This window comes from Ovis canadensis, chromosome 4 (assembly GCF_042477335.2).
Source record: "Ovis canadensis isolate MfBH-ARS-UI-01 breed Bighorn chromosome 4, ARS-UI_OviCan_v2, whole genome shotgun sequence".
NCBI lineage: Eukaryota > Metazoa > Chordata > Mammalia > Artiodactyla > Bovidae > Ovis > Ovis canadensis.
The window spans coordinates 76,252,673-76,396,851 of NC_091248.1; the positions used below are offsets into that span (position 1 = coordinate 76,252,673).

At 39.4% G+C, this 144,179-nt stretch overlaps 1 protein-coding gene, 1 long non-coding RNA gene and 1 other non-coding gene across 7 annotated transcripts; 2 read left to right on the forward strand and 1 right to left on the reverse strand.

The window, feature by feature from the left end:
- Nucleotides 1-701: 701 nt before the first annotated feature.
- LOC138439360 (uncharacterized) lies at nt 702-71,306 on the reverse strand. Of its 3 annotated transcripts, XR_011256692.1 has the most exons (6): nt 70,912-71,224; nt 69,046-69,106; nt 38,018-38,211; nt 30,989-31,065; nt 1,436-1,547; nt 702-1,074 (listed from the first exon to the last, which is right to left on the reverse strand). It is a non-coding gene; the product is annotated as an uncharacterized lncRNA (long non-coding RNA). The 3 variants fall into 3 exon arrangements; XR_011256691.1 differs by lacking the exon at nt 30,989-31,065 and having other exon boundaries at nt 70,912-71,306; XR_011256693.1 differs by lacking the exon at nt 38,018-38,211 and having other exon boundaries at nt 70,912-71,247.
- On the forward strand, nt 67,688-67,794 carry LOC138439949 (U6 spliceosomal RNA). Its single transcript, XR_011256887.1, has one exon. It is a non-coding gene; the product is annotated as a U6 spliceosomal RNA (small nuclear RNA).
- HERPUD2 (HERPUD family member 2) lies at nt 71,087-108,304 on the forward strand. 3 transcript variants are annotated; one of them, XM_069588051.1, is made up of 9 exons: nt 71,087-71,626; nt 71,823-72,233; nt 88,403-88,480; nt 91,787-91,900; nt 94,363-94,517; nt 102,429-102,551; nt 105,858-106,181; nt 106,867-106,984; nt 107,442-108,304. In XM_069588051.1, the coding sequence occupies exons 2-9, from the start codon at nt 72,087-72,089 to the stop codon at nt 107,601-107,603; spliced, it is 1,221 nt and encodes a 406-aa protein (XP_069444152.1). In that variant the 5' UTR covers nt 71,087-71,626; nt 71,823-72,086; the 3' UTR covers nt 107,604-108,304. The 3 variants fall into 3 exon arrangements, with proteins under 3 accessions (XP_069444152.1, XP_069444153.1, XP_069444155.1); XM_069588052.1 differs by lacking the exon at nt 91,787-91,900 and having other exon boundaries at nt 71,267-71,626; XM_069588054.1 differs by lacking the exons at nt 88,403-88,480; nt 91,787-91,900 and having other exon boundaries at nt 71,267-71,626.
- Nucleotides 108,305-144,179: the final 35,875 nt, after the last annotated feature.

Below are 144,179 nucleotides of genomic sequence, written 5' to 3' on the forward strand. Positions count from 1 at the left end.
GTAGGAATGTAAGCACCAAGCATGGAAAGTAGAACATTAAAAAAACTAGAACAGGACAAAAGTAGAACAGGAAAAAATTCCATCTTAACAAATTACCTGAGAACTTGTAGTCCCAAAGTCAGAACTTTCGTGAGGTCTTTTCCTGAATCTATTTGGATTTCTTAACCTGGTTTATGACAACAGCTTTAAAAAAAGTAAAGAACAACCTGATATATTTATGCAAAATTGTGTATCTGTGTTTTTTTTTTCCCTGGGAAAAGTGTTCACATATTTCATCAAATTCCCTAAGGAGTTCATAAATCCCATAAGGTTACAAACTTTGCCTGGACTTCCTGAATTCTTGGACAACATTCTTACAAGGAGTGGCTATTATGTATTTGGATGTTTATTTGAAAAGCCACATTGAGACAACTCTCATCTTGATGAGAAAACAGTTAAAATTTTTTTCTTACCTGTTCTTAAACTTTTTATCATGATAATTTTCAAACATTTACAAAAGTGAAATTCCCATATACCCATCACTCAGCTTAAAAAAATGTTTAATATAGAGTCAATCTTGTTTTACTAAAAACCCCCAAACACAAATAGCCCCCCTTTGATTATTTTAACAAAACCCCAATTCATTTCATTTTACCTGAAAATATTCTAGATTGCTGTGTAAGTAAATCTCAATATAATCTCAATGTACCATAGAGAACCAATTATAAAGTCCATTATTTATTCATTTAACAACATTTTGTACATTTCAAGGCACTAGAGAAGGAAGATATCACATCACATGTTACCTTATGAAGTTCTAAGATTTGGGCCTTTAGATGCCTCAAAAATAGCTTAAGACCAAAAGTTAGGATTATTCCTTAATTTTTTGCCTTCTCTCTGCAACTCCACCTTCCTATTAAATCTATGTGAAAGTCCAATCAGCTGTATTTCCAAACTCTGTACCAAATTTCTCCTTGTCTCTTCATTTCGGTTGCTGTTACCTTAACTGTAGCCACCACTGGCTTTCTGCAGCACTCTGAAGGGTCTTTCAACTGGTTTATATGTTTTCACTCTTGTCTCTCTATCTTCCATTACCTGCTCAGGAAGATATGAATAGAAACATTAAAGACAACATAGATGCCCATCAGCCAAAGGATGAATAAATGGCAGAATTTTATTATAAGAGAATATGAAACAATTGTTAAATATAAATGAATAAGAAGAACTCTATGTGAATGAGCAAATCTCAAAAAAATATAACAGGAAAAAGAGCAAGTCATAGAATTGATATAGTTTGAAAACATGCAAAGCCAGTTACACATTAAGTGTTTTAAACAACCAAGGCAGTGTTATACATATTGTTTATGGATATGTATGAGTGTGTGTGTGTGTGTGTGTGTTAAAAGCACAAAACATGCATGAGAATTGTAAACATAAAATTCAGAATAGGAGTTACCTTTAAAGAGAGAGGGGATTAGGTTCAAAAACGGTGGGGGTGGGGGTGGATTTCAACAGAGTCTAATTTCTTGAGATATTCATTCTCTTGTTATCCATACATTCTTGGATACCTGAAATATTTTATAATTAAAAATAAATCAAGGTCACATAAAATTCTCCAGTGACTTTTCACTGTTCTTTAAATGAAATTCTAACCTCTAACCAAGGTACAACAACAGGTCCTATACAATCTGGCCCCTTACTGCCTTTCCAACCCCCTCTCTTCCCATCTCCCTATCAAGCACCACATTTTGACCTCGCTAATTCGTTTCCTTGAAGAAGTCAAACTTTGTTCTGACATCAGGACCTTTGGCACTAGCTTCGCCTCTACCCTTAGAACATTCGCCTGTATATTTACCCATTTGGCTTCTCTTTATTCAAGTCTCCGCTCAAGCAAACCTTTGTTGGACCATCCTACTTAAAATAGTGCCCACCTATTTTGTTTTTCTCTACACATCACCTTTTCATTCCCTTAACAGCACTCATTACCCTTCACAGTCTCTTGTTTATACGCTTATTGAGTGACTTCTACTGGAATGTAAGCTCCTTCCCTGTCTTTCTTACTGCTGGATCCCTGGCAACAACAGTGCCTCATGCAAAGGAAGCACTTGATACATTTTTGTTGAATGAGCAGATTCATTCTTATTCTGAATAACCAGACAAATCTCCCTAGCCTTCTGCTTGTAAAGTAATAGAGCGTAGAAACTACTTTTTTGTTTGTTTGTTTCTTTTCCAGCTGTTATAGGTTTTCTTTACTACAATTTGCATCAAAGGGTAATAAATCAAATTTTGTATTTTGATGATAGGCATTGGTATCAGCTCCTTTTCACTGTTCCTAATGTTGACTATAAGCTTGGGTGAGGTAGTAAGTCCATATGTACTTTGATGTACTGTCATGTATCAACTGCTGAGTACTGTTGCTTTCTTCATCTTATATTTTCTCTACAGTGCTAACCCGGAAATATATGTTGAAACCATCAGTTCCTTCCTAGAATGGAAGAGCAATCTCAAGGGCATTTTGTCATGTTTCTATTTGTCATAAGTAGAATTAGGAATAATTATTGATATTGTAGAATGTTTTTAAAACACGTGCTCCTTAGCGAAGTCAACTTCGGCTTTTTATAAACAATGGAGATTCTTTTGTCAGGAGTGTCCCCTTGATTAGCACTGATTTCTCTAAGGAGTGTCTCTGCCCTGTGGAGGCTACACTGAGATAACAGTCTTGGGATGCATAGCTCACTTAATTAATTTTCCTCTGGAAGTTACTTCAAATCTTCAATTTTCTAGAAAGATTTCTTTTTTTTTTTTTTTTTTGCATTTGAAATCTATGCTGCACAATTCTTGACTTCATCACTTAATTCAACAGTAATTCAAAAAGTCTTCCATGGTGGATAGGCTTAATCTTTGGGTTAAAGATAAACATATATGCTTTTCTTCTTTCTGGCTAGGTCTAGCTCTCCAGCTAAGGAACAGAGCATATGTCTTACATTAGAGAATCTTATCAGGCTCAGAAGATGTATTCCCGTTTCCTGTTCATACCACGCTTACATGCTGTGGAGCTAAATTATAATCATAGCTGCTATGCTATTTTTAAAATGCAGTTTCAGTTTGAGCTCCTGGCTCCCTTTTAGAACCATGACCATACTGCCACTTTCTCCTCACAGGAGCTATTTTAGAGTATGTATGGGCTGAAATAAGAAATATGCTAACATCCTTCTGGAAGCCAATAAATCTTGCTACCTTGTTGGGAAGTTGAGTTGATAAGTGAGATGTACAAAAAGTTTCTTTGAAAACTGAATAAGGGGATTTGACGTCTAAGTTGCATTTACTTGTTTAACAGAGAGAGGTGGGGGAAAAGTTTATCTGACAAGCTAATGAGAAAACAACTATCTTGCTTTAGAATTATACAAAAAACTCAATATATCCTTAAAACTAAATAAAAGCAGAGATTTGGCATTTATCTGTTACCTAGTTAATCTGGGGGGAAAAATTACCTTGCAAAGTGAAGTCTGCTTATTTATTGGTGGTGGGAGTTGATATTGGCCAGTTTTTGTTGGCTTGTTTGAAATAACTGACTTGCTGCTTACAACTACTAAATTAGGTAGATAATTCTGTGCTGTGTATGTTCAACCATATCCTATTATTGGTTTTCATATGTAAAAGCTTAGACGAGTCCTCCTCCTAGTTTCATAATTCAGTTTAGAGATTGAGTGCTCAAAGGGGTGATAGAGGAGATTGAAGTTAGACCTAGGAAAGAGACTTGCATTTTAATTTGTTTCCATTTGACAGAAATATTTATCACTTAGAGTATAAACGGGCACAGATTAAGGATGGGTCAGCAGGTCACAGAATAAATCTTTCAACTGTTCCCCTGGAGAAGAGTTCCTGAAGTAGTTCTTCATATGTTACAATTCTAACGTTCCTCATCAGAGCCCTAATTTTGGCATCAAGACGTTGGATCATTTGCGTTCAAACATCTGTTGTTTCTGGATGGCTTTAAAATTCCATTGCAAGTTCAAAAATGCTTAAATTGCAAAGCATGTCCTTATGAGAAGTATCTACTTGGTGGATGTTTGCCCTTCTCTCTCACGAATCTTCCAGGAACACTTCATTTAGGCCTATAATTTCTGCTCTGTTTCTCTATGCTTAGCAGTAACATGAAGTGTTTCTTTTCCTCAGATCCCAGTTTCAAAGATTCAGCTTTGGGCATGGAATGCCTTTCCCTACTAAGTTTATTCTTTATGTGTTTGGAATGCACTGGAATCTATGTAAATACTTTTCAAAATCAGAACTTGCTTTTTTCTTTCACTGTTGTACTTGCCATTGCCTGACTGCTTCATACCAACTTCTGTAGAACTTTGCAAGTTCTAGCAAGATTTTTTTGGAGAAAGATAATTGCAATCAGATAAAGGGCAAATGTAGTACAAACTTCTTCTTCAGAGAAATAGTTGCATTATAGCTTAATTTTATTTATTTTTTGGTAATCATTCCTTGAAACATCCCATCTAAGAGACAGGATCGCAAGTGGAAAATGAATTAGAAGAATAAATGTTCTACTGAAAAAACTAAGTTTTTGATGAACATGTATTGAAGAGGGTCAAGTTCTTACAGTTCTCTCACCAAGCTACTGAACTCCCTAACTCTGCGTTCTTCCAAAATGTTTGAGAATATTTTAAAGTTAGAATGGATAGACATTTACAAAAAGTAGGATGGTTTTTTTGGGGGGGGGGGGGCAAGCTACTCCACTGCCAGTTTGACCGGGATTTAAGATGATTCAAAAACTGTTAGAGTTTAGGCAACCCTTAAATAATGAGTCTTGGCATTCATTTCTGACATTCAGTCCTGGATCTAAAGAAAACAATTTGAGACATATTTTCTTTCATATACAAACTGTGTTTTCTCTTTCAACTCGATAATGGTCATAAATTAATAGAGTGTACTATCCTAAGAACTACAGTGTATTAAGTAAATGATTTATAGTAAAACAAAATAAACCATGGAAAGGTCTCAGCCCAAGGACCCTTCCATATTAGTGGTTAATTCTCCAATTCTCAGCCTCTGTACTCTTCGCATAGTAGCAGCCACTGCTCCAGTATCACTCGTTGATTACCATGTGGGTCATTAACTCTATTCTTTCCTTGGCCCCTTGACTTCTATATCTCCAGATGCACAAAACAAGTTTCAAATCCAGCCTGGCCATTGACTTTCTGGACTTTTACCCTCTCAGTCTTAGCTCTGCTTTTCCACAGAAGTAATTGTGATGTTTGGAAGGCTGCCCATCTCAGAGTATGCTCTATGGTTTCCTCTTTTCTCCAACTTCTTAAAAAAAAAAAAATATCACACACAACTTGAGGATTTTCTCTCTTTAAAGAAATCATTACTACTCCTTATCCATTGCCCTGGGAGCGTAATATTAGGTTGCGTTCTCTCCTTTATTGTTATCCTTGTGAACATTTAAAAAATCTTTGCTGCTGGGTTCTAAGTTCCATGCTGGGCTGTTTTCATCTCTGTCAGGGATAGTCTAGCCCCCACCACTGAAAGCAGAAGGGTTGAGACACGAGGACGTGACCTGAGGCACATCTGTATTGGAGAGCTCTCTGCAAGACACGCCACTGCTGGTTGGATAATCTTTTGATGTTTATAATTTCTGGAGCATGAAGAGGGTCTCTACACGAGAACCCAAGCAAATCTCTAATGCAAATTACTTATATTGATAACCCATGTTCATACAAACTAGTTGACAAAATCTAAGTGGCAGCCATTTCTAAACACTGCTTCTAAAGTTAATAATTGCCATTTTCAAGTCCCAGTGACAAAATGCACGAACAGCCCCAGCCCAGGCAGCGTCTGTGAGTCTAGGGTGTGCTCAGCAGCTGGGCAGTGACCTGAGGCAATGGCCTGGTGGCTGGAATTGTAGACACCCTGCTGGGCCTGTGAATCTGGGCCTGGCAACACTCTTTGGCAATGAAACTTTTCTAAATCATGGACCCTTTGGAGAATGAAGAAAGCTATTTATCATATGTGGCAGAAGAGAAAGAGAGAAAGAAAAGAGAGAGGAGAGAGAGAGAACAAACAGACAGATACAGAAATTGAGAAAAAAGGGACAGAGGAGAAGGAAGAGAGGATTCAAAAAGCCAGCATGAGGGTAAGAAACAGAAAGAGGCAGTAAGCTGCCAGGCTCTAGATTCAAACAGATTTGGTTTTAAATCTTCATTTTCAAGCTGTGTGATTCTGGGCAAGTTACTTAACTTCTCCATCTTAGTTTCTGTCTCTATAAAAAGGAGTAAAAAAGAACACCCATGTCAGATTTTTGTGAGGATCAAATGAGATAATGCATTCAAAAGCATGTAGCCCAGTGAATGGATTGCTTTAAAACTTTCTCACTTCATACTGTGTTGAAGACCCTTCCTCATATATGGTATTTGTGTTTATTTATTTACTTAGGTATCTATTTATTAAAAAAAGAGTATCACTAGAATCTAATGTATATGGTCCTATACAACATCTGGAGAGATTCTCATTGTTGTTTTTGCAGGGACAGTTGAAAATAAATGATGCTAGGGGGCTTTTAAAGGGGATGACTGTGCCATTTTTAAATATATGGATTCAATGCTTCAAATGCCTAAATTGGAGTCACAAGGCTTCTATTCATGCATTCTTTCACTTGACCAGGGTTCACTAGGGCCAAGCCAAGTGTCAAGTTAGGTAGGCCTCAGAATGTATGGGGTGGATGGGGGTCTATAGTGGGGAACTAAACAGAGGCTGTGTTCTGACGGAGTCCAAAGATTTTCCTCCTTGCCCTACTCCTCTGATGGGCAGGAGAAAGTTTCTCCCATTGTACCAGAAGGCAATGCTAGGCTTTCCCAAGCTGTTATACAGTCAGAGGGGAGAGAGAGAAAGGTGCCTCAAAGTAGATGGCAGGCTTCATTTCTGCTCCCTCTGACCCCATTTTCACATCGTTCTGTTCTGACTCTGACTCGCTGACCCATGCTGGCCAGAGCACCTTACACTTCAGTTCTCACATCTGTAAAATGGAATGATGTTAATTTCCTTCCTTAGAGATAGTCACAACTTGAAAAATTAATAAGTTATACTTGGAAAGCATTTTAACCTCACAACTGAAAAGGAGAAAAGTTCAAGGTATAGCTTATATATTCATTGCATTTAATAAAATATTTCCTTGCAGATGATGTTCTTCAAGATAGGCATGGATAATTTCAATTTAATAATTCAACCCAGGAACTTCCCTGGTGATCTAGCGGCTAAGACTCTGCACTCCCAATGCTAGGGGCCCAGGTTGAATCCCCGGTCAGGGAACTAGTTCTCATATGGCACAACCAAGAGTTTGCACACCACGACTAAGACCTGGCATAGCCAAACAAATAAATATGTCTTAAAAACTAAAAAAATTCGACTCAACTATATTTATTGAATGCTAATTACAAAATCCCTGGGTCAGGAAGAGCCCCTGGAGAAGAAAGTGGCAATTCACTCCAGTACTCTTGCCAGGAAAATCTCATGGACAGAGCAGACTAGTGGCCTACAATCCATGTAGTTGCAGAGTCGGACACGACTAAAGTGACTGAATACGCACTACAAAAAGATAGAAAAATAATTAAGATTCCATCTTTGCCCCTCAGTTGGTAAATTGAACTACTTTCTGATTTTCCTTGGGTACTTCCAAAGGGACCTATTTATCCAATTGCATATTAAAAATTAACCTTCGTATCACTACTTGGATCCTTATCTATTCTTCCATGTACACCCCACAAAAAGGTTGGAAAGAAATTCAGTACTTAGCACCTGATGATTTTTAATCTATTAAAGCCTTCTGAAAACAAAGTACATACAAGAGGAAGGGTGTTTATTGATTCTATTTGCTAGCTAATAAGCAGGTGAAACAGAAGAGGGAGAAAGGAATGTGCATGGAGGACTGTCTGTCCACACTTGGAGAGCTACTGTCATCAACAACGCAGTAATTTCTCACATTCCTTCTCCTTCTCCTTTCCTTTGCTGGGATTTGAAGTCTATTCTAGTATTTAAAGGTTGAAATCAGGATATGAGAAAAACATGGGGCATGTTTACTTTCAGCCTCAGTCTGTGATAGGGTTTTAACTGTTTAACTAAAGATAGTCTTCAGTTTGATTTCACCAGCATACTCCAACATTTCACTGCTGCTGCTGTTGCTGCTGCTAAGTTGTTTCAGTCGTGTCCAACTCTGTGCAACCCCATAGACGGCAGCCCACCAGGCTCCCCCGTCCCTGGGATTCTCCAGGCAAGAACACTGGAGTGGGTTGCCATTTCCTTCTCTATTGCATGAAAGTGAAAAGTCAAAGTGAAGTCGCTCAGTTGTGTCGGACTCCTAGCGACCCCATGGACTGCAGCCCACCAGGCTCCTCCGTCCATGGGATTTGCCAGGCAAGAGTACTGGAGTGGGGTGCCATTGCCTTCTCTGCAACATTTCACGAGCGTACTTCAAATCTCCATGTAAGGTTACAAACCTATTTTAGCTGGATCCATTTTCTTCTGGGCAGATAAAGCTAAGATTGAAATATCAGAAGCAGTTCATCCAATCATTATGTATAAACCTCAGCCCATTTGTATAGTGCAATCCTTCTGGTAGTAATGACACAAAAGATGCAAATAAAGAAGATTGCAAGTCTATCAAAGTCCCAAATCATCTGTGGCAACAGGGCCACAGAACCTCTCCCTCCTTGGAAGCAAAATAGTTGCTCCAATGGTATACAAATATATATAGTCTCTTTAGGAGGTAATTATAAATATCATGCTAGGAAGCTGAAACACAGAAAGATTGAGTATTGTCGTCAGAAGGTCATCCCACAAATCTCAGAAAAAGTAGTAAGTGTCCAGGCCTGGAATCCTTTATCCAGACCATAAGATAGCACAGCCCATGTGAAAAAAGGACTGGCTAGTTTTCCAGCATAACATGGTATTTTATTTCACCATAGTAGACTGCTGGGAAATCTCTGGAGGCCCTGGCAGCTGCATCTTGTCTTTAATATGAAGCCTGGGGGGAAGAGAAAGGGAGAGAGACTCATAATTCACAAGAGGCACAGCCATAAGAAAGCCATTCTGAGCAACTGAATCAGACACAGAGGGGGAGCTGCTATTCCATTCCACAGTCAAGAATGCTTTTTGTCTTTCTTTCTCTCCTTATCGGCTGTGTCCTCATGAAAAGATCATTTATGGATGGTGGAATGAGTGCATCAGAGCCAGCTTCTGTTCTTTCCTTCTCTTCCCCCATTGCTGTGGTTCTGTAAAACAGATCCTTTGTTAAAGACTGAAACAGCAGATGCAGCTCAGATATTATCGTAAATAATTGGGGAGGGAGTATTTTATCTTGAATTGGTCTAACACCATTTTTGTGTTGAAAGTAGTTCTTTCTATTGCTGATCCAAATATTCTAGAAAGTTGAGAGGCCTATAGCAAAGCAATATTTTACATGTATCTCTTTAAAATGATGCAAAGTATGGGAAGAACTAATAATGTCAATTAAGTAATACGTAGAATAAATGGACACAAATGGCTTATGGGCTGGAATGAATTGGGAGTGGGGGCTTGTTGAAGAGGTAATAGAAACTGTTAGATAAAGTATGAGTAAAGGCATTGGGTTGGGCATGGACTTAGTGAGTGTAAAAAGTAGGTGTAAAAAAGATTTATTTATTAGTTACACAGAATTAGAATTATTAACAGAAGGAAAAGGTGCTCAGGTTCTGAAGAAACTAAAAGTAAGTGTAATGTTTTAGACTATTTCAATAATCAATTAGTTGCTATCCATGATCATATTTGTGAAAAAATGTTTTAGATATAGTTGACAAAATGATTTATAATTTATATTTTATAATACCACTAGTCACAGAATAATGATGCAGAACATTGTGGTGCATTTTCTTTCAAAGACTTTTTTTTCAAAGTTTAGATTCCCCAGAGGCAGATCCTAATATTAGAATTCAAGGGCAAGTAGTTTATTTAGGAGGTGATTCCAGAAAACACCATTAGGGGAGTGAAAGTAGTAAGATGGAAGGAAAAGAAGCCAAAAAAGGGGTATGTTCTCAGACAAATCAGTTGGAGTGCAGTCATGCTGGGGAACTCAGAGCTGTTTCACTGAGGAATGAGGAAGCTAGAGTATTTATCCACTAACTCCTGTCAGTTGAGAATTGATATGGGGGGCATTCGCTCTCCAAATGAGTCTCTCTGGGCCAGAAAAAGAATCCTAAGCAGAGATTGCAACTATTTGCAATCAAGATACCTCAGTGTGTAGTGGGGAAATCGGTGCTACATTAGTAAACAGAAATTACATTTCTATTTGTAAAAATAGCTTTCCATGTATTAGGTATTATACTACACATTTTACTTGCATTAATTCATCTATTTCTCAGAGAAGTGCTATAAGGTAGGTGCTACTCTTATCCCCTGAGGCTTAGATACTGGGATTAAAGGCTCTAGAAGAAAATATAAGAGTCATACTCCCACAGATAAATACCTGGAGTCAAAGGATGCTATACTTTCCAAAAGAGTTTTAATAATAACCTTATTCCCCTAGCTCCTCCCTCTGGCACATTTTCTCCTCTTTCTACCAACAAAGAGTTTTTTTTCTTTGCAACTGTAAAAGTCTCTGTCTCTGAAAGAAAAATTTATTTGAAAACAAAACCTTGAAACATGAAGGATCTTTCATGGATACCTGTCAATTGTGTCTATTCAGCATTTCCCCCCCTATCTTCTTCCAGTACTATATATTATTTCATTTGGGAGAAATGATCCACCCCTTCTTGTAGCTTTAATGGGTTGCCAAACCAGTCTTCAGCCTGGTGAACCTCAGATCCAGACTTGACCAACATAGTTCCATCTACTTGGCCACAGGAATTGCCTAGAAATGTGTTTGTGCATCAGGCTGAGCCGGTTAGGGTCTGTCCCTGGGACTTTGTATCAGGCTTGGGGAAAGAGATTGTTATCACCAGACTGAGATGATACAACCAGCAATGGTCTGAATCATGCTCTTCTTCTTCCCCACAGCAAGGTAGGGCAAGCCCATCTGCAGTAAGAGATGATGTAAACAGAACAGAGAGGTGAAGTGAGTAGACAGAGAAAGAGAGAGAAACAGGGACAGAGATATAACTGCATTGCTAACTCTCTGTAATCCTTTGAGGTCCACTCCTCCTGGACTTCCTATCGCATGAACCAAATAAAAATAAACTGATAAATGGAAATCTTACTCCTTCCTTCCATCTTTCCTTTTTTCTTTCATCCTTGTTTACTTACTTGTTTGTTTATAGCTGGTTTGACTTGGGTTTCTGTTTCTTTCTTTCTTTTTTTTTTCTGTTTCTTTTTTAAAGAAAATAATTTACTTATTTCTTTATTTTTGGCTGTGCTGGGTCTTTTTTTTACTGCGTGGACTCTCGCTAGTTGCAGAGAGTGAGGACTACTCTGTAGCTGTGGTGTGCAGCTTTCTCCTTGTGGCGGTCTCTCCTGTTGGCGAGCACCGGGTTTAGGGCATGCGGGCCCCACCCAGGTTCTAGAGCATAGGTTCAGTAGTTGTGGCACCCAGATTTAGTTGTTCCGTGGCATGTGGGATCTTCCTGGATCAGGGATCAAACCAGTGTCTCCTGGACTGGCAGGCAGATTCTTTACCACTGAGTCACCAGGGAAGCCTGGGTTTCTGTTTCTTGCAACCAGATTGCTGACTAATTCAGGATCAAGTGCATTCTGACCATGAAGGATACTTGTGGCCCTTAAGTTATATATTGGTGTAAGAGAGCAGGGGATGAAGAGAATCGAATTATGAGAGGACAGGCATGACCTTCTTTCATCCTTCATAACTATTTGCCTCCATAATTCTCAGGTTAATTTCAACTCTCTGAGGCATGAAGGAGGCCCCTGCCTTCAGGAAATATTGAATTGCAATAGCAGCATGAAGCCTGGTTTCCTATTGACTGCTGTCTTTGCCTGCAGCTACTGATGGCCTTCATCAGTAGAAAGCTAACCAATCAGACCCTCTGAGTTTTCCTTCCTACTCTTGAAACTCAAGGACATGGAGAACTCTGGTCTTATGGGGCACAAACTGATGGTTCTGTGCGTTGTAACCATGGCTTAAGCAGACTTTGACTTGTGTGATCCTCTAGAGAGTTAGCAGATCTAATATCTCAACATGCTTTTATTAATCTGGAAGCTCTGACATACTTGAAAGAATAGTTGACATTTACTAAACATTTACTGTATGCAGGCAATGTACACTTGGGTTTCCTGTAGGCTACTGTAATGTAATCCTCATCGAATCCATCAAAGTAGGGATTATTAGCCCCTTTAATGGAGGAAGAAACTGAAATTCAAAGAGGTTAACAGTCAACAGCGCCACACCCAGGCCTGTAAGACTGAAAACTTCCCCTTACCCCTCCACATACTCTAGTCCCAGAGTAAATGACTAATAGCTTCCCTTGCTAATAGTTTTAGGTTTAGCACATTCACTTTTGGGATACACAACAAAGCTAGAAATTTAATCCTAAACTCCCAAGCACAACTTTTAGAAAGGCTCTCTAACTCTTTGCCATTGGTTTAGTCAGTGGTCCTTAAACTGGGTTTGGAGACCCCCTAATGGGTGGATTTTCGTAGCAAATCGGCTAAACTGTAATTAGGGCACCCAGCACTCTCTTGCCTATATTAGCCCCAGGTCAGTGTGGGCTTTAAGAGACATGTTACGTGAACTGGGATGTGACTCAGTGGAGCAGCAGCTTGATTTGTTTTGCACATGGAAGGCTGCTGTAGGCACAGGTGTTGTTACAGTTGATACATGTTGTGGCTGACCTGCTGGCTTGTGTTGGGATGGAAGAGAAGCCAGGCCTCCAGCTTCTCCAACCTCCCCGACTCCTGGACCAGATACGTATTTAGCTCCCTGATGAAGGACACCAGCTTCTCCTAGAGATTACCACATCATGAAAACTGGTGGCTCAGAGGCCCTTGCTTTCTTCACTTCACAGTTTTCTTTCCCAAATGCTTTCTCTGAGGATTTCAGGCTTCAGCACCAAACACAAAACCAAAAGGCTCACATAAGCTGTGTAACGAGGTCCCCTAGTTGTGTGATATTACATGCCTATAATAAATCCCATATTGAATATATATATTTCCTACTGTTCTGCTTTTCTAATTGAACCTTGATTAGTTCCTTACATCTGGGATAGGGGAAGAATTCGATACAGTTTTAAGGGAATCAACTTACAAATCTTCAACCTCCTAATTCTTTCATAAATATGATCTGCTAAGAATAAGCCAGTTTGGTTTTCCAGGAAGAAGATGCTGAGAGTTCAGAGTGCAAATGTTCCACAGGGAAGTGGCACTCATGAAAGAAAAAAGAAGAAAGCAGGATTGGGCAGCTGGAGTCGCCAGATTATAATAAGGATCCCACAACATCTCTGCCAGATAATTGGGGAGCTCTGGAGATAAGACTGCCCCCTTCAAAGTATTCCTGTAGGGTGGAAATAGCCAGGCCCCTGTGCAGCAGCTTTGCTCATTGGTGGGGGTCGTCCCCAGGGAGTATGACCTCCACTGAGAAACTGAGGAATCTCAGCTAGACACATTCCTCCTAGTTAGGCAGCAAGTGTTTTCTTGGAGGGATATCTGAGCAGCACATTTCCATGTCTGCCACCTTACTCAACCCAGATCTTACAATAGGGTTTTGCCCTGGGCTATGAAAACCTACGCTGAAATACTGATTTAGGTACCAATTCATCAATCCATTGGTATCATGAAAGAGGGATCATTCTAAATCAGTATTTCTCAACCTTTTTTTCATTATTGTTTATCCCCCTACCCCCTAAGGCCTTTTAAGACATTTTTTCCTGTCTCCCCACCATCCAATATTACAGTTATACTGTGTATATGTTTATGACTATATGTACTGTGCTTTCTACATAAAAAGAGTAACAGTTTTTTCATCTCTTAAGAACCAATTTTCACTCCCTTGTGGACATCTCCCCTATGTAGAATGTATGTTCTAGATTAAAAGACACTTAAGGGATATAGCAACCAGATGCAATATACACCCAAGATTGAATCCTGGATTGTATAAACCATCCCATAAAGGGCATTTGGGGGACATGTGAGAAATTTTAACACGGACAGGCTATTTTCGTTAAGTGCTACAGTGCTATTTTGGCTGTGTAGGAAAACATTCATTTTTTTGTAGATACATATAAAAGTAAAAATCAAGAAAGAAATACTCGTTTGGTAATGACATGTTTGTTTGTTGTTAATCAAGCTTCCTTCCATGCACAGAGCCTCCCTCCTTTACCTGTCTTACTCGTATTTCTGAGTGAAGTTGGCATTAGAAGTAGAATAACTGGGGAACCTCTGTGGAGAAGCTCTAGATTTGGAACAGCTGAACAGTCTAAGTTAGTGATGCTGATTCTCTTAAAGTTAACTGGAATGTCTTGCAAGACAAGCAAATTTTTTGTATTTGGATAGAACTGGTTTATAAAATTTTCATATGACCTCCTTAAGATTTGAGGTATTTTATTCTTTGGGAAGTTATAATCTATTTTACCAAATAGTGTCATGAAGTATTTATCTTAATTACAATTTATCATCATCTTATCCTCTGATGAAAAATTTTCAGTGACAAAATATGTGAGGAGTTCCATAGTCTTAAAAATTCTTTTGGGGGTTATGTAAGCAACATATTTAAGGATTCCTGGGCTAAGAAAATACACTTCAAGTAAAGGAGGCCCTGCTTTTTTCCTTTCTAGGAGCCAGTGGCTAATTATAGGCACCCAAGACACCTGATTAGGATTCCAGACTGATGGCAGCCCTTTGCTTTTGTGGATAGGAATCAAGTTTATTTCAATAAAGTAATTTTCCCCCTTTTTTCTCAATTTAACACCCACAGTGACAGATTCCACTGTCACACAGCCGCAGGCACATGAGTGGTCTTTATACAAGGATCTTACATAAGGGTACAATTGCCTCCTGCAACTTTTTCCCCAAACTGTATAAACCCCGCTCTTCACTTTTCAGAGACATCCCTTCCCCCATCCTGCTTGTTGGTGGGTGAAAGAGAAATTACTCCAAATAGCAAAGAGATCACTTTTGTTATTTCCAATCAGTGGTGAGATTGAAAAGTGAAATGTGAGGGGCTGTATGTTTTTTTCAGATAGGATGAATCACTGGCATGCAGCTTTTTGAAGGGTGTCTAAATCATTTCACATAGCACACTTTAAAATAAAAGCCCTCCCATAAGGTTGAAGCATCTGGCATGATATATGTTCTTCCAGATTTCTCAAGAGTCTGAGCTTCCCAAGGCACGCTGTGCCCCACCTTTCAGGTTTTTTTCCTACTTAATTTTCTGGCATGTCTCCCTGTCAGGTCCTGCATATCATTCTCATTACTGCTGACTTTGAATCTGTAGTCTTGGCGTAAGTTTGGAAAATTCCAACGAGTAATGTCCTACCAGTTTTTAGGCCAGAAGTAGAATTCTAACAAGATCTGCTTGTTGCTCACAGAGTCGGTGACTCTTGGAAGATGATTACAATCGGCTGTCAGGATTTAGATGGGCTACAACCCCTCAAATCTCAAGCCCTCAACTCTCTCTCTTGACCCCAGGCCTGCATTTCCGACTGTTTTCTGTGCATGATCTTCTTGAAAACCCATGGTGGCGTCAAACTCAAGATGTCCATGCTGGAACTGCTAGCCTTCCCCTTTAATGTTTTCTGCAGGGGTGCTCCACCAGGTTAAGCTTCCTGTGGTACTGTTTGGTTTCTGTCACATCCTCTAGGATAAAAGTCTCCGGTGGTTCACCATTGTCTATAAGATAAAATACAGATTCTTTTCCTGGTATTCAAAGTCCTGATACTCCAGTTGGACTGGTTCATTTTATATTGCCCAAGCAAGCCGCCTACTTAAGTCTGTCAGGTTTTTGGTCAAATGTTCTCACATTCTGGAATGTTCTATTCTTATCTATTTATTTTTCCTACAAATATTCATGTTGCTCTTCTAATTTAACCCAGATTGCTTGGCTTTCCCCTCATTTCCTTGAAGTCTCTGCTCAAATGTCATCACATGAGTAAGGCTTTTCTTTAACACTCTTTAATATTAATATTAATATTACAAAAAGTTACCCCTGACTATCTCCCACACTTTCTTTTTTTTTTCCCCATTTAGGTTGTTACAGAATATTGAGCAGAATTGCCTGTGCTGTACAGTAGGTCTTGGTTGGTTATTCATTTTATTTTATTTTTTTAAGTTTTGAATTTTCTTTTTTTTTTTTTTTTTACTTTATTTTACTTTACAATACTGTATTGGTTTTGCCAAACATTGACATGAATCCACCACGGGTGTACATGCGTTCCCAAACATGAACCCCCCTCCCACCTCCCTCCCCATAACATCTCTCTGTCTCCCACACTTTCTATCCCTATCCTTTCTGCTTTATTTATTTTTTTCCACAGGACTTATCACCATGTTATTTATTCCTGTATTGTTTATCTGCCTCCAAGGGGACAGAAGCAGATGATATTAAATAGAGGTGGCAAGTATACACAGAAGAACTGTACAAAAAAGATCTTCACGACCAAGATAATCATGATGGTGTGATCACTCACCTAGAGCCAGACATCCCGGAATGTGAAGTCAAGTGGACCCTAGAAAGCATCACTACGAACAAAGCTAGTGGAGGTGATGGAATTCCAGTGGAGCTATTTCAAATCCTGAAAGATGATGCTGTGAAAGTGCTGCACTCAATATGCCAGCAAATTCGGAAAACTCAGCAGTGGCCACAGGACTGGAAAAGGTCAGTTTTCATTCCAATCCCAAAGAAAGGCAATGCCAAAGAATGCTCAAACTACCGCACAATTGCACTCATCTCACAAGCTAGTAAAGTAATGCTCAAAATTCTCCAAGACAGGCTTCAGCAATATGTGAACCATGAACTTCCAGATGTTCAAGCTGGTTTTAGAAAAGGCAGAGGAACCAGAGATCAAATTGCCAACATCTGCTGGATCATGGAAAAAGCAAGAGAGTTCCAGAAAAACATCTATTTCTGCTTTATTGACTATGCCAAAGCCGTTGACTGTGTGGACCACAATAAACTGTGGAAAATTCTGAAAGAGATGGGAATACCAGACCACCTGACCTGCCCCTTGAGAAACCTGTATGCAGGTCAGGAAGTAAGAGTTAGAACTGGACATGGAACAGCAGACTGGTTCCAAATAGGAAAAGGAGTACGTCAAGGCTGTATGTTGTCACCCTGCTTATTTAACTTCTATGCAGAGTACATCATGAGAGACACTGGGCTGGAAGAAGCACAAACTGGAATCAAGACTGAAAGGAGAAATCTCAATAACCTCAGATATGCAGATGACATCACCATTATGGCAGAAAGTGAAGAAGAGCTAAAAAGCCTCTTGATGAAAGGGAAGAGGAGAGTGAAAAAGTTGGCTCAAACCTCAACATTAAGAAAATGAAGATCATGGCATCTGGTCCCATCACTACATGGGAAATAGATGGGGAAACAGTGGAAACAGTGTCAGACTTTATTTTTTGGGCTCCAAAATCACTGCAGATGGTGAATGCAGCCATGAAATTAAAAGATGCTTACTCCTTGGAAGAAAAGTTATGACCAACCTAGATAGCATATTCAAAAGCAGAGACATTGCTTTGCCAACAAAGGTCCATCTAGTCAAGGCTATGGTTTTTCCTGTGGTCATGTATGGATGTGAGAGTTGGACTGTGAAGAAAGCTGAGCACAGAAGAATTGATGCTTTTGAACTGGGGTGTTGGAGAAGACTCTTGAGAGTCCCCTGGACTGTAAGGAGATCCAACCAGTCCATTCTGAAGGAGATCAGCCCTGGGATTTCTTTGGAAGGAATGATGCTAAAGCTGAAACTCCAGTACTTTGGCCACCTCACGCGAAGAGTTGACTCATTGGAAAAGGCTCTGGTACTGGGAGGGATTGGGGGCAGGAGGAGAAGGGGACGACAGAGGATGAGATGGCTGGATGGCATCACTGACTCGATGGACGTGAGTCTGAGTGAACTCCGGGAGATGGTGATGGACAGGGAGGCCTGACGTGCTGTGATTCATGGGGTCGCAAAGAGTCAGACATGACTGAGTGACTGAACTGAACTGAACTGAAGGGGACAGAGATTTTCATTAGTTCTGTCCATTGGTGGAGTGTCAGCAACTAGAAAAGAACCTGGCACATAATAGGAATATGGTAAATATTTATGAATTAAATAAGTGAATGAATAAACTCTGAAAATACTTAAGAGCATTTAGAATGAGCCTGGCACTCTCCTGCATTCTGGAGAGGTGCAGTTCTTTTAGAAGCACACAGTCATGGGGAGAAAAATATGAAGTTAAAAAAATGGAAGTATTTATCAAGTTCAAGTGGAGCTTGTACATGTAAGAAAGAGAAAAGAATTACAGTATTATTCTTGGGCTTCTACTATGTTTCAGGTGAATTCACATTCTGGTCTCGTTTAAGTTTCACAATGATGCAATCCAGTAGGTTTTATTATTTCTAATTTTGTGGGTAAGAAAACTGAAGCTAAGTAATTTCTCCCAAAGTTTTTTGCTAATAGGTAGTTAAAATCAGAAGGAATTTAAAATCATGCAAAAATCTTCTCATGCAAAGGTCTTCTCATGCAAAAATCAGTATGCTTTGCACTATCCTCGGTTGCCTCTCAAGTTATTAGGGAATGAATATATTTAACTTAACCTGTGGAAGGCACCATGAAGTAGGTGCTATTTGCGTGATGAATGATACGTTCATCAAAGCAGAGAAAAAATGGCGGATAGCTACCCTCTGTGTAAACTTCCCAGCTCACCACAGTCCACAGGTTCTTTCCATTCTGACCTCTCATTCCCTTCTATAATACTAATTCATTAAATAAACATTTGACTATCTGCTATGTGCCAAGTAATGTTCTCTGCTCTGGTGCTAAAGTAGCGAATAAAACAAAATTCCTGTTTCCATGGAGATTTCATTCTCTAAATATTTTGTGTAATATTGGGAGAAAGCAGGACATTTCAAATTTAGAGAATTCAGATCAGTATTGTAGCTTCATTATAACTAGCAGAGGACCTTAGAGAAGTCATTTAAACACTCTGAATTTCAATGTCTATATTTGGAATAGGAATAACTACCCATCTCACCAAAATATGATATTGTAAGAATTGAACAGGATGAAAATACTTCGAACCATGAAGCACTGGATAATTCTGTCTTATTAAATGTAACACGACATTGATTTTAAGAAACACTATTATTTTACATACTATTAAGAAATTTTTAAAATGACATGCCATTGACAGTAAGACCCATGCCAATCTCAGAGGTGTCAAAATGTGGGAAAAAATTATGTATCTCAGAATTGTTGAAATATGGTATAAGAAAGCTAGTATTGTCATTCTAGTATGTAGCTACATATGCTCTATTATGTAGCATAAAGTTCAGAGAGGAACGGATTGAGCAACATACGATGGAGTAGATCAATAAGACAAGTGATAGAGTATTTCTTAGAGTATTTCTTGAGTCTATTTTTGTACATAATTTCTTCTTGGATAAAATAATTACAGCCTTTTTCTATGTTGTAGTATTTTGGAGCTCCAACCACCTATTTTCCTATGACTAATGCCACCATTCTGGTCCCAGAACACTGTGTATGCATGCTAAGTCACCTCAGTCATGTCTAACTCTTTGTGACCCTATGGATTGTAGCCTGCCAGGCTCCTCCATCCATGGAGATTCTCTAGGCAAAAATACTGGAGTGGGTTGCCATGCCCTCCTCCAGGGGGCCTTACCAACCCAGGGATCAAACCTGTGTCTCCTGCATTGGGAAGTGGGTTCTTTACCGCGCACGCCACCTGGGAAATCCCCCAGAATACTGCTGCTGTTGCTAAGTCGCTTCAGTCGTGTCCAATTCTGTGCGACCCCATAGAGCACTACTTGTGCTATTATACAAGATAGGAATAAGTTTTTTTATTTGTACAAGAAGTAAAGGTCTCTGTTTCAAGTCCTTATCCTAATTAATAGAACCACATGCACACAGTACCTTCTTCATGAAAACTTGCCTGTATCAGGAAAATGGTGCTTTACTAGAACATTTTTTTTTCAACCATATGGGCATTGTTAACTGCGTAAATGAGATCTCGCTCTCTTTTCCTCCTTTGCTTTTATTTCTTCCCCTTCACTCCTGCACATCATCTGCTTTTCCCTTTTGCTTTGGCTCTTAGGAAACCATAAGACAGACCTATACTTCCTTATAAGGTTCTAAATTCAGTTTCATCCTTTTTGCCTGAACTTTACTTTTTGTTTCTCCTAAATCCTAACTTATTTTTTCCAATATTTCATTATAAAATTTATTGACTAGAAAAATATGACAGAATTTTATATTAACACCCATATATCCTCCATCTAGATTCTATGATTAACCTTTTACTGTACTTTATCACATGCCTGTCCATATATACATCCTCCTTTTCAATTACTTTTTGATGTGTTTCAAAGTAAATTGTAAACATCTATACACTTTACCCCTATATGTTTTAGTATATATATCACTAACCCAAAGTCAATATTTGATTATAGTTCTTTTCTGTTTTTGAGTAATATAAAATTGACATACAACAAAGTGCACGTACCTTAAATACACCATTCAAAGATTTTTGACAAATGCATATATTTGTGTAACATAAATCCTGATCAAGATACAGAATATTTCCATCAGTCTAGCAAATTCCTTCATGTCTTTTCTTTCATCCTCACAACCGCAGAGGCACCTACTGTCCTGATTTTTTCTCCTGCTGTAGATGAGTTTTACCTGTTTTAGAACTTTATATAAATGGAATCACACAATAAGTATTCTTATATAAATCTTTTATCATTCAACATAATGTTTAAAGATTCATCCACACTGTTATGTGTACCAGAATTTGTTTCTTTATACTGCTGATTAGTATTCCATTGTATGAATATACCTCAGATTGCTTAGCAATTACAGCTGCTATGAATGTTTTTGTACAAGTCGCTTTGGAGAAATGCCCTCATAACTCTGGCCACATTTCTAGGAGTGGAATTGCTGGGTCATAGGGCAGATACATGTCTAATTTCATAAGAAACGGTCAGTCCTTTTCCCAAAGTGATTATATCATCAACACTACATGAGAGTTCAGGTTGTTCTATGTTCTCCCAACATTTAGTGTTGCCAGTCTGTTTTTTCAAATTATTTTAGTTTTTCAGGCACATAGTAGTATCTTGGCTTTAATTTATATTTCGCTGATAATTAATGATATTAAGTATCTTTTAAACTGCTTATAGGCCATTAATATATCTTCCATTGTGTAGTGTCTGTTTAAGTTAATCCAAATTGACTTGTATGGTTCTTCAAATCTTTGAGATATAGGAATTCTTTACATATTTTAGATACTAAAACTTTGTCAAAGGTATGTCTTGCAAATATTTTATATCAGTCTATGATATATTTCTTTGTATTTCATTAACACTGTCTTTTTACGAGTAAAAGTTTAAAATTTTGGTATAATCTATCAATTTTTAAATGGTTTTGCTTATCTTATCTAAGAAAACTTTGCTATTCAAAGTTGGAAAGATACTCTCCTCTATTTTTTTCCAGAAGCGTTAGAGTTTTCACTTTTACATTTAGGTCAGCAATCCCTCTTGAATTAATTGTGTGTCATGTGAGGTGGGTGTGTGTGTGTGTGTGTGTGAATGTTTATTGTTTTTCTATTTCAGTACCTAGTCCCAGGCTTCCCAGGTGGCACAAGTGGTAACGAGCTCGCCTGCCAATGCAGGAGATTTAAGAGATGAGGGTTTGATCCCTGGGTTGGGAAGATCCCCTGGAGGAGAACATGGGAAATCCCATGATAGAGGAGCCTGGCAGGCTACAATCCATAGGGTTGCACAGGGTCAGACACGACTGAAGTGATTTAGCATGCACGCAAGCACCTAGTCCCAGTACCCAATCTATTTTTTTAAAAAAACTTGCACTTTATACATTTTTGTAAGATTACTCAAATATTTTTGAAGCAAGCAACAATTGGATTCTGCTTAAAGGCCAAAGGATGCCTTCATGAGTCTTCTTACAGTGCTGTGATGGGTAATATTCTCCCAACATAGACTATTAAAATAGAACTCCACACTTCCCCACAATAAAAGATATTCTGTGTCCCCTTTAGCCTTGGCCTTGAGTTATTCACTTTCCTGCCTCTCCTGGGGTGGTGAAAGGCTGCTGTGCTCTCACTCCTTCACGAGAGTAGGCTTGTTCCTACTGGCTCTCATGGAGATGAGGCAGGAAGAAGCTTAGGAGGTTTGCCTTTTGGGTCTGAGTGGCCTAATGGGTTTTTACAGGCCTCCGGGACTTGTCTTCAGTGCTTTGGAAGGGCATTTGTGCTACAGAACTTTCAAAGGTAGAGCTATTAGACTCTGATGAGATCTGGAGACAGAACAAAGCTGTGCTCTGGTTCTTTTAGTAAATTTGATTCTGGTTTCTCAGTTCCGAGTGCCAGTTGCTAAGAGGAGTGTTTTCTTTATCCTCTTTTAAACTCTTTTCTACCTTTCCCCTTTTTGCTCAACAGAGAATCAAACCTTGTATGTATGTATGTAGTACATATATACATATGTATGTGTATATATATATTATGAAAGCAATTTTTCTGGTTGCAAAAATAATATAAACTTATTGTTGAAAACTTTGATAGTACAAACAAAGAAGAAAGCACAGATCAGCTATAATCCTACCACCCAGAGATAAGCCATGGTGGCATTTTTGATCAACTTTGATTCTGAATCTTGGCTCTGCCTCTTACTAGCTTGGCACCTCTTTGACTCTTAGCTCCCATCTGGAAAATGGGATGTAACTTCCTTCATGGACAAGCTGTAAAAATGAAAGATGAGGTATGTAGAATCTTTGGCACATAATAGATACTTAATAAATAAAAGTTCAGCAAATGATGTATTGATGGGTATAGAAAGTGAGTGGGTGTAGGGAAAAAAAATAATCTCAGTTCCTCCCCCCACCACCTCTGTTTTAAGTTCTCTTATTAAATTCCTTTAAAGCAGGCGAAACTAGAAAGACGGAACACATGATAGTGGTCGTTAGGAGCTGAGGGTGAGGGAGGAGTTGATTAAAAAGGAGCAAGAGAGAATTTCGAGATGGTGAAACTGTTCTATATCTTGATTGTGATAGTAACTACACATCTATATGTGATGTTTAAAAGTCTCAGAACTATAAGAAGGGGAATTTTACTGTGTAAAAATTATACTTCAGTAAACCTGACTTAAAAAAAAAAATCCTTTATAACAAAGTCATAAATTTCTTCACTGATTTAAATTGGTCCTTTCAGGTCCTCTCAGGCTTTCCCCTCCAGCTTCTCTCTTTTCTAGACACTTGAGGCTGTTTACCTTCCTGATGGTGTTCTGAATGTTTGTTTAGCTCTCCTGTTAATTGTCATACTGGATTCTTTGTTCCCTGTCTCCTTGCTTTGCTGCATATTTTATTTCCCTCTTTTGAATAGACACTCTGTTGAGCCAGCCTCAGCTGTGCTTAACAAACAAAATGTTTGGCTGTTTTGTGTGTGTGTGATGGAAGAGGCCTGAGCAGTGCAACCAATTAATTATAGTGAGTGAGATAAGAGAAAAGCAGATCCAGAGTCCTTGTGTTAAAGGTTAAACAGACATCCTTGAAAATCTTCTGGATTGTTCCTTCTACTATGAACAAAGAACATGGGACAATTTTTATAATGAAAAATTAGTAGAACACAGACAGTGGAATTTGTTTTAGTGGCTTGCTGTAGCTCCTTTAAAACAGATGCAGCTATTTGAGGTGTATTTGATCATATATCCTGAACTTTTCAGGACACTCTGGATATCAAATATTCCATGCCAAATTCTCTCTAAGATACTCATACTGTGTAGGCCAGACAACTGTATCTTGATTTTGATTCATACAATCTAGCTGCCAGACTCAAAAGTTAAATTTATTAATTTTTTCTTCATCTTTCCATTCTGCAAGTTTTTATTAGGCACCTACTACTGAGTGAGTGCTAGACTCTCAGTAGACTCTGGAGAAATAAGATAAATAAAATTATTCTTGAGAAGCTAATGTTCAGTCTGGAGGATGGACAGGCTAACAAATTTCAGTTTCTCTAGAAAATAACTGCATACAGGAAAAGACCAGAGGTAAGGCAATTCATGTACAATATAACTTACTCAGAAACTTTTAAATTTTATCATGTATATATATATTTTTTAATTGCATAAATGACATGGGGTGGGAGGTGGGAGGGGGGTTCAGGATTGGGAACTCATGTACACCTGTGGCTGATTCATGTCAATGTATGGCAAAACCAATACAGTACTGTAAAGCAAAATGAAGTAAAAAATAAATAAATAAATAAATAAAATGACACATGTAGGACCACAAAAAAAAACAACTGAGTTACTTTGCTGTACAGGAGAAATTAACACAACATTGTAAATCAACTGGACTTCAATAAAATTTTTTTAAAAAGCAAAAAAAAAAAAAAAAAAGAATATAGACTTGTTTTCCAACACCAGTACTAGGAAGATTTCATTACATAGCTCTCATTAAAAATATAGTATTTAAGTAAATGTATAATATAACATATATATGTATTTATATATATTTTAAAATTTATTTTCCCTGCACTGGGTTTTGCTTCATTGATGTGTGCAGCTTTCTCTAGTTGCAGAGGTTGTGGCTACTCTTTGTTGCCTTTCGGGGGCTTTTTCTTTTTTTCACTGTGGTGGCTTCCCTTGTTGCAGAGTACAGGCTCAGTAGTTTGTGGCTTACAGGCTTATCTATCCCACAGCATATGGAATCTTCTCGAACCAGGGGTCAAACCGGTATCCTCTGCACTGGCAGGCAGATTCTGAACCACTGGACCACCAGGAAAAGTCTCAATTTATTTATATACATATATACATGTTTATTTTTTTAAGACATAGAGGAATCTTTAAACATTTTTTGGGGGGGCTTTGTTGGCTCTCTGTTTTTGTGGGATGGCTTTTTCTAGCTGTGGCAAGCAGGAGCTACTCTCTTGTTGAGAATGCAGGCTTCTCACTGTGGTGGCCTCTCTCGTTGCAGGGTATGAGCTCTAGGGCGCACAGGCTTCAGTAATCGCAGCTCTCGGCTCTAGAGCACAGGCTCAGTAGCTGTGGTACATGGGCTTAGTTGCTCCAGAGCATGTGGGATCTTCCCAGATCAGGGATTGAACCCATGTTCCCAGCACTGGCAGGCGGATCCTAAACCACTGGACCACCAGTGAAACCCTATATATTTTTCAATAGGCAAGAACATGCTGTAATCCCGGGCTTTTACTAGTACAATTTTTGGTTAGAAATCTTACTCGTACTATCGTAACCATCTTGCAGTTACTTCCAATAACAGCTGACAGGTCTTGAGTTCTGCCAATGCCAGGTAACTTGCACACAGTTTTTCTGTTACTCATTCCGTTCAGTGGAGTAGACATTGTCCTTCCACTTTGTAGACTAGGTGGAGAGTGGGTTTTAGGGAGGGAAAATGACTTGTCTGGCCCCCCCCCAGTGGACTGGAGGTGGAGGGGAGGTCTAAAGTGCATCTGCCTGACTGAAGGCAATGTGCTCTTCTCCAGGCTACGCAGCCAGCCCTTCAGTGTTAGGGAGCTTTGAACTGCATATCAGGCATGCATTTATTTGAATCTCTGCGGCTACTGGAAAGGAAAGTGAGAAAGGGGGAAGTAATTAAGATGCAGCTACTGGCAAAGCATCCCTTGTAATCCAATATTCTTGCTGCAGCCAGAGAAACCTTTTAAGTGCCAATTGGGCCATGCTTCTTCACTCCTCAGAAACTTCAGATTTATTTATTAACTCATTATTTATTTTTAAGGTTTAAGAACTTTTTTTATTAAGGGAACACTGGGGTTCCCTGGTGGCTCAGTCAGTAAAGAATCCACCTGCATTGCAGGAGATCGCCTGCAGCACAGGAGACCAGGCATCCATCCCTGGGTCAGGAAGATCCTCTGGAGAAGGAAATAGCAACCCACTCTGGTATTCTTGCCTGGAGGATCCCATGGACAGAAGAGCCTGGCGGGCTGCAGACCATGGGGTCACAAAGAGTCAGACACGACTGGATGACTGAACAACAGCAACAACATTGGTTTATAATATTATATAAGCTTCATGGTACAACAATATTTTTCTATTTCTGTATACACTACAGCATGCCACCACCAAAGATTTTGTTTCTATCTGTCACCAGATGTGGATTGCCTCTGCCCATTTCACCCCTGCCCCACCCCCATTCCCCTCTTCCCTTCTGCTCTGTTCTCTGTATCTACGTGTTTGTATTTGTTTGGTTTTATTTGTTCCTTTATTCATTTATTTTGTTGTTGGCTCCCCTCTGTGTCAGGCATATGAATCTGTTCTATCTTTCCAGCCACATGTAGGCATACCTGCCCTCCCTCGGAGCTGTCCCAGCCACACTGGTCTCCGTTCGTCTTTCTCTTTCCCATGTGCTCTGTCCTAAGTCCTGTCCCCAGGACTTTCCTCGTACAGTTCCTTTTGCTTAGAAGAATGTCCTTAAGCCCTTCCGCTTTCTCATCCATCAGTTAACTCTGCTTCTGGCTCTCAGTGCGCTGTGGCCCCTTCAAAAAGCCTGTCCTATTGTACCAACCCTCTGCACACAGGCCCACATATTCTGCATCATGCTTTCACGGAGGCCACCATCAGATGGTCATTTACAGATAGGTGCAACCTGATTCTGTGAAAGTGCCTTCCCCTGGAGAGAGAGGTGGAGGGAGATACGGAAGCTGCAATTCCTGCTTACCATTATCCTGGCCCTTAGCACTGAGTGAACAGAGTAGGTATTCAAAAATAACTGTTGAAAGAAGGAATCCTTCAGTCTTTCCTGTCACCTCCACTAGACTAGGCTTTCTCATCCTACACTCTTAGTAGGACCCTGAACGTTTCCTTCCTAGTCCTGTAATTAGAGACTTGGCTGATTAGCTGATTACTTTTCTCCTTACAGCCCCATCAAGGCAGAGTTCATGTTGACTGTCCTCACCATTGTGAGCTTAGCACGGAGGATGCCCTCAATACCTATTTGTAGAACAGGCAAGCAAGGGGCGTGCTGACCAAAAAGGGAGTGATTCAAAGGTCTGAGTGTGAAGGCTACATGAAGTGGCTCATGATCTACTAATTCAAATTTGTATTAATTTAATAAACAATCTAGTAGTGTTATTAGCAACTCCCAAGCTAAATAAAACATTCCTGCTACAAACGAAACCCAAGGAAACCCTTCACACTGGTCCAAAGCCACTTCTTATGATCAGCTCTCTGGTCAGTGAAGGTAAATTACTTCTTTTCTAGACAGAGGCAGATTTTCCAAGAGAAGCTTAATCTCCAGGAGTCTTGCTTGCAGCACATCTTCCAGGGCCCTAGGAGAGCCTAGCAATGTGTGCACAGGCTCATATGTTTTCATAAAATTAGCAAAAGTAAGATATTTTAAGACAATTAAAAACGCTGTCTTGCTACATGCTGACTTCCCTTCTGCCAGCTTGTTGGGGGGATTAGAGTGGCCACGGGCATCCTGGGTCTCTGGCTAAGGGGAAGTTGAGTTGGGGACACACTGAGTTTGGATTTAGTGGGATATGTGATTTTTCAGACAATTCTGTGCAGAGTTAAGTCATGGCTATTAGTCTCACCATCGAAATGGCTTCTAGGAAAATCCCTACTACCTGCAGTAACATTTGGTATTGTGACATGAAGTTAGTGGCTAGTATCACTGAGGTTCCTTCTGAGAACTGCTTGCTTTGGCACTGAAGGCTATGAGGTTATTTGTGGTGGCTTCTCTAGAACCCCCATAATTTGTGATTTCTTGAAAATGGCCTTTGGATCTTTGCTCTCCTGGTCTATCCAATGGTGATCAGCCTCTAACTGCCTGCATTATTGAACATTTAGGAAGTACATAAAACACGCAGAAGCTTCATTTTTCCTAGCTGAACTCTGACCAGGCAACAAAAGCTCCTCCTGTGACACTGGTATGATCTTCATGGCACAGCTGTCTCTTTGGGCACCTTGAGTGCCTGTCACCCTTAATCTGATCCCTTACCCTTCTCATATGCCCCATGGAACCACAGGCCAAGAGCCACACTGCTCTCTCCCCAAGACAGAACAACCTCCCTCCCAAACTGTGCCCTAAAAAAACAGACCATTCATAAGAGTGAGAAAAAGGCAGACAGCAGGGTGAGGAGGAAGCAGAGAGAGAAGACAAGAGGAAGAAGATTGAAAGCAGGGTGATTAAGGAAAGGCTATAAGATGGGTTGACTGACAACGATGCAGAAAGGAGAACAAAGCTGAGCTCTTCCCTTGCCAGATGTGCATGTGTGGAATCGTATTCTAATCCAGAGTCGGTTGGGGTCAGGCGCCAAGGTGAGGATGGAGTATGCTCATCTCTCTCCAGGATCTCTGGAGGAGTTTCCTAACCGGTTTCCCAGCTTCCAGCCCTGCCCTCCTAAGTCCTTTTCAACCCCAAAGCCCAACGATCCTATTCAAATAGGAGTCAGCAAATGCCACTCCTCTGCTCTAATACTGTCTGACCTAACTTCCCTCCTCTGTCCCCACCCTCAGTCGGTTCCAGCCAGACTCACTGTTCCTTAAACGTGCTAGGCCTGCTCCTGTCTCAGGGCCTCTGCTCAGGCTGTTCCCTTAGGCTGGAAGACTGCCCCTTGAACGTCCACCTGCCACTCTCCATCCCCTGCATCCCCTCCTCACTCAGGCTCTTCTGCTCACTCCATCAAAAACAGCAACACCCTCAATGTTCCTGAGCCCCTTTCAGCATAGTATATCGTATATTTATTTATTTGTGTTGTTTAGCTTCTTCCACTAAAATGTAAGCTCTAAGGTGGGGATTTTTGTTTGTTCATTGCTGAATCTCCCTCTTCAAGCACAGTGCCTGGCACAGAGTCGGAGTATATTAAATACTTGTTGAAAGAATGACCTCATGAGGCAGGTGCTATTATTAAGCACATTTTATAGAAGATAAAACTTGGGCTTACCGGTGTAAAGTAAACTGCCCAAGATCACACGGTGAAGTGAAAGAGTAAGTGTTGGACCCAATCATGTCTGTTTCAAAAGCCTGTGCTCATAAATGCTGCACTGTAACACAGCCTTCCTTTGGCTAGGAATAGCTAAGAGCTGCTAATAGCATCTCACATCAGCATTTCTTTCTGGTTAACCAGACCACTGGGCCTTCCTGAGTTTGCAAGGTGAGTATTTAATGACAGAAGGGGATGAAGAATGAAATCTTTATGCATGTGCTGTTTGAGGAAGTGAAAGAACAGCTTTAGGTCCACTTAGTTGAGAACAGGGATGGGAACTTGATGAGGCTGACCCCACCTGGGGTGTCTTAGAGTGGAAGAGGGCTCTCCTCAAGGTAGGATCACTCACAGGCAGGCCAAATGCATGTTTGGGTAACAGCATAGGGGCTCAGATGGTAAAATGTCTGCCAGCAATGCAGGAGACCTGGGTTCAATCCCTGGGTCGGGAAGATTCCCTGAAGAAATGGCAACCCACTCCAGTATTCTTGCCTGGAAAATCCCATGGACGGAGGAGCCTGGTGGGCTATAGTCCATAGGGTTGCAAAGAGCTGGACACAACTGAGAGACTTCATTTTCATTTTCAAAGCAGAGGCACCAAAATAATGGGGGGGGGGACTTTTATGGTAGTAAGTGGTTATTTGATAGTTTCAAAAACATATAAAATGTGTTGTTGTAGGAAAAGTCAGAACTTTGCTGGACTGCCTTAAAGGCATTTGACTGAAGGCATTGCTTGGATATTTGATTACATGTGGCCAGTGTCAACTTCTCAGTCCACAGTGTCTCTGAAGGTCAGTCTGGCCCTGCTGACCCTAGTTGATGGGGCCAGTGGACTCACTTTATCTATCATTTACTTTCAAAAATGGTGTATATATATGTGTGTGTGTGTGGTTTCCATTATGTAATGAGAGGTAGATGGAGTAAGAACTGTTGCTTTGTAAATCGTTGAAGAATTAACAGTGGTGTTTTAGAGAAGGTTGATTTAATGCTGTTAATTTAAAAATGGAGTTGGAGGCCTGAAGAGCTCCTATTCTTGCTTCTATACCTTCTCTGTCACCTTTGTGACGCCTTCTCTGCCTACCTCCCCGGGTTCCTGTCCCTCAGCAATTACTCACTTCCTCTTCTGTGCTACAGACATTATTAAATTTATCATATCATATCACAATCATTCTTATCCACTGCTGATCCCCTGTGAGACTAAGAAATCCTAGAAGTACATGCCTTCTTCATCCATTATTGCACCTAGATTCATCTGTCTAGCACAGGGCCTAGAACAGACTGGAGGTTCTGCCAAAGGCAATTAGAAACAGATTTTGGAGGCTGGAAGAGTTTCTAAGGAAAATACCTCTTTTTTTTGGTGAATTCCCTAATAAGACATGCCAGGTACCTAGCATTGTCTACAAAATAGGTCATCCTGGAGTAATTGCTTCTACAATTCCTTGTTTTTTGCCAGACCTTCTCTGTTGGACTGCTCAGTGACTCCCAGCCGGAAGACGAGGCATGTGTGCTAAACTGGCCCTCAACACCTCCCCCATATCATGCCCTTCAAGCCCCAAAATGACAAAAAATAGGCTTGTGGTCTTTTGGCCTGCCTGGGCCTATCACTTCACTTCTCTGCTTTTTCGGTTCCTTATTCTGCAGCAATTATGAGCTGAGCTGAGAGACCTAAGCTCCTTCCAGGCTGTGAAATCTCTGAATCTTGAGCCTACTCATGGACAATAAGCAGTCTATAACCCTGCCTTCTTTCCACTCTCTGCAGAGCAGGTCAGACCTGGTTACCTTGGAACAAGACCTGCACCCTCACCAGTCCTTGGAGCTGCTGTTTGTGACCGACCTTTCCTTTAGCTGAGAGTGCATTTCTCCTGTAACAACACATCTGTCTTCTGCCGCCTACCTCTGTGCTCTGCTGCTGTATCCTCGATCTTGCAGGTCAAGCCTGCTCTCAATGTTCATTTCATCCAGGTTTTGTCCCTACAAAAACGATATGATAAATTTAGAACACTGCACATACCATGATGCTATTTGTGTAATTTATTTTAAGCTATGCATGTTGGTCTTTTGTCTGTTTGCTCTCAGATCTATTCTCTACCATCCTCAATCTTGAGTTTTGCATCCCTTGGAGTTACTTGTCCCAGGCTTGCTTATGGACCTGGTCCAAGAGAGCCAGTGATGGAACACCGGAAAATAAGAGGGCAGAAGCCAGGTTATCTCTTCCCCTTTCCTCTGCTTCAGATCTGTGTGTCTGGCAGTGTCAGGTCCATGTCTCCAGAGCCTGCTGTACAACCCTCTCTCCACGGGGCCTGACTTCTCCTGGAAGTGCTGTCGTGGATCCCAGGTCTCCCAAGCAGCCCCAGAACCAGGGCTCCTGTAATTGCCTTCTCTCTTCATCTCTCTAGCCCCAGAGCTGATAGTGGCTTCCCGCTCTTCTCTGGCCTCTCAACTCTTCCATCGCCTATTTAAAGTCCCTCTGCAATACCTAGGATGGCTTCTGTAGAGTATTTTCGACTCTGACCGAAATACTCTCAATGTATGAGTACGTTGTATATATGAATATCTATATGAATATATGTGTATGAAACCACACATGTATGAAAAAAATACAGAAGAAGATCTGGAAGTCTGCACATGAAACTCTGCACAGTGCTTTTATGACTGGGAAAAGGAATAAGGCTGGGTTGGTATGGAATTATGAAGCTGAATGGTAGTTTAAAAAAGAAAATTTTAATTATTTATTTATTCACTGCGGCATAACTTACATATACAGAGGGCTTCCCCAGTGGCCCAGACGATAATGAATCTGCCTTCAATGTGGGAAACCTGGGTTCTATCCCTGGGTCAGGAAGATCCTCTGGAGGACGAAATGGCAACTGACTCCGGTATTCTTGCCTAGAAAACTCCTTTGGACAGAGGAGCCTGGTGGGCTACAGTCCATGGGGTCACAAAGAGTCAGACATGACTGAGTGACTAACACATAACTTTCATAAGTGTGTATATGTGCTATTTAGATTTTTTTTACAATGACCATGTATTCACCTAATATCTAATATTAAAAACAAGTAATTAAAAATATAAATAATAGAAGTGAGGCGAATGAGGTAAAACACCAAGAGCTTTAGCTGAATCCTTAAGCCATGTAGGGGAAGTCTTGCAGATGACACCAACATTCATTCATGCAACAAGTATTTTTTATGTACTGTATGCCAGCATTGAGGGTCCATGAGTGAACAATATAGCCATGATCCTTGTTCATATTATCTGCAGTAATTATATACATGATTATGTCATTACTAATTAATTACAAAAAAGTAAAGAGGGCAATGACAGTTCTAACCTAGTCAGGGAGGGCTTCTCTGAGGAAGTGACTTACCAGCTGAGAGCTGAAGGATAAGCAGTTAAAGCTCAGTTGTTAGAGGTAAAGAGACAATATGAGATGGTCAAGCTGGGCTACCACTGAGTGCTTGCTTGGTTCCTGTTCTCAGGGAAGCTGCTGTAACAACAGAGCTTGCTAGAAGGTGTTTTGCTTTGAAACTCAAAGCAGGATGCCAGTCGATAGGGAGTGTGTGGAGGTTCTGTAGGACTGGTCTACTGCTGTAGCCATGCCTCCTGTTGGATCCAATGTTTGCACACCAGGTGGTTCTCACCTGGAGGAGAGGAAACCAATGCCATGTGTCCTCTGGTGGTTACAAGGCAGGTTTGGCAGTGGCTCAAAAGCTAAGGATGCCCTGGGGTCAGCAGTGGTAACAAAGGTACCCATGTCCATCAACCCCTCACCCTTTGATGGGAACAACTGATATTTTCTCAGCCTTAAGTAGAGTGGCATGCAAATATCCAAGACAAGCACTCAGTCCATCTTCTATTCAAATTTCTACTTCTGAACTCTTCCTGAAATGGAATGCTGGAACTTGCGGTAATCTGTTCGTGAAGCAGGTCCCATTCTTTCTAAGCTCTGTGTTTTTCTCTTTTTGTTTAACCTAATTCAGATTTTTTGCCTGTGTCTCAATTTTTCCGATTCATAAACATTTTGAAAATGCCTATAATTTCCTTGTTTTATTGTACTGAAAAGTCACCAATCTTGTTTTAGCATAAGCCACTAATTATTCCATGAAATTAAGTTATTAATAAAGTAGTCTATTAATTGCAATTGCAGTTTCATTACAGTCTGTTCAGGTCTCCCAGACTATGTAAAATCAGGTTATGTTTCCTTTTGATGTCCAAATTACAAAGGTAACAACAGGATCTCAGCTTGACCTCAGTGTCCTGCCGCTCTTTCTGGGCGTCCCCAACAGGATGTGTCATTCATGCTTACAAACCAGCTGCTGAAACCACACAGGTCCACCCGGTCCTTTCTCTTCTGCTCTGGCTCCTCCAGGTCTGCTTCCTGCAGGGCCACTTGGAAAGCATCAGTACTGTCACTGCCCATCATGAAATCAGCACTGATGGTGCCAAGTCCACAGTCTCTCCCAGTGCTGCCAAAGTCAGCTAGCCTTTGAGTTGTTAGAGCAGAATATTTCCTGAGCAAGCAGGGAAAATGGCCTCTTCCCTCCAGTTCTGTGCTCTGCTTTGTGACCTGGGATCTGAATGAGTGGTGCTCTGGACTGAGAATCATAAATGTTTCTTGTGAATAGTTTTCCCAGCTTCTGACTTTCATCTTTCTAAACCTTGGGGCTTAAAACCAAGTTCAAAGATCTAGGTGGGGAAAACAATCTGTACCACCCCTCGAACCTTCATGGTTCTTGGCTGTTCCAGCAACATCAGTGGGGGGTCTGTTCTCAAGTCACACACAAAGAACTTCCATCCATATTAATAGAGGCAAACAGATGCTATAGAGTCTGCGGGGGTGGTAACTGTGCTGATGGGTATCAATACCAACAATCTAAAATTAGGCTCAGCTGGCCAAAATGTATTTTATGTAGGGCTTAGTAATTTTAATTCACTCTAATAACTGAAATAACTAGTTTCAAGCAGATTCTGAAGATCAATGCCCCACATCACAATGTCTTCTCCAAAAAAGACCCAGCACACATGCACATTTATGTCAAAAAATTCACAAGAGTTACACAGGTGCAGACCTGTTTATCATGGAAACCAAGCCAGAGCTCCTCCCCAAGTCTCATGTGAGGTTGGGGTATGTGGCTGTGGTTTAAGAGCAAGCTTTGTGGTCTAGAAGGCTCTTGCCTGTGTGAGGCCCTGTTTCACCCTAGTAGGAGGCTTCCACTATTTCCTGGTGAAACTAGTAATACTGAGAATGGTCTTGGCGGGATATTGAGCTCTCGAGACATTTGTAATTCTTTCATTTAACATTCATTACGTCTCTTCCTGCTAGAGGATTTGGGGAATTTTTTGAAAAGTATAAAACATTCTTTTTAAAATTTTAAAATTTAAAAGAAGTTTGTTTTTGAGGTCATTGTGCTAAGTAAAATAAATCAGACAAAGATAAATACTGTATGATCTTGCTTATATGTAGAATTTTTTAAAAAATAACAAGTTCATAGAAACAGAGTAGATTAGTGGTTGTCAGGCTTGGGGGTGAGGGTAGAGGAGAAATGGAAGAAGGTGGTGAAAGGGTATAAACTTCCAAATGTAAGATGAATATGTTCCTGGGCTGTAATGTACAGCATGGTGACTAGGGTTAACAATACTTTATTTTAAAAGCTCTTACCACATGCACATATACATAATTGTTACCATGTGAGGTGACAGAAGTGTTAACTAACCTTGTGGTATTCATACTGCAATATATACATATATCAAATCATTATATGGTATACTTTAAACTTATACAATGTGATATGTCAATTATACCTCAGTAATGTGAGGGAAATGGATTTTTTAGTGAGCCAGACAGTTTAATTACATTTATGGATTCTCTCAATTAATGCTCATATAAGGTAAAAGCTACTATTAGCTTTATCTTATAAATGAGGAAAGCGAAACTGAGGACACAGCAGAGCTCACATGGCAGAGTTAGGATTCAGACCTGGATAGCCAGATTCTATAATAGAATCTTAGCTTTTATCCAATGCACTGTCTCTCCCTCTCAACTTCCATTAAAAACCCTAGGGCTGTTGCCAATAAGGTAATCAGATTCCCCTCAATACATATTTGAATTGAACAAGCAAAGTCTGTAAGTTAGTGTAAGGGAGTTTCTTCACTGATTGGTAAGAATTGCCAGGGTAGTCTCAACAATTTATAATGTTCCACTTTTCTGCATAGAAATTTGGATTAAAAAGCTTTAAGTTCTTAAAAAGTAACGGAATCTTTAAAATACTACAACCGATTATGTTTATAACCAGTTTATATAAATATAAACAAACAGGAAGACTTCACTAGATGCTTCACTAAGATGTACAAGCATTTTAAAGAAATAGATTGTAGTAACTACATGTTATTTCTATAAGTTTGATAATAAAGAAATCTATTTATAATAAAATAATAATCAGTTTAGTTCAGTCGCTCAGTCATGTCTGACTCTTTGTGACCCCATGGACTGTAGCTTGCCAGGCTTCCCTGACCATCACCAACTCCTAGAGCTTACTCAAACTCATGTCCATTGAGTCGGTGATGCCATCCAACCACCTCATCCTCCATTGTCTCCTTTTCCTCCTGCCTTCACTCTTTCCTAGCATCAGGGTCTCTTCTAATGAGTCAGTTCTTTGCATTAGGTGGCCAAAGTATTGGAGTTTCAGTAACAGTCTTTCCAATGAATATTAAGGACTGATTTCTTTTAGGATGGACTGGTTGGATCTCCTTTCAGTACAAGGGACTTTCAAGAGTCTTCTCCAACACCACAGTTCAAAAGCATCAATTCTTTGGCACTCAACTTTCTTTATGGTCCAACTCTCACATCCATACATGACTACTGGAAAAACCATAGCTTTGACTATATGGACCTTTGTTGGCAAAGTAATATCTCTGCTTTTTAATATGCTGTCTAGGTTGGTCCTAGCTTTTCTTCCAAGCAGCAAGCGTCTTTTAATTTTATAGCTGTAGTCACAAACTGCAGTGATTTTGATGGCCAAGAAAATAAAGTCACTGTTTCCATTGTTTCCCCATCTATTTGCCATGAAGTAATGGGACTATTTCTGCTTTATTGACTATGTCAAAGCCTTTGACTGTGTGGATCACAATCAACTGTGGAAAATTCTGAAAGAGATGGGAATACCAGACACATGACCTGCCTCTTGAGAAACCTATATGCATGTCAGGAAGCAACAGTTAGAACTGGACATGGAACAACAGACTGGTTCCAAATAGGAAAAGGAGTACGTCAAGGCTGTATGTTGTCACCCTGCTTATTTAACTTATATACAGAGTACATCATGAGAAACGCTGGGCTAGAAGAAGCACAAGCTGGAATCGAGATTGCTGGGAGAAGTATCAATAACCTCAGATATGCAGGTGAAACCACCCTTATGGCAGAAAGTGAAGAGGAACTAAAAAGCCTCCTGATAAAAGTGAAAGAGGAAAGCAAAAAAGCTGGCTTAAAGCTCAGCATTCAGAAAACGAAGATCTTGGCATCTGGTCCCATCACTTCATGGGAAATAGATGGGGAAACAGTGTCAGACTTTATTTTTTGGGGCTCCAAAATCACTGCAGATGGTGAATGCAGCCATGAAATTAAAAGATGCTTACTCCTTGGAAGGAAAGTTATGACCAACCTAGATAGCATATTCAAAAGCAGAGACATTGCTTTGCCAACAAAGGTCCATTTAGTCAAGGCTATGGTTTTTCCAGTGGCCATGTATGGATGTGAGAGTTGGACTGTGAAGAAAGCTGAGCACCGAAGAATTGATGCTTTTGAAGTGTGGTGTTGGAGAAGACTCTTGAGAGTGCCTTGGACTGCAAGGAGATCCAACCAGTCCATTCTGAAGGAGATCAGTCCTGGGTGTTCATTGGAAGGACTGATGGTGAGGCTAAAACTCCAATACTTTGGCCACCTCATGTGAAGAGTTGACTCACTGGAAAAGACCCTGATGCTGGGAGGGATTGGGGGCAGGAGGAGAAGGGGACGACAGAAGATAAGATGGCTGGATGGCATCACAGACTCGATGCACATGGGTGAACTCCGAGAGTTGGTGATGGACAGGGTGGCCTGGCGTGCTGCGATTCATGGGGTTGCAAAGAGTCGGACACGACTGAGCAACTGAACTGAACTGAACTGAACTGAATGGGAGCGGATGTCATGATCTTAGTTTTTTGCATGTTGAGTTTTAAGCCAGCTTTTTCACTCTCCTCTGCAATAGTGAGGGATTATTTCCCTTCCAGGAAGCCTTTTTAGAAAGCATAGCAAAGCTGTGGTCACTATAGGACAGGTTTAAAGTTCTACTAGGGGTTGCAGTTGTTAGACAGTACATTAAGATTCATGCTAGGTGATGAGAGATAGCACAGCACAGTGGCTAAGAGCATGATGCTGCAGTTCAGATCCCAGTGTTGCCTTTTGCTACCTCTGTGACCTTGGGCAAATTACTCAACCTGGTGAACCTCAGTTTCCTAATCTGAAAAATATGGAGAACATGATCTACTGTTATGGACTGCATGCTTGTGTTCCCCACAAATTCATATACTGAAGTCCTAAACTCCAGAGTAGTATTTAGACATGAGACCCCTAAGAACATAATTAAGGTTAAATGAAATCCCACGGGTGGGGCCCTGATGGGATACGATTGGTGTCTTTTAATAAAAGACACTAGGAAGCTTGCTCACTTTTCCTCTCTACACAAGCATGGAGGAAAGGCCGTGGGAGCACCCAGTTAAAAGGGCTGCCACCTTCTAGTGACTGCCATGGCAAGGGACAGCTCACTAGACACCAGTGCTGCTGCTGGCACCTTAACCTTTGCACTGCCCATCTTTAAAACTGTGAAAATATAAATGTCTGTTTGTATGGTATTTTGTTCAGGCAACCCCAGCAGACTAAGTCACCTACCTCGTAAGGTTGTCGAAGAATTAAATGACTTGATAGATCTGAAGAACTTCATATAATGCCTGGCACGTGGAAGTTCTATATGAGCGTTAACTGGCATTGCTGGCCTCAGATCTGTGTGTGGGCTTAGGTTTTGAGAACTGGTGATATTATGCACAAATGTGGCAATACATACTTGCAGATGGGCACACTGAATTCTGGAAAACAAATTTGAGAAATTTAAAATTAATTAAGCAGGAAGATGTTTACATTCTGAAGTGAACTCAGTCAAGCAAAATTAAACATGCCAGCCTAGGTCAGGGCCAACATCTCATGCCTTTCTCCACCTCTCCTGGAAAGTTTGGATTCATGTTAGTTTAAAAAGCCTTCATGTCCCTCTCCTTCCCCAATAAAACCTCAAACCAACAATAAGTAAGTTGATATGGGTCTCTGGAGAAAAAGAAAACAGAACAGGAAATGTCTGGATAGATAAGGGAAGCCTGTAAAACACAGATGATGGTTGTAATTTTAGGAATTCCAATATGAATGGCATCAAGTTAAACTCTCATTTTAAAATGATAGAGGCCAGAATGCTTAAATGTTAGTTTTTAAATATAATTTTTCCATTTAATATACTAAATTCACACATATACGATCCATTAATCTTCAGGGAATTATTATGAAAGTCAATTTAAGAGAGAAGAGTCGTTTTCTATGAAGGATCAGAAAACACTATGAAAAAGAAATAATTGTTTTCATTAAACAGTAAAATATACTTCCAGTTCCAAAGTATCCCCTTAACAAGGGAGGAGGAAGAAGAGTTGAGGAAGCAGGGGAAAAAGAGAGAGTGACAAAAAGAAACAGAGCGGAAGGGAAAGGAAGAGAAGAAATGGAGAAAGAAAAGAAAGGAGGAAAGGAGCAACTAGAGGAGAGGCCTGTAAAGTTTTGCTTCTGTGGCTTTGAGGGGAAATTTGTAAGGTCCTTTGTAAAGTTTTGAGTAAGGGGGTGGGGTGGGAAAGTGGAGAGGAACAGCATTTTCTTCTATCCTTTTGAAATTTAGATGAGCTCATTCATCAGTTCACACAGCTTCCCACTGCCCAGACTCTGGGGAGAACAACCTTTGGCCTGTGGACACCAGGCCCTTTAAGCTTGCAGATGTAGCGCTCAGGTCTAAATTTAGCAGTTAAGATTTAGACCAGGAAATAATGGCTGTGCCCCCAATCCTAGCACCTCCACGCTTACTCAAGCACAAGGATGAAGAAGGCTTTCCCTGATGGGATGGTGTCATCTTGTCCATTATATGCTGCCCTGGGACTGGGGTGCTGTGAGCGGCTGTCTCCACTGGGCTTAGGTCCTGGTAGAGGACTACATAAATAAGGAGTATGACAAATACAAAGACTATCTTTGAATATTCTTTGAGAGAGCAATACATTTAGCTTCCTTCCTTTCTTCTTGAGGCTATGGTCCAGCAAGAACGTGGCCTTCTAGGTTTTTATAATATAGGAGTAGAAACAGAAAGTTTTAATTAAATCAATATTTACATGTACAAAATGACAGGCATTGGGGATACAGATAGGTGTGGGAGAAGATGTCAGAGTCCCTGCCTCCTTAGGTTGACACTGCAGAGAGGGAGGAAGTAAAAATAACACATTTGTACCCCTCCACCCTCAGCAATATGTTCACATCTTCCAACACATTCTGACTCCTGTTCCCTCCTGGACTCTCCCCTCACCTGGCATCAGAATAAGAGGCTTTCCTTGTCCCTGGTCTGGTCTTCAAATCCCTAAATCCCTTCCTCCTGTTCCAAGGAGTTATATTTTACACAACAAGGAATCAATGACAAGTGATTCCTTAAGAAAAGAATCAATGACAATGCTGTACTGGGTGCTGTGCTTGAAGGTCAGACATTTGGGGTAAATTAAAAAAGCAATCATAATGAGCAGGGCTTCTGCTATAGCAACCTCTATCCCCTGCTCTCCTCCTAGTTATGTCTCCAAGGCTTGTGGGAAAAGCCATTCTCCTTGGCTCCATGCTGTGGAATCAGGAACTGGCTGTAAAAGTGTGCGTTTCACTCGTTCTGTGGGGTCTAGCACCTACTCCACCTTCATCACTTTCTGAGCTTGTGTCAAAGCTTTCTGGGAGACTCCATGGCTGTACTGCTGAAAGAAATGTCTGGGAACCTTCTTAGAACAACTCTCACTCCACATTATTATCGCTCCTCGGTAATGGATTGCCTATCCATCACCCTGTCTGTCCTTGGCTCTTACTGGCTAAGTGCTGATTTTTTCAGATGCAACCATCTCCCACGCCCAGGGATTCCATCCAAGGATAATGGCAATCCTGTCACACTGGCCAGTGATCCACCTACGGAACTGCTTGTCATGTGATCCTGGTAAATAAAAATAAGTGGGCAAAGAGAATGACTAGAAAGACTTGTAAATGTTTTCCCTGCTGTGAAAATGAGACTTGTGAAAAGAAATAATTTCTGCATCTGCATGGGGAATATGGCATGATAACAACCAGCTTGAAACTGTGACAAAGTTAGCCTGAGGACAAAACTTATTAATATTTGCTGCAAATGACAGGGAATGTGGGCCCTTGATGATGATGTTGAGTTGGTGAGTCAATTGACCTACGACTACCCTACTCAAGACCTCTCATGATATAATGCACTGTATTTTCCTTATTGCTAAAGTCAGTTGGGTCAGCATGCATTATCTGCTACTTATACCTGAAGGTTTCCTGATATACCTGTCTACGTCCAATAATATGGATGATAAAGAATCTCAGCTCTTGGTCATAGGTAGGTTTTTATTAGACCTTTCTGAGATTTGGGGAGGAGGAAAACAACAGGAAAAGAAATCTACACTGTGGTTTTTATTTATTTTTTAACGAAGATTTTTATTTTAAGGTAATTGTAGACTTATATGCAGTTGGCAGAAATAATGGAAACTCTGTATGCTTCACCCAGTTTTCCCCAACTGTAACAATTTCCAAGCCTGTAGCATTAAAACAATATCACAGTCAGGAAATGGACACTGATAGAATCCGCCAACCTTATTCAGACCTCACCAGTTTCACATGTATGTGTGTGTGTATGTGCATAGTTTGCTCTATGTACTTTAATCACACGTGCAGGCTTGTGTATTCACCACCACCATCAAGCTACAGACAACTGGGATTTATTTTTAAAAGAAGCTGTTAAGCTCTTCATCTTTTGCAGTGCTTTTTTTCAAACTGTGCTCCTTGGAACCCTTGGAATTCTACCCCTCTGTCTGACTTCAGTCACAGCAGGTCATTATTTATCTATTTTATATTTTAGGCTTCACAGTAAGCCTTTATCTGGAGAATAAGTTCCTAACTTAAAAAGAGAATGGGACTGATAATCTATAGTAAATATACCTTTGATATTTAAATGATGGTACCTAAAAAGAACTTTATATTCTCTCAAGGTACTTTTCAGTCCATTGTCTCTCTTAAGTCTTGAAACAACTTTGATAAAGTAACTAAACAAATGAACAAATATCTCTACAACCCATCCAAACAAACAGTAGTGGAGGGAGGTTTAAGACAGGCACTTTACCTGAGCACCCTCTGCATTTGTCAGCCAGGAAGGGCAGCAGACAGCGCCCCACTTCCTCCCTTGGCCAGAAACCCCAGCAGAACTGAGAATGAAACCCTTTCTGTTGTAGTACAGGATTTGTTCCGGAACAGGTGATTTTGGCATTTTTCCAAGTAGTTTTACCGAAGCTGGGAAGCACTATATAAGATGGATCCCCTCTTTCAAGGAGGAGGTGATGAACCTAGGCAACCCAGAATGAGTCACCTAGGTCAATTTTGGCCAGTCCTGACTGTTGCACCACAAGTCTTTTTCATCTTTATGCTTCCATTGCTTAGCATAAAACCCAGCAGATGAAAGGTATACGAACAATGCCTGATGATTTAATAAATAAATCTGCTTCTGTGTCAGTTGAAAACAATGGATTTTGTTCTTGCTGAGTAAATGAGAGGAGGCTAATAATAGACATCGCTGTCTACATTTCTTTAATCTGTGGAAGCCTGTGCATGCTTTGCCTCTGCTGTGGCAAAATGTATTTGAAGAATCTGTGACTCTATGAGAAGGCTCCCTGGCTTAAGCAAGACCTTCTTTTACGGAATTTCTACCATTTCCTTGCAGCTCTGGCAAATAAGGCAGTGTCTGGGATCTGAGACACTCAGTAAAGGAAGTCTTTGCAGGCGGCAGCAGCTCTGGAATTTCCCACAGCCACTCCTCTAACAATCTTCTAAAATCTTTAGTGCTTTGATTGAATCAGATGCAAAGTATAATGGGAAGTTAGCCACTGTCTGTAAATTTTTATGAAAACAATTTGAAAAATTACATCCCTTAAACAGTTTTCACTAGCATGGTGTTTTCTAAACGCTTCCTCTTGGAAAACCCCTTTTAATATGATTTCCTCCACAAAATCCCTGTTGAAAGAATTTGTTTATAAGCAAACACATTTGTTAAATAATAATAAATTTATCTTCCCAAGAGGAAACCAAGAAGTCAAGCTTTTTTTCCTCCCCTAACTAAAAGTCATCCTTGAGGCTTGATTGTGAGTAAACAATTATGTTAAGCTTCTTGACAAATGAAAATAGCTAAAGAAATTCTTCCTTGCCCCCTTAGATGGTGCTTATTATTTTCCTAAACGGCTGGGTTTCTAGGTTTGAAGCTAGGTTCCAGAGGACATCAGGTAGACAGCACCCATTTAACAAAGGCCTGTGACTTCTAGGTCTTTTGCTATCGATTTACCCTCCTTACTTGTAATAAGTGCTTTATGATGGCAGTGGTAAAAACCAGCTTACCAATACAGAAGTCATAAGAGATACAGGTTCAGTGCCTGGGAAGATTGATCAGGAAGATTCCCTGGAGGAAGAAATGGCAACCCACTCCAGTATTCTTGGCTAGAGAATCCCATGGACAGAGTAGCCTGGTGGGCTATGGTCCATGGGGTCACAGAGAGTCAGACATGACTGAAGTGACTGAGCATGCATGCATGCATATCTGCCTAAGGTTCTGCCCGTGTAGATGTCCTGCTGAGTGATGAGATTTCTGTCTGCCAAGCAGGCAGAGGCCAGACTTCAGCTCCAGCCTTCTGTTGACAAGACATCACAGGATGGTCAACAAGCAAGCTGTCCTATCCAGTCCCCTCACCTAAGGAGTTGTCTGTTTGAGGTGTAGAATAAGTCACTTGTCTTCCTTGAACCCCTTCACCATGGTCTTGCTTCATTTGTGGTATGAAGCTTTTACATTAGGATGGGGAAAAAATTCTCAAGCCAGAGCATACTACAACAGTAAGTAACACTATTTTCTAAAAGAAGAAAAGAGTGTTTTTATTACCTTCATAAACTGCAATAGCACTTTTTTGGGGAATTATTAGAATAAATAGGAGCTTGGAAATCTGACCTTGGCTGGTGCAAGAATAGAGAGAATCTGGTACTTCTGAATCTCCCATTCAGGTTCTCAATGTTCCAGGAAGCAGTGTGCTCAAGTTTCTTTTCTCCATTTAGTTCTCCTGAATGCCCAGCTTCAGTGCCTGGGCATTGCTGCCAAAGATCCTGCTGGCACATTCAGCTGCCATTCAAGGAAACAACCCTCCACACCGCCTCGCACTTGGAAGTCTGTCTTACAGGATAAAACAGGTGGAAGGACATTTTGCCTTTAGAGTTCTACTGGCATGTCTTGCTACTTCTATTGCGTGGTGCCAAGAATGACAAAAATCTTTTGTGTATGTTTAGGGGTGGAAAGACCAGATATTACTGTGAATAGCAGTTAACTTGCTGTTTGGATAAGATTCCCGGGCAGCTGTTGTAACTCAGGCAGCAATAACTCTAACACTTGGCTCTGTTGCTAGGATGAATTGATAGAAAATTTGGAAAAACCATGTAAAAAATTATGCTCCCATGATACTGTTCAATATATTGCAAATCAGCTTAAAGACTGAATATCTGCTAGTATCATAAGGAAGTACAATGAGCATACTAATCAACTAGGGTTATATTTATATTTCCATTCTAATTATCTTCTGCTTTTGGTAAAGTTATTAGCATAGGTTGGCAAAAATTTGAACTGACACAAAATTTGCAATCTATAGGTATAATTGAGACAAGATTACCCTTTTTTTTTTACATGCTGACAACCTTATCTGTACTAATCAGTTAACTCAATTTCACAATGGAATTACAAATTCTAACTTGTGAATTTACTAATTAATTGTTCTTAGCCAAAGACTTGAACCCATGTTTAATGTTCAGTCTTCACAAATACAAAAACAATTTTTTATGTGTTGTATAAAGAAAAAGATTACATTAGTATTTAAATGGTAGGGTTTTTTTATTAAATTAAAATTATACTTTAGTGGAAGATTAAAATATGATTAATTGAAATAAATTATTTCTGAAAAATGAGTTTGCAACATAGTTATATCAATCTCAACTTTGTCTGTTAAATCTTAAGATTCCCTCAATCTTATTAACCTACATCAATTAAAAAAAAAAAGTTGCATGGTCTTGCCTTCATCCTCTCCTTTTTGTTGAACATATTCAGACCAATAATAAGGGACACAATTGCTCCCATTTCAAAATTGGTTTAGCATGGCCATTACTAATATAGTCAATGATCCTGTATTACCAGCAAAACATAGAATTAAAATTGATCTTGGCATAAATTGACTTATTTTAATTTGGTTATTTGATCACAGCTGGAAAGTTGAACACACAGTAAGAAAGCCATCTGGCCTGGCCTGTCTTTATTCATCCTGACCACTCACTACTTTGGCTTATCTACGGCATTTCTTCTACTTTCTCATAAGAGTCCCAACTTTTCTCATAAGTGCCTTAGTCAAAGCCCACGTGGCCTCAGCTATAGTGCTGGCCAATCTGGTCTGTCAGGCCCAGCAGTCACATGACTCACCTGTGCTGGCCTCTCTGTCATTCCTGGTGCCTGATTAGGCCCAGCAGCCTCTGCCAGTTTTGCAGTCTACTTCCTAACGCAGGCCTCAACAACTCCTGTGGTGCCTTCTTCTGCCATCATATTTTATCCAACACTCTTGCTTGCCTCTCTTGGCAACTATCAGCTTAGCTGATAGCACTTACATGCACCTGCATACTGATAAAGCCAAACCACAAGATAAACTCTTGGCCCTACGGCACTGACTTTGGGCCTTCCTTCGACCTTTTGGACATAGCACTGGAATTTGATCTTCCCGGAATTTCAATCCTACTTTTTCTTTGAGAATTCTTTCTCCTTTGATGTCCAAGGAGGAGCACCTTCTTTGTTTCTGCTCTAAGAACTTAAAGTAAAGGTGATGCCTCCTGCTTTATGTTGCCTTCTTGTTGCTGCCTCTGAGCTGGCCAGTTCAGCAGGTCCCCAGGCCTGGCCCAGATTCACGTGAATGCTCATTACCCCTGCCTATCTATCCTTTCCAACTGCAGTGCTCTTGGGCAGGTTGATAGTATTGCCTCTGTTCATATTGCCTAGGGTTTACGGCAAAATATGACTACAGATTAGAGCAGATGTGACTGAACGTAAGTGGGAAAAATGAAATTGTAAGGAAAGAATTATAGGAAAGGAGGTGGGATAAGAGGATCTAAATGGAGTTACTAGTAGGAGTGAGTAAGAACATATAGCAGTGAAATGAAAGACTTTGGTGGTGGGGAATGTGAGAACAAGATCATGAGTATTAAGAGAGCTATACTTAATCATGAAATCCCACCGACTTAGAGCTTTGGTGTTTGACTAGTAACATGCCTTACACACTTAATGGACATAGTTCAATAACCATCTTGTTTAATGAATAAATGTCCTAGAAGAATTAATGAGAATAAAATTAAGGAAGGAAGTTCCTCAATTCCTTAAATATAATTTGCAAATCTTAATGGGGATAAAGCTGTTATATACAGCACTAATGGAAGTCTATAACTTTAATACAAGTTTTTAACATAATTTTATCATATCCCTAAAAGATGATATAACTAGTGTTTATGAATGCAAAAATCTTAAGAAACAATGGACTAAAAGGTTACATGGTGAAGATGGCTTTCCACAAAAAGTAAATTTTTTTTTCTAAAAATAAGGCAAAATAGGGCAATTACCTATAGCAATAAATTGGGGGAAACAGGCTGTTTAAAGGCAAATCATCATTATAATCCATTATTCATGTGAATTTATATTTTTTAAGCAGAGTATTGGAGAAAAAGCTGTTCGATATTTGGGCAATCTTCAAAATTTATTTTTATAGATTTTTAGCACCTATGTTGTTTCTATTCCTGATTACTCTTTTAGGTTTACTTCAAGGTAAATGATGGTTGAAAAGGATTTTCTATTGTCTCTTTTGTATTGTGGACAGGAGTTGGTAGGTAGCAGTTGGTAGGTCAGAGCTGGTAGGGAGGAGGAGGAGGAGGAGGAGGAGGAGGATGGAAGTAGAAGGAAAGCATCTTTGTGTTCCTATAAAGCTTCTAGTTTTATAGGGAAGATTATGCTTTTTATTATATTCAGTCATTTTCCGAACTGATAGTTATTTACATCTGCAATTAGGAATTTAAAAATCCTCTAAAATGAATGATTTTGTTTTTCTGATAAAAAAAATTGAGGGAGGATTCTGTAAGCTGCTGCTTTAAGAGCTCTATCCTTGTGTTTGAAGGGCCCAGAAATACTAACCAAAACTGCCAAATAATCTGAGGGTAATTCTAATACCATATGCTCACATTTGTAGCCCTTATAATTTGCCTACAGAGTATTCCTACAAAGTGCTCCTGAGTCCACATGATGAAGTGCATCACGGAAGTGGATCCTATTTCCCCATAAGAGCAACGTCACATCTGGGACAGGGGCTTATCACCAAGGACTCAGAAGTAAATAGATTAAAGATGTGAACAAAATGTGTGATGAAAGCAAAATTATAACTATACATTTATATAATAATTTCATACTTATATATAGTCCACGTCTTTAAAGATTGGATATTCATACATTATGCACTTTCTTTATCAAAGAATTATAATAAAAATCTATTTCATACAGAAAATAAAATTCTACTAAAGCAAATGACAAGAATTTTAAGGCTTTATAATTTTTGTTTACATATTCCATAGGTCATTGAAAATTAGCACCAGATTCTCTGGTTCAACTGATTCATTTTGTGTATGAGAGAAACTAGAGTCCAGAGAAGTTAAATAAATTGTGAAAGATACTGTAGGACTACTAACTCCTAGGACAAGATCTCTCCACTTTTATCTGTTAGCCAAAGAGCTCAGTGATATATTTATTGGTCTTCATAACACATAGAAGAACTGTTGGGAAATGACTTGAATAGCTCAGTCCAGACTATATGAGAAAGTCTGAAAATATACATTTTTTCTTAGTTTCTCCATGGTAAACACATGGGATTAAAATCATGGCCGTGTTTCAAAAAGTTGTCTATTTCAAAAAGTTATTTACTTTTTCCACTAGATAGTAAACTTCTATATGGACAAATTGTTCAGTGATTTGAGCAAAAGCAGAGAAAACTGAGCTATTGGTCTAAATTAAAGCAATGATTGATGGTGAATGTACCATAACAGATAAATCTTAAAACTATGACACTAAGTAAATAAATCAAATTGTAAAAGGTTATATACAGTGTGGTGCTATTTTTATAAAAGGTTAAAACATTCATATACATATATATATATATATATATTTTAGGAATACATACAAACACTGCAATATATAAAAACATGCATGGGATGATAAACAGCAAATTCATGGTAACGGTTAGTTTTTAGACAGGATGATGGAGAGAAGGGTTGGCAGAGATGTTACTAGGGCTTTCATTTGGATCTGAAATGTTTTAAATTTTTTTTTTTTTTTTTTAAAGATTCTAGGTAAAGACATCAGGCAAATAAGGGAAATGTTAAAATTAGATGTGGCTGGACAATGGGTACCTGGAAATTTATTATCTGACTCTTTATAATTTTCTGTATTTGGAAACACTTCATTATTAATATAAAAAGAAGAAAAAAATGATGGACTCAAGTTTCAGCAAGAGGGGATGGTATATTTGCACCAATACATTAGACATTTAAGAATATTTGTTTTTAATCTAAATCTTTATCTATACAAGTTTATTTAAAGATGAAGAATTTTACAGATTTAGCCTCATTCAAGAGTTATGTGACTCAAATAAAAACTGATGCTTCATGGGACCCAGCCACTGCAGAGCCTGATTCAACAAAACCTAATTCTAATCCCAGAAGCCTTGGGAGACAATGAAGCCTCGGGGTGGAAACAGCTACTGAAGTTTGGCTCTCACACTCTGGAAATACTCTTGTTTTCAACAGGAGAGAGAGTACAACTGATATATGCGATAGCCAGAAAAGGGCTTTGACGCATGACTGGGCTTGTAGCTTTTCATGTGGATTTGTCTTCTGGTAGGAGGATAGCTGAGATTCATCCTCTCTCCTGGATCAGCAGTCAGATTCTTTACTCCCCTCTTCTTCTACAGGGAACTCTGTGAATTTCATGATATTAATTCAGAAACCTAGAATCCAAGACCTTACCTTACTTCATCTATTTGAAATATCTCATCTATTTGAATATATTTAAATGATGCATTCTCTAACTCATGACTGTATTTTTTCCTGAGAAGGTGAACGTGATATTTAAATTGTACTCACTTTAAATTCTACTTTCTGTCATCTACACCAAGTTCTGGTTTTAGTTACTCTATTTATAGTTTACAATCAGAAACATGCTCTCTAATTTCACTGTTGTTTGAATTCAAATGTTTTTCATCTGATTCTACCATTCATGAGTTCCCCCCAAGGACATAAGGAAATTAGTTATACAGCTAATTTATTTAAAAAAAAAAACAGTGATTACTAGCTCAAATACTTAATTGTATTCATATTTAGGGGCATTGCAATGTCTGAGCCATTTATGTTACATTTCTGGAATTTCTTTCCTCTAACGGAATGATTCAGGTCTAAAGCAGAATTTTAAACAGTAACTGTCATTCAAAAATGATGCATTCAATCGTGCAAATGAAAAGGGACCAAAAAAAAAAAAAAAGATAAGTAGGGATAGGGATTACAAAAGGAAGCAAGAACACAAAAGAAAGTAATAGGTTTGGGCTAGAAAAATTAGACTAAAAGAAGACAGAACAGAGAAAAAGTTTATCACGAATGCACAAAATGCATGGCATCTAGAAACACAAATTGAGGTCAAGTTTTAAAATTGTGGTCAGTCCCAAGGTGTAGATCTGTGACCCCAGGAAGAGTTAGCTGTAGTGATCCCTTCTACAATTTTACATCTTTGTGGGTTATTTCTATCTCTTTTTTCTATTCACCAGCCCCTACTGAAACACAATGACATCTCTTAGAGATGGAAGCTATCAGCAATGTAGCTTTCTATCTTTCCAAAAGGAGAACATAATATACTCCTTTCAAATCCTGAAAGATGATGCTGTGAAAGTGCTGCACTCAATATGCCAGCAAATTCGGAAAACTCAGCAGTGGCCACAGGACTGGAAAAGGTCAGTTTTCATTCCAATCCCAAAGAAAGGCAATGCCAAAGAATGCTCAAACTACTGCATAATTGCACTCATCTCATACGCTAGTAAAATAATGCTCAAAATTCTCCAAGCCAGGCTTCAGCAATATGTGAACTGTGAACTTCCAGATGTTCAAGCTGGTTTCAGAAAATGCAGAGGAACCAGAGATCAAATTGCCAACATCCGCTGGATCATCGAAAAAGCAAGAAAGTTCCAGAAAAACATCTATTTCTGCTTTATTGACTATGCCAAAGCCTTTGACTGTGTGGATCACAATCAACTGTGGACAATTCTGAAAGAGATGGGAATACCACACCACCTGACCTGCCCCTTGAGAAACCTATATGCAGGTCAGGAAGCAACAGTTAGAACTGGACATGACAACAGACTGGTTCCAAATAGGAAAAGGAGTACGTCAAGGCTGTATACTGTCACCCTGCTTATTTAACTTCTATGCAGAGTACATCATGAGAAATGCTGGGCTGGAAGAAGCACAAGCTGGAATCAAGATTGCCGGGAGAAATCTCAATAACCTCAGATATGCAGATGACACCACCCTTATGGCAGAAAGGGAAGAGGAACTAAAAAGCCTCTTGAAGAAAGGGAAAGAGGAGAGTGAAAAAGTTGGCTTAAAGCTCAACATTCAGAAAACGAAGATCATGGCATCTGGTCCCATCACTTCATGGCAAATAGATGGGGAAACAGTGTCAGACTTTATTTTTTGGGGCTCCAAAATCACTGCAGATGGTGACCGCAGCCATGAATTTAAAAGATGCTTACTCTTGGAAGGAAAGTTATGACCAACCTAGACAGCATATTCAAAAGCAGAGACATTGCTTTGTCAACAAAGGTCCGTCTAGTCAAGGCTATGGTTTTGTCAGTAGTCATGTATGGATGTGAGAGTTGGACTGTGAAGAAAGCTGAGCGCTGAAGAAGTGATGCTTTTGAACTGTGGTGTTGGAGAAGACTCTTGAGAGTCCCTTGGATTGCAAGGAGGTCCAACCAGTCCATTCTGAAGGAGATCAGCCCTGGGATTTCTTTGGAAGGATTGATGCTAAAGCTGAAACTCCAGTACTTTGGCCACTTCATGCGAAGAGTTGACTCATTGGAAAAGACTCTGATGCTGGGAGGGATTGGGGGCAGGAGGAGAAGGGGATGACAGAGGATGAGATGGCTGGATGGCATCACTGACTCGAGGGACGTGGGTCTGAGTGAACTCCTGGAGATGGTGAGGGACAGGGAGGCCTGGTGTCCTGCGGTTCATTGGGGTCGCAGAGTCGGACACGACTGAGCGACTGAACTGGATATACTCCTGGTCTAGTGGTAATTTCTTGTTTTCCCTCAAATTATTTTATTATAGGACTCTATTTATTATTATTTTATTATAGGACTCCATTTATTATTATTTTATTATAGGACTCTGAAAATGATAGCTTTGAAAACAGACAAGATGTCATCAATGAAGAATTCTTGATTCTTATTAAAAAATTGGAATAGGAAATGACACAATACTAAGGGGAAAAAAATACAGTTTTCCTCCCCCACCTTGGCAAGTTAAATGCCCAGTTATCAAAGAACACAAGAGAATACTGCATACATGAGCAGAACTGTTTCTAAATAAAATGTCAGAATGTAAATGCTGCATCAGTTCCTAATTAAGCATTCTGCAAATAAAGCCCTGCTCTTCATCTCATGTTTTCATTGGAAACTTCCATCAACAGACAGTGAATGGAACGAAACAGTGGAGCCACCCGGTGGCTAATGCGGTTAACCGCAGCAATAGAGCGTTTCACGGTGCACTTCGTCAGTTTCCTGTTTTACAAATGAGAGTATTTCCTCTTGAAAATATCGCGCTAAGCACCTCTAAGAAGAAATTTAAAAGTGTAATAGTAAAGATGAAGTTCATAACTTGATTATCACTCTCAAATGAAGCTTTTGTCTAAAAGATTGAAGAATCTGTGAGCAAAATTTTTTTAAAAATAGAAGAAAAGAAAAATATCTAATCCTGTCTGAAATAGCTTTTTAAAACTACAGCTTCTAAAAACATCAAAATAGGTTTTTTTTTCAGTACCAATTTTGATTTCAGAAGAGATTCCTTATAGAAATTAAAACTTTAAACATGAAATTACCTTAACACTTAAAAGTGCCTGATTCCATCCAACTGTTAATATTACATTCATATTTAAAAATATAAGGGTTTATGAAGAGAACTGATCATCCTTTTAAAATGTTTATTTATTTAAAAAATTTAAAAAGTCAAAGCTGAGAATAATGCCAACAGGGCTTTCTGCTGGCTTAAAGGATGGGATTTTAAAAATTAAAAATAATTTTTCTTATCAAAATAGTAAAACAAGTTTATTTAGAAAAATTAGAAAATAAAAGTAAGCAAAAAGAAATAAAACTCTCACCACAATTTGACTATTAATCCTCTGGTTTATATATTTCCAAAAAGTCTTCTTTACATATGGACTATGTAAGTGAAATGGGATATTACTGAACATAGTTTTTGCAATTTGGTTTTCACTTAATGTCATTCTATTTCCATACTTATTTACCTGTATATAATTTTTAAAAAGCTGTATAATGTTCCAATGTATGGCTATGCTATGCTTTATTTAACCAAACGTTCACTATCAGATTTTTAGCTTTAATTTTTTACTATTATATATAATAATATAAAACTACTCCTACATCTTTTTTTAAATTTGGGGAGAACTATTTAAAGTGAATAATCTAGAGTAGGTATACTTTGCAATAGTTTTGAAATTCTGCAGTATACTTAGAGGAATACTTTCAACAGTTATAAAGTAAGTAACAGTGTATCCACCACCATCCAAGTCAAGAAGCAGAACATTACTGGCCCCCAGAATACATCCTCATACCTTCCCAATCACAGTCCTCTTTTAAGATTCTGACAAGCATCATCAAATTGTCCCTTTCTCCCAGGTGTCCGTCTGAGAGAAGGACTGAAAAGTAACCGCAGTCTGTTGGTTCATGGAGTTAATAGAAAACTATTAAACTGAATTACATCAAATGACATGTCGGCAGTACTAAAGTTGTACTTTTGATTCACAGACAGTATTTGAAAATAAAATTCAGTTTTGAATTTCAGTTCACTGTGACTGATATTTCACACAGTTGTAGGCATTTTGGCCTATACTGACCTATACGGGAAGCTCCACCCACCCCAGTAAGTGTCCAACAAAAGTGAGACACCACTTGGGTCTCATTACTACACAATTGGGCTGTTTCTTCAGTTCCTTGTCCTTTTCTTCGGGTCGATCATCTCAGTGTTTAGAGGGAGGCTGCGCTGGACTTTGATGTGGGTTTAAGAAGAAAGGGGTGGGGGGAATAGGAAAAGGGCCTGGGAAGGAAAGGCAGTGCAGCCTACTTTTATTGGTACAGGACTTGGTTCTCCAAACTATCTGTATGAATGTACAACTGACCCTTGAACTAGGAGTGGGGGGTGGTGATTTAGAGTGCTGTTCCCCAGTCCCCACCCCATGCAAGTGGAAAATCCACTTACAATTTACAGTTGGTTCTTTGTATCCACACTTCTGCATCCTTGGGTTCAACCAGCCAGGGGCCGGGGATTGAGTATTTCTTTAAATTTTATTTATTTTTCGTTGCACTGGGTCTTTGTTGCTGCTCTCTGGAGCTACTCTCTCGTTGCAGTGCACGGCTTCTCATGGCGGTGGCTTCTCCTGCTGTAAAGCACGGGTTCCAGGGTGGGGACCTCAGAAGCTGCAGCACTTGGGCTCAGTCGTTGCAGCTTAGGGCTCTAGAACATGCAGGTTTCAGCAGTCATGGCACACGCGCTGAGCATGTGGCATGTGGAATCTTCCTGGTCCAGGAATCAAATCCCTGCACCTGCATTGGCAGGCAGATTTCCAACCACTGGGCCACCAGGGAAGTCGGATCGTGTATCACTGAAGTGCGTGGTTACTGAAAAAAATCCAAGTGTAAGTGGACCTGCAGTCCAAACCCATGTTGTTCAAGGGTCAACTAGGTATATATACCTGATATATGTGTATGTATATAGTCTTTTACTCAGAATTCATTTCCCTTCACTTTTCTAGAGAAAAAAATTATCTGATGGCTTTGTAATTAAATTATATAACAGATATGGGCCATGAACAAAATGAGCGACATCTGTAGCTCTGAGATTTTCATGAAAATATATTTTAAGCATATGGTAATGGCAAAACTGTACTGAAATGAACAAACTTAAAATTTACTTTTCTGACTCTAGCAGATTAAATAAGTTACTGCCAAGTAAAAGAAAAATAAGTGTAGTTAAGAGAGTGAATGGCAGTGACAACTAGCTAAAAGTGACATAAAAGTTTTATTTGAAAGGGTCACTATTTGTAAAATGCAGGAATATCCTTTGTAACTATTTAAACTCGAAAGCTTTCAGATGTCAATTTAAAAATAGAGGAGGAAGTTCATAGTTTAAAAAAAATTATTTCAGAGGTATAAGGACAACACTTTTTGAAGACCATTATCTTAGGTCCCAGGACCAACTTGCAGCCAAGTGAAAAGAAGGTTTCTTTGTGATTTGTTTGGCCTTTCAGGTAGGAAGGCGAGGCCTTCTTCTTTTTCCTCCTCATCCTCTTCCCTCTTCTCTTCCCCCTCCTTTTCATCCTTCATCATCAACATTATCAAATGATTCTCACTTATGGAGGGATCACTATGTGCCAGTCACTGAGCTAAGCAGTCTGTATGCACTATTTAAAAAAAAATTCTAACAGTACCCCATGATGTAGAAATTATTATCCCCATCTTAGAATGAAGGTACTAAGACTCCCGGTAAGAAATGATAGAGCCACTTTCGAGCACAGGTTGGGCTGATTCTAGAGCTTAGGCTCTTGACTATTTCTGTTGTGTTAAATAGTGGGGTTTGGGCAAAAGCCTCACTGTTGCACTGGCTAGCCTTGATTTCTGTATGTGTATTTCCTATGGTGCATGTGTTCTCAGTTGTTCAGCCATACTCTGCAACCCTATGGACTGTAGCCCACCAGCCTCCTCTGTGCATGGGATTCTCCACCAAGAATACGGAAGTGGGTTGCCATGCCCTTCTCCAGGGGATCTTTCCACCCAGGGATGGAACTTGCGACTCCTGAGTCTCTTGGATTGCAGGCTGAATCTTTACCATCTGAGCCACTGAAGAAGCCCATTTTGTATGATGAAAGTGTTAGTCACTCAGTCACGTTCAACTCTTTGCAACTCCATGGATCTTCCCAACCCAGGGATCGAACCTGGGTCTTCCACATAGCAGGCAGGTTCTTTACCATCTGAGCCACACAGGGAATGCTAAATAGATAGGATTTAAGTTAAAGATCCTGGGTCCTAGTCATTTCTTATGTCCTTTCCACTAAAGATATTACTAGCAATTGAAGGGGAAAAAAATGAATTCCTAGTAGAAGGGGATTATTTGAAAGCGCTCAGATGTCTCCTTCCCCTACAAATTTTACCTTACTTAGTCTTACATGATTGTCCTTGAAGAAAAACTAATCAGCACTATAGAGGATAGTAATTTGAATCCTGAATCTTAATTTGATTTTTCTGGATTCTTTTCAACTCCTGTTAGCTGAAAGTAAGTTTTGATGGGAAACAGAGAAAACCTTAGGTCACTGAACAATCATGGTAGGTCTGGGAGAAGGATGCAGAAAAGGGGTGATAAGAGACCAAGAAAGTAAACCTTCTTACTTCACAGTCTTAAATAGAGTCAAGTCTGTATTTACATTTATAAATGTGAAGAAGTTCAGAAACAATATAAAAAACCGCATATAGCAGATACACTGTTTTTGTCTGCTAATAGCCCATCTAAGACCCCTGACCTCTTTCCAAGTGCACGATTCTTTCAGGACTGTCAATCACGGTGCCCTGCCTTCTAGCCCACGTGGTCATCATGTGACAAGATGGGCCATTCAGAGTATTATGTCTTCAAGGACAAGATGCTTCCACTAAGGAATCATCCCACGTGCACTGCGCAGCATGTGGGATCTCAGTTCCCTGACCAGGGATGGAACCTGTGCCCTCTGCATTACAAGGGCAGAGTCTTAACCAGCGGACGGCCAGGGAAGTCCCCACAGACAAAATGATTAATCCAGGCTGGGCATCAGAGCCAAGCAAGGATAATCAGAATCAGAATGAGATCTGGTGTGTGAAAGCGCAAGTCTTAAATAAATAGATGAGATCTCTGTGTTGTGCGCTTAGTCACTCAGTGGTGTCTGACTCTTTGTGACCTGGTGGACTGCAGCCCATCAGGCTCCTCTGTCCATGGGGATGCTCCAGGCAAGGATCCTGGAGTGGGTGCCATGCCCTTCTCCAGGGGATCTTCCCAACCCAGGGACTGAACGCAGGTCTCCTGCATGGCAGGTGGATTCTTTACCATGTGAGCCACCAGGAAGCCCTTGAGATCTCTACTGGCCATTTTTCCTACTATGGAGAAAGCCCAACAAGGAATAATATGGATAATATCAATGGTAAATAAATGTAGAATGGGAAAGATGATTCCTGAATCTATTCATGCCTTTTTGATAGACTATTATCACTTGCAACAAAATGGACTAAATGATGTATTTTTGGCATATTTTAAAATGTTGGATGACCCCACATAATATATTATTAACACCAGGACTAAAGCAAGTTAAATAATACTAAATTCATGGGCTTCCCTTGTGACTCAGCTGATAAAGAATGGACCTGAAATTCTTATTTACATTTAAATTTATTTTCAATTGATTTAAAAATATAATGGGCCAATGTATATCAAGAGTTCAGATCCTTTGACTTAGTAATCTTTCTTCTGGGACTATATTTCAAGTATAGGGCTAAGCAAACCAGGATGTTTACAGAAGCATTCTTTTTAATAATGAAAAACTATGAATCTACATATCTAAGACTTGAGAAATGATTAAATAAAATCATGGCTTGTTGATACAGTACTTTATTTTGAAACTTCAGCACTGATAAATATGACTACGTAGAAATAAAAAATAATCAAATGGAAATTTAAAAACTTATAAAAACACTCATGAAAAAAGGAATTTCTAAAATTGTGTGTGGATACTATAACTTAATAAAACTACATACATATGAATTAATTATGAATATGCACTCAGAGATAGTGGAAATCAGAGGAAATAAAAAATAATGATAGTTGCTAACTTAGGATGGTGAGGGTATACAAATTAGACTAGAATTTCTTATAAAGTTGAAAAATGTTTTAAATAAAAGAAAACTGAAGCTGATAAAAACCCTATAAAATAATTTTTTAAAAAAAGGTTTCTGTTGCTAATAAGACATGATGAGAGCCATATGTGGCTTCTCAGGTGGTGCAGGGGTCAGGAATCCACCTTTCAGGAGACTCCAGAGATGTGGGTTTGATCCCTGTGTCAGGAGAGGCCCATATCCAAAATGGAGGCTTCTAGATAAATTCTGGAAAAAAAAAAAAGAAAAAACCCCTGGAGAACCAAGACATAAATGGTGGGGAGCAAAGACGACCATCTCTCACATGGAACCTGAGACAAAGTACTAAGTGACGCTGAACTTTGCTTTCCTTCCTTAAGTCTATTTTCTCTCCTACATACAAAATAAAATGCTACAAGAATATAGTAATTATAGGAGACTGTAGTCATATGTGCAGTGAAAAAAAATACATTGATTAAAATCCTGAGTCTGGCAGAGGAGTTAGCAGGAAAAGGCCTGTGGCTTTGGCTGTGGTATAGCTAATCATTAAATGACAGAGGAAAGCGTATGAGATAAGAATTAGTACCATGTTGAAATTTCTGTGGTTTTTCTTTTTCTGGGCAGATAACAAGCATGCTTATAGTTAATCAGAGAGGTTGTTTTGGCTCCCTGGGATTCCTAGCAGATGTCTGAAGAGTGATGTCTTCCGATCACTTAGGAACTTTGTCCCTGTGACGATTCTGTAATCCTTTTGTTGACCTCATGGGACATCTCAATCTGGCCCAGATTTTTGCCCTGTAGTTCTCTTAGACACTCTACTGTTTGCTATTGCGTACGTGAAAGAGGACATAGATGGTTACCCCAAATCCTACAGACATGAAACCCAGAAGTGGTGTTAAATAGAAACAAATAGGAAACACCATAAAATTCATGGGCTTTTGTATCAATAACTTTATCAATTATTAACTAAGTCACCTTGAACAAATTACTTAACTCATTTACATTTTCTGTAAAATGAATATTATAATTTAGTCAATAATATTCATTGTTATGAAAAGAAAAAGGGGTTGTGCTAGGCAATAGTGATAAAAAATTTAAGGCATAATATCTAGCCTCAGGGAGCTCACAGATTTATCAAGAGATAATTATCGCATGGTAAGTGCAACAAATATCACATGGAAGCACAGACAAACCATCTAAAGATGGGACAGGGAAAGTTTGAAAGTGAGGGCTCAGGGTTTATCTTGAAGGGATTCAAAGAGATCACTAAAGAGATCACTATATAAATGCATTGGGCATACCCCACTCGATTAATTTGCTGTCCTCATTCTGGAGAGACCTTAGTTACAAATTCTTGCAACAGAGCTGAGCATTTTGTACTGGGCAACATCAAAGTTGTGAAACATAAATTCTTTCAGGGAGATAAAATCCTGCATTCTTTAAGAATGAGCATTACAAAGACTATACTCAAGAAACTGTCTTATTACTCTCAAAAACCTGGAATTTAACAAACTGTCTTAGTCAAAGATAGTTTGCTCTTTCAAAGACTCAGCCTTGTTTACAAACCCCAGGGAGTCATGACACAAAGAAAGAAACTAAGAAGGAGAAAAAAAAAAGTGAACGCAGACAAGATTTTTCTCAAGAACTTTGACCTTTTCTATTGACCAATTATGAAACTATTTAAAAACTGTTATGCATGTTTTTGGAAACATTTTTCAAGATAAGACAAAAAGTACAAAACCTCTGCAATGTGAAATACTTTAATGAATGAATGAAGTGGGTTTCCAGCACACAGTCATTGAAGTACTTGACCTAGCTGTCATTTCCTTTCCTTATCCATGTCAGTTAAATCAGATATCCTGCTGATCCCAGATCTGGCCTCAGAATCTTAACGCAACTACTTGGGATACCACTACCAAAACAGAGAAATTGCTGTAGTTACTGGAAGTGAAATGGGAGGGATGGTAGAGAGGGTGATGAAAAAGGATGAGGTTGTCCTTAAGAACGGCACAGTGAGAAACAGGCCTTAATAAGGGGGAAGTGGACATGCATGCCGGGTAGTGAGAGGTCCATCTTACCTTCTGGGGCATAGCTGGGCCCCTCTGAACTTACAGTCTCATCTGGGCCTGAGGAAAGGCAGTGGATTGGTTTTAATGAACATATAAGCTGCAGGAAATGTGAGAAAAAGTTGGGAAAAGCTGAGGAAAGGAAGAATCATGTCAAATTACTGTCTGCCTCTTGCCCTCAGCCCACTTTAATACAGCAGATCATAAACTCTTCCTCACTTTCCCCCCCTTTTTTTTGGCTGAGAAATAAACTGGCTGGGTTGTAGAAGGGCCTACTTCTCTTACTCTGTTTTGTTTTACAGTTATTTGTGAGTTTGTCTTACTTTCTTCTAAGTTGTAAACTCCTTGCAGGCAAATACATCTTACCATTCCTGTGTCCTTTATAATGGTGAGTAACACAAATATTATGATCACTAATCTAGAGCCAGACATCTTGGAATGTGAAGTCAAGTGGGCCTTAGAAAGCATCACTACGAACAAAGCTAGTGGAAGTGATGGAATTCCAGTTGAGCTGTTTCAAATCCTGAAAGATGATGCTGTGAAAGTGCTGCACTCAATATGCCAGCAAATTCGGAAAACTCAGCAGTGGCCACAGGACTGGAAAAGGTCAGTTTTCATTCCAATCCCACAGAAAGGCAATGCCAAAGAATGCTCAAACTACCGCACAATTGCACTCATCTCATACGCTAGTAAAATAATGCTCAAAATTCTCCAAGCCAGGCTTCAGCAACACGTGAACCATGAACTCCCTGATGTTCAAGCTGGTTTTAGAAAAGGCAGTGGAACCAGAGATCAAATTGCCAACATCTGCTGGATCGTGGAAAAAACAAGAGAGTTCCAGAAAAACATCTATTTCTGCTTTATTGACTATGCCAAAGCCTTTGACTGTGTGGATCACAATCAACTGTGGACAATTCTGAAAGAGATGGGAATACCAGACCACCTGACCTGCCCCTTGAGAAACCTATATGCAGGTCAGGAAGCAACAGTTAGAACTGGACATGGAACAACAGACTGGTTCCAAATAGGAAAAGGAGTACGTCAAAGCTGTATATTGTCACCCTGCTTATTTAACTTCTATGCAGAGTACATCATGAGAAACGCTGGACTGGAAGAAACACAAGCTGGAATCAAGATTGCTGGCAGAAATATCAATAACCTCAGATATGCAGATGACACCGCCCTTATGGCAGAAAGGGAAGAGGAACTAAAAAGCCTCTTGATGAAAGGGAAAGAGGAGAGCGAAAAGTTGGCTTAAAGCTCAACATTCAGAAAACGAAGATCATGGCATCTGGTCCCATCACTTCATGGGAAATAGATGGGGAAACAGTGGAAACAGTGTCAGACTTTATTTTTTTTCGGCTCCAAAATCACTGCAGATGGTGACTGCAGCCATGAAATTAAAAGACGCTTACTCCTTGGAAGAAAAGTTATGACCAACCTAGATAGTATATTCAAAATCAGAGACATTACTTTGCCAACAAAGGTCCATCTAGTCAAGGCTATGGTTTTTCCTGTGGTCATGTATGGATGTGAGAGTTGGACTGTGAAGAAGGCTGAGTGCTGAAGAACTGATGCTTTTGAACTGTGGTGTTGGAGAAGACTCTTGAGAGTCCTCTGGACTGCAAGGAGATCCAACCAGTCCATTCTGAAGGAGATCAGCCCTGGGATTTCTTTGGAAGGAATGATGCTAAAGCTGAAGCTCCAGTACTTTGGCCACTTCATGCGAAGAGTTGACTCATTGGCAAAGACTCTGATGCTGGGAGGGACTGGGGGCAGGAGGAGAAGGGGACAACAGAGGATGAGATGGCTGGATGGCATCACTGACTTGAGGGACGTGAGTCTGAGTGAACTCCGGGAGTTGGTGATGGACAGGGAGGCCTGGGTGTGCTGCGAATCATGGGGTCACAAAGAGTCGGACATGACTGAGTGACTGAACTTAACTGAACTAAACACAAATATTACTACCAAGGGTGAACAGCAAATATTTTTGCAATTGAGCTAAGAATTGGTATTCATCTGCATACAGTGGTCTCTAATCCTACAAAACAGATCCTCACCCTTTCAGGGGAGTGTCTTCCAAACAGCACTATGACTAGGGAGTTCATCTCAGTGGCCGTGTCTCCTTTAGTCAGGTCTGGTCTACAAAAAGAGCAACAGAGAGCTTTACAAGGATGTGGGGGCTTCCCTCACCCATGTATTTCTCAATGCCTTAGTGAAGTGAGCGTCTTCTGGGCCTTCTAATCGAACGCTGAAGGGGGCAGGTGGGTGTGCAGGTGACACATGATACAGTTTTAACATTCCTATCTTCCTAGGCCCTTGGATTCCTTTATTTACATGATGTAGGTGGCTCTGGTATCTCAGCTGCATTAAATGTAGGTTGAGTTCGAGTCCAAGTTTTAGCCAACCAATCAGTAAATTGTGAGAGCTCCCTTCAGCTTCATGAACGCATTAAACCTGGAATCTCTACAAAGAGCACTTATATCCAAAATCTGGCTTAATCTAGTGTTATATTGCAACCTCTGAGGTCTAACACCCTTAGGATATACTTTCTGTTTCTACTGATCTAGATTAGTTAAGTCTTGCAATTACTTTTGTGTGTAAGCTATTTCTTTCTGGGTCAATGTGTGTTCCTGTCCCCATGGAGCAGGCTGAGATGTAACCTGTAATAGATCTAGGGGCAATAGGGGGTGGTTATGGTGTATATTGTGGAGAATAAGAGGCCCTTTTAAGACCTCTTCCCAAGATAAAGTTATCACAGGGCTTTTAAGCAAATGAAGGCTAGTCTCCAGAGGGCAAATGTCTTTTTTGAATACAGGGAGCTTAGAGTGACTTGTAGTTTCAAGATGATCAGCTTTATCTCTAATAAAGGAGCTGCTCCATGCCAATTTTCAGAATCCTGTTGTTTCCCATTGAATGCTTTAACTTTTATGTAAACATTTAAAAATTAGCCACTTTATTTTAGTAATGATGATGATGATGATGATGATAATAACATTAAAAAAATGCAGGTTGCATCCACTTTTGGTTTTCCTTTCTCTTTCTTGGTACCCTTTTTCTTTTTGCCCAGTATATTTTGTTTTCCCCTGTAATCCTGGTCTTTCTTCTTTGTTTTTTTCTGTTTTTACCTTAAAAAATTTTTAATACAATTTGTAAAGTTTACACTCCATTTATAGTTATTACAAAATATTGGCTATATTCCCCATACTGTACTATCCACCCCTGTAGCTGATCTTACAGCCAATAGTTTGTACCTCTCACTCCCCCATCTCCCACTGGTAACCAGATTTGTCATGTGAAAAATTTGATGGGAGCATGAGTACAACTATCACTACAATTCAGCGATCCTTAAAATAAAATTTTGTGCTTGATTTTTTGCATCACCCCTATGTCTGAAAGAACAAAATGATTCTTTTATAGTTATCATAGAGGCTTTGTGGTGTTGACTGTGACTTGCCCTGAGAGTTGAAAGACAAGAGCTTGTCATTTTCTTTCTGTAACTGCTAAAGGACACTCAGAAGACTTTATCCCATATCACTGTCCTTACAGACATATTAACTGCCATTAACAGTCAAGTGTGTAGCAACAATTTGGGCAATCATTTGTTTCAAGATTAACCACAACTGAAGGTCTGATTACTTGTAATGACCTCATCTTACTTCTTAACAGGGAGGAGCCTAGCCAAAGGACATGACCAAAGGAACCCTCAAATTTTTTGTGTTTATCTCCTGGGGTCACTACTGATACCAATTCTGTATCAGTTAGGGTCCATTCAAGGGACTGAAGTCAAACAATATTTTGAACACAGAAGGTTAAATATAAAGAATCATCACATATAACAGGGAACTGAACTGATAAGGAGATGGGCAGTAAGGAATGAAGAGAATTCTAATGATTACAGGAAAATCAGATATAGTGATCATTTACTGCCCTTAGGGCTGAGATAGACCTTCCTGAAGAAGAGCAGTAACTGTGGCTCATTTCACAGAGAAGTTTGCTGTGGATGCAAAGCTGCCTAAGGGGTCTGAGGAGAAGCTGTTCAAGGACAGCTTTGTACTGGTGGTACTCCATGTGAAGCCATTTGATGGGGTTCCAGGGAAAGCTGCTCATGGCTGTTGCCCGAAAAGGTTCCTGGAGGAGCTATTCATGGGATATGCTACACACTGCTGGCCACAGGACATTGCTGGAATTGAGGGCTGCAGAAGCCACACACGCTGTAAGAGCCTGTCTAAAGGAATATACTACACTACACAGGTAGAGAAATCTCTTCTTCCTCCAGTGACCCTCCAGTGCACTTTGCTGACAAAGCTTAATATGATGAGAGCTGGAAAAGGAAAAATAAGGTGTGCCAAGCATGCACACTTCTATTATCTTAAAACAGTCAGTGAAGAGTGTTTGGGCCCTTGAGGCAATAACTTGGTAACTGGTTCAATAAGCCATTTTCTTTAATTGGAAAAACCTTACAATGAAGAGTAAATTTGGTGGTATTTCTGAAAGACGTTACAAAGGGCCCCTTCAAGAATTTGATAAAAACTGTGGACTCTCCCTCTGAATAAATGCACGTGTACATAGTACTACAGATAATTCAGGGTACATCTCTAGACTCAGATTAAGAACCCCCAAGTTAGGCCAATGACTACTCTCTATGTTCACTTTAGTAATTATTCTTAAAGTTATTTGAATGTAGTATAGCAAAGTTAATATTTCCAAACTCAGTTAAACTATATTTGCGTTTAGCAAAAAACATTTATAAACATTTGATAAATAAGTGAATACAGTTGCGTGTGTGTGTGCGTGCTGTCATCCTCTGACTCTTTGCGACCCCAAGGACTGTAGCCCACCAAGCTTCTCTGTCCATGGAATTTCCCAGGCAAGAATACTGGAGTGGGTTGCCATGCCCTCCTCCAGGGGATCTTCCCAACCCAGGGATTGAACCCACATGTCTTACTTCTCCTGTATTGGCAGACAGATTCTTTACCACTAGTGTCACCCAGGAAGCCCAGCCAATAGAATTAGATAGTTGTGATTTTGAGGAGAGGAAATTGGTGAAAGAGCTCTGAGAAGTGAGAGTCTAAATGCCAGAGGAAAGGTAAGCAGTTGTGAAACAACTGCCAGGTTATTGGGATTTGGGCTTGGATAGCTGCATATAGAAAGAACAGGGTATCCATTATGACCTGCTATGCTTTGGTAAGGTACATTATTGTAACTGGCCTCCAGTATGACTGGTTCTTATCTCCTGGTATTCATGCTCCTATCTACTCTCCTCCTACAACTCAGGGTTGATCTTTGTGACCAAATAAGAGCATCATGTAGGTGACAGTATATGATTTCAGAAACTAAGTTATGAAAGGTATTGCTGCTTAAGTCTTGGTCTCTAGTCTCCCTAATTTTGGAGGAATTCAGCTGTCCATTGCAGGGATATTCAAAACCAGTCCTGTGGAGAGATCCACATTAGGAGGAACTGAGACTTCACACCAAAAACCAGCCCAACTTGCCTCCCTGGAATTAGGTCCTCCAGTTCCAATTGAGCTTTCAGATAATTGAATGCCAGCTGAAATCCTGACTGCAACTTCACAAGAGACTCACAACCAGAACCAACAGCAAAGACATTCCCAAAATTGACCCACAGTTTTGGGGGCAACTTGTTTTGCAGCAATAGATAACTAATACATGCATTTAGGTCAAAATTCTTTAGAGGGTGAAAAATATAAGGGGTTTCCCCTTCCTTCCTTCCTCTGGTCACCTAGAAGAGGCCAGTGAGATGCCATTTGCTATCATTTTCTCCAAGTATTATCATAAATAAATGGATTAAATTATCAGAGAAATTAGGCTTCAGTCTTAGCCAAATGATCACTCTAAGAATTAACTAGACACATAAGTTTCTGAAGAGCAGGAAATCCAACTGCTAAACTAGCTTATGAAGTTTTATATTAATATAGAAATTAGTAGAAATACAGATGTGTCCTTATGAAGACTATTCTAGGGAAATCACATGTCAAAATGCTCATTATAAACACCATAATTGAGAAGGGTAATGCAAACTAGTGTGTTCAAAAGTGAGTCAATATTTCAAGTGATCTGGAAACTGTTCTTAAAGATGGTTGACAGATCTAGGAATATTTAGTCTGGAGAAGATGCAGACAGCATTTAACCATTTAAAGGGCAGATGGGGAAAAAAAAAACCCCGTATTTTGGATTAGTTAAAATGAGAAAAGTGGCCTATGACAAATTATAGCAATTTTTATAAATTTTAAACTCACAATAATCATGGCTTTTTAACAGCATGTCATACAGTAGTAAAACTGTGGTGCCCCTTCTGCCTGGAAGGGTTTAAGCCAAAGTTGGCTGATTGCCTTTCAGAAATACAAGAAAAGTGATTCTGGCAGGACATGGAAAGCTGATCTAGAGGACCTCTAACATGTTGTTCCTGAAAGGCTTTTCTTCCTGAATGTGTCTTGTTATACATGAACATCTTTAAATAAGACAGTTCAGTGGAGTAGAAAGAGTGTGCATTACAGAGGAATCAGAATTCTATTTGGAAGTTACTCGCTGTGTGACTTTGGGCAACACACTTAGCCTTTCTGAGCTCCACTGCCCTCACTACCTCTCAGGGCTGTTCTGAAAATTCATTAAATGACCCATCACTCAAATCACCCATTTGGCATTTAATGCATGTGTGGCTTTCTTCCTTCCTTTGTCTACAATATGGCTTATAATCAAACATCTGGAACCAATTAAGATTTTGAAAGTGCAATGTTGAAATGAGCTAATTTTCCTAGGCTTCAAGTGTAGGATTTCACTTGTTTTTAAACAATAAATTTGATTGAGATTTGATTAGATGCTTTGTGGCACAGCATCTTAAGGAAAAAGACAAGTCTGGTATAAGTAGAAATAGAAGGAATCAGAAGCCAGATGGCCAATACCATTTTTGAAATCTGTAACTGCAAGATCATCACTTAACTTTCCTCCCGAGAGGGTTATCAAAAATAAAAAACCAAAACACTGAAAACTACATTATTCAACATCATAAAGTATTTTAACTTCCAGAAAGGTATTCCAAGTAAGAAAAACTTGGTAATAAGCACTTAAAAAATTTTAAAAGAAAGTGGAATCTCACAGGAATCCATATAAGCTTCTCAAGCTGACCTCCTTCTCAATCAAAAGAATTGGAAATAAATATCTCACAAACACTGGAAATTAATTTTATTACTTGCAAATAATTTTAAGTGTTTTGCTTGTCAACAGAGAAAATTACTCCATGGGCAGAAATCACTCTGAATTACTGAACTAATTACTAAGGTTATGTCTATTGAACAAACAGTTAATATTGTTAAAGTGGATTTGGTTTTAACAAATCACAAATCCAGTATTACCTATTAGTATTCCACCCTTAAGCACCTGAAAGTAGAAAAACTGACTGGTTCAAATTTGGGAAAGGAGTATGACAAGGCTGTATATTGTCACCCGGCTTATTTAACTTCTATGCAGAGTACATCATTCAAAATGCCAGGCAGGATGAATCACACGCTGGAATCAAGACTGCCAGGAGAAATATCAACAACCTCAGATATGCAGATGATATCACTCTAAAGTCTCAGTAGGTAAAAAATCTGCCTGCAAAGCAGGAGACCTGGGTTTGGAAGATCCTCTGGAGGAGGGCATGACAACCCACTGCAGTATTCTAGCTTGGAGAATCCACAGCGACAGAGGAGCCTGGCAGGCTACAGCCTAGGGGTTAATCCTAAAGGAAATAAACCCTGACTATTCATTGGAAAGACTGTTGCTGAAACTGAAGCTCTAATACTTGGGCCACTTGATCTGAAGAGCTGACTCACTGGGAAAGACAGTGACACTGGGAAAGATCGAAGAAGGCAAAAGGAGAAGGGGGCGGCAGAGGATGGGACGGTTAGATGGGATCACTGACTCAATAGACATGAATTTGGGCAAACTCTGGGAGACAGTGGAGGACAGAGGAGTCTGGTGTACTGCAGTCCATGGCGTTGCAAACAGGCTGACATGACCTAGCAACTGAACAACAAGTAGTACATAAACACTCTCACTGCCCACTGTCTTTAGCAAATGGTAACTGAAATGTGTAGTTCTTTCACATTTCCCTTTCATATCTGCAACATGGACAAGGAACAAACAGCTCATAGCAGCCTCTAAGTAACTGCTGACTTGTATACATTCCATGCTAACTATTTTCCCTATTCCAAATACCAAGTTAAACACCACCAACCAATATTCTGGGGACTAACCTTTCACTGATTAATGAAAAGAAACAGAGGAAAACAATAGAATGGGAAGGACTAGATATCTCTTCAAGAAAATTAGAGATACCAAGGGAACATTTCATGCAAAGATGGGCACAATAAAGGACAGAAACAGTATGGACCTAACAGAAGCAGAAGATTTTAAGAAGAGGTGGCAAGAATACACAGAGGAACTATACAAAAGAGATCTTAATGATCCAGATAACCACGATGGTGATCATTCACCTAGAGCCAGACATCCTGGAGTCTGAAGTCAAGTGGGCCTTAAGAAGCATCACGGCAAACAAAGCTAGTGGAGGGGATAAAATTCCAGCTGAGCTATTTCAAGACCTAAAAGATGATGTTGTGAAAGTGCTACACTCAATATGACAGCAAATTTGGAAACCTCAGCAGTGGCCAAAGGACTGCAAAAGGTCAGTTTTCATTCCAATCCCAAAGAAAGGAAAGGCCAAAGAATGTTCAAACTACCGCACAATTTCACTTATTGCACATGCTAGCAAAGTAATGCTCAAAATTCTCCAAGTGAGGCTTCAACAGTATGTGAGCCAAGAACTTCCAGATGTTCAAGCTGGATTTAGAAAAAGGCAGAGGGTGCTCGCTTCGGCAGCACATATACTAAAATTGGAACGATACAGAGAAGATTAGCATGGCCCCTGCGCAAGGATGACACGCAAATTCGTGAAGCGTTCCATATTTTTTAAAAAAAAAAAAAAGAAAGAAAAAGGCAGAGGAACCAGAGATTAAATTGCCAACATCTGTCTGATCATCGAAAAAGCAAGAGACTTCCAGAAAAGCATCTACTTCTGCTTTAATGACTATGCCAAAGCCTTTGACTATGTGGATCACAACAAACTGTGGAGAATTTTTAAAGAGATGGGAATACCAGACTACCTTAACTGCTTCCTGAGAAACCTGTATGCAGGTCAAGAAGCAACAGTTAGAACCGGACGTGGAACAACAGACATTCCAAACTGGGAAAGGAGTACAACAAGGCTATATAATGTCACCGTACTTGTTTAACTTATATGCAGAGTACATCATACAAAATTCCAGGCTGAATGAAGCACAAGCTGGAATCAAGATTGCCAGGAGGAATATCAATAACTTCAGATATACAGATGACACCACCCTTACAGCAGAAAGTGAAGAGGAACTGAAGAGCCTCTGGATGAAAGTGAAAGCGGAGAGGGAAAAAACTGTCTTGAAAATCAACATTCAGAAAACTAAGATCATGGCATCCGTTTCATCACTTCGTGGCTAATAGATGGGGAAACAATGGAAACAGTGACAGACTTTATTGTCTTGGGCTCCAAAATCACTGCAGATGGTGACTGCAGCCATGAAACTAAAAGATGCTTGCTCCTTGGAAGAAAAGCTATGACAAACATAACATATTAAAAAGCAGAGGTATTACTTTGCCAGCAACAGTCCATATAGTCAAAGCTATGATTTTTCCAGTAGTCATGTATGGATGTGAGAATTGGACCATAAAGAAAGCTGAGTGCCAAAGAATTGATGCTTTTGAACTGTGGTGTTGGAGAAGATTCTTGGGCATCCCCTGGACTGTAAGGAGATCCAACCAGTCAATCCTAAGGGAAATCCATCCTGTATATTCACTGGAAGAACTGATGCTGAAGCTGAAGCTCCAATACTTTGGCTACCTGATGTGAAGAACTAGCTCATGGTAAAGACCCTGATGCTGGGCAAGACTGAAGGCAGGAAAAGGGGATGACAGAGGATGAGATGGTTGGATGGCATCATCAAAGCTGTGCACATGAGTTTGAGCAAGCTCTGGGAGTTGGTGACGGACAGGGAAGCCTGGCGTGCTGTATTCCATGCGGTCACAAAGAGCTGGACACGACTGAGTGACTGAACTGAATTGAACCTTTCATACACTGTTCTATACACATATACACATAATTAACAAAAATGAGATCATATTTACATACTGCTTTTTTGTGGCCAAGTTCAACAGCATCAAAAGCATTTTCAGGTATTTAATTTAGGTGGCTGTAAAGCAAAAAAAAAAAAATCATTTGTCAGATACTCTTATCATCTTTATACTCAATTTCAATCTCTTGAATGTTCATTACATTTTTAAATGATTTTGTCCATGTTAGTGAATCTTTGATGAATCCTACTTTAGTGTCTATCACAGTAAAATGTACAATCTGTCTTAATAATTAAGGTATATTTCACTAATAATGTACACTTCAGTGTGCCAAGTGAGATGACCACATTACTCTGAAGGATTCCTGGAAGTCTGAGTCACGAGCATTAGCAATATGAGCTGCAGGGTTGGATGGCAGTGTCGAAGCAGTTGTAAGTCGGGAGACTTCCTGGCTTAAAAAGGAGTTGGACATCAAAGAATTCTTACAGCAGTCACTTGGGACTTAAATGGTGGCTAATTATGCCATAAAGGATCCAGTCTCTTTCAATTGTTCTGGTCCGCCATCTTTGTATTTATAGGCCTTTGTTCTATCCCTTCATGACTGAGCTGTGGCTGCCCCACCACTGGCATCAAATTCCTCCAGGAAGAAAGACAGGAGAATATTCTTGAGTGTTCCTTGGACTGCAAGGAGATCCAACCAGTCAATCCTAAGGGAAATCCATCCTGTATATTCACTGGAAGGACTGATGCTGAAGCTGAAGCTCCAATACTTTGGCCACTTGATGTGAAGAACTAGCTCATGGTAAAGACCCTGATGCTGGGCAAGACTGAAGGCAGGAAAGGGGGATGACAGAGGACCAGGTTGAGCTCTAGTCTACAGAACATGTTCGCCTGAACACTCTCCGAGAAGCTCCAGTAGCAACTTCACCTTTCTTCACCTTTCTTCTTATGGGCTATAATTGTGTCAAAAGGCTGCTGCTAGATGAAAGGGAGTCTGAAAAAATATTTGAAGCTAGAATTAAGTTAAGTAAGTAAGTGAAGTCGCTCAGTCGTGTCTGACTCTTTGCGACCCCATGGACTGTAACTCACCAGGCTCCTCTGTCCATGGGATCTTCCAGGCAAGAATACTGGAGTGGGATGCCAAGGTTCTATGAAAATGATTAGATACAAGGCAGAAAAAGACCTGTTACAGAAAATACAAGTCCTAGCAAGTTGTTCTCATTCCATGACAAGAAACAAAAGAAACTTCACTCTTATTTCAGAAGCGCTTTGTGAGTTTATAGCTAAGATATGGTAGGTGTCTTGTCACAAAAAAAAGAGGTAGAGGAGAGGATGTAAGGAATCCTGCTGCATCAGCTGTTGAGAGGAAGAATCTCCTCTTGGTCTAACTTTCCTGAAAGTCTTCTGAAGCTGAGAGGATTAGAGACCAGGTCTCCAAAGCCCCCTGCATTATCTGCTTGTATTCACCTATAAGTGGACGCCTGGAGCTGAGCAAATACGCATCTAACAAACTTAACTTACTGCACTGACTCCTAAACCTGTGCAGAGAATAGAGAGGAAGTCAGCTTAGGGCATAGTCTGAACCTTCGGGGTCCCAAGTCTCAGCCATAAAACAGAAAAATAACATTGCCATCTGTCTTCATCTCTCACTGAACACACAATACCTGCTCACTAAACAAATACTTGTCAACTTCTGAGAAAATGAAGAGGAAGGACATGAAATTATTTAGTTGAAAAACTGCCATACGCCAAAACTGTACCAAATGGTTTACATAGCTTATTTACTCAACAGCACGCAGTCAGGCAGGCATCATCCTCCCCGTTTAGAGAAACAAACTGAGGCACAGAAAAGTTAACCTGGATCACAAGGAAATTACAGGTAGCCTTTAGGTTTAACTGAAAGCCTCCCCCATAAGCAACCTACCCATAGTCTCTCCTCCACTAAAGATCCAGGTACCGTGCCTTGCACAGTCGACACAAGAAATTTGGGGCATAAGTTTGATTCAGCATTCGACAACTCTAACGATGGAGCAACACTTCCCAATTCTTCGGGGTGTGGTCAAAACAGAATGTGCTAGTGCTAAGGCCCAAGTGCTTCTGGAGAAGCGGGGCGGAGGGAATGGTCTGCCCTGGCGGGCTCGACGCACCCAAGTGGCTTCCGGGCGACCCAAAATTTGGCCCAAGGTGCCGGGAGCCAGCCACGGCGGGCGGCGGGGTGCGCCGACAGGACCTGGAGGGCCGCGTGCCGGGGCGAGCTGCCCGTGACGCATTTCCGCCCTGCGTTTTCCGGCTTAAAGGGACCCGGACCTTCTTCACAACAACAACAAAACCAGCGCGCTCGCGGCCGGCGCCCCGACTCTAGTCCCCGCCCTCCTGCCACCTGCCGCCGCCTCGGCCGCACCCGGCAGTGAGCCGCGGCTCCCCTGCCCGAGGGGTCGGGCGGAGAGCAGACCGCGCCCTTCGGCCAACTTCTCCAGCTGCCACCGCGCCGCCTCGCGAGACCCGGGGCCGGACCCTGGGCGCCGCCGATCAGCAGGAAGGGTGCGGCCACCGCGGAGGACGCTCGGCCAGACTGTGCGATCGCTGGCCGTGCTTGGGCGCGGAGGGCAGCGGTGGCAGGACCCGCGGCCATCTCTCAGGTAGCCTTGCCTGTCGCGGCTGGCCGCCCTGAGCGGCCCGTCCCCTTCTCTAACCCGCGTGGAGGGACCATCGCGTAGGGGCCTTGTTGCGTTTCAGGCTGGGGGTCGCGGCGGGGGCGGGGCGGTGGCTCGGGCTGTCTCGCCCTCACCCCTCCCTTCTCACCGCTTTCTCTCTCACCCGGGCCTCCTTCTGCAGTCCGGAGCCCGGCGGAGCCCGGCAGAGCCCGGACCTGGCGGGGAAAACTGCACCCACGGCCGGGCCCCCAGACCTCGCCGCCGCCGCTGCCCATCATCCTCGGTACCTGCAATGGCCTTTGTATCGCCCGATGACTGACTTGGACAAGGAATATTAAGAACACACTCGCTTCCGTCTCCATCCCAGCTGCGCCGGCAGTAACCATCTCAGCTCATTTGAGCTTAACTGCTGCTCCTCTTGACTCTGTAAGACTTTGGGGGCACCATGGACCAAAATGGGATGGAGATTCCTGTGACCCTCATCATTAAAGCACCGAATCAGAAATACAGTGACCAGACTATTAGCTGCTTCTTGAACTGGACCGTGGGGAAACTAAAAACGCATCTGTCTAACGTGTACCCTAGCAAACCAGTAAGTGTCTAAAAGCTGGGCACAGCTGCTCTGGCCAGCAGCTTTTCGTGTCCTGTACTCTCTTACTCCCTGCTTATCCCCTCCCCTCTTGAGTCAAATAGGTCTCTTTTTAACTGTGAGGTATTTTGCATCCCGAGGTTATGTGTCTCTCTTGAGTGTCTGAACCATCATTAATGTCTTCCTAATGAGGTTCAGTTAATTAGTAAAGAGTATACAGAAATATCAAGGGACGTGAGAATTGGCAGGCATACAATAAGACTGTTTTCCTTGTACTCAAAGTCTTCAACCTAATGTGAGAATGACATTTTAAAGGAGATGCATCCTTTAAAAAAAAAGAGAGATAAGCACTACAACCCATATTAAAGCTTTTATTACTTATTAGAATAAAATTCCTTTTTACTTTCAACACCTGGCCCAGAAATTGCTTTCTGCTGAACAGCGAGTTTTTTCTTGGAAATAAGCATGTGACCTCTATAAAAGTTATAGTTTCCACACTAGTATATATGTTTTAAGAAGCAAAGAGTTTTTAGTTTGACTTTCTCCTGCCCCTCCCTCTCTCATTTTTCTCTTGTAGAGGACACAGAAATTTTCTTAATTTAGAAGAGAACAGTCCTTTTTTTTTTATTCTGAATCATATCTGGATATTGCAAACATAATAAATAAAACAGACAGTACACCTCCATCTGTTCCCAAAGTTAGATTTGAAAGTTATCAACATAGTTGATAATTAAGTCTTGGAATAATGAGAAGTATGTCATGCACAGTGTGTGAAAGTGAGGCTTTCTTGTTATCCACCGTGTAAAAATTTCATTCCTGAATAAGTAGTTTTCGGCAATTACTAAACCATTTTTTTTTTCTTTTTTATTAATGAAGAGGCTTGGATTTTTAGGGTGGCAAATATTTTTGGCATCTGGTCAATTTAAGCCAGCAGTAAGGATGTGTTGGAAGGCAACTGTGCTTTCCAGGTTTTACTTAACACTTGTTTTATGCACACAAGTAAGGAAGACACTTGATCTATATTAAGATATTAATGAATTAGTACTGTTTCAGTGTTACAGTATTAAGTTTAGTTAGCCGTTTAGGTTTCTAGAACAACGATAGAAATAGGGCAGTTATTGCAGAAACAGGAGATGTAGAAAAACAACTGTTAGTTGGCATTAGCTATGTGTGTCAGTATTTTTTCGTACAAATGCTCTTAGAAGGGAAAGTAAAAACCCTGATGTATTTAAGTACTTGAAACAAAATTGTTGGAACTCTAATTCATTCACATCTTGTCTTGAAAGCAAAGATTTACACAGGGGTAACAATTTCTTTTTAAAAATTTCTGTTTTGCAAAAGATTTCCTATTGCATACGATGAAGTAGAAAATAGCTTTTTAGGGTAGTTGGAATTGAAAGTCATGGATGTCCATATACTGTTCATAACAGAGCCATTATTGAGCATATATCTGAAGTACTTACCTAAGTGAAAGTGAAAATGAAGTCGCTCAGTTGTGTCCGACTCTTTGCGACCCATGGGCTGTAGCCCACCAAGTTCCTCCGTCCATGGGATTCTCCAGGCAAGAATACTGGAGTGGGTTGCCATTTCCTTCTCCAGGGGATCTTCCTGACCCAGGGATCGAACCCAGGTCTTCTGCATTGCAGGCAGACACTTTAACCTCTGCGCCACCAGGGAAGCCCACTTACCTAAGATATATGCTCAAATATATACTTATGTGAGGATCTTTATGTGAGTAAACCAAAAAGGACTTGGTTTGTACTGTGATAGAACAAGAGTTATCACTTTTCTGAAAATTTTTCTTTTTAAAGAAGTATGTAAGAGAGGAGTGTGAAACACATTTGTCTTAACCTGCACCTGAGATAAGCCTGTTTTTGCCAGGAGTTCTGCCCTCTTAGTACTAATCTCCAGTGGAGGGCTGTCAGTGCCCATCTGCATCAGTCAGCTGCTGGAGGATAGATAAGCTGCAAATTTCTCTACACCCCACCCTCCTAACCCTCTTGCTTCTAGGACACGCTGGAGGCAGTTTTGGAAGCTGTACCAAATAATATGCAGCTTATTAATTACCTAGCCTTGTGGCAAACCTTTTTTTTTTTCTCCTCCAGCAGGTTTTCTCCAAGTGAAAACATCTGAAGTTTATTTCTAGGTTAATGAGAGTGGGGATGGTATACATGTGTTTATTTTCATAGAACTTCACTGAAAACTTTGTAAGGTTATTAGATTTGACACACTTAACATTCTAACTTTTTTATAGAACTGATTTGAAGCATCACAGTTGTTGAACAGACCAACTGTTTAATGATACTCCAAAGCCATAGTTAGTCCTCAGCATAGGAATTGGAGTTCTTAAAGTTTGCTTGTAAAGTTGTTATTTAGAACAGAGAAATATAACAGTATAAACAATATTATATTAATGATTTAATATATAGGAAGGTTAGGTTCTTATGACCTCCCACAATGACTACTTAACATTGATTCTGTTTTAAAGTGTCTCAGGTGCTAGTTGGTGTTTAACAGATCATTTCTTATGCCTAATTCTTTGCATCTCTGCCTGGTGGAGGTGGGTGGACTTCGAAGCAGAGAAGAGTTCAGTGCCTGGTAGAAGCAACTGTTTCATAGCAAGAAGTAGAAAAGTGTGTAGCTCTGGTCATTACTGCTCTTATTGGGCCTCTTGGGTCAGGTAAGGTAGAGGGCCTTGGTCCCTGTGAGGAGTGGCTTCTAGGAAAATAAATGAGAGCTGTTGGTGGAAGAATGATTTGAAGTTGTTCTTTTAGGATCTCTACATGCTATTAATGGAATTCTGGCTAAACTTTGCAACAGTGTATAAAATCTTAGGATTTTAGTTTTGTGGTCAGATACTGACTTCATTTAATTCAACCTCTCCTTCCCTCAATAAACCCAACCCACAACAAATATACTCCTCCTTCCAAAGCACATGTTCTTGGGCTTCATTTATTTATTTAATCAGGATTTATTGATCTGGCATATGAAGGTCTGTGTATATACTAAGCAAAAAGACGATAGGAGTCCTTTGCTCTTAAGTAGCTCAGGTCTTGGAGAAGGCAATGGCACCCCTCTCCAGTACTCTTGCCTGGAAAATACCATGGATGGAGGAGCCTGGTAGGCTGCAGTCCATGGGGTTGCGAAGAGTTGACTCGACTGAGTGACTTCACTTTAACTTCTCACTTTCATGCATTGGAGAAGGAACTGGCAACCCACTCCAGTGTTCTTGCCTAGAGAATCCCTAGGATGGGGGAGCCTGGTGGGCTGCTGTCCATGGGGTTGCACAGAGTCGGACACGACTGAAGCGACTTAGCAGCAGCTCAGGTCTAGTGGGGGATACAGACATACAATATTATGTGGCTAGTGTCATACAAGAGGGAGGTACTGAGTGCTGTAGGAACACAGGAAGGAACAGTCCACTCGAGCTGAGATAAGGGAATGTGAAGCTGTTTTAGAAAAGATTCACAGAAACATTTTTCTTAGAGAATTGAGAACAGTTTTAAGGAGGTAAGATGATAGTTTCTTTTTTTAACTGTTCTTTCAGAGATATTGTTGCCCTGATGATTTTGAATGCTTTATATTATCTAGTACCTGGTAGTATGCTGCTGCCACTAAGTCGCCTTAGTCGTGTCTGACTCTGTGTGACCCCAGAGACAGCAGCCCACCAGGCTCCCCTGTCCCTGGTTTTCTCCAGGCAAGAACACTGGAGTGGGTTGCCATTTCCTTCTCCAATGCATGAAAGTGAAAAGTAAAAGTGAAGTCGCTCAGTCATGTCCGACTCCTAGCGACCCCATGGACTACAGCCTAACCTGGTAGTATAGTACTGTGTTAAAAGATTATAGATCCATAATGGGCTGCCAAGGGGAAAGTGTTCTCCAGTTAGGAAGCAAGGCAGTTGCTACATTTATGCAGAAGTTTCAACAGTCATTACAAAAAAACCTCAGATCTGAAATTGAGCTCTGGTGGAGATTTATCTAACTTTGGTATTGATACTTGGTTTAGAACATGGTTTAAGACCTGGTTAGTGCAGCAGTTCATGTTGATAGTGTATATAATTGTGAATCATATTCTAATATGACATTTGTCATCACTTAATGATTTTAGATTTTTAGTTCTTAAACTTGGCCTGTAGTGTGAAATAATTATTCTGAAATTTAGGTAATTGCTACTAGTGGGTGAAGATAACCTATCAAGAGGACTACTTTTACTTGAGCAGTTTCAGACTTTGATCTAGTTTAGACCAGGTATGTAAATGTCAAAATGGTTGAACTTAATGTTATTCAGTAGAATGGACTGTCCTAGAGAAAACTTTAAAAATGGGAAATAAAAAATAAGAATCTCTAAATCCAGTTAGGCACCTTTTTCATTATCTTGTTTCTTACTGTTTGCTCTTATACACAAACCAAGATGAACATGACTTACCCTGAAATCAATTTTGAAGGGACGCGTATTCTTTTGTTTCCCATTTTTCAGTCTTGAACTCAGAGTGCCTGTTGAACTCTGGATAGAAGTGCCCTCACTTCTGGATAGATTTCCCCTCTCTTGCTGCCTTTTCAAATTGTGCCTTTGCTCTGATTCTTTTAGAATTAAAGAAATAGGAATAGAACTAGTTGTATAGATTCTGTTCTGAGAATGTAACATTGCATAATCAAACTGCCTACAGTTCAGATAGAAGTCTTACTGTCATTGTCAGTGGAAGTAGCTTTTATAATACAATTTGAGGTTTATATCTCTGTTATTTTTGTAATTCCCTATTACCTTACTTAGGAAGGTCATTTTTTATTAAAAAAAACTTGTAAAATATTGGCTATATTCCATGTCGTACAATATATCCTTATAACGTAAGTTTTATACATTATAGTTTGTATCTCTTAGTCCCCGACCCTTTTATTACCTTCCCCCTTCCCTCTCTTCACTAGTAACCACTAGTTTGTTCTGAGTATGTTTCTTTTTTGTTATATTCACTAGTTTGCTATATTTTTTAGATTACACATATAAGTGATATCATATAGTATTTATCTTTCTCTTTCTGACATTTCATTTATCATAACTAAAAGTGAAAGTGAAGTCACTCAGTCGTGTCTGACTCTTTGTGACTCCATGGACTGTAGCCCTCCAGACTCCTCTGTCCATGGGATTCTCCAGGCAAGAATACTGGAGTGGGTTGCCATTTCCTTCTCCAGGGGATCGTCCTGACCCAGGGATCGAACCCAGGTCTCCCGCATTGCAGGCAGACGCTTTAACCTCTGAGCCACCAGGGAAACACAGGTCATTTTTAAAATCTGCCTGCTTAATCACCTCAGAACTATTGATTTAAAGGGGCTATAATCCACCCTAATATTTGTTTTATAAGATTTTTATCAAAGGTTGATGGAAAGTTAAAAGTTTTGAATGAGTGGTGACTAAAGTTTCTTTTATTTAGCTCCTCTTGTAGCCTTTTTCTAATGTCTTTTTTGGAAAATAACAGTACGGTGAAGGTGATGTTTTGTTTAATCATGCACCAGTGGTTTTAAAAATAGAATTTTTCTAGAACTTTATTCCTTTCCTTTACATAATAATTTTTTGGTGTGTGTGTGTTTGGCGGGGGGATGGGTTGCAGCGCTTTGTTGGTTGTGGGATTTGAGGTCTTTAATCAGGAATTGAAACTGGCCCTCAGCAGTGACAAAATGGGGTCCTAATCACTGGACTGCCATGGGATTCCCATACATAATAAATACAGATTTGATGGTCTTGAATGCTTTTACTTAACTGTCATATTTGGTGCTCTGATTTTAAACTGACATTTACTAAGTGGTTGTGTATACCAGTCATTCTACTAAGCATTTTATATATTTATCACATTTATTCCTCATAGGTTATGCTGCAAGTTTTATTATGAGCTCTCTGTTCTAGATGAGGAAGCTGAGACTTGGTTGTTTTTTTTTTTTTTTTTTTGCCCAAGGTCATAGAACTTTAACTAGAATCAGAATTTGTATTTAGGTTGGTCTGGTCTGACTTGCAAGCCTCAGATCTTAAACATATGTGGTTGTATATAATAACATGAAGAAAGGCATTTAGGGCTTGGCTCTATCAGTTATATACTTGCAAATTAAAAAGAAGTAAGTAAACTGTAAAAAGACATGTGTGTTCAGATGGTTTATCGTCTAAAGACTACAGGTGAATGGGTAACATAGTTTTAATACTGTTCTAATGCATCAGTTTAGACTGTGGTTATTTTTGTGATTTTGATAAATTATAAAGAAGGTATGGGAACATAATATCTTAAGACTTCAAAGTACGTAGCTTTGCCTATCGTTTCACATTCCTGCTTGTTTGTATGAACCACAACAGCCATACATTCTGGCATCTCTGTTGTATGTATACCTAATTTGGCCTGTGAGTAGAAACAGCTAAGCACAGAATGCCCCTTTGGAGTTCTAGAGGAAATTATTGTTTAAGCTCTGTGAGCTTTTTTTGTTTACGGTCGTTGTAAGAGGATAAGAGGTAGAGGCAGTTTGGTTAAGCTGTGCTTCCATTTACAGTCTCTCTAAATTTCCTGAAGCGTTAGATTGGGTGGATCTTGTGGAAATAAGAGGGAGATACATTTCAGTACAAATTCACAGAATTCATTTCCCATAGAAAATGATGCACTTCCTGGGAACTAGCTCTTTAAGGCTGTTTGACATTTGTAGCTGAATTATATGTAAGTACTGAAATGTTAATAGTTAACTATTTTCAAAAAAATTGGACTGTAGTTCTTTGAATCAACATGTAAGTTGACTGTTGCATTTACTGAGCTGTTTGGTTATGTTGGATGTACTAAGGACATGATTTTTTTTAAGCCATACATAATCATGAGAGACCCATTGAGTCCTTCACATAAAAAATCTAATCTTTTGATACCAACTGCATGACTTTCTGGGCTTCCCAAGTGGCTCAGTGGTAAAGAATCTGCCTGCGAATGCAGGAGACACAGGTTTGATTCCTGGGTTGGGAAGATCCCCTGGAGAAGGAAATGTCAACGCACTCCATTATTCTTGTCTGGAAAATCTCATGGACAGAAAAGCCTGGCGGGCTGCAGGCCATAGGGTTGCAAAGAGTCAGACATGACCTAGTGACTGATGAGCAAGCAAGCAACATGACTTGCCAGAAATAAAAAAGTGTTGTTCTCTTAGTAAACTCATGTTAGACTCTTGTGAATATTTTAAATGCATTAGGGGTACATAGTATTTCATTTTGCTATGTAGTTAAACATTAAAAAGTCAGATAAAATATATATAAACCTTTTAGAAAGAAAACATCTTTTCCCAGTTTAGGATTTATTTTTGTATATTATACTAGCAGATGAACTTTCCTCACCTTGGTTTCTAGCCATCTCTGTTAAGTAGGTAGCTAAATTTTGGGGCCAGCTGATTAAGCAGCTGTTTATTTGGAGTGGTATAGTTCTGTCTCTGGGCTGCTCAGAGTGCCAACAGGATGTTTCCAGCTTGGTAATTTAGCTGCCTCTGCTCTGCCATATATCACCATGCTTCATCTAGGGTGGAGCAGTGGAGATGGTGAGAGTATTAATTGTATGCTGTACTAAGTCACTTCAGTCGTGTCCAACTCTGTGTGACCCTAAGGACTTCAGCCTGCCAGGCTCCTCTGTCCATGGAATTCTCCAGGCAAGAATACTGGAGTGGGTTGCTGTGCCCTCCTCCAGGGGATCTTCCCGACCCAGGGATAGAACCTGTGTCTCTTATGTCTAACCTGCATTGGCAGGCAGGTTCTTTACCAGTAGAGCCACCTGGGAAGCACTGTTAATAGTATTCCTGATAGGATTTGCTGACTGTTGGATGTAGGGTGTGAGCAGAAGGAAGAATCGTGGTGCTGTTAACAGAAATAGTCAAGTGTATTTATATGTTACTCTGTGTAGACAGTTATCTTAACAGAAGAAATTTTTAATTGACAATATCATTAGTACTTTGTTTTAAATTTACCAATCCTCGAGTCTTCTGAATTCTTATATTTAAAGGATGTAATGTTTTAATTGAGAAAAATGAACTTCTATTGTGCCGAGCTACTGAGATCTTGAGGTTTGTTATAGCAGTTAGCATTACTTACCCTAACTAATACAGAAATGAATTTTTAATCAAAGTAAAAAATACTGTTATTAGTAGGTCTGGATAAATAAATTTGTGTCACTTTTACGAGTTAAACTGAGTTTGAATTGAGATCTCAAAATCCATTCTTTTCCTAATACTGTAGCTTATAATCCAACCAATTGAAAATTCACTTGATGGTTGTGTGGTTTGTTACCGTGTCTAAGCACTGATTTTCCAGATATTTAAATTAAATTACTGATATTTAAACTGAATTTTTTCAGTATTTTTTTTAGTGGAGAAAATTTCAAGTCTTATTTAATTTATGCATCTGAAAACTTAATCTATTTTCAACTACAGTAAAATTAAAGAATTCTTTTTCCTTTTACTTCTGATTATCTGAAGGCATTTGAATATTCCATTTAAAGCAACAGTTTTAAAAATTGAGATATAATTCATATACTATAAAATTTACCCTTTAACACGTACAAGTCAGTGGTTTTTAATACTTCAGAAAGTTGTACAGTCATCACCACTGTATGGTGTTCTGATGTCCAGAACATTTTCATCAGCCCATGCTCACTAGCCATCACCCCTTATTCTCTGTTTCCTCAGTCCTTGGTAACCACTAATCTACTTTTTGGCTCTATGTATTCACCTATTCTGAAAATTTCACATAAATGGAACTGTGATATATGTGATCTTTTATGTCTTCCTCTTACATTTAGCATGTTTACACGATTCACTCATGTTATAACATGTCTGAGTCCTTCCTTACTTTTTGTGATCAAATAATATTCCATTGTATGTATGAATAGATGTCACATTTTGTTTGTCCATTCTTCAGATGATAGGCATTTGAGTTGTTTCTACTTTTCTCTGCTGTGCATATTCTCTTACAGGCTTTTGTGTGGATGTGTGTTTTCGCTTCTCTTTGGTGTATACCTAGGAATGGATTGGATGTATACTGAGTCATATGGTAGCTTTCTGAGGAACTGTCAAGCTTTTTAAGAGGTCATGCTGTTTTATATTCCCACTAGACTTAGCAGCAGCAGTAATGTAAAAGGGTTCTACTTTCTTCACGCTTTCATCCATACTTGTTTTTGCTTTATGTATTTTTTGGGTGGGGTATAATCTAATTTTGTTATGTTGTACTTTTTGAAAATTGATGGTCCCTTGCTGTGGAAAGATAAAAGTTTATTTGAAATAGACTATTTATTTAGAGAAGTGTTAATGCTAAGATACCAACACACAATTGTTGCTTGATAATAATATGCTAATATCAGTACCATTTACAGAAATGAACCAGATGAATTTAACACCAGTATTTTAAGCTAGTAAGTATTGTGATTCATAAGACTGAATACTAACTGAACACTTCATTTTCATTCCTAATGATTACATGTAAAATAACTGATACAATGAATTTCAAATAAGTTATGTCTTCCAAATCTATGTAAACGCTTTTGGACTTCCTAACACTTCATTTAATACAGTGGCATTTAGCATCTCCTCTGCAAGACACATGGCTGGGCTATAGGAGCAAAGGGATGAGCTAGACAGACATGGACCCTCTCTTGTTCCTGACAGTCATATGCCACTTAGGGAAATAAACTTGTGCACATAATTACAGATTATGGTTTGTGTTATGAAGAAAACAAACTGGGTGAGTAAAAGAGAATACTCTTCTTCAAGTCTGTAAATCAGGTAAGGCCTCTCTGAGAAGGTCATTTTAAAGCTAAGACCCGAAAGATGATTAAGAAAGAGTTAAGTCTGCAAGAGCTGAGAGAGAATACTACAGGTATGGTGTCTGAGTTGGTAACGAGCTTAGCATATTTGGAGATCAAAGTGATTGCCCATTTGGCTAATGAGAGAGGAGGAAAGAATAAAATCAGAGGATGTGGGAAAGAGATAGAAAGCAGATCTACTGGGACCATCTGGTTATGGTAAGGAATTAGAATTAAATCCAGACTGGTAGGGATCTACTAGAGAGTGACAGGAATGATTCACATTTTTAAAAGATCACTCTGTTTACTGACTGTAGACCAGAGTGTGTGAAGACCAATTAAAGATGCTGTTTATTAATATTACAGAAGTTCCGGCAAGAGGTAGCAGCTTAGATTAGAGTAATGACAATGGAAATGGAAAGAAATGAACTGAGAGGGGCTTCTGGAGATAGAGTCCGTGAGATTTGCTGATGGTTAGATACGTTAGACAAGGTGAGAGAAAAATTGAGGATAATGCCCAGAGTTTGGCTTAAACATCTGTGGCAAGTTGTTTAAGAAATAGGGAACAAGTAAGGGGAAAGATCTGGAGATTTGGAAACTGGGAACTGTTGTAGATGTTTTGACTTTGAGTTGCTTATTAAGATATCTGAAGGTGGGGACTTCACTTGTGGTCCAGTGGTTAAGATTCTGCATGTCTACTGCAGGGGGCATGAATTTGATCCCTGGTCCTAGAACTAAGATCCCATGTGCTGCCTGGTGTGGCCAAAGGCAAAAAACAAACAACAACAACAGAAAACTCATAAAGATATCTGAAGGTGTTAGATGTCTAATAAACGGTTGGGTGTATGGATTTGGGTTTGAGAGGGAGAGAGGCCTTGGATAGAGAAGCAAATTTGCATCTCAGCCGAAGAAGCTTTCTTAACTTTTAGAATTGGATGGAAAATTTAGCAAAGGACTCTGGAGGGACAGTGACCAGTGATATGAATGAAATGTACAAATGCCTCTTAATGGATTTTCTAAACTTTGATTGCTCTTCCAGAGGTACAAATGGTGAGAGCCATGGTCTTTTCTCCTTTCAAATGTCAGAACCTTTTGCTAGGCACTTTTGGCCATGCTATTCCTCATCCTGCTGAGGGACTTGCTTGGCCATTATCCAGCCTTTCTGTTCAGTGGGTATGAAAGAAAGAAAGGGAAGTCGCTCAGCCGTGTCAGACTCTGTGGCCTCATGGACTATAGCCTGCCAGGCTCCTCCATCCATGGAATTTCCCAGGCAAGAGTACTGGAGTGGGTTGCCATTTCCTTCTCCAAGGGATCATCTCGACCCAGGGATTGAACCTGGGTCTCCAGCATTGCGGGCAGATGTTTTTACTGTGTGAGCCACCAGGGAAGCCTGTTGGTATAGGCTTTAAAAAAATAGGACTTGGCAATAAGGGATTATCAGTCTCTGGGCTTCTAGGAGTGCTATTTCAGTCAGTATATTTTGGGTTAAATAGATTATGTGCTGTTAGGTTCGAAAGTTTGATGAGTATTTGTATGTATTTCTGAAACTGGGACTCATAGTTTTAGGACTAGGAGTTCTCACAATCTTTAATTTGGAGTTTTTAATTTTCACATAAGAATTATCATTATAGGTAACCGAATGATTACTTTATAGCTGACTCTCATGAGATTTTAGTACCTATATTCTAAACTAAGTGATCTTCCTAAATGTCTTTAATTTATATGGCTAAGTTTCTCAAGCATGGGTTTCTGGAGTCTATGAGGTTGCTGACTGATAGTGGTCTGTATTGTTTCTGTGAAAAAAATTGTTCTAAATCTATCTATTAGATAATTATGAGAGTAAACTAAGTTGGATTGCCACTGTACTTAATTTATATATATACATGTCAGTAGTCCAAAATATTGAGTATTCTAGCATACTTTTATGTCCTATCTTGTTTAAAAATGATCCTTGTGATAAAGTACTTGATCAATTCCATTACTGCTACAGTTTAATAGTAAAATGATGATTACCTATGTAGAAAACAGCTGATACATTTTGAAGTAGTTGATAAATACTTCTTTCATCCCATCTACTTAGTACATCCTTTCACTAAAAATCTGAAGGTAAGTAATTTATGCTTTGCACATGGACTTCTTGACTTTTTTTTTTAAACTAATTTCAGATATTTTTCTATGTAGAGAAGGTGAAATGAATTAAAAGTTTTCTTTCTGTTATTTATAAATGTCATTTTAAACTGATTCTTGAAAGTTCTTCAAATATGGAATAGGGCTTGCTTTTTTATTCATTAAATTGATAGTTATTGCAACTTTAAACCTATTTAGCAGTATCCTAATCATGTTCTTATACATAATGAACAAAGGTAGTCTGCTATTGGTCATATAGCTTATCAATACTGTCACAAAATCTCTCATTAAATCCTCTTGAAACTGCATGATGTCAGAGAAGCAGTTGTTAGAGATTAGTATCAAATGCCCATTGAATGTTTTCTAAGTGTTCTGCTCTGCTGTTAGAGGTTTGTGTGCATTTTTATTGTGAAAATTCAGCCTTGTGAAATAGGTACTATTATTGCCCTCATTATTTAAATAAGAAAGCTGAGGCAAAGAGTGGTGGTAGTGGGATTGTGTACAAGTTTCTTAACATTTCTTCGCCTGTCTCTGCCATATTCTTCTCTAAGTTCAACTCCTTCACACAAGATTTTACCCCTTATGAGTTACTCAAGAACATTGCTCTGGAAATTTTCTGTTTTTCTCTCCTGCATCATCACTTTCCTGAGGATGGATTATTTCTATTGGCATACAAACATGTAATTTCTCTTTCCTTAAAAACACAAAACAGTAAAACAAGACCCTCTTTTGACTTCACTTCCCTTCCAGCTATTACTTTTATTCCCTTTCCGTCTTTAGTGCACAACTCCTTATAAATTGTGAATATTCACTATTTGTAATTGTACTCCTCTCCTTTTCTCTTAAATACATCCCAGTTAAGTTTTTACCCTACTGTTCCACCAAGATTGCTTTTATCAAGGTCACCAGGGAGCTCTATGTTGCAGGATATGGTGGGGGATGTAGAGAAATGAATAGTATGAAAGAAGGACACTGTGAGTATATAACAAAAACCTAGAAACATTCAAATATCCATGTTGTAAACTTTAGTATTTCTGTGTACTGGAGCATTCAAAAAGAGTGGGGAAGACATCTTTATACTGCTAAGGAGTAATTACCAGGGTAAAATAAGGGAGAAAACAAAGTACTAAAGAGTGAGTATGGTGTTCTACCTTTTATGTGAGAAAAGAAAGGAAACATAAGTGTGCTTATATCCACATTTGTTATGTTGTTAAAAAACCATGGAAGGGTGATTCAGAATTACAGAGGAAGTGGGCAGGGGACAGAAGCTAAACCTCTTTGTACCTTGTTCTATAATTTTTCCTTTGTTTCTGTGTATGTTATATATAATTTTAAAAACTAAATAGAAAAAAAATTCCTAAACAGTTTAACAATGTCAGGATGTTAACAAAATTACAAGTAATTTTGAAACACTATTTTGACTACATATGTCTAGTAGCATAGATCTAAGGACTGAAAAAGTGACAAGAAATCTTAAACCTCATCCAGAATTATTGAGATTATACATAGTAGGATAAAGCCCATAAGTACTTTTGCTAATGGCATAATTTTGTTAATATCATTAGTAAAAAAGATTTTCAGGGTGACAGATGTGTAAATAAAATAAAAAAACCTTATACCATTCAATTAAAATCAGAAAAATGAATATTCACTCAGGGTTTAAGTTTCTCCTTTGCAAAAAATACATATTTTGTATCTATCTTGAAGAATCTTAGAAATAATAGCAAGTGACCGTAAGTACCCTTAGGCCCCAGATTTTGTCTTTAGATGCCATTTCCTATTAAAAGGAATCAAAGCCCCTGGAACTGTGGCTGTTTCCAGGCCTGGCAAAAGAAACATGGAAGGTGAACCTCATGTGCCCGAAAGCAAGGAAGCTCTTACATACTGCAGAGGTCAAAATTATTTTCTACCCCTAATGAAATAATGGATCTAGGCAGTTTGATCTAAAAGGTGAATGTTTGATGGCAGACTTCATAGGGGATGAATCAGGCTGACAATATTTAAACACACTGATCGATCTTAACATGATTAAAAGTAGGTCACCCAGTCTACATGTGCTAATAATGATGTGATACAGCAGGAAGTTCTCTTGTCAAACAAAAAGGAACCTGAAGTTCATCAGCCCTCCAGATCTAACTGCATTTACAGAAGACTGTAGGACACACTATACCATACCAGAAGGACACAGTCACTTACATCCAGACTGTAACATGTTTTCTTCAACAAGTAGCTAGGGAAAATTTTGAAAGAAGTGGAAGCTGTTGAAAGATTAAAAGAGACGTAACAACCCAATTCCATGTGTGAACCTTGTTTGATTCTGGTTTAGACAAACCATCAGACAGTAAAGAATCTGCGTGCAATGTGGAAGACCTGGGTCGATCCTTGGGTTGGGGTGACCCCCTGGAGAAGGGCATGGCAACCCACTCCAGTATTCTTGCCTGGAGAAGCCCCATGGAGAGAGGAGTCTGACAGGGGCTGCAGTCCATGAGGTCACAGAGTTGGACACGACTTAATGACTCAGCACAGCACAGCACACATCCCTAAAAAGGCATTTTTGAGCAAGTGGGAAAAATTGAACTGTACTGGATATTACTTACTAAGCAATTAATGTTTATTTTATTGAAGGTGGTAATATTGTGGTTAATTACAAAAACAACTGCTACAGATACATGCTATTTTTTGACACGTGAAAAGAAATTATATGGGGTGTTTGCTTTAAAACTCTTTTCCTTGCCAAAAATGAAATGGGGGTGGGTAAATGAAACAAGAATAGCAAAATGTTGATAATTGTTGGAGCTGGGTATTTGGGAATTCTAAAGATGGTAAGGGGCTTCATTTTATTCTCTCCACTTTGTGTGTGTTTGAGAATTTTAATAGTAAAGGAAAATCATAAGAAAAGACTGATATTTTTTGTATCAAATGATATGACATAAGAGTATCTATTAAATGTTTGAACTGATAGTTTATGATGGCTTAAATCAGGGCTTAAATCAGTCTTTATCACTTAGCGTTTAACTCATGTTATATAATTTACTATTGTGCCCCACTCAGTGTTCATATGTATTGATTAAAGTTTCAAGACTTGTGATATGTAGTTTTTCAAAAAAAATCCTGTGTTGTATTTGGTTGTTTATATATAAGAATTTGTGCATTTTCGGAATGGTGCACTCAAAAATACTTCTGGGGAAATTAAATTATGCCAAAAAGCTAAGTAAGTTGGAAGGACAACTGTACCTTCTCTTGATCTTTGGTACCTAAGAACCTGTGAACCACAGATCTTAACTACAGAATGGCTCTTTTTACTGTGGTTAATTTTGATGTAAGACTCTTTTTTAGTAGCCATGTTGCATATATAGACTGTTTGAAAATTGTTATAGTTACTATTACTTGGATTTGGCATGTTTAGTAATTGTCCATATAGCCAATATTTGTTTTAGTAGAATTCAAGGAATGCTTGCCGGTTTCTCCATGATGAAATAGGAGGTCTTATGGGGACTGTACATAAATGTTTTTATTTTAAATACCTAATGCTTGTAGTGTGAGCACTTAGCAGATTTATTAGAAGTACAAAATAAGGCAGAGATAACCAGAATTTATTTTATATTTTGGGTTGTATATAGAGATGGCACTTGGATCTCCATGCACTTGAGCTTGTTTTTCTTGTGTTTTTGAAAAATGTAAAAAGGTATTCATGAGAATGGCAAAAATAATAAAAACTAGAATAGTTATCTAAAACTGTAAACTATATCCAAATGGCTTTTGAATTTAAAACTGATAAATTACCCTGCATGATGTTACTAAAGTAGAAAATATATTTTATGTATACTTTTGATTAAAAATACTGACAAAATAATACAAAATAACACTGGTGACCTTGGAATTTTATCCCATTGTTGACTGTTAATAGAAAGCCAGCCACCTTCTCACTAATAGTCTTGAAGGTTTTTAATGACAGTCACACATGCATTGCATTATGGCTGAAAGACCAACTTCCAATTTACCTATTTTCCCCATTTTAAAGATAAATTGGGAATTATCTGTATTTTATTATATCTACAGTAGATATGTTACCATTTGCTGAACTTTTAATGTCTTAAATAGAATTTGGAAAAACAAAATTCGTAAATTATGTCAGTTTTCTGCTTATTTGTGCCGAAAGGGAATTTTACTTTACCCATAGTAAGGCATCTTATTCCCAACTTTCAATTTGTATAATTAGAAAAAGTTGAATTTTTTTCTTTATCCCATTTCTTAGTTGACGAAGGATCAGAGATTGGTGTATTCGGGCAGACTGCTTCCCGATCATCTGCAGCTGAAAGACATTCTCAGAAAAGTAAGCTTTTCCACCACTATTCAATACCAGTTACTCAGAGTGCCAGGGGAAATATGTTCTGAACTTTCTTTTGCTATCCAGCCAATTTAGTTCTTAGACACTTAAAATCAACCCTTTTAGGTAGCATAATAGGTGATTCTGATTAGTTAACAGTTTTATATATCCATCTGATAGCTAAATCTGAAATAGCATTACATATTTGTGTTCAGGGATTTGTTATCTTGTGGAAGAAAGCCATATTCACTTATCATTAACGCAGGAGTAGAGTGCTTAAGTAGACTGGTAACAGTCCCCTCTCTTAAATCCGTTTTTGATGAAACTACATAACATTTTAATACAAGTTAACTTGGGTTAGGAATTTAATTTTGGGACATCAAATATTACAGAAGGAAGCCCACTTGGTCCATCAGCAAACTTTGAATCCTGGTACTCAGAGTTAAATATATTTTAATATAATTTTTTGATAGAATACTAGTTACTTTAATGGCAGCTTTTAGCTCATGTTTATTTGTGGAATTTATACTTTCAGAATTTTTCTGCATTTGAGATTCTTTTTGCTTGTGAATGTAGCAGAATTGAATATATAGCTGTTAGGTTTCACTTTAGATTTTTGACTTAACTCAGTGTTTTCTGGATATCCCTAATCTCTATGCTCTTGTGTATGTTTATGACCACCTGTGGGAAATTTTAAAAAACCTTACACTGGTGTATTCCTTCTGTTTAGATAGTTGACATTTTGGTTTTGCTAGTGTGACTTCCTGCTGTCATTTTCATTTTAATCATGTAGTTTCAGGTTGCCAGAGTGGTTTAATAACATCTCTCACTGTCTCTCTCTCCCTACTTCTCCCTCTCTCTCTCAAAAATACTGGCTTTTGTAGCATATATCCTCCCCTCTTTCTTTTCTTAATAGACTTTATTTTTTAGAGTAGTTTTAGGTTCATAACAAAATTGGGCAGAAGCTAAAGATTACCCATATAACTCCTGCCTCCGCACATACACAGCTACTCCCACTAACAGCATTCTACATCAATCTACATTAGAGTGCTACAGTAGTTAGAGTTGAAGCCTGCATTGATATCATCACCCCAAACCCATCGTTTACATTAGGGTTCACTCTTGGTATTGTACTTTCTGTAGGCTTTAATAAATGTACAATGACAGGTATCCACCTTATAATATTGTACAGAATATTTGCTACCCCCCCAAATCTGCTATGTTCCACCTCTTCATTTTCTTTCCTGGTTTTATCCTTAAAAACTTTTTTCACTATATGCTCTTTGAAATATAGATTTATTATTTTAACCCAAGGATAGCTAGAGTCTGAACATGCATACTTCTAAAAAGGGTTTTGCTGCCAGAAATCATTTCCAACCAGAATACTTAAAATGCTTTGGGATTTCCGTGGTGGTCCAGTGGTTAAGACCCTGTGCTTTCACTGCAAGGGGTTCGGGTTCAATCCCTGATCAGGGAACTGAGATCCCACATGTGCCTTTCCATGGCCAACCACACCCGCCCCCCCCCCGAAAACAACAACAACAACAACAACAAACAAAAACCACCCAGCTTCAGTTAAAGGACTGTTGTGCCCCTTATCACTGAACATTTCGAACAGTATGTTTACAGTTTGAATAGATCATTGAACTGTATAACCCTTTACTTCTTTCAGTTAAATGCTGTCATTAACTTTACCTGTTTAGTTATAAAATATTTTATAGAAACATTCCCCAAAGGTGAATAAATACTATGAGGTAATTGTGGTTAATATGACCTTTGAAACTAGTTTTGTAAGGATGAACATTTTACACTTGGATGCTTTTTTTTACTGTTTTTTTACTGTATTCCCAAGCTAAGGGGACATTGTAAATCAGGCATCCTTTCTACCTGCTTTGCTTGGTGTACCTCATGTAATGCTATTTCTGGGAATGCCTTTCTTTAGTATTCTAACTCCTATTAACTTCTTCCTCTAAACCCATAAATGGTTACAGTTCATGCATCTCAGTTTTGTGCAAAGACTGATTTATATATTTCTCTAATTGCGCTCTAATGTGCTAGTCTGTTCTTAAAAAAATTTTTTTTAATTTATTTGTTTTTGGCTGCTGGGTCTTCATTGCTGTGCCAATTTTTCTCCAGTTGTGGAGAGTGGGAGCTACTGTCTAGTTGCAGTATGCGGGCTTCTCTCTGCGGTGACTTGTCTTGTTGCCAAGCACAGGCTCCAGGGCGTGCGGGCTTCAGTAACTGCAGTCCTTGGGCTCTAGAGCACAGGCTCCGTAGTTGCGGTGCGTGGGCTTAGTTGCTGTCTGTGGGGTCTTCCCAGATCAGGGATCAGACCCGGGTCTCCTGCATTGGTAGGCAGATTGTTTACCACGGAGCCACCAGGGAAGCCCCAGTCTGTTCTATGAACAACATTGTGAGTCTCTTTAGGGGGGGGACTGACTCCTGCCCTTTCTTGGATTCACCTCAGAATTAAGCACAGTTCTTGTTTATGGAAGATGGTGAATTCCTAGAGCTTTGTTTCTCTTCCTCACAACTGGGCATCTTTTCTTTATTTCCTGCCGCGCCCCCCCTTTTAAAAAGTCATTTTCTGATTTTTTAAAATTGTTGCGCCATCCTTTGTTTTTCTCTGCGTCTCCTTACTCTACCTTGTTTACTTGCTTTATGCCTATGATAAATATACTCCTGAAATCATTAAGTTAAAATGCCAGTTAATTATTTTTAGAGTATTTTCCTTCACTCATAGTTGTAGATTTATGGAGACACACTTGGAATATTTACAGAATATAGTTCAAATATATGCTCTATATCTGTGTATTAAGTGTTAGAGGTACAACCAGTTTTTGACTTAAAAAATAAAATACTATTACTAAAATTCAGACAGATGAGATTAGAGTGAGGTTATTTGAGTTTCCTTATCACTGTAAGTTTTCAAATAATGAAAACATTTACTATTCAACGTTTGTAGGCCTAAGCTTCAGTGTGACTGTCACAGTGCTGATATTAATGTGTGTAGTGTTTTTATACTGAAATAATAGGTTGCATTGACGCAACTTTACAGCAGTGTTTGCTTGGTATACAAAATAATAATTTTTTTCATATAGTGGTTCCTGAGTATTGAGACTGTTTTCTAAGCATGGAAGAAATATTCAGAAGGATCCCAATTTATGTGCAGGTGACAATTTATTACTAATAAAATAGCTGTGGTAGGAAGAAACTTAAGGTTTGAGTTCAGTATTTCTGCTTAGCTACTGACATTGTTGAGCTACGTACTTTCCAGTACTACCCTTTAAATGTAATTTTCTTTAATTTTAGCAAGATGAGTATCATATGGTTCATCTAGTATGTACCTCTCGGACTCCTCCCAGTTCTCCAAAATCCAGCACCAATAGAGAAAGTCATGAAGCACTGGCATCCAACAGCAATTCTGTGAGTTGTTTTGGGCAGAGTAAATGCTGAAGTTTTCTGATTATCCCTTCTTGCCTCTAAAAACTAAGTGGAAAACAGAACAACTGGATCTTGTGGGTGGTGAGACTGTGTTGTGAACAGCTTAAGTTAATCATTTAAACTTCATTTTTAGAGATCCAGTACACAGTGTAATCCCTTGAAGCCTGTGCCCATGAGTTATAATTTGCTATATGGCAGGTCAGTAATAGAGCCAATTTTCAGGGGTTTAATTACTGAAATACTGAAAAGACAAAATTATGATATGGTTATATAATATAAACTCTTTAAGGTATTTTATATATTATATTTAATCAAGGTAGATTAAATTATTTAAACTTTAAGTTTGCTAAAGAAGATTGCTTGTTCAATAATTGTTTTATAAAATGACTGGATTTGAGTATATATTCCGACTATGGGAGGAATAATTACTTGATGTACCCAGTTCTTTCAGACTTGAGTATTCATTTTTCCCTCCTTATTTTTCCATCTTCCTAAAATTGTTTTGGAAATTTAAAAAACTAGTTGAACTTTTCAACTTAGACATTTTTTATACTGTTCAAATTCTTTTACATTAAATTATTTTTGGTTTCCTTTTGTAAAAGCTTTATGTGACACTTTTGGAGGTGAAAGAAAAGGACTGGTTGAGTGGGAAGCTTGTTTCAAGCTTCCTGGGTAGGGATCTTTTGTACTGCTAAGTGTACTTTCCTTCTTGTCAGGAATCTAGCCAGAATTTTGAGGAGGGGATGAATGGCAGGGGTGATAATGAGAGACTGATTGTTAACTGCTTCTTTAAGAAGCTAGATCTTGTAGTTGCTCTCTTTAATTAGCATAGCCTCAATGGTAAGTATTTTCTAGTACTAGTCATGGGAATTCAGCTTTCACTAAACTGAAATTTGTTTTCTCGATAAACCTAAGGGTCTTTCTATGTTTCCTACCTTGCATAAGAAAGGACAAAACCCTGGCACTGGCATAGAATTCTGTTTATAGTCTTTGAACAGTTGTGTTGCTCCAGTTTCTGCTGACAGAGAACTTTCTTTTCCCTTTTCTGGTGGTTCCTCGGCCATGATTTCATTTCTTTATAATATATATTCAGTTTTTCAGAGGTGTGTTATAAAAAATCTAAGAAGTATCAAAGGAGAATGAAATTGAATTCCTCTTAATTTTTTTATGGCTGATAAATTTCATTGGGACTTGATAATGTCTTAAAAATCTGTTCATGAAAGTTATATAATAAGGTCAGAAATAATTAGTTCTAGAGAAATTAGGGTGTGCTGCCAAATGGCTAGGCCTTTCTTCTATTAATTTTTTTTAGTGACTACCATATTTTGATGATCCATTTAATACGAAATCTTGCCAAAAAAGAAGCCTTTCCAAGTTGTGTGCCTAATAATCAGCCTCCCTAGTAAGATTTTTGGTGTCTGTTTGGTATAGAATAACATTTTAAAGCTTTTGTTAATTTTTCAAAGGTCCTTAGGACCTTTCACATGGCAGGACTAACGAAGGTAGACATGTAAAAAGAGATGCTGTAAATAGGAAGGCAGTACCAGTAATGTGATTTTAAAAACTTGGAACGATGCTGAAATTATCTTGATCCAGTTTTTTAAAGTAGGTAATTTATATAAACTGTAATTGTGTTTTAAATTTACGTAAAACACTTGACAAACTGTTTTCAAACAGCAACAAATTGAGGTGGTCTTCAAGGGGTTATGTTGATTGAAGTTGTTGAATCTGTAAGTTTCTGACACCATTAATGCATGAGAATTTAAAAATTCTGTTTGGTATCTTGTTTATTCTGTTAAAAAAAACAACAACAGTATTTGTTGGTAGTATCTTTAAACTAATAGGATTTTAGGACTGAAAGGAATCTTGAAAATCTAGTTCCATCTCATTTCCTATAGGAAAGCTGTGACTTAGGGGTTAAGTGAATTGTAAGTTTATGTTGCTTGTTAATGTCAGAGTTAACACCAAACTCTAGCATGCTCTTCAGTATTTTAAACCAGTATATGACTAATGGCATGTTATACAGTAGCGGGTACATATTAACTGTTTAAGTGATACAGTTATTAGTACCATTATTGAACACTTCTTATGTGTTAGGCATCATGAAAAGAGCTTTGCATGCGTCAATTTTCACAAATTTTGTATGCTATTTTTGGTATATAATTACTACTCAGCCTTTTATAGTTGAGAAATGGACTATTATTGTATAATTAATGGATTTTGATTTTCTAAACTCTTTAGTCTCATGAGAATTAAATTATTTATACCTATATATATAAATAAATATACCTATTATGCTGGGTACACAAGTCAAATCAGTAAATTTCTAGAATTCACTCTTTGTGGAGGGATTTCACAGATACATTTTTAGTAATGTGTCTATAATATTGTGATTATAATGAATTAAATCTCCTTGAAAAAAATAATTACATTTTTGTTTGTAGAGTTCAGATCAGTCAGGATCATCAACTCCATCATCCAGTCAAGAAACCTTGACTTTAGCTACCAGTTCTTCCTCAGAAGGATTGAGGCAACGAACCCTTCCACAAGCACAAACTGACCCAGCACAGAGTCATCAGGTCCCATATGTAATGCAAGGGTGAGTGAAACTGATAGCTTTGGTCCTCTTGAAAATCTATGACTCCAGGCTTTCATGGTAGCGCCCTTCACTGATCAAAGTACATTTGAAATTTATTCATGTACCTGATTATATGTTTTGTGAATTAGAGGGTTAGGTGTAGCAGTTTTTGGGGGGCTGTCCTGTGTGGTTTGTGGGATTTTAGTTCCCTGACCAGGGACTGAACCTGGGCCCTCTGCAGTGAGAACACTGGACTGCCACTGAACTTCGTGGAACAGTGCTTTTGAAAGCTGGTTGTACATTAGAATTGTCTGGGGCAGTACCTTCGGTCTTTAAAGTTTGTGCTAATCACCTGGAGATGTTGTTAAGATGTAGGTTCTGACTCAGTTGGTCTAACAGGGCCCGAGATTATGTTTTTCCAGTGAGCTCCGCTGTGATGCTGATGCTTCTGATGCTTTGACCATAGTTTGAATAGCAAGGATCTAGGTGACTAAAATTTTTGTTTTTACTCAATCTTACTATGTCATGCTCAAGTGCTCAGTCGTGTCCAACTTTGTGACCCTAAGGACTATAGTCCGCGAGGCTCTTCTGTCCATGGATTTTACAGGCACGAATACTGAAGTAGGCTGCCATTTCCTCCTCCAGGGTATCTTCCTTACCCAGGGATTGAACCTGCGTCTCCTACATCTTGGGTATTGGCAGGCAGATTCTTTACCACTAAGCCATCAGGGAAGCCCCAGTCTCACTATAGATCTACTCAAATTAGTCTTCTGGAGAACAGATGGGTGAATAAGGGTGTTCTTAGAAGAGTACAGAGCCCAGTAATCTGTTTTTTAAAAGTCCTACTGGTGTTTATAATCAGCCAGGCTTGGTAACAATTAAGACAGAGTATTGTGATAAGTATTATGGTGATGTATTATGAAGATATGCTAACCATTGCAAGTTATTGAGTGACTTTCTTAAGAGGAGTTTACCCAAGAAGCTTGCTATGGCTCTCTTATATTTAGCAATTACAATAGGTCTCTTGGGTTAGGCAGTTCCAGGGGGAATGCAGCCAACAGCCACAGCAGCTGTGGACAACTCAGAGAGGAGGATCTTGGGGAATACAGTATAAATCTGGGTCATGTCTGAAACTGGAGTACTTTTGAAGTAAAGGAAACAGGAATAATAGTTACTGATAGTTGTTTTGCATTGCATATTGTGCTGTGGTGTGTGTGACAGTGCTCCAGATCTATGATGGAGGCTGGAAATAAGCAAATGGCTAGGACCCCCCCACAATGGTAGTAAGCTATGCAGCCAAGGAGTAGCCACTAACTGTTATGCCAAAGAGGATGTAATAGCATATGACTGCTTTTTACTTTGAATTTTATAAACTTAATTCAATTCTTAATGTAGAAAAACAAAGCTGAGTATATATAAAAAAAAGACTCCTTTGTCTCATATTCTTTTTTCTTTTAAAAATAAGTATTTAGTAAGGCTGATTGTAGACTTTTATAAAGCATCTCATGAAACTATTTTTGTTTTCAGAAAATGATTATTACAAACCGGAACTTTGTTATTTGTAAAAAAGTATTGTCACGATTTACATGGTAGAATAGTGGCTTAAAATAATTTGTCTTATGACAGTGATTCCTTTTCTGTCTTTTTTGCAAAATAAAATAGCTCAGTTCCTCTCAATTTATACAGAGTGCTATTACTAATATTTTACCAAATATGTTGGTAGTGATGGAAAGTGAGAATGGATATAATAAACCTTGAAGAATATATAATGCTATGTTGACAATAGTTATGTCTGCACAATATTTTTAACTCTTTCTCATATTTACAGTGAATATATTAATATGTATATTTAACTCTTGATTTATTAAATTAAGGTAAAATATGCATAAAATAAACCTTTTAAAGCATTTTTAAAGTGCACAGTTCACTAGCATTAAGTATCTGCACAGTGAATAAAGTGATAAAGTAATATGAATAAAGTATATGAAGTCGCATGTTTTCAGGATAAGACCATGGATATCCTGGAAACACATTAATAATTTCTTTAAACTAGTCTGTTGAGAAAATCAACAGACTTTGGAGCAAAGGCATTTAGCTCTTAGAAATATATAAAACAGATTAGAAAAATCTGAAATAGTGTTTATTTTGCTAAAGATGAGTATTAAGATGAAAAGAGGTAAAATCCTTAAATAATGGTTAGTTTTAAATCAGGAGGGCAGTATAGCTTAGTGGATGTATAGATTCAGGAGTCAGCCTGCCTTGGTTTGAATCCTAGCCCTGTCCACTGACTACCTTGGGCAAGTCTCTTCTCTGCTTCAGTTTGCTCATGATCTGGAGATAGTAGTACTTATTGTACAGAATTTCTGTGTGGATTAAGATTTCATGTATGTAAAGAGTTAGGTGATATGTTAGCAATTATTTATAAATTCATTCATACTTATAAATGAATGCTGTATGTTCATTCAGCAAACATATTTATAGGCATTTGTGAGTCTGACACACTGAAACATCCGAAGGAATGCCAGTACCAGGTGCTGGAAAATAAATCTGTATTCGGAAGGAGCACTTTGTGATTTACAAAGCAATTTAAGTGAAAGTTCAATAAGTAGGTTATTCGGCTTAACAATGAATGTGATTTAACCTAATCTTATAGTTGTAATCTTTTACTAAAGAAGACTTTACATCTGTCTTTAAGTAAAATTTTATTTAATATAGCCTTGCCTTACATGTGCAAGAGCAGTAATTTAGTAATTTGAAGAACTCACCAACAAAATAAAATCTCTCCACATCATTTTTAGACTCCAGCACAGCTTATATTTAGCTAGTCACATATGTTTTCCACCATGTAGGTTAGTACTGTCAGTCTTTAAAATGGCTAAATTCTGATCACTGTTTCCTGAGTTTTTGAATCACTAGGTTTGGGGTAGTGTTTAGGACTCTGCCAACTTAACAGCATTCAGGGAACCTAACTTTTCAAGAAATCCTAATGCAGGTGTTTGTTTGCCCATTAAGCTCTTGAGGAAACAATGAGAAGACCAGATGGTACATTGCATCACACTGGCTGTCCGTCTATAATGTCACATTTATAAACCTGGACTGTTTTGGACTCAATGTGTTATGCTGTCATGTTTATTTAACTCTAAAAATTGCTAACTGGTTCATAAAAAATTGCGCACTGTTAGGTACACTTAATTTCCCTGCCTGAAATAGTAGCAGCCTTGTTTTATAATTAAAAAAACTGAAAACCTACTCATTGTACTCTTCCGTTATCTGATTTTTTGATAGAAAAAACTGCTTACAACCCACCACCCAGAGATAACTATTACTAACATTTTTGTACTTTCCTTCTAAATACTTTTAAAATAGAAACATCATACTATTTCATTTGTGGGGCCCTAAATGGGAAACCTTAAAAAGAAGGGCTAGCTTTGTGGTTTAGAGCTAAGATGGTGCCTGGTGGAAGAGATGAGGGCAGCTTAAGTTGTTTGTCAAAATTTTTGATTGGCTCTCTTGATTTCTGTGCACGTGGACAATGCATGATCACCATAGACCCCTGTCATGATGTAAGCATGTGGTAATCTGACCTTTAACTTGATTGGTAGAACTATGGAAAGTCCCTCGCAAAACCCCCCTGCTTGCCTATATAAACCAGGAGCTTAGGACAATAAAGCGGAACAGCTTAGACAGAACCCCTGTCACGTCTGATTGTCTCTCCCTTGCCGAGGGGCTGGGTTGGCGGACAGCAGGCTCACTTTTCCTCGGGACCCCTCAGCTCTGCTGAGGGAAGTTCCACTGCCTCTCTCTTTCTGCGGAGCCCCCCCCCCCCGCATTTATTTTATAAACCTTTTAAAAAAGCAGAATGTAGTCTGGACATATTTCCAGATCAAATATAGATCTACAACATTTAAAGTTTGTATTAGCAATCAATTTAGCTAAGGACCTGAGAGGCCTATGCACTGAAAACTATGAGATAATGATGAAAGAAACTGAAGACACAAATAAATGAAAAGATATTCCATGCTCATGAGTTAGAAGGATTAATGTTGTTATAATGTCCATACTACTTAAAGCAATCTATAGATTCAGTCAGTCTCTATCAAAACTCCAAATATTTTTCACAAAAGTGAACAATCCTAAAATTTGTAGAGAACCACAAGATCCTAAATAGCCATAGCAATCTTGAGAAAGAAGAACAAAGCTAAAGGCATTACACTCCCTGATTTCAAACTATACTATGGAGTGATAGTAATTAAAACAATATGGTATTGGCATAAAAACAGACTAGGGGAACAGAATAGAGACCCCAGAAATAAATCCATACATATATAATCAATTAATTTATGACAAGAAGCAAGACTATACAATGAGGAAAGGACAGTCTCTTCAATATATGGTGTGAAAAAACTGCAACAAAATTAAGCTAGACTACTATTTTATATCCTACATAAAATTAACTCAAAATAGGAATTCCCTGGCAGTCCAGTGGTTAGGACTAGGTACTTTCACTGCTGAGGGTGCAGGTTCAATCCCTGATTAGGAAACTAAGATCCTGCAAGCCACACAGCATGGCCAAAAGAGGAAAAGTTAACTCAAAATGAATTTGATTTGAATGTAAGGCTTGAAACCATTAAAATCCTAGAACAAAATAAAACTCATTGACGCTGGACTTGGTGATGATTTTTTAGATTTGACAATGAAAGCAAAACTAAATAAATGGAATTACATTAGACTAAAAAGCTTTTGCACAGTAAAGGAAATCATCAACAAAATGAAAAGGCAACCCGCTGAATAGGATAGAGTATTTACAAATCATATGCCTGATAACAGGTTATATACAAAATATGTAACGAACTTACGCAATAGCAGAAAACCAAATAATCCAGTTTAAAAATGGGCAGAGGACCTGAACAGACTTTCTTTCAAGAAGGCACACAGATGGCCAGCAGTTATATGAAAAGATGCTCAACATCACTAATCATCAGACCAGTGCAGGTCAAAAGCACAGTGAGACACTACCTCACACCTGTCAGAATGGCTGTTATTAAAAAGACAACAAATAATAAGTGTTGGTCAGGATTGTGGAGAAAAGGGAAGCCATGGGTACTGTTGTTGGTAATGTAAATTGGTGCATCCACTATGGAAAACATTATGGAGTTTCCTAAAAAAATTAATAACAGAACTACGATGTGACCCGTCAGGTCCAGTTCTAAGTATCTGAAGAAAATGAAAATATTTAATTTGAAGAGACAAATGTACCCACATGTTCACTGCAGCATTATTTATAATAACCATAATAAGGAAACAACCCAAGTGTCCCTAGGTAGAAAGTAGATAAAGAACTTGTGCTACATTTATACACAACGAAATACTATTCAGCCATAAAAAGAAAACTTATAGTTTATCTTTCAGTAACCATTGTTAAGAGCCTGATTCATCATACCATTACAAATTCATACTTCCCAGTGCAGTAAGTTGGAAATGTCCTTGTTTTAATTTAGACATGATAAAGAGACATTCTTTTTATTCTGTTTTGTGAAGTGCTTATTTGTTGGCATGTTGGTATTTTAAAAAGTTCATTGGTGACAGTTCTTTATGTAAAAGAATATTACTAATTGATACTATTGAGTATTAATTATTACTTAGCACAAGCTTGGCATTGTATTAAGCACTTATACATGCTTTATTTCATTGAACTTTATACCAACTCTGTGCTCGAGGTACTGTTCTCTCCCAATTTATGAACGAGGAGAAGGAGGCTAAAAGGTACATAGCCTGCCTTACTTCAATAGTCAGTATCAGGACTAGAATTCAGATCCACATCTGCCTGGAAAGTCTGTTAACTGTCTTGTTGAAGTGAATATTTTATCATTTGTTTCAGTATATTTTTCTGTGTTATCATTTATATTTTGATTTCATTTATAATGGTGGTTCTCTCCCCTCTACTCTCCCATTTAAAACTTTTCTCTAGTCAGATCTATTGCTCAGATTTGAAGCAATCTGACTGAATAAGCAGATTTGTCATATAAGGATCATGTGGCTTTCTTCAGGAAAAGTTTACTTAAAATTTACGGTAGCTGGGCACTGAAGACAGGAAAATGAATTATGTAGTTGCCCTCAATGGAAGTAGGTCAGATCGGCAAATAAATTGCCATTCACTGATGTGCTTCTATGGTTTGACAAAGTTTTGCAGGAGCCTGGAGGAGGGAGTGCCTGTGTGCTTACAGAAGGTGGGAGAGCTTCATGGCCGGTAACATTGGGGCTGATTTTAAGGGAAGTTCAGCAAGGGAGAACAAAGTAGTGTGGAGAGTCTTGAAAAGGCATATTGTGGAGATAAAGTGGGAATTCCATGCAGGCTTTCTTTGAAAGAATTTGTCTCTGATTGTTTCCAGTTCATCTTTCCTTTATCATTAGTAACTTTAAAAGCATACTAATGAATCTCTATTAGAAGGATCTTACCTAACATCCTGCTTCAGCAACAGTTAATAGACAACAGCTCTCCAACCTTTCCCTTGTTCCTCTTTTTTTTCTCTTGGGCTGGAGTATTTTTAAAGTAATCCTAGATGTCATATCCCTTCATCTGTAAATACTGTGTATCTGTAACAGATATGGACTATAAGAATCACAATACCATTAGAACATGCAACAGAATTAAAAATTCTTCAATATCATTTGTTACTCGATTTGTGTTCCATTTTCCCTGATTGTCCCAAATGTCTTTTTAAGATGGTTTTGATTGGACCAGTATTCAGAGATTGACTTACTGCGTTTGATTGAGTAATTTTGTTTCTTAAGGCTCTTTTAATCTAATCCCTATCCCTATCTTTTTTCACTTTATGCTTTTTCTGTTGTTGTATGTTCTAATTTCCCATAGTAGTCTAGATTCAGCTTGTTGCATCCATGTGGTATCATTAATATTGTCCTCTGTTTTCATAGATTGCCTGTAAACTGGTAGTTAGATCTTGGGCCTAATGATTAAATTTGAAGTTCAGCTTTTAAAAATAGTTTTATTTATTTTTGGCTGTGCTGGGTCTTTGTTGCCGTGTGGGCTTTTCTTTAGTTGCAGCAAGTGGGAACTACTCTAGGTATAACGTGCTGGCTTCTTGTTGCGGTGGCTTCTCTCGTTGCAGAGCACAGGCTCTAGGGTGTGTGGGTTTCAGTATTTGCAGCTCATGGGCTCTGGAGCACAGGCTCAGTAGTTGTGGCACACCGGCTTAGCTGCTCCGTGGCACGTGGGATTCTCCTGGATCAAGGGCAGAACCCATGTCTCCTGTGCTGGCAGGCAGATTCTTTACTGCTATGTCAGCATGGAAGCCCAAAGTTCAACTTTTAAATTTTATTTATTTTTACTTAAGTTTATATGGAAAATGGGATATTTATTAAATCACTTTTATAAAACATTTTGACAGTTGACTAACAATTAATAACGTAACTAAAAATTTTAGAATCTTAACATCATAGAAGTTTGTTTCTTACTCATGTAGTAGTCTGATTCTAGGCTGTGATGTTCGTTGTTCTGTATATGTGGGGTCGGGATCATCTTAGATAAGCCGTAATGTCTTACTTGGGGCTTTCCTTGTGGCTCAGATGATAAAGAGTCTGCCTGCAATGCAGGAGACCTGGGTTTGATTCCTGGGTCAGGAAGATCTGGAGAAGGGAATGGCAATCCACTCCAGTATTCTTGCCTGGAGAATTCCAAGGACAGAGGAGCCTGGAGAGCTACAGTCCATGGGGTTGCAAAGAGTCGGACACGACTGAGTGACTAACACACATAGACAGTGTCTTACTTGAGGAATGTTGAACATAAGTATTTTTTTTCGGTGAGTTTTAGTATGTTTTGTCAATGGATGACATAGTTCAGAAATACAAATGTAGAGAAATGCTTTCAACTTCTTCTGGAACATTAAAAGACATTTTTTTTTTATTTTATTGCAGAAATGTAGACAACCAGCTTCCTGGGCAGGCTGTTCCGGCTGGATTCCCAGTGTATCCTGCTTTCAACCCACTGCAGATGCTGTGGTGGCAACAGATGTATGCTCATCAGTATTATATGCAATAGTAAGTCAGGTTGAGTTGATTTTTTTACACACTGTGTTCTTTGCTTTATTTTCTTTTTCATCCTAAGTAAGTTGATTTGGGATTTCATTTACTGATGTATATTATTGGTTTTTAAAAATTATTTTAAATTATTTGGTTAAAGGAAAAAGGGTATGCATCCTGTTCACATCAACTAAACCTATTCTCTGCTTCTTCCTCTCTCCCTTAATTATATTTGGCAGTATTCAGGTGCTTTCTTTAAGAGAACATTTTATCTATTTAAGAGGAGAAAACTTAGGAAAGTTTCACTGGAAGGCAACAATTCTATATGAAGATAGGATGTCAACTAAAAAAGGGAATAGAGAGAATCATACGTCAGGGACGCTCATATTGATGTATTGAGGTCGGGTTCACTTGTGGCTAATATGCCTTCTGGACTTTTCTCTATTTTAGTAAGTTTTGCTCCTGATCAGCATGAAACATTCTTAGCATGGAACAGTTTCTTGGTGTTCTTTGTGCTGGGCTTCCTATGTGTTCATTTAACATTTCTAGTGTTCTTGCCTGGAGAGTCCCAGGGACGGGGGTGCCTGGTGGGCTACTGTCTCTGGGGCCTCACAGAGTTGGACATGACTGAAGCGACTTAGCAGCAGCAGCAGCTTCTCTTTAGTGTTCTCCTCTCCTTGTTTCTGTGATTCTGTTATCCTGTTCATTCTTTTTCTCTTTCTGATTACTCATTTTGTATCCTTTGATAGCCTGTTTTTTTCCCTTTTTCTAAATGGTAACATTCCTTGTTCAGTTAAGTATTTGTATACTTACCATGTGCCTTGTGATACACAGTCTAGTAGGGAAGATAGGATTTAGCTCCAGGCTAGTCCTCTTGGATTTCCTTTTTCTGTGGCCTTAGTTGTTAGCTCTGTGTGATGGCTCCCAGTTCTTCATCTCCTGTGCCTCATCTTGGGTCTCCCCTTAATTGTTGGAGATTTCCATGGAGAAATCTGCCTGCCTTTAAATGCAGTTAGGTCTGAACTTTGACTGCATCATCTTGTTATGTGCATTCTCCTTCTTGACTTCCTTGTCAGTGATACTCTCTTCTCAGTCATCCTCCAAGCCCTTAACATTAATCAGGTTTGATTCTAGCTTGTTATCCCTGAACTCAACAACTTACCAAGATGAATTAGTATGCTGTTACTAGCTTCTGTCCTTCCCTATATTTTACTTCTGATGTTTTCCCTAGATATTTCTAATATTAGACCCACTTTAATGCAATCACTTTTCCTCCTTTTAGGCTCCTGACTGTATTTCATTGTACTGCTTGCCAGGTTAACTTAACACATAATTGAGTCCATCATTCTCCATTCCCTAAAATATCAGACAGCCCTCTTGCCTACAGAGTGAAGTCTGTATCCTTATTCTTCCTCTATGCTGCTGCTGCTGCTGCTGCTAAGTTGCTTCAGTCATCAGTCATGTCTGACTCTGTACGACTCCATAGATGGCAGCCCACCAGGCTCCCACGTCCCTGGGATTCTCCAGGCAAGAACACTGGAGTGGGTTGCCATTTCCTTCTCCAGTGCATGAAAGTGAAAAGTGAAAGTGAAGTCGCTCAGTCATGTCCGACTCTTAGTGACCCCATGGATTGTAGCCCACTAGGCTGCTCCATCCATGGGATTTTCCAGGCAAGAGTACTGGAGTGGGGTGCCATTGCCTTTTCCAATTCTTCCTCTATACCTTACCTCATAAAGCTAACCTGCGTTATTAACTTCATGTCCTAATGCTCTCCTGTGTAATCTCTTGGCTCCAGGCAGGCTATTTATACCTTACCTGTTGTCATGGTAATCGTTATCATAATTAGTCACCTTGGTCATGTCCGATTCTTTGTGACCCTATGGGCTGTAGCCCGTCAGGTTCCTCTGTCCATGGGATTCTTCAGGCAAGAATACTGGAGTGGGTTGCCATACCCTCCTCCAGAGGATCTTCCTGACCCATGGATTGAACCCATCTCTTATTGGGCTGTAACACCAGCACCACCTGGGGAAGACTTAGTATTACACTATATCTTTACACCTCTTGTCTTGTTTACAACATCATGGGAACTGTGTAATAAGATAAGTGGGGCTTATTGTAGTTAGCTGCTGAACCATATAATCTTATGCACATCATTTAACTTCAGAGACTCAAGTTTTCACCTTTAATGAAATAACTCACTTATGAATCAGAATGTCCATGAGGTAGGAAGTATTCTGGAAATGAATATGGGGCTTCCCTTGTGGCTCAGCTGGTAAAGAATCTGCCTGCAATGCGGGAGACCTGGGTTTGATCCCTGGGTTGGGAAGATCCCCTGGAGAAGGGAACAGCTAAGTTGGACATGACTGAGTGACTTTCACTATAGATACAGTGTATCAGCATACTGGCTTAAATAAGCTTTTGTACCATAGAAAACTTCTATTTCATTTTGCTATCTTGATTTTAAAACTTTCTTGAAGAGAAAATTCAACATATGTAAAGACAGAATAAATAAAGTGAACCCCGGTGTTCTCACCGCCCAGCTTTTAAACATTTATCAATTCATGACTCTCTGATGCTACAACTTTCCCCTCTTTGCTGAATAATTTAAAGCAAATTTCAGATATATTATCACTTTACTGGTAGTCTTTTACAGGAAAATTTATTCTGACTCTTAAGCAGTCAAATTATAAGCAAACTTCAGGACCACACATCTTCGTAACTTGACAAGGATCTACACCAGTGTTCTCCAGGTGGAGTTCTCAAAAGTCAGGATTGAGATTGAGGGATTGTTATCTGGGACCTAGTTAATATTTGAAAATACCAATACAAATCATTTACTATGAGAGTGTACACACAGGGTAATGATTAATGTACTTATTTAGACAAATCTTTTCAAACATGGGTCTGAGGGAGAGGTGGTATGTGTGTGTGAAGGGGTCGGCAAGCAGTATTTATCCTATGTAGAAGAGCAAAAGAGGCAATTAGGGAAAAGTTTTGGAGAAAGATTTGGTCACAGCCTTATAATTTAGTGAACGAAACAAATAGTGATAACATGGCCGTTGTTAATCTCTTCCACCTCTCCGCCTGCTGTCCTAGACTGCCAGGCTGGGAGAACCTTTCCTGAACTCCTCCTGCCATCCATGTTGGCTCTACTTTCACACTGGGAATTATGCTTACCTAGGAAATGTGGTATAGGAGTTGTGATATTCCATGTAAGGTTTATGAGACATACATATGGCTTCCCAGGAAGTTCTGAAAAATATAATGTAGTATGATAAATGTTTTTCTTTTTCTTTTTGATATTTATTTTGGTGACTATTTCAGTCAAGCTGCAGTTTCAGCTCAGGCCACGTCAAATGCTAACCCAGCCCAGCCTGCTGCTACACAGCCTCTAAATTTGGCACATGTGCCTGGAGAAGAACCCCCACCAGCTCCAAACCTAGTGGCCCAAGAAAATCGACCCGTGAATGACAATGTTCAGATGAATGCACAGGGAGGTCCAGTGCTGAACGAAGAAGACTTCAATCGAGACTGGCTAGACTGGATGTACACGTTCTCACGGGCTGCAATTCTCCTTAGCATTGTATACTTCTATTCTTCTTTTAGTCGGTTTATCATGGTAATGGGAGCCATGCTGCTGGTTTATTTGTGAGTGATGTTCATTCATTATAATTACTTTCTAAAACTGTTAAGCATGGAATCTGACATGTGGTAGTCTGTTGTGAATGTTGAGTGAAGGAATATGAATGTTGGGCTTCAGATACCTAGCATCAAGAGCAAAGCAAGTTACGCTGTGTAAGACTGTTTATGAGAATTGTCTAGAAGCAGATTTTTTCCCTTTACTACTTTTTATAAAAATTGTTAGTTCAGTTAGGTATGCTCTAGTAATCATTTAGAACTTGAGTATATGATGCAGTCTTGGAGAGGAGTTTCTTTTTAATTAATTATAGTTATCGATAGTAAGTCTGTTAGATATAGGTCAGATTTTTTTTCATAAGTAGACTAACTGTCCCTTGCTCCTCTTTTTTCTTAGGAAGCAAACAAATACCTAGTTGAATTTCATTTTGAGAAATATCAAAAAATGATTTTATGACTCCTGATATGTCTTACTAGCTCAGGATAGAGTTTAAATTGATTCGTGTTTTCCTGTCATTGGTTTGAGAGGGGTAGTTCTTGATCTGAAGAAGGAAATTTGTTTTTTTCATCTATCATAGTTCAACCCATGAATGAAAATGTTCTAATCATTTTGCTCTTATAGGACGCAAATATTTCATAGTGTTACAAGTAAAAACAGTTGTGACTTATTTTCTTTTCTCTTTATTTTACTGAGCAGACACCAAGCTGGATGGTTTCCTTTTAGGCAAGAAGGAGTTCAGCAACAGGCTCCCAACAATAATGCTGAAGTTAACAATGATGCACAGAATGCGAACAATCTAGAACTTGAAGAAATGGTATGCTTATGAGGTTTTCATATACTTAAACATAGGTGTTTCTTCAGCACTGTATGAGACCAATATAGTAAAAGAATCTCGGGTATTTCATAGTATGGAAGAAAAGTTAACATGCTAATGTGTGGTTTAATTCCAGAGAACCTATAATACTGAGTCAGTCATATATTAGAATTAAGTGGAAAGAACTAATATCATTCTTCCTAAAAATAGCCTAGAAAGAAAGTTATGCTCACGGTGAGAAATTATTGTATTAAACTGGCAGTTATTCCTTTGAACTTGAACAAGGAGTTTATCAGTTTTGGACTTAAGGAAGATCTCTAATGACCAGATAGTTCTACTTCCTTATCATATACTCATATTCCTTCTCTAGGAAGAATTTAACTCTCTCCTTTTCTGTAATGAGTTCATGGTAGCTGCTAAGACCACTTAGGAATATGTTTCTTGTTTTGTTTGAAAGGAGCGTCTTATGGATGATGGGCTTGAAGATGAGAGTGGAGAAGATGCAGGTGAAGATGCCAGTGCGATTCAAAGGCCTGGATTAATGGCGTCAGCCTGGTCTTTTATCACCACATTCTTTACTTCACTAATACCAGAGGGGCCTCCCCAGGTTGCCAATTAGACTTGAAAAACTGTGCCGGCTGCAAAGGAGGGTCTGAATTTAGGAAAGTGTTTTAAATAACAGTGCAATTTCAAAAAATTTATTACTTTCTTTTCATCATCATGTATAGAGGTGTTTTTTCTTTAAACTTCTCATGCATATGAATATTTTAAGCACAAATAGACTACTAAATATGTGATTTTTTTTTTAAGATCCTAACAGAACATAGCATAACAATATTGGTCTTCCAGGTTTTATTAATTTCAATTATGTATATTATATCAAGACAGACTTGTGTGTCTTATTTCTTTAAAGAGCTGCTTCACATATAAATGTCTATAGCTTATAGCCCAGCCCTTCAATGTATAATTTGAATAAATATATCTATTTTCTGTGAATTGTTCTAAAAGTTTTAAACAGAATGACCTCATAGTTTTTAATGAAGAATATTAATTACCTAAAATGTGCTAGTAGCATCTTGCCCAGCCATAAAGCAATAAACTTCTCAATAATCTTCATTTTGACATTTGAATAAATGGAAACTTTCTATTTTAAGGGGATGTATCCCATCAATTGGAATTAATACCTTTTAAAAAAAGGCAGCTCTTCAATGGAATTAATAGTGACATAAAATGTTTGATATAGGCAGTACTTTTATAAAGTAAGATTCTGGAAATCACTCCCTGTAATTTTTTTAACATAAAAGGTCAATTATGGTAAAACTGTCTTGTGGTATATTTATTTAAACTCTTCCATATTATACTCCCTCCATACAAAAATCTATGTAAATTTCAGTAGTTCTGGGGTTGCTGAAGTCTTCAAGGTCATTTTCACCTCTTTTTATCCCAGATGGATATCTTCTAGTTCTCAGAGAGTGTAAAACCTCTTTGAGTTCAGTTCAGTCGCTCAGTTGTGTCTGACTCTTTGCGACCCCATGAATCGCAGCACGCCAGGCCTCCCTGTCCATCACCAGCTCCCGGAGTTCACTCAGACCCACGTCCATCGAGTCCATGATGCCATCCAACCATCTCATCCTCTGTCATCCCCTTCTCCTCCTGTCCCCAATCCCTCCCAGCATCAGAGTCTTTTCCAATGAGTCAACTCTTCTCATGAGGTGGCCAAAGTACTGGAGTTTCAGCTTTAGCATCATTCCTTCCAAAGAAATCCCAGGGCTGATCTCCTTCAGAATGGACTGGTTGGATCTCCTTGCAGTCCAAGGGACCCTCAAGAGTCTTCTCCAACACCACAGTTCAAAAGCATCAATTCTTTGGCACTCAGCCTTCTTCACAGTCCAACTCTCACATCCATACATGACCACTGGAAAAACCATAACCTTGACTAGATGGACCTCAGTTGGCAAAGTAATGTCTCTGCTTTTGAATATGCTATCTAAAAATCCCTGTGAAAGTCAATTTGATTTTCCTTAAGAAAGGAATAAGTCTGTTATAGGGTAGCTAATTAAAATGGAATAAATGCAGATACTAGAACTTACTATGGAGGAACTTTATCTCATGTGAAATGTATTATGGAAGTATATATAGTACTGTTACAGTAGTGTACAATAGCTGTTCACCAGGGTGAACTATGGTACATTTGGACACCATTTGGGTTCATGATTAGGGATGGCTTGTTTCAGGGCTGATAAATCATTGCATCCAGAGGGAGCATCTGGATTTTAACCTGGGAACTAAATAAATAAACTGTCAGAGCCAAAAGAAGTGTTCTATAGGTCAGATCCTAAAAAGTAGAGTCGGTGGATAGAGTAAGAAAGAAAGCAGATGTAATTATGAGATTGAGCAGTCTCAGTCTTGTCTCTGCAGTTGGGAGTTGGACAGGGGAGAACTGAAGCCACAGAATTCATAGAGGGGAGCATTATTGTGTGGGACACTATCTGAAGGAAATGAGCAGGTCTCTGCATCCTAACTGCAGGTTGGGCCCTAAGGAGGATTCTGGTCGTTGACCCCCTGTGAAAGGCTGTGGCTAAGCATTCTAATAAAAGTGAAATGTATTATACTACTCTATAATTTTCCCCACATTGTTAATTCCCTCATATTAGTCTTACTTCCAGTAAGTCTTTGTCAGAAACTACAGCCCAGTGTCAGCTATGTTTTGGATGATTAAGGGAGGAGCTGTGTCCATGCTGGGGCCAGATGGTGCTTAGAAGGCAGTTGTAGCATGGAGATGGTTTCCAGATGGAAAAAGAGCCACACAGAAGCCCAGATACTGGTCTCTAGGCTAAATGGTGACTAGCAACAGTCAGGATGGGTTTGAAATACTTCTCAGGACTAGACTTTCTATGTCTAGTCTAGTGTTAGTCACTCAGTCTTGTCTGACTCTTCGCAACCCTGTGGACTCTAGCCCGCCAGGCTCCTCTGTCCATGGGATTTCCCAGGTAAGAATACTGGAGTGGGTAGCCATTCCCTTTTCCAGGGGATCTTCCTGACCCAGGGATCAAAACTGGGTCTCCCTCATTCTTTACCATCTCAGGAGATTCTGGGTCTCGTCAGAGTCTTTACCATTTGAGGCACCAGGTCAAGCAGTATGGGTGAAAGGGTTGGTCTTTATTAGCTGGGTGAAAGGAAAGAGTGATCCTGAGGGCTGAAGAATTGGAAATATTTTCACCATAGTTTGATGTCACCATCTATCATCATTCTAACTAGTTCCTCTGGCTGCATCATCCCTGTTGAAATTTGGCTTTTAAGTAGGGGAAGCAAGGCCAAATTTGGAGCCTCATTAGTAGAGACCCCGTGACGTTTTTTGCTTCACTGAGCAAAGACTAAGGTGTGCTGCTCTGTATGTCAGCTCTCTGTACGTCTGGTGTATATTAGACCCTGAGGCCTGTTGTGTCTGGAATCATGTTGATGGATGGAATGTGGTATTCCCAACTACTGATCTTTCCTGAGAGTCCTGGTGTGGCTAGCTGACTCACCTCCCCATATGACATCACACACTCTCACTGCTGCATGGTGGGTATAAAGCATATATATTGTATTTTATATCTTACAAGGGCTTCCCTGGTAACTCAGCTGGTAAAGAATCTGCCTGCAATGCAGGAGACCCTGGTTCAATTCCTGGGTCAGGAAGATCCCCTGCATAAGGGATAGGCTACCCACTCCAGTATTCTTGGGCTTCCCTGGTGACTCAAGATGGTAAAGAGTCCCCTGCAATACAAAAGACCTGGGTTTGATTCCTGGGTTGGGAAGATCTCCTGGAAAAGGGAATGGCTACCTACTCCAGTATTCTTGCCTAGAGAATTCCATGGACAGGAACCCAGTGGGCTACAGTCCATGGGGTCGCAGAGTCGGACATGACTGACTTTCACTTCACTTATATCTTACACATAAATGATATTTTGGTTGTTTTAATATTTAAACATTAAAAAACTTAATTTTTTTGAATTTCAAAATTGTGATAAGAATGTTTACCATGAAGTTTACTGTCAACAGATGTTTAAGTGTATAATACAGAGTAGCTTTTAAGAACATTTAAATAAGACATGTGAAAACAAAGAAGAATAATGATACTTCTTGAATAAAACTGTTGGGGAACAATGCAAGCCTTTTTAAATTAAAATACCATGGCATCTTTGAAATAAAAGTTTTTCTTACAAAAAGAGCCAAGAACAATCTGGAGCTTCTTGACTGTCAAGAGTCTTGTAAGTGGAAGGCTTTTCCCAGCATCATGGGGCCTCAGCCCAAATAGGGAGGACAGCAGGAGATCTGAATCCTTCCAGAGCACATCTCAGTGGTTAGTGTCTCACATCACACTTGGGAGATAAGCCCTGGAGGCCCCAGTATAGGGTGCTAGTTTCAAGAGCCTTCTTGCCAGAGCTTACTTTGATCCTGCTGCTACATTCTAGCTCTTTTATTCCAACTGATCTGTTTTCCAAAGTGAAAATATTGATGGCTACATAAACTGTTTCATGTGGTGCAGTAAAATGGTGTGGTCCATTTTGCCCAGCTATTCCCAAGCCATAGGAAAGTTGGAAAAATTAAGATCTATATAGCACCTTTACCAGTTATCATTCCTCACAGAGGGTACATGGAGAAAGGCTGTCATTATGTGTTAATTTATATAATTAATAGAAACCATTATAATGTTTTAAAAATTGCTGTTACTAACGTCTGAAGATTTGTTATATTTCTGGCTCTGTGCTGAATACTATACCTGCACTGAAAAAATATTTAAAGCAACTCAAGGTAAGTGTATTGTTAGTTCCATTTTTCAGATAAGGTAGCGAAGACTCATATTAAATAGCTCATCTCAAGTCATATAGCTAGTAAGTGACAGAATCAAGTCTATTTTACTTCAGAACTTGAGTTTTCTAAAAGTAATTTTTCAAATAAAGCACGTAGAGACTTCAGTTTCCAGTAATGGGTGATTAGCTTGTTTTGCCCCAACCCCTCTGCTGAGAAAACTGGAAAAGTTAGGATATATTAAAGCATCAGAGAGCTATCAAGAAAGCAGGAGCTGATACTCCACACAGATGAGACCTATGTTTGGTGCCACGTTTTACTCTTAGAAGCACTTTGTAATTTAAGAACAAGTGAGAGAAACAGCAAAATTTTCGGTAGACTCATAGGAAGCAAAAATTAGAGTTCTGCCTGCACCAAGAAGAAATGTCCTTTAAACGTCCTGGGCTTTTTCTTATTGGATCCCCAAAGATCTACCCCTTGAGTGAAGGAGAACTGGAAATTGATTATATACTCACAAGGACTGAAGCCCAGCCTCAAGTGGTCTTAGTCCCTAGCTGAATGAGGCAACTGGCCCCAAACCTAGTGGACAGCCAGAAGCAGAAATAAACCCCTCTGAAGAAAGGTAACATCATGCAGCTTCTCAGATTGTCTCTATAATTGTTCAAAGTCTGTTAACCCCAATAAAAAAATAACTAGCAATACAAACACATTAAGATTTGACCAAAAAGGAGAAAATGAAACAGATAAACCTTAGAAAATTAAGATATTTAGCATTATCTAATAGAGACCTTATAACACTGTGATCAAAATGTTAAAGGATTTACATGACAAGATGGAGAAACTTCAGAAGACAACTGAAAATTATACAAAAATTCTAGAACTTAATATGACTGAAGTTAAGAAATCAGTAGATGGCTTTGATAGTCACAGTTTAAGAGAATTAGTGAACTGAAAGGTAAAAAAATCATCCAGAGCGATGCTGGGCGGAGAATAGGGCAGACAACACTTGAAGAGATAATGGCTAAGAATTTTTCAAATTTGGTGAAAGACACTGAACAATGATAGTAGAAATATTATTGGCTTCCAAGCAGAATAAATACAAAGAAAATCATGGCAAATTACTACAGAGGAAAACTGCTGAGAAACAAACTTTAAAAGTAGCCAGAGGAAAATGTAGCTTATTTTCAAACGAGCAACAGTAAGTACACCTAGTAAGTGATATTTTCAAAGAGCTTATAGAAAATAACGGCCAATATGGAAGATAATGTGCAGCAGAAATATCCTTTGAAGGACATTTTCAGGCAAATGAAAACAATTTGGCACCATTGGAAAGTACTAAAGGAAAATACTAATGGGATTTTGGGCAGAAGGGAAATTATCACATATCACAGCTTGGAGGTGCAGAAAAAAAAAACAGAAAAGCATTGGAAAGGTAAATCTGTGCATAAATCTAAAAGGATATTGCCATAAAATAATCCACTTATGCTTTATGGGGTCTTACATGTATAAAGAATTAAAATTCATGACAAGAATAGCATATAAGTCTGATAGGAGGTAAATAGGATTGAATATCCTGAGATCCTTGAATTATCTTGGAAATGGAAATGATCAAGACACTAATTTATATGAGAAATGAATAATTAGTGTGTTTGAATTTCTATGATATTTTTTAAAACCAATAAAAGAATGTAAAACTAACAGGACAGTAGAAAAGGAATATGAAATTTAAATTCAAATGAAGGCAAGCATGGAGAAAAAAAAGTAGATGGGAGCAAACAGAAAACAAAAAACCAGGAAGGTAGATTTAAATCCAAATGTAGCAATACATGAAGCATAAGTGGACTAAATATTACAACTTAAAGACAAAACCTGGGGATTCCTTTGCATGTTGTTTGTCGCTTCTCTCTTGTTGATTTTAATATTTTTTGTCTTTGTAGTGGTTTAGTGGCTAAGTCGTGTCTGACTCGGTCCACGGACTGTGGCCTGGTGGGCTCCTCTGTCCATGGACTTCTCCAGGAAAGAATGCTGGAGTGGGTTGCCATTTTCTTCTCCAGGGAATCTTCCAGACCCAGGAATTGAACCCGGGTCTCCTGCACTGCAGGCAGATTCTTTACTGAGCAATGAGAGAAGCCGTCGCTCACTATGTGTGTCAGCGTGTTCCTCCTTGGGTTTATCCTGCCTGCAATTCTGCACTTTCTGGACTAGGGTGACTGTTCCACTTCCCACCTTAGGGAGATTTTCAGCCATTGTATCTTTAGCTATTTTCTCAGGTCCTTTTCCTCTCTATTCTCCTTTTTGGACCCTGTAATGCAAATATTGGTGTGTTTAATGTTTCTTGTATCTTCTTGATCTGTGCTTCCATTCTTTTTCTAAAGTATTGGATCATCTTTACTATCATTACTCTGGATTTTTTTTTATGATGAGATTAGAAATCAACTACAAGAAGAACAAAACCCAGTTCTATGAGACTTGAAAACAACATGCCTTAAGTACAATGTAAGGATAGCTGAAAGTAAGGTTGAAAGTAAAAAGATGGAAAAAGACTTCTCATGCAAGTATTAACCAACAGAAAATGGGTGTGCTTAGTATCCAAAGCAGACTCAAGGGTGAGAAGCATTAATAGAGTAAGAGGGTATGCAGTCACTCAGGCATTTTGCCACTCAGAAAGGCTTTGCACCCGCTTAGTGATGGACCAGGAAGCTAGCTTAGTCAAGAGGCATCAAATTATAAGTATCTGAAGATAGAATACGTGTGTCTGTGTGTTTTGCGGAAAACACAAGAGATAGAGTAGTAACATTCAAAAGGATGAGAAATGTGGAACGTGTAACATATTCTTTTTTTTTCATCACCGATATTTGTTTAATATCTCATTATATACCAAGTATTAGAGTGTTCAAGCTGTGAAAGTAAACCAGTAAGACAAAATGGTGTTTTGGAAGGCTGGTTTTACTACAAATTAATAATTTTCTCCATAGATAGATATTTTCAGTTGTGGTGCATTTTGGTGCATTTTTTTTTCAGGTTGAGCAGTTTATTTTATTTTTAATTAATTAATTCATTTTACTTTACAATATTGTATTGGTTTTGCCATACATTGACTTGAATCCGCCACAGGTGTACATGGGTTCCCCATCCTGAACACCCCTCCCACCTCTCTCCCCATCCCATCCCTCTGGGTCATCGCAGTGTACCAGCCCCAAGCACCCTGTATCATGCATCAAACCTGGACTGGCGATTTGTTTCACATATGATATTTTACATGTTTCAATGTCATTCTCCCATACCATCCCACCCTCACCCTCTCCCACAGAGTCCAAAAGACTGTTCAATACATCTGTGTCTCTTTTGCTGTCTCCCATACAGGGTTATTGCTACCTTCTTTCTAAATTCCATATATATGTGTTAGTATACTGTATTGGTGTTTTTCTTTCTGGCTTACTTCACTCTGTATAATAGGATCACCTTATCTTTGACAAAGGAGGCAAGAATATACAATGGAGATAAGACAATCTTTTTAACAAGTGGTGCTGGGAAACTGGTCAACCACTTGTAAAATAATGAAACTAGAACACTTTCTAACACCATACACAAAAATAAACTCAAAATGGATTAAAGATCTAAATGTAAGACCAGAAACTATTAAACTCCTAAAGGAAAACAGGCAAAACACTCTCCGACATAAACCACAGCAGGATCCTCTATGACCCACCTCCCAGAATATTGGAAATAAAAGCAAAAATAAACAAATGGGACCTAATTAAAATTAAAAGCTTCTGCACAACAAAGGAAACTATAAGCAAGGTGAAAAGACAGCCTTCAGAATGGGAGAAAATAATAGCAAACAAAGCAACGGACAAAGAATTAATCTCAAAAATATACAAGCAACTTACGCAGCTCAATTCCAGAAAAATAAAAGACCCAATCAAAAAGTGGGCCAAAGAACTAAACAGACATTTCTCCAAAGAAGACATACAGATGGCTAACAAACACATGGAAAGGTGCTCAACATCACTCGTTATCAGAGAAATGCAAATCAAAACCACAATGAGGTACCATTTCACACCAGTCAGAATGGCTGCGATCCAAAAGCCTACAAGCAATAAATGTTGGAGAGGATGTGGAGAAAAGGGAAGCCTCTTACACTGTTGGTGGGAATGCAAACTAGTTCAGCCACTATGGTGAACAGTGTGGAGGTTCCTTAAAAAACTAGAAATAGAACTGCCATATGACCCAGCAATCCCACTGCTGGGCATACACACCGAGGAAACCAGAATTGAAAGAGACACGTGTACCCCAATGTTCATCGTAGCACTGTTTATAATAGCCAGGATATGGAAGCAACCTAGACGTCCATCAGCAGAGGAATGGATAAGAAAGTTGTGGTACATACATACATGGAATATTACTCAGCCATTAAAAAGAATACATTTGAATCCGTTCTAATGAGGTGGATGAAACTGGAGCCTATTATACAGAGTGAAGTAAGCCAGAAAGAAAAACATTTTCTTTTACAAATCAAATGAACTGGCTTGGAGCCTACCCAGCCTCACCCCTGCTTTTTGGGATCAGCAGGTGGCGCTAGTGGTAAAGAACCCGCCTGCCAAGGCTGGAGATATCAGAGATGCTGGTTTGATTCCTGGGTTGGGAAGATCTCCTGGAGGAGGGCACTGGCAACCCACTCCACTATCTTTGCCTGGAGAATCCCATGCACAGAGGAGCCTGGTGGGCTACAGTCCATAGAGTCGCAAAGAGTCGGTCTCAGCTAAAGAGACTACCCACACACATGCGCACATCGTTATGAAATGCTACTGATAATAGATCCACATATCAAATGCGTATTGTTCTAAGTGCTTTGCAGATATTAACTTATTTAATCCTCAAAGCAACCCTAGGGGGTAGGTATCTTTATTAACATTTCTATTTTACAGATGGAAAATCAAGCAACTGGCAGAGTTGGTATTCAAAACAAGGCAGCCCCAGTGCCAGAGTCCCTGGCCTATATTCTATGCAATACGGACTCTGAAATTTACAGTCTGTCCAACGTTTTGGAAAAACATTATTGAACCTCTCATGAATTATCCCTTTCATTTTGATGACTCCAGGTTGTCATGGAAATTGTGCACAAGGAGGTAGAGAGGAGTGTGAGGAGGAACACATGTTTATCTGGAATTTACTGTGAACCCAGGACTCATCAAGGTATAACTGCCTTACATGTAGATATTATGAGCCCCCATTTTAATATGAGAAAACTAATGTTCAGAGACATTTCAGAGACTTAACAAAGTCACTTTAAGTAAGAGCAGGGAAGGGATTCTATCTTGGTCCATTTGTCTCCATCGCCTCTTTCAAATGAACCACATTGCCTTGTTTATGCGGTTTCTAACACTATGAAGTTAGCGCACGTGTGTGCTTGTTAAGTTGCTTCAGTCGTGTCTGACTGCTTGCAACCGTATGTACTGTAGCCCGCCAGGCTTCCCTGTTCACGGTATTCTCTAGGCAAGAAGTCACAGTACGTTGATTAAGTCTTGGCGAGTTGCTTCTTCAAGATTGTCAACCTCGGCTTAACCACTTGTTACACCTCGGAAGTGTGACTGGCGAGGCAGGGACGGTGGTGTTGCACTTTACTGCTTTTTCCACTAGATGGAGGTGTAACACCACATATCTCTTCTGCTGTAGGCCTGGAGGAAGGTGATTTCAGCGTCTAGGGGCACCCGAGGGCACAGAGGCTACTTCAAAGTAGCAAGAGAAAGAACAGAAAAAAGGAACCTCTCTCTTGGCCTTCACATTCTGATCCTCGGTGCTAAACTCTGAGAAGGCTGGAGAGTGTGACCCTCAGTCAGCTTCAGGATATGTAGTACTGACAGCCTGGGCTTGTTTCAGACAGTCTTGAGTTCAACTCTTAGCTTCACCAAGCCCTGGTGAGTGGACTTGGGCAAGTACTCTCATTGACAATGGGCTACCCTATCTCAGAAGTTCCTGCTAGTGAGGAGAGGTCTCTGGGCATCTAAGAACTTTGGCACTGCAATAGATGTTTATGAAACTGTAGGTCCAAAAACTCAGTAATCCTACTGGGGTATAGTCTGCCCCTGCTCAACCACTCCCCCTATCCTTCTCCTGCCCCTTCTGTGGACTTGCTTGAGGTTACAGAGTCATCTGGGATTAGAGCCTATTTCAAGGCTCTTCCCTGATATACTGGCAACTATCTGGAGAGCTTCCTTTAATAAAATTCTTTTGGGGAGATAGTCATAAATTTGATGGGGTTAACTGTTTTCCTTTGACCCTGCAAAAGTGTTAAGGGCATGAAAAGCAGAGAAAGACTAATTAACTGCCTCGCATTGGAGACATGGCATCTAAATGCAATGTAGGATCTTGGATTGTGATTCTGGATCAGAAAAAGGACATCAGTAGGACAACTGGTGACATTTGAATATAGTCTGTAGATTAGTTAATAATGGTGGCTCAGACAGCAAAGAATCTGACTGTAATGCTGAAGACCTGGGTTTGGTCCCTGGGTTGGGAAGATCCTCTGGAGAAAGAAATGGCAACCCACTCCAGTATTCTTGTCTGGAGAATTCCATGGAGGGAGAAGCCTGGCTGGCTACAGTCCATGGGGTCACAAAGAGTCAGACATGATTGAGTGACTAACACTTTCACTTTTGCTTCAAGTTAGTTTCTTGGTTTTGATTACTATACCGTGGCTATGTAAAATGTTAACATTTGGGGAAATGGGGTGAATGGTGTACAGGAATTCTTGTATTATTTTGTAACTGTCAAGTCTGAAATTATTGAGTCTGAAAGCTCAATAGGAAAAAATTATTCATATGAAAACATTACCTTAACACTATTATAGAATATTTCAAACATACAGAAAAATATAGAGGATAAAAATAACCACTGTATAAGTGATTCAAGGTGTGCTATGTGTGTGTGTGGGGGGGAAACACACAAATGAGTGGTTCCTGAAGGAGTTAAGCATTGTGCTCACACCGTCTTTCTGTATGCACAGTTGGCTCCTGATGATTTGACTCAGATCACTGTTTTTCAGGCAGTGGAAGTGTTAGTCTCTCAGTCGTGTTTGACTCTTTGCAACCCCGTGGACTGTAGCCTGCCAGGCTCCTCTCTTCATGGAATTCTCCAGGCAAGAATACTGGAGTGTGTAGCCATTCCCTTCTCCAGGGGATCTTCCTGACCCAGGAATCAAACCCAGGTCTCCTGCACTCCCTGAGCCACAGTCTCTGCTTCAGGATACTTTAGCGGAAAATTCAGTGATGAGATGACAGTATTTGATAATGAGATGGCACTTTATGCCTTAAGTCTTACTTAGTAATTCTCTTGGGAAATGTTTTTCTTCAGTCCTCATCTTGTAGTGTGCCTGTGTGCTCAGTTGCTCAGCAGTATCTGACTCTTAACGACCCTATGGACTGTAGCCCCATGACTGTAGCCCGGCTTCTCTGTCCAAGGGATTCTCCAGGGATATAACCATTAGTGGCTAAAACTAAAACGTATAGATGAAAATGGCCTCAGTGACTTAATGTTTCATTGACTTTTAACTTAGAACTTTATTCATTTCTGGCTGTGCTGGGTCATCGTTCGCGGGTAGGCTTTCTCTAGTTGGCTGCAAGCAGGGGCTGCTCTCTAGTTGCGGCTTCTCCTTGCTGAGGCTTCTCTCGCTGGGAAGCATGGGGTCCGTGGCGCTTGGGCTTCGGTGGTGTGGCTCCTGGACTCCAGGGCGCAGGCTCAAGAGTTGTGGTGTGCAGGCTTAGTTGCTGTGTGGCACGTGGGCTCCTCCTGGATCAGGGATCGAATCTGTCTCTCCTGCATTGGCAGGTGGATTCTTTGCCAGTGAGCTACCAGGGAAGCCCTGACCTTTAACTTAAAAAAATAAACTTTTAGAAGTTTTAGATTCACAGAAAAAATCGCAAAGAAAGTGCAAAGAGTTCCCACATACCTTGCAGCCAATTTCCCTTATTATTAACCCTTCACATTGGTATGGTAAATTTGTTGCAAGAAATGAATCAGTATCGATATATTGTTATTAACAGAAGCCCATATTTTATCTCCTTAATCTTTACCTCATATCTCTTTTCTATTTCAGAATCCTCTCTAGGCTATCACAGTAAATTTAGTTTTCATGTCTACCTAAACTACTCTGGGCTGTGACTATTTCTTAGATGATTTTTGTAACTTTTTGATGACCTTGACAGTTCTGAGGGGTACTGGTCAGGTATTTTGTAGGGTGTTCCTCCTCTGGGAGTCATCTGATATTTTTCTCATAATTATACTGGAGCCATATATTTTTTTTTAGGAACAGGCACAGAGGTGAAATGACATTTTCATCGCATCATATCAAATGCACACACGATCAGCACGACCTGTCACTCTTGCTGTTGATCTTGATCACCTGGCTGACGTAGTGTTTGTCATATTTCCCCACTAGAAATTCACTCTTATCTCCTCCCTTTCTATTCTGTGCTCTTTGAAGGGAAGTCGCTGTGTGAAGTCCACATTTAAGGAGTTGGGGGTTTGGCTCTAGCACTATGAGAGCGGAGTACCTACATATACTATTTAGAATTTTTCTGCATGGGAGAGTTGTCTCTTCTTGTCTACTTATTTTTTTCAATCATTTATATGTCAGTATGAATTCATGAATACTTATGTATTTTATGCTTTGGGTTTTTTAAGCCTTTTTTATTTTGTTTTGGGGTGTAGCTGATTAATGATGTGATAGTTTCAGGTGAACAGCAAAGGGACTCGCCCTTCATATATGTGTATCCATTTTCCCCCAAACTCCCCTCCCATCCAGATTACCATGTAACATTGAGCAGAGTTCCATGTGCTAGACAGTACCTCCCTGATGGTCATCCATTTTAGGTATAGCAGTGTGTACACGTCCATTCTAAACTCCCTAACTGTCCCTTCTCTCCATCATTCCTCTGGCAACTGAAAGTTTGTTCTAAGTCTCTTTCTGTTGTGTAAGTAAGTTCATTTTGGATCATTTCTTTTTTAGATTCCATGTATAATAGGTATCATATGATATTTCTCTTTCTCTGTTTGATTTACTTCACTCAGTATGGCAGTCTCTAGGTCCATCTATGTTGGTACAAATGTTATTATTTCATTCTTTTTAATGGCTGAGTAATATTTCATTATACACACACACACACACACACAGAGCACAAATTCTTTGGGTTTTAATCCAAAACTTCTTTATTTTGTTGCTAAGACTGTCCCAGCCTTGACCATGGGGAGCACTTTCAGTTGTCAAGACTGAAATTTGAGAGGTGGGTTGGGCAGGATGTGGATGTGGGGATATACACAGAGATGTGTTAACTGAAATGGGTGCCACAGAAAGATCGCTGGTAAGTAATTTAAAAGGTTACTACCTTAATGTCAAAACCAAAGATTAACATGTATTAAAATCACAAAGTTGCACTTAAGTTGGGATAAAGACTGCAGAGAAAGTTATATATTGCAGTAGGCTGTTCCGTACCTCAGATTCTTGGGGAAACAATCACCTGTTTCTCAACTAAGCACATGTATACACCCTGCTTCACTTCGCTGTGTCTCTTGTTTTGTGCGCACTAGACTGTGCCTGACTCTCTATGGTGCCCATGAGGTACCTGGCCCTCAGTAGGTGTCCAGATGCAGAAAGATGCTTACTACAGCATTGCTACTAGTAGTAAAAATGGGAAACAATATGAATGTCTAAAAAGGGCATGGTTCACAAACCTTGTTTTAAGAAAACAAGGGCATATTTACTTGATGGAATGTCAGACAGCATTTCTAAATAATGGTTGTAAAGACTATGTTGTCACCTCAAAAAAAGCATTTGGATTTTCTAGAAAACTGACCCCTCCCACATCCTTTATTAAGAAGCTGCTGGAGGATGTGTTTCTTCAGAAAAAGAAAAGAAAAAAAAAAAACAGAAATGGAAAGACCCTCAGGATTCCAGATACTAGAGTTAAGAGTTACAGGCTTTAATAAACTATATTTACTAAGTTTGAAGAATTAAAAAAAATAAACAAAAGGAAGCCATGGGATACTGGAATCAATAGCAGAGAGAGGTGAAGGGAATCCACAGGGAAGTTCCTGTGGATAGTAGGATGAAGGAGGTTCCCAGGATGGTAGGCATTTTGCAGATAGAGGAGACAGCCACAATATGCTGAGAACAAAATTTCAAGATACCTGCTGTCTTACTACCATCGTTGTGACCTTTGATATGGTAGAATTACAAAATGGAAACAACCTAAAGTTTTAAGTTATTGCTGGAGGTGTCAAGGAGAGTTCCTTGGAGTGCATGGACTATAATGTGAACAAAGTATAAATGTGTATATGATGTGTATGCATGTACTTTAAGCTAATGAAATTATGAGATCTGTCTTTAGCTGCTTCAATATATTAATACTCTAGGGGCTTCTAAAATATTCATAATATTCTATTTCTTAAGCAGGGAATGGATACATAGGTATTAATTTATTGTCATTCTTTAACTGCATATATTTTATATACTTTTGTGTACATATATTGCACAATAAACAGTCACCTTCTTCTGTGCATTATGACTACCTTAGATTGAAAGTTAATTAATCCTATTAATTGAACAAGATATGTAGGATTAGAAATTGGAATAGTGTTTTGGGAAAGTTTTCACAGTATATCTCAACAATCTAAATATTGTCCTTTGATTTAGTAGTCCCACTTCTAAGAGTTGAACCTATGGAAATAATCCTAGATATTAAAAAAGGATGCAGAAAGATGCTCATTGCAGTATTATTAATAGTGGTTTGTTAAAGTAGCATGTGTCCACCAATGGACTCCCAGGCAGCTTTTCCAAGTGATGGTTGTAAGGACTATGTTAATCTCCAAAATGCATATGGTAGGCTAGATAAAAAAAGATAATACAAAATTTTGTCTACTGGATGAATATAGCTATGTGAAAAGAAATGTGAAACAAAAAGATTTGTCCCACATTTGCCAAGTTCATCCTATCCCTAAGTGTTCTTTAGACCATTACTTTGAAAAAGAACAATAATTTAGATATAAGGTATAATAGAAATGTATAAATACATAAACAGAAAACATGTTTGAATTATGGATGATATCCTTTTCTTCATTTAGATTAGTTTTAAACATTGAAATACACTTTTAATAAATATGACCATTCAGAAATACAGTTGGAAGAATTGCACACATTTATGGGTGAAGACGGAAGATTGAAAAGGCAGGGCTATGAATGGGGTGGGGACAATATTCCTTTTGGCTCAGTGGCTGGAACTGTGACAGATAGCAGAATTCAGTTAGTTGTCAGATGAACGTGAGATGACCCCTAAAATTTCTCCCATTATGTCTATGACCTTGCATTTCATCATTTAAAAAGAAATTACAAGATGTTCTACTGGTACAGTGTTAATTTCTTCTCAAGGTTTTCCAGTCATTAAAGCTTTGTCCGAAAGACAGAAGACTCCTGGATAAAACGTCGGTTCCTAAGAAGGTGGACAAACATACCTTCCCTACTCTCCTTTCCTCTTCCCTCTGAAGAGAACAAGCTGCCCTGACCTCCAGGGTAAGTTCAGTCCTTCTCTGCTGTTACTGTCTCAGTTGAGCCACCATGTCTTAAAGTAGTAAGAGATTCTACCTCTTCTCAAAGGCCCTTAAGTGCCTTACAGCTGTTTCTCTTTGGAGGCTTGCCAGGCTGATGGAATCTCAGATCACAGACACAGATGAGACGGACAAAGAAAGAAAGACACAAGGAGGAGGTAAAAATGTCCATAATGAACTCGCATATCTTGAGGAAACCTCTAATCTAATGAGGATGGATTTTGTTGAGAAGATGGTACATGAACAATTAATTATTCATGGCAGAGACATCATTAGGATTTCATTTTGTTTAAAGGCCTCTAAGTGACTTAGGCTATTGGTTTAAGCTGGAGAAGAATTTCAAGAAAGAGACAAGGGAAAGCTTATCATTATATTGACCTTTTGAAATATTTTCATGATAGTTATTATGACTTGGCACATTAATTACACTCCAACTAAAAACCTCCAATGCTTTGCCTGGGCAAGAGTTTCCACAGGGGTGGATCATGGAGCAGCATGGTCAGATGGAAGCAGACTGACAGAAATTTCTGAAAGGATTAAGAGATTTATTTCCGAATTCTATAATAACTCAATTTGGCATTTTGGTTACCCCAGGAGTGTAAAAGGAGTCTCATTGAAATGACAACGGAATTTGTAGAACCTGTGACATTTGCACTCAGTGATCCTTTTCTCAGGGACCTAGGGGAGGGGAGCACCTGCATTTGTAGTAAATGTAAAGTAAGATATTAGTATAAACCCTAGCGAGCTGGAGTATTACAGGCTCTATTGCCTGCATATCTTAAAAGGCAACCATCAAAAGTTGGTGTCAGGTTGACATTTCAATGTGGGGTTTATTCTAAATGTAGCTAAATGGTAAATTTATAGAGAGGCATCGGATACAGGATAAATTTCAATTGGCACTGAAGAAATGTAAGCTGAATTAATTCAGAAGTTTTTGTCTATTGTTGTATCCCAAGTACCCAGGACAGTGGCTGGCACATAGTAAGTGCCCAGGAAGTATTAGCTGTTGAGGAATTTTAAGGTTGAAAGAGTAAATCAGGGCATGTCTATGTGGACACCAAGTAGGAGCTGAAGTTATGGAGTGAAGTTGGTAAAAGGGAGAACTTTTCCCCTGTTTGGGAGCCAAATAGCCCTGAAACACCGTTAGGGTACCGAGTGTTAGAGTTAGCACACTAGGCCTGAGCGTGGCGTGGTAGAGAGGAGAGAGCTGCAGATATGGAGTAGGAAACCTCGTGGTTGAAGTTTCAGCTGCCTCCTGGGCCAGTGGCAGCAGCAGCCACCATATGCAAAGATCACATGTTGCAGTAAGATGGCGTGTCAATAAACAATAAGCGTAACAAATAAGTAAATTATAGATTATGGTAGAAGGTGGCGAGTGCTACAAAAGCTTTTTAAATGGGAGTATGCCTAATATGACTTCATTTACAAACATCTACTTCTGAAGCCTGTCTCATGGAAAAACAAGATATTCCTTTAACTTGATAATTCCCAGTAATATATTTTTATAACCACTGCTCAACAGATGATGATATCAAGCAAACATTTACATAGTTTTTATACAATGGCAGCTTTAATTCTTCAGCAGCAAAGTTTCCCCAGCAGCCCCCATATTTTAATATCATAGCTAACTACATGTGTATGTGTTTATCTCTCTCAGGCTCTCCGTACTTCCGTGTTATGTAGAGTGGTGAGGTGGCATGTTGTTTTCTTAGCTTGACACATACCACAGCCAGAATTCCATGACATAGTTTACACATTTTACAGCTGAATGTTTAGGCCTTGAGAACAGGCCTTCCTTTCTTAAAATCAAATACTTTGCTTTCAACACTGCTTCCTTGACGTGGTACAAGAAGAAGTCTTGCCCTTGAGTTTGGCTTTGAGTGAGAAATGCAAGCACTGGGATGAAGCAGAGGGCTGAGGCCAAAAGAAATGTTTCTTCTGTTAGCTTAGATTGTGGCCAGACTAAGAGAATTTATTTTTTCACACCAACCGAACACACGTTCGCAGGTAGGGAAAAGGAGACTAATGTCTGCGATTGAGTCTTGAGGTGGTTGCTCCCTGCCCTGCTTTCTTTCAGCTTATTAGCAACTTGTGGTTCTTGCCTCTTAAGTCCTAAGAATTTTAGGAGTCAGATGCCAAGTTATCGTTTGCAATAGAAACGTGGGCTTTGTTTGCTTGATCCTTTTTTAGGAAAAACAGAATGTACCAAGGTGCTTTTCTTCCTGTAGTCTATACAGTCCTTTCCACCTTCCACATTTTAGCCTAAAGATAGCTGTAGTTCTTTGTTTTCTTCACTCATTTGAATCTAGGAAGCATACTGGTCAGAAGGCTGAACACTAAAGCTCTTTTCTCTGAGCTACAGTGAAACAAACTGGAGATTTCATGCATCACTCTGATAGTATTCTGTTTCCTTCATCACTATAATTCCATTATTGCAGGAAAAAAAGATGGTGCTACCTGGATGGAAGGGGGATCAGTGCAATACAAATTCTTGGAAATGTGTGAGTGGTGTGCATAAAGACGCAGGTTTCCATCTCATTTACCTTTGTTTCGTACACACTACAAATAAGTAATCTGCAAAGAAGCTGGGGGTGAGGTGGGGGAGGCGACCCCAGCCATAGCTTTAAAAGCTGCCTCTACATTAGGATTACTATTACTATTTGGCATGAGGCCAAATTTCATCTTCTAACCACTGAAAGTCTTCAGTCTGTGAGAAAAAAAAAGAAAATAATTCAATACAATGATGCAGCTTAACTTTCTTCTCTGAGAAAAATGATGTCAACCAAATCTGTGCCTTTAAGCCAGTCTGACTTGCCTGTGAAGGCGACTGGCAAATAGTCACTGTGGGTACTTTAGCTCAATGGGCTCACTTTTTTGATGCTAAATTCTAGTTCCATCCCTGTTATACTTGGCTTCTGCCATTGGTTGATCTCAGAGCATCAGCCCTACTTTTGCTGGACGAACTTTACGTTTTTTTTTTTTTTTGAACTTTACGTTTGAATTTTGTTTCTCCAACTTTGACTCTCAGATGGCCTAGGAACTCGTCTGATTTGTCCCCTCCACCCCCCTCCACCCCCCACCAACACCGATTGCTTCAAGTATATCAACCTAGGCTCTGAGCATCAGATGTCTACCGGGCTCAGGTCAGGCCACCATAACTGCCTGAATATTTGGATTTCACAGTAAGAGCAAAGCTGATCCCATCCACCGTGATTAGGGTCATGATGAAGGCACCTTGGATGTGCTGCACAGCCTTGTTCCTTATCTGCAGCCTGAGACCACAGTCTTAAGCCTTCCTCTGAAGTTTGAGGGCTCAGCTGTAGATTGGAAGGGTCATGATTTGCTTAGGAAGGAGATCAAAATTTCATATTACATGTGATAGACACAGTAATGGCAATACAAAAATGTTTACATTAGAATCCCTAGAACCTCTGACTATGTTATATTACCTGGCAAGAAGTAATTAAGGTTAAAGAAGGAATTAAGCTGCTAAATCAAATGATCTTAAAATCAGGATATTCTTTTGGCTTATAGAGGGAGGCCTATGCAACTACAAGTATCCTTTAAAGAGGAAGGGGCTTCCCAGGTGATGCTAGTGCCAAAGAATCTGCTTGCCAATGCAGGAGATGCAAGACACCTGGATGTGATCTCTGGGTTGGGAAGACCCCCTGGAGAAGGAAATGGCAACCCACTCCAGTATCCTTGCCTGGAAAATTCCATGGACAGAGGAGCCTGGCAGTTTACTGTCTATGGGATCACAAAAAATCAGATATGACTGAGTGACGGAGTGCACGCGCGCGCGCACACACACACACACACACACAGTAGAAGAGGGAGGCAGATGAAGAGGTCAGAATTAGAGATTTGAAGATGATATGCTATTGGCTTTGAAGACAGAGTGAAAAGCTGTGAGCCAAGAAACAAAGAAGCTAGAAAAGGCAAGGAGCTGGATTCTCTCCTAGAGTTTCCTGAAGGAACATAGTCCAGGTGACACCTTGATTTTAGCCCAGTAAGACCCATTTCTGAATTATGACCTCCAGAACTGTTAAGATAATAAATTTGTGTTGTTTGTGGCAAACTGTTACAGCAACAATAGGGAACAAATAGAACCCTCAACAACAAAAAAGCCCTTTCTGTGCTATGATGAATTTTTATAACCTAGAAAACATCCTTCTTGAACATGAAAGATTAAACTGCTACTTAAAGTGCCTGGACTACTGTAAATACAGCTTTTTTGTGCACATCCTTAACTAAATCCTTAAATAAGAAACTTAAATATGAAAGTGTTTGCTCAAAGGATATGGACATTTCAGAGACAAATTTCTTGATAAACTGCACAATATCTCCAGAAGTATACAGAGTGCCCTTTCTGTGAGCTCTTGCCAATAACTATGAATTTATTTTTAAATCTTTGCCAATTGTTAGATGAAAAACTGTTTTTCATGTATACAATAAATATTCCTTGAGTAGTCACTTTGTGCCAAGTACTGCACTGTACAATGTGCTATTTTAACTTCAAAATGTTTAATTGCTTGTTGAGATTAAACATTTTTTCATAAACTCAATATTACACACACACACGTGTGTGTGTGTGTGTGTGTGTGTGTGTGTGTGTATTCTGCTTGTAAAACTCGCTCTGGCTGTGGTGAGGCAAATGGACAGTGGGAGGGGACTCAGGGCCGGAACCGAGGTCCAGAGGTCCCTCCACAGGCTATGGCGATAGTGCAGGTGGTGGCTGAGGATGGCTGGGCTGCGTGTGTGCAGTGCAGAGGATGAGAAGTGGTCAGATTTGAGGTGTTCTGTGAGGCAGAGCTCAGAGGGCCTGCTGATGGATTGCAATGGGATCTGTGAGGGAATGAGGAAAATCAGAGTCACAGTATGAGATTTAAAGGCCACCACGTGTAAATGCCTTCCAGCACATGTCTAGTGAGCAATAATTGTTATTTCCGCTTGTAATTTCTTCTGTTTTCCCTGGACATTTGATCATTTTTGGATCAAAGGACTCAAGGTAGTTCTTGTATTAATTAATGTTGCCCACAGCTCCCAAAGAGTGAATGTGTAGTGGAGTGAATTTGCCTGTGTTACTTGCTACAACAAAGGAGCCCACACCAGGAAGTAACTCAGGATTTAAACTTGTCAGGTGATCTTGTGGAATGTTTAAAGAAGCAGGGGACTTCTCTGGATTGAATACTGTCAGGAGGTAATATTAAATCTATGCTTAGACAGCAATAATTTTTACCTGGGAGATGAGAAAGAAATGGAGTGGAACTAAAGGTATAATTAGCAAAAAGGCAGTGGTCATTCATGTTGGCTGAAAGAGGGAGACATTTGATTATTTGCATGTTTCAGTATCCATGCTTTTGTACTCAGACATAATTTCAGAGGAGTCTCACTTTTGGCTCACTCTATCATGGTCCCAGAGTGACCACATCTAATGTTGGGGTTCTGTGAAATCGTATCTTTAGTACAACATCAGGGTTGTGCCATTAGCGACAGCTGATGGCTTTCAGAGATTTTTTTTTTCTCTAATTCTCAATTTTGCTCAAGGGCAGATAAAGTTAGGTCACAGGATCTTAATCTGTGATGTTGAGATTCTCACCATTACTGAGATTCTGCTTGTCAGGAGGTTGTCCAGAGAATATCATTTGCACTTGGGCAAGTTAGTACTTCTTGCTCCTTTGATTATGGGGTGCGTTTTTGAGTGATCTGACATGATGGTGATTGTGCACGACACAATGTCTGTCTGTCTGTATGTCCCAGTCAAGTGGGATATAGGCAATGATGAAAGAAAAAGTTAGGCTTTATAAGAAGCTGGCAGATGACTAAATGCAGGCCAGGAAAACATATCCTGAAGTTCAGGTGGGTCTGCTCTAGGGATCCAGGCCATGCCCCATTGTTTTAGTCCAATCACAGACTCCTCCATTTCTCCAACTGTACTTATGTTGGAAAAGTAAGAAGTATTTACTATAGTATTTATTCCCTCTTAGCTAGTGATCTTAATTAATTCCTTGGGGCCTTCAGAGTAAAGAGAGTATGTAGATAAAAGTAATACTGTAAGGAGCACAGATTCTATTGAACAATCAGTCATTTTTTTTACAGGAAAAACCATTTCTAGTTTTACTCAGTTTATGTAGCAATTTTCAGTGAAAGATTTACTAATAATCCTTCATGACTGTGTTTGGATATATATACATACACAAATATAAAATAATAAATATTTTAATGATAGCTTTAAAATATAATTAACCTATTAATACATTTCAAAACAATATATATATTATATTTGACCCATCATTAAATATTTTTCCATCATTCACATATATTTAAATGATTATTTCATCAGTGAGAGACATGGCATGGAAGAACCTGATCCTTAAGTGATAGTACATCTATTTCTGACACTTTATCAAATTAGAAAACATATTTCTAGACAAAATGAAAATACAACCTACAGAATTGGAGAAAATATTTTCAAATATTTGCAAAATAGGGTTTAACTTCCAAAATATACAAACAGCTTTACAACTCAGTGCGAAAAAACCCCCAAAAACCTAATCAGAAAATGTGCTGAAGACCTAAATAAATGCTTCTCCAAAGAGAAATTCAGATGGCCAACAGGCACGTGAAAAGATGCTCAGTTCAGTTCAGTTCAGTTCAGTCACTCAGTCATGTCTGACTCTTTGCGACCCCATGAATCACAGCACGCCAGGGCTCCGTTTCCATCACCAACTCCCGGAGTTCACTCAGACTCATGTCCATCGAGTCCGTGATGCCATCCAGCCATCTCATCCTCTGTCGTCCCCTTCTCCTCCTGTCCCCAATCCCTCCCAGCATCAGAGTATTTTCCAATGAGTCAACTCTTCGCATGAGGTGGCCAAAGTACTGGAGTTTCAGCTTTAGCATCATTCCTTCCAAAGAACACCCAGGGCTGATCTCCTTCAGAATGGACTGGCTGGATCTCCTTGCAGTCCAAGGGACTCTCAAGAGTCTTCTCCAACACCACAGTTCAAAAGCATCAATTCTTCAGTGCTCAGCCTTCTTCACAGTCGAACTCTCACATCCATACATGACCACTGGAAAAACCATAGCCTTGACTAGATGGACCTTAGTCGGCAAAGTAATGTCTCTGCTTTTGAATATGCTGTCTAGGTTGGTCATAACTTTCCTTCCAAGGAGTAAGCATCTTTTAATTTCATGGCTGCAGTCACCATCGGCAGTGATTTTGGAGCCCAAAAAAATGAAGTCTGACACTGTTTCCACTGTTTCCCCATCTATTTGCCATGAAGCGATGGGGCCAGATGCCATGATCTTCATTTTCTGAATGTTGAGCTTTAAGCCAACTTTTTCACTCTCCTCTTTCACTTTCATCAAGGGGCTTTTTAGCTCCTCTTCACTTTCTGCCATAAGGGTGGTGTCATTTGCATATCTGAGGTTATTGATACTTCTCCCGGCAATCTTGATTCCAGCTTGTGTTTTCTTCCAGTCCAGCATTTCTCATGATGTACTCTGCATAGAAGTTAAATAAGCAGGGTGACAATATGCAGCCTTGACGTACTCCTTTCCCTATTTGGAACCAGTCTGTTGTTCCATGTCCAGTTCTAACTGTTGCTTCCTGACCTGCATACAGATTTCTTAAGAGGCAGGTCAGGTGATCTGGTATTCCCATCTCATTCAGAATTTTCCACAGTTTATTGTGATCCACACAGTCAAAGGCTTTGGCATAGTCAATAAAGCAGAAATAGATGTTTTTCTGGAACTCTTTTGCTTTTTCGATGATCCAGTGGATGTCGGCAATTTGATCTCTGGTTCCTCTGCCTTTTCGAAAACCAACTTGAGCATCAGGATGTTCACGGTTCATGTATTGCTGAAAAGATGCTCAACATCACTAATTATTTCACTTCCACTTATTAGAGAAATGCAAATCAAAACTGCAATGTGGTACCCCCTTATACCAATCAGAATAGCCATCATTAAAAAACCTATAAATAACAAATGCTAGAGAGAGTGTGGAGAAAAGGGAACCTTCCTACCCTGTTGGTGGAAATATAAATTGGTACAGCCACTATGAAAAACAGTATGGAGGTTCCTCAGAAAACTAAAAATAGAATTACCATATGACCCAGCAATTCCACTCCTGGGCACATTTCCAAACAAAACTATATGTCAAGAAGATTCATGCATCCCTATGTTCATAGCAGCACTATTCTCAATTGCCAAGATATGGAAACAAACTAAATGTCCATCATCAGAAGAATGGATAAGAAAGATGTGGTACATATATACAGCAGAATACTACTCAGCTGTAAAAAAGAATGAAATAATGCCATTTGCAGCAACATGGATGCAACTAGAGGTTATCATGCTAAGTGAAGTAAGTCAGAAAGAGAAAAATAATTGCCATATGACATCATTTATATGTGGAATCTAAAATGTGATACAGGTGAATCTATGTATAAAGCACAAACAGAATCACCGACATAGAGAACAGACTGGTGGTTGCCAAGGGAGGGGGAGTTGGGGGGGGCAGATGAAGCGGGGGCTGGGGTTAGTAGATATAGGCTTTTATACATAGAGTGAACAAACAACAAGGTCCTACTGTATAGCACAGAGAACTGTATTCAATATCCTATGATAAACCGTAATGGGAAAGAATATTTAAAAAATGAATATATATATATATATACACACACTTTTCTTTCATTGTTGGGAGTAAGCCAGAAGTCATTATAATTTTGGATTTATCATCTGAATATCCTGATTTTAATAAGCAATCAATCAAATCACATCCATTTAGGAAACTACAAAGGGCCCAGGAGAGGTGTAGAGGTAGTCAAGGACCCTAAATGAGAATCCATATCTGAGTGACATGGTGAACAGAGAGGAGGGTGCAGAAATCTATTATGAGCTGGAAGAGGGCAGCGCTGTGGAGAGCTCAGGTGCTCACCACTCTGAGAGGAGCTGTAGTTGGAAACATGACAGAAGGCAGAATAAACAGAGAAAAGGTTTTGGGTTTGGTTCAGTTCAGTTCAGTTCAGTTGCTCAGTCGTGTCTGACTCTTTGCGACCCCATGACTGCAGCACTCCAGGCTTCCCTGTCCATCACCAACTCCCGGAGCTTATTTAAACTCATGTCTATTGAGTCGGTGATGCCATCCAACTGTCTCATCCTTTGTCATCCCTTTTTCCTCCCACCTTCAATCTTTCCCAGCATCTGGGTCTTTTCCAATGAGTCAGTTCTTTGCATCAGGTGGCCAAAATATTGGAGTTTCAGCTTCAGCATCAGTCCTTCCAATGAATATTCAGGACTGATTTCCTTTAGGATGGGCTGGTTGGATCTCCTTGCAGTCCTACCCCCAGTGTGCCATTTCTCCTGCTGATGCTACTCAACTCATTGTAGGTGGCTAATCATGTAGCTCTAATTCTGTCTTGCCTCCGTGACTCTAGGGAGGAGACAGTGAACTAGCAGAAACTGGCTCACTTTAAAAGTGCCATAGGTGAGCTGACCTTGGACAACTGCCACACTGAGGTTGTGTAAGTCTCACAACAACCTTGGTGGTTGATACTATGGTGATCTTGATGTTTCACAGGAAAAACCTGAAGGTTAGATGTGGCAAGTTAGTACTTTGCCCACATGCACAAATCTCGTGAGTGAGCTAGCTGGTTGTGAATGCAGGTGGTCTGACTCTAGAGTCCACACTAGTCCATGCTCTCACATCCTCCCTTGTGCTAGGTCTACCCCCTGCAAAGTCACAGTTGTGTTGCGAGTGTCCCGTGTTAGTGGCTTTGACTCCAAGGTTTTCATGCTAAACAACTGAGTGGACAGTGGTGTTGTTTCCTAAGAATAGGAAGACAGGGGTGGGGTAGGTCTGGGGAAAGGAGAGGTGAGTCAAGATTTCTGTTACATGTGAGGTGCTTATTAGACAGCCAAGTGGAGAGCTGAGTCAGCAGTTGGATTTATAAGACTGGAAAGACTAAGGACAGAGACTTACAAAATTTCCTAGCAAGACATTAGCTGTGAATTCTTTATTGAACTTGTCCTCCCTTCTCCCTTTATTGAACTTGTGTCCCATTGTTCTTTGCTGGTTTCAGTTCCTGGCAGAGCGCTTGGGGAGGCCCTGTCATGTGCTGTGGGGTGTTGCCTGGTGGAGCCATGGCTACAAGGGAACTCTTGGGGCTGGGCTTCAGGGCCATGTTGGGCCATGGCCCTCTGAGATACTGTCCTTGAAAGTTACCCTCAGGAAGGTGAGCAGGGAGGTGACTATGATATCTGGTGGCCTGAGGTCAGGCTCTGACTTCCTTCAGCTCTCTGGGGGTCAGTGACATGTGCAGCCACGGTCAGATTTTTCATAGACCTTTCATATACTTTTACATAGAAATCATTTGGAAATTTTTATTCAGCTAAAAGTTGGCTGTCTGGCAAGAGATACACTTTTGTTAATAAAAAGCTTATCCCTTTGATTCAGGAAAAATGTAAATCCACTGACAAACCCAGCTCTGATAAAAAAAAAAAGTGAGGGAAGCTGGAGTCCTCTCAGGGTGCTCTGACCTCCAGAATCAGCCATCAGGACTCATGTGTAGAAAGACATGCTGAACTGACAAGGAGCCACTGATCGGTGTAGGGAAGCATGTGCTATAAATGAGGCCATATGGGTGGGTTGGGAGAGAGAGAAAGCAACGTGGTGGGCGTAGGGGACATTGTTTCTCATGGAACACACTAGGGCCTCTAGGACCTGCTGGAGAGCCGTCTCAAATAGACCGCCTCCATTTGATGACAGGTGCTGCAACACGTTCAGGTACCATCCATGCCTGTGGGTGCCTGCATGGCAGCCTGGACCTAGGGAAGAGCCTCCTCTTGTTCGGGAACACACGAAAATGGGGAACCTTTCAGATCACTGGGTAAATGGGCTAGAATAACATGACCATGGCCAAATGAGGTATACATTAAATACAAAGAGACTTACCAGGGATTGTGTTTTTTCTCTGTGGTAGGAAGGACCAGATGCAGCAGTATACCCTGCATCTTGGGAGGGATATACCTTGGAAAGGATATACCGACATGCCTCAGACTGGACCCCTCGATCTTTCACTGAGGTTGAAGGGCTCTGATTTTCAGGGGGACTTCTTTCCTATTTCTGGCATGCAAGTATCTTATCAACAGGTCTAGAGTGGTCACTACTTCCTCTCAACAGATCCAGTTAGCATAAATATTGTCAATGCAATGGACCAGAACGATATCATGCAGAGTGGAAATGGTGACCAAGAGCCCTATAGACTAGGGCTGGAGAGTTGATGCCTCTGAAATAGGAGAGCGAAAGAAAATTACTGGCCTTCTCAGCTGAAAACAAACTACTCTTAGTGGTCTTGACTAACAGGTAAAGAGAAAAATGAACGCATCTGCCAGACGGATACAGCTGATCAGGTGTGAAGGGATTGGTTGCTTTACTCCAGTAATAACACTATATTTGGAATAGCAGCTGCAATTGCAGTCAGCACCTGATTAAGCTCATGCTAATCCACCGTCATTCTGTCCACTGCACAGGCCAAATCAGCGAGCTGAATGGGGATGTCTGGGGATGGGTGGGTAGGAATCACCACCTTTACATCCTTCAAGTGCTCCATGGTGGTACTCTCTGCAATGTCTCCAGGAATGAGATCCTGCTTTTGAATCACTATTTTCCCAGGTGGAAGCAATTCCATTAGTTTTACCTGGATTTCCTATGATAGTCTGAGAATAAAAATGAAAATGGCTGCTGCTTCATTTTAACCCTCCAAATCTCACATAAAGTATCTTTTGAGATGTGCCTTAACCAGAAATATTTCTGGGACTTCTGGGAGATATGGTTCAGCCTAGCCAAGTTGAATTGTTTAAAAACATAAAAAACTACAGATATCTTCACACTTCAGCATGCTTTTTTAAAAAAATTATGACATTCTGTTCTCTAACTGTATGCCATTGTGGTACTTTGTTATGCCTGTTTTACAGAGGAGCCTTTTGGGCTACAATCCACAGGGTCAAAATGAGTTGACTAGTACTAACAGGATGTGCTTATCTGATGGGATTTTAAAGGACTTTACATGACACGTGGACCTGATGCAAAATAACATTATAAGAAAATTTTTCCCTTTTTAATTATCTTTACTGTTATCTCAATGAAAATGTCTCAGGTTAATACCAGTGTGTTTCTAACACCTCTTACCTCTGTAACATTTTCCTGCAAATGTGTGTGTGCTCAGTCATGTCTAGCTCTTTGCAACCCCATGGACTGTAGCCTGCCAGGCTCCTCTGTTCATGGGATTCTCTAGGCAAGAATACTGCAGATCCCCTTCTCCAGGGGATCTTCCCGACCCAGGGATCGAGCCCACGTCTCCTGCATCACCTGCACTGTCAGGCGGCTTCTTTACTAAGCCACTGGGAATAACATTTTCTTATTTCGCTTTAAAAAAGAAAGAACAGGCCTCTGACTTAGAGCCTAGCAGAGAATAGTATCTCTAATATATACAAATATAGAGTCCAAAGCCGGGCAAGCTTTCCATCATCTGTCATTTATTTATTTATTTTAATTTGTGGTATAATAGAGATTTGCAATTCTTTTTAAAATAAATTTACTTATGTAGAAAAGGAAAATGATTAAATTTCCTAAAGAAAAACAACTGGTTCATTAATTTTATGATAATACAGGTAAAAACTGGAGCCCAAATTGTGAATTTGGTATGTGAATTACTAAAGTCTCAGAACACTCTTCTCAACTGTGTTGCTTTTCACTAGGAAACTCACTTCCCTTGAGAAGACATGTTTTATCCATAGCTTCAGTGAATGAGGGCCACTAAAATATTAATTATCTGAGCATTCTTAAGCATAACTGAATCAGCTTCAATTTGCCTAGATAGATAGACATTTTAGTGGTTCGTAGCAAACTGTAATAAACTGAGTAACTGTAGGCTTTAATGCAATCTCACACAATCCTGTTATATCCCAGTTCCTTTTTTGACCTTTATAGGACAGTTCTTGACTTAAACACACACACACAATCTGCAGTTCTGAATGTCTTCTTTCTGTATTATGCCAAGGAAATCAATAGATCCAATGAATTGATATCTTGTCATGTCTTCCATCTGTAAAAGCATTGTCCGAGGAAAGGCACAATGCAAGTTTCCCAGGCATAATAAATGTTTACTAAGCACTGAGTGACTTCACTTTCACTTTTCACTTTCATGCATTGGAGAAGGAAATGGCAACCTGCTCCAGTGTTCTTGCTTGGAGAATCCCAGGGACGAGGGAGCCTGGTGGGCTGCTGTCTATGGGGTTGCACAGAGTCGGACATGACTGAAGTGACTTAGTAGTAGTAGTAAGCACTGTTTGTGAAAAGCTCCTTGTTTTTCATTTCCATGAGTTTTAGGACTTTAATAATGTATTTTGTTTCCCTTAAATTAATAAATTCATGGTCAATTTTATTGCTGCATCAGAAAAGGTGGGAGAGCTGGTTGAGTTAGACACAGATTTGCTGTTTCAAAGAAACTCCTTTTGAAAGTTCAGTGTATAATGTGTTTAGAGGTAAATGACAGTGTCAATTATGTAGTCCAGATAGAATTATCAAGAATTATACAGTCTCCATATAGAACAATCGTCATGAAATCCAGTGGTCCTCAGCTACTTCTGCATAAGCAGTGAGTTTGTCAAATGATTATAAGATTAATAAATTAATGCACTCAGTCAAAATGAAATAACCAAATTATCATTGTTGAACATCTATTGTGTACCAGGTTCAAAGCCATACTTGGGATAAACAGGGCTGTGTAAGATATGCAGGTCAGGAAGCAACAGTGAGAACTGGACATGGAACAACAGACTGGTTCCAAATAGGAAAAGGAGTACATCAAGGCTGTATATTGTCATCCTGCTTATTTAATTTCTATGCAGAGTACATCATGAGAAACGCTGGGTTGGAGGCAGCACAAGCTGGAATCAAGATTGCCAGGAGAAATATCAATAACCTCAGATATGCAGGTGACACCACCCTTATGGCAGAAAGTGAAGAAGAACTAAAGAGCCTCTTGATGAGAGTGAAAGAGGAGAGTGAAAATGTTGGCTTAAAGCTCAACATTCAGAAAACGAAGGTCATGGCATCTGATCCCATCACTTCATGGCAAGTAGTTGGGGAAACAGTGGAAACAATGGCTGACTCTATTTTTTGGGCTCCAAAATCACTGCAGATGGTGACTGCAGCCATGAAATTAAAAGATGCTTACTCCTTGGAAGGAAAGTTATGACCAACCTAAATAGCACATTCAAAAGCAGAGACATTACTTTGCCAACAAAGGTCTGTCTAGTCAAGGCTATGGTTTTTCCAGTGGTCATGTATGGATGTGAGAGTTGGACTGTGAAGAAAGCCGAGCGCTGAAGAATTGATGCTTTTGAACTGTGGTGTTGGAGAAGACTCTTGAGGGTCCCTTGGACTGCAAGGAGATCCAACCAGTCCATTCAAAGGAGATCAGCCCTGGGATTTCTTTGGAAGGAATGATGCTAAAGCTGAAACTCCAATACTTTGGGCGCCTCATGCAAAGAGTTGACTCATTGGAAAAGACTCTGATGCTGGGAGGGATTGGGGGCAGGAGGAGAAGGGGATGACAGAGGATGAGATAGCTGGATGGCATCACTGACTTGACGGACGTGAGTCTGAGTGAACTTCAGGAGTTGGTGATGGACAGGGAGGCCTGACGAGCTGCGATTCATGGGGTCACAAAGAGTCGGACACGACTGAGCAACTGAACTGAACTGAACTGAGCTCCTTGGAAGGAAAGTTATGACCAACCTAGATAGCATATTCAAAAGCAGAGACATTACTTTGTCAACAAAGGTCCGTCTAGTCAAGGCTATGGTTTTTTCAGTAGTCATGTATGGATGTGAGAGTTGGAATATAAAGAAAGCTGAGTGCTGAAGAATTGATGCTTTTGAACTGTGGTGTTGGAGAAGACTCTTGAGAGTCCATTGGACCGCAAGGAGATCCAACCAGTCCATCCTAAAGGAGATCAGTCCTGGGTGTTCATTGGAAGGACTGATGCTGAAGCTGAAACTCCAGTACTTTGGCCACCTGATGTGAAGAGCTGAGTCCTTTGAAAAGACCCTGATGCTGGGAAACATTGAGGGTGGGAGGAGAAGGGGACGACAGGATTAGATGGTTGGATGGCATCACCAACTCAATGGACATCAGTTTGGGTAAACTCCGGGAGTTGGTGATGGATAGGGAGGCCTGGTGTGCTATGGTTCATGGGGTCACAAAGAGTCAGACACGACTGAGCGAGTGAACTGAACTGAACTGAAGACAAGCTGACTACCCTCTGGAGCCTTCTGGTTTTAATAAGAAAGAAAGCTAGACTAAATAAGTTCCAGAAAAATGAGATAGGGGCAAAAATAGAGGAGAGTGCCAGGGATGGTGGTGGCACAGAGGAGGCTGTGATCTTCTCTATTGGGAAGAAGCAGGGAGCACATCACAGAGGGAGAAGGGGATGGGTAGAGGGTCCAGATGGTGAGGAAGAGTTACAGAAATGCTAAACAAAGGCAATGAAAAGTCATCACAAAGTGGAAATTGATTCTAAGAAGGAGGATTAACTCTAAAGTTACTGAGGTTGTTCTAAAATCCCTACTCTTTGGAACTGATTAGTTTTAAGGATGATTATGACTGCACTCATTTACAGCTTATAGAAAGCTCAGTTAACAGTACTCTAAATAGGAGAGGATTTATTTGTTTGCAGCAACAAGAAGTGTAACGCAGGTCAGTTAGGTCTGATGTGATAGTTCAGGGATGCATTTGTAAACCGGGCTCTTCTCCTCTTTTTCCTCCACTAGCACTAGTGTACAGCCTTTGTCCTTGTATTTGTGCCTCACAGTCACAGGCTGCAGTTACAGGTTCTTGTCCGCATCACAAACAGGAAGATAGAAGTGGGAGTGAAAAGGGGAGGGGACATTAAAGCTTAATGTATTCTTTTAAAAAAGCTTTTCTGGAACTTCCCTCTAGAGACTTTGACATCATAGACCAGAACCTGCTTAAATGACTATCCCATTTAAGTACGAAGGAGTCTGAATATCAAGAATATTAGATTTCTAGCCCATGACTGAGGAAAGCATACAAGAAGGGGGCTATGAATACTTTGTGCATAACTAATGTACAACATTTAGCACAAAGGTCTTGCAGGGGAGATACTTATAACCAAAATCATACAATTTTAGCCCTAAAATTAGTTCTAAAGGAGGTTTAACTAAACATCAAAGGAGGAGAAAACATCTCCTCTAAGTTTTTTGATTTGTAGATGGGACAACTCAGGCCCAGAGAGGCTAAGTGACTTGCTAAGGATCACACAGACAGCTAGAGACAGAGCTGAACCGGAATGCAGGTCACCTGGTTTCCAGCCCTAGGCCTTTTCTCATGTACACTGAAATGATGTGAAGAACTTTGAGTATAGTTTATATGGATCTCAAGTCAAACTGAAATCACAAAATATTGAAACTATCTCTAATTATTATAACCAGAACAGAAATATAATAGCCATGAGAATTAAAAACTCTCAAAGAAACTGAAACCTTAAGATATAAGAACAAATAAAACTAAAATAGTTCAATGTGTACTTGGTATCCCTGGAGAAGATGAAAGACCATAATTTATATTGTATAAGAATAAAACCTTCCATCTTTTGAGGAACAAAGATCTAAGCCAAAGTTGGTTTTTCCAAGTGGCATTTAGCCTAAAAAGTGTTCATCAAATCTTTCTCCTAACCCTTCTTCAGATCTGTAAAAGCAGGAAGTTATTCCTCCACAAGAAAGCTATTTTTCAGTCCTGCGGAGCCTATTTCTGACGACAGCACTCCTGCTTATCACGGAATGTCTCCAGGCCTGGCAAATGGTAGTTTGCAGTAGGGGGAGGATAATGAATGAGAAAAACATTCCACAAAGACACTTTTCTTCCTTTTGCAGTGAGAAAAGCCTTTTGTTAGATTATTGCCTCTTGCTTAAAGGAAGGCCACTGAACATCCACACTGCAATTTAAACTATGAAGAACACAGGTTGTCTTATGAAAACATATGTAAACACTGATTTGGAAAGTAAATTATGTGGAGATGTTGTAATGACCAAATTCAGAAGCAAGGATGTCAGATATTACTTTCCCTCCCTAAATATTTTGTGAATGAAACATAAGAGATACATTGAATACCCATTTCTATAAATTTTATCCATCAAAACACTCATATAAGTGGTTGCTCAGATAACCTATGTCTGAGGTCTGTTGTCTTGATGTGAGTCAGGTATGTTGGTGGCTTATTCTTAAGCCTGTCTTTAGAGCTTTTTCTCATTTTGAGATATTTTGTGTTTTCAAGTAATATTTTAAAATTTGCTCATGTTATCTTAATGTCTGCTCTGAATTTCACCATTTTGAAGCCATATGGCAATTAGTGGCCTCCTTAGTTGTTCCACTAATGTGGGTCGAGGGTCTGCCTGCAATGCAGGAGACCCTGGTTCAATTCCTGGGCTGGGGCGATCCACTGGAGAAGGGATAGGCTACCCATTCCAGTTTTCTTGGGCTTCTCTGGCGGCTCACAGGGTAAAGAATCCACCTACAATGTGGGAGACCTAGGTTCGATCCCTGGGTTGGGGAGATCCCCTGGAGAAGGGAACGGCTACCCACTCCAGTATTCTGGCCTGGAGAATTGAATGGACAGAGGAGCTTTGCAGGCTACAGTTCATGGGGTCACACAGAGTTGGACATGACTGAGCAACTTTCACTTTCAATATGGGTAGAACTTTATAATTTTATGATATAAAAATTTATATTTTATTTTCTTGTGCTTAGCATATGCTAAGCACCCAGATGTCTACTAAGTGAATCAATTTATATGTGTCTTTCCAGCCTTCAAACTTATATACATTGCAGTGAAATACTGTGGTTCATCTGACCTAACCATTATGTAGAATTCTTGGCCATCTCTGAATATGGCCACATTCCTCTCATCTCAGTGAAGTGAAGCCATTGAAGGAATTCAGAGTATAAATGGGCTGTATATGTTATTTCTGTCATATGGATAACAACAAAAATAAATTACCTCATTACTCACAATCATCAGGAATGCAGAGTGTGGAAGACGATTCATGGCTATTACTGAGTTAAAAGTGCCAGAGTTTTACCCTGCAAATCACTACTATGCATTTTAAAAGATCAGTTTGGGATATTAACATCTTCATTATTTTTCTGCTTGTTTTTCTAAGGCTCCATCAGCTTCTCTTTGCAGAAAGCACACTTTCTTCATGTCAAAATCTCCATTTGGCTGTGCTGGGGGTCACCTCTATCCTGTGGGCTCCAACCAGTCCAGACGCCTCTTGCCTCATGGAGAGTTCTCCTTCGCTAGCCATGGACCTTGGCTGGGACCATTCCATGTCTTTCGACGCTCTAAATGGACAGAGGCAGGTGTTTATTTCTTATTTTCCCAGGAGTCTTCTTGACACTAGACAAAGAAGTCCATGGCCCAGAAACCATCTCTGCATACATAAAAAGGGCTTGAGGGACTGAACCGTCCAAGCCACAGGCGTCCTGCCTGCTCCTCTACCCGCAGGGGCCTCAGCCCCTTATACTTACATATGAAAAAGAGGCCCCTTCAGTGCTCAGAGCCAAAAGAATACCAAAGTTACAAGGTGATTTCTGTTTTCAGCCAGAGAAACTTCTAATAGCTGAGAACAAAACAAAAACAAACCAAAACCCCATTTCTAGAACTTTTGACTTCATTTACTTAATCAAGAACTATTTACAGAATACTATGATACACAAAACACTGTTCTATCCCAATATATTTCAAATCTCTCTAATGGAGAAAAATATTCTGCATTGAGACTCAACACACACACACACACACACACAACTGAACGTTTCATTTACTGTAAACTTATCCTTGATATGTGAGTATATCCTTAATATGCTGCCATTGGCTATTTCTTTTTATTTGCTTCTGTTTTATACTGCCATTAATAAAAAGGTGGCCAGGCCACTAAGTTGGTTTTACTATTGACTGTAAACTGCAAATTAAATAACATAGCTATCAGTCAGTTCAGTTCAGTCGCTCAGTCGTGTCCGACTCTTTGCGACCCCATGAACCACAGCACGCCAGGCCTCCCTGTCCATCACCAACTCCTGGAGTTTACCCAAACTCATGTCCATTGAGTCGGTGATGCCATCCAACCATCTCATCCTCTGTTGTAGCTATAGGGGACACAAAAACATAGCTATAGGGGACAAAAAACCTGTTGATGGGCTAACATAGCTCTTGCCACATAGTACATGCTCAATAAATATTACTTGATGTACATGATCCCTTCTCCTAAGGGATCTTAAAATCCCTATTAAGACATTAAAAAATAAGGATACCATATAAGAATTAATGAGCTGAGCCTATTTTGGTAAACATCTCACAATGTTTGTAAATCAAACCACCATGCTGTATACCTTCAACATATACAGAGATGTATGTCAATTATTTTAAAAAAAAACTGGAAAAAATTAATGATCTAACAAACACATGAAAAGATGCTCAACTTCACTCATTATCAGAGAAATGCGAATCAAAACCACAATGAAGTACCATTTCATGCCAGTCAGAATGGCTGCCATCCAAAAGTCTATAAGCAATAAATGATGGGGAGGGTGTACATTACACTGTTGGTGGGAATGCAAACTAGCACAGCTACTATGGAGAACAGTGTGGAGATTCCTTAAAAAACTGGAAATAGAATTGCCATATGACCCAGCAGTCCCACTGCTGGGCATAAACACTGAGGAAACCAGAATTGAAAGAGACACGTGTAGCCCAGTGTTCATTGCAGCACTGTTTATAATAGCCAGGACACGGAAACAACCTAGATGTCCATCAGCAGACGAATAGATAAGAAAGCTGTGGTATGTATACACAATGGAGTATTACTCAGCCATTAAAAAGAATACATTTGAATCAGTTCTAATGAGGTGGATGAAACTGGAGCCTATTATACAGAGTGAGGTAAGCCAGAAAGAAAAATACCAATACAGTATACTAACACATATATATGGAATTTAGAAAGATGATAACAATAACCCTGTATGTGAGACAGCAAAAGAGACATAGATGTATATAACAGTCTTTTGGACTCTGTGGGAGAGGGAGAGAGTGGGATGATTTGGGAGAATGGCATTGAAACATGTATAATATCATATAAGAAATGAATTGCCAGTCCAAGTTCGATGCAGAATACAGGCTGATTGGGGCTGGTGCACTGGGATGACCCAGAGGATGGTATGGGGAAGGAGGTGGGAGGGGGGTTCAGGATGGGGAACACATGTACTCCCATGGCAGATTCACGTTGATGTATGGCAAAACCAATACAATATTGTGAAGCAAAAAAAAAAAAAAATTAATGATCTAAACCAGCTAATAAATGATGTCACAAGGAAGTAGTATAAGATTAAGAAAGGAAATAGTGGTATAGATGAAATTTTGTGTTAAGCTAATGAATGGCTATCTTGTACAACATAAATACAATTTATTTCTGTGATTAAAAACCCAGTTCTTGGCATCAATTTTAATTTGACCTTTAGTTGTGAATGTTATGCCATATTTAGATAGTCAGTTACCGTGAAGGTAGAAAAAGGAACACACTGCTAAACTGCGCTTTTATTTAGCCTCCAAATCCAATAGGTAATACTTTATTGAAATAATATGTTCTGCTTGAATTTTAGATCTTGCTAAATGAAGAGACATTTGGATTTTTCAAATTCTTCACTATGTTACACAGT

Coding starts and splice junctions, on each gene's coding strand:
- HERPUD2 (XM_069588051.1), top strand. CDS start 72,087: ATGGACCAAAATGGGATGGAGATTCCTGTGACCCTCATCATTAAAGCA. Junction 91,901..94,362: donor TGGCATCCAACAGCAATTCT/GTGAGTTGTTTT, acceptor TTTTGTTTGTAG/AGTTCAGATCAGTCAGGATC. Junction 102,552..105,857: donor CATCAGTATTATATGCAATA/GTAAGTCAGGTT, acceptor TGACTATTTCAG/TCAAGCTGCAGTTTCAGCTC.